General features: G+C 44.9%; 1 protein-coding gene across 1 annotated transcript; it reads right to left on the reverse strand.

Annotated features, from left to right (window-relative positions):
* Window positions 1-37,110: 37,110 nt before the first annotated feature.
* PELI2 (pellino E3 ubiquitin protein ligase family member 2) lies at window positions 37,111-112,647 on the reverse strand. The gene is made up of 6 exons (XM_075712433.1): window positions 112,571-112,647; window positions 86,413-86,542; window positions 49,345-49,446; window positions 41,699-41,896; window positions 40,817-41,005; window positions 37,111-37,762 (listed from the first exon to the last, which is right to left on the reverse strand). The coding sequence occupies exons 1-6, from the start codon at window positions 112,645-112,647 to the stop codon at window positions 37,196-37,198; spliced, it is 1,263 nt and encodes a 420-aa protein (XP_075568548.1). The 3' UTR covers window positions 37,111-37,195.
* Between the last annotated feature and the right edge of the window lie 31,532 nt (window positions 112,648-144,179).

The raw sequence follows: 144,179 nt of genomic DNA on the forward strand, positions 1-144,179 counted from the left end.
AGTAAGAAATGTGCTGCTGAGTACTTTGGAGACTACTAAATAAATAAAAAAGTCATTACAGGCAACAACACCTCTTAAATACAGAGATTAATGAACCCATAAGATTTGACTTGAAGATACTCCCCTTTCCTTCTGCAGCGCTCCCGGCCAGCCCGTCATCCCGGCTACCCGAGAAACCAACTCCTTTACCTCCGCGGCAGAAAAAGGCTGAGGGGGTTTCCGCAGGACGAGTGGCCTGGCCGTAATGAGCAGGAGGGTGGTTTTCCTGCAAGTTTTGCCTGTGCTCAGCCAAAAGGACCAACTTGTGACTAAAAAGCAATCCCGGGCTACCCCGCAGCCCCGCTCGGCTGCTCCCACTACTCACAGTTCTCCGTGAGGTTTTTCAGGCTGGCGCTTGGGAAAAGGAGCATGGTTTACCCACATAAACAATAGCCCTTAAAGGAAGAGGGTTATTCTTTTTCTCTCTTAGCATCCAAAAGGTGTCTTGTGGGTTTTTCCCGGGTGATGCGGCAGGGTCTGCGCCGTGCGGGCTCGGGCATTAGATGGCAGCAGCGCCCGGGGATGGAGGGGCCCGGGCAGCCGCAGCGCAGCCCCCCCGCCCCTTCCCCTGCACCCCCAAGGACCTCGGCCCCGGCTTTCGGTCCGGTCTGCGGACCAGAGGGCTTTTGATCGTATCGTGCATTGCAGGGCGGCAGCGAATATTGGGCATGGGCAGTTGAATGTCAAGGTATTTTGGAAAGAAGCTTGAGGTTGTCAGTGTTATCATAGAATCAGAGAATCATAGAATCACAGAGTGGTTTGGGTGGGAAGGGACCTTTAGAGGCCACCCAGCCCAACCCCTGCAGTGAGCAGGGACATCTCCAACCAGCCCAGGGTGCTCAGAGCCCCGTCCAACCTGACCGGGAATGTTTCCAGGGATGGGGCATCGACCGCCTCTCTGGGCAACCTGTGCCAGTGCCTCACCACCCTCAGCGTAAAAAATTTCTTCCTTATAGCCAGTCTAAATCTATTCTTCTTTAGTTTAAAACCATTACCCCTTGTCCTGTCACAACAGGCCTTGCTAAAAAGCTTGCCCCCACCCTTCCTATGGCCCCCTTTCAGCACTGCCAGGCCGCACTCAGGTCTCCCCGCAGCCCCCTCCTCTCCAGGCTGAGCACCCCCAGCTCCCCCAGCCTGGCCTCGGAGCAGAGGGGCTCCAGCCCTCGGGGCATTTTTGTGGCCCTCCCCGCATGTGTTACTGACAGCGGCCTCCACAGCATCTTTGGGGTTGATCCCAAAGTAGCTTTACCCCTGTCCCAGGCTGAGGCTGGAAGAGAAGGGGTTACCCAGGAGCACCAGATGGTGCTGAGCGTGCGGGTGGTCGGGGCAGAGAGCTGGGCACGGCTCCCGCAGGTGGTGGCTCCACCGATCCATAGAGACGGAAGGTCACCTCCTTGCCCCACCCAGAGAAGTCATCTGCTGGGAAAAAACACAGGAAAAACATCACTTTTTATAGTACAGGTTAGGGCCAACATTCAGTTTGGGGTGGTGGGGTGCAATGTGGGGGCACTGGGATAGCCCGCTGTAAGCCTGACTTTTGGAAGCAATTTGCAGGAGGAAAAGTGATGCTGCACCTCCAGACATGATTTCGAGCTGACCAGTGTGTATCCCACAGTGTGCCGGTGGCACCAGCACCCACAGACTGCGAGTGCCCTCATCCCCAGAGACCCGATGGCAGCAAAATGGGTAATTCCCTTAAACCAACCGGCCAGAGAGAGGTGCTCTGCGAAGTCTCAGGCATGAGTTAAGAAATCCCGATGGCTTTTCGGCTTCATGGATGGTGTTCAGGAGATGCTGGGGGTCCTTTTCCCCAGGGCCGGGTGCACAGGCTGTGGCAGAGGGGATGTGGCCGCCAGCCCCAGGTGGCACTGGGATGATGTGCAACCGCTGCTCCGTCTGAGGCACTGGAGCGTGGCCCAGCTGCTGGGAGCTGGCTGTAAACTTGTCCTGGTTTCGGCTGGGATAGAGTTAATCTTCTTCCTAGTAGCTGGCATAGTGCTGTGTTTTGGATTTAAGATGAGGATAATGTTGATAACACACTGATGGTTCAGTTGTTGCTGAGCAGTGCTGACACTAGTCAAGGACTTTTCAGCTTCCTATGCTCTGCCGGGTGCACAAGAAGCTGGGAGGGGGCACAGCCAGGCCAGCTGACCCAAATTGGCCCAAGGGCTATTCCATACCATATGGCATCATGCTCAGTATAGAAACTGGGGGGGCTGGCCGGGGAGCAGCGATCGCTGCTCAGGAACTGTCTGGGTATCGGTCGGCGGGTGGTGAGCAATTGCATTGTGCATCACTTGCTTTGATTATTATTATTATTATTATTATTATTATTATTATTATTTAGTTATTATTATCATTACTCTTTTAGTTTATTTGAATTATTAAACTGTTCTTATCTCAACCCAGGAGTGTTTCTCACTCTTACTCCTCCAATTCTCTCCCCCATCCCATCGGGGCAGGGGGAGTGAGCGAGCAGCTGCCTGGTGCTTGGCTGCTGGCTGGGGCTAAACCACGACAAAAACGCAGGGCAGTCCTCTGCCAACAAGCGCCTTCAGCCCTGGGCCCGACCCCACTGGGCAGGAGTCAGGGAGCCGCCCTTTAATGGGTATTTTCATAAACAACAAAGTTTTCAGCCCCAGCTTTCTGGTTTTGTTCCCATCAGGAACCGACTGTTACTTTGTAAAAAAATTGGAGAAGGGAAAAAGGCTTCTTTGCTGTTGCTGCAGCAAATTCGTGGACGCACAAGGGGCTTTGTAAGGCACAGTATTTATTTTTTTATCTGACATATCCACTCGCTCAGTCTCACATTGTCTTATCTACCATCCCGATAAGAGCCCCAGAGAAAAACCCCACAGAGAAATTAGCAATCAAGAACTGTTTTATCAGGTCTGTGTGACAAACACGGGGACAGGGAGCAGCGTGTCCTTTGGCCCCTCGGAGATAGGGGTGCCTGGAAACCAAAGGGCTGTTTTACAAAACAAGGTCAGAAAGATGATGTGGCTTTGGGTTTGGTTTTTTTTTTCCTGGCCCCACTTCTGCAAACGGCCGGCACACCCATACCCACACCCCGTGGGGAGCGGCAGGTTCAAGCCCTGGTAACCAAAGGGTGCTTGACCACAGAGTGAGTCTAAAAAGTCTTTGCTTCATCAAAAAAAGGCTTTTTTTTGGCTGAGCCCTCAGCTTGTTTTGCTCGAGCCCAAGGAAAGATGCTGATCCCCAACTGCCTACCATATTACCAGCATGGCAGCACATGGAGCCACCCAGATGCCCCCTGCAAGCAGCAGCCCCCCAGATCTCTTCTCTGCAAATGCAAAGCCCTTGTAGCAAAAAACATGTAACAGACTGGAGATACTACAGAGAAAACCACAGAACGAGCTGACCACGGTCTCCAAACCTGGGCAACAGCCCTTTCCTGGGCCAGGTCGGGGTCTGGCACCATGTGCCCCCGCCCAAATATTCCTGCTGGAGTCACGCTGCACCTTGCAAAGTGAAAAACCAGCAAGCTACAGATAAGCGAGTTAACCAGATCAATATTATCCAAATTTATTAAAAAAAAAAAAAAAAAGGAAAAAAATTGCCTATAACCTTCGGCTGTGACCTTTCTCTGTCTCGCTGATGAGATTCAGCAGCCTGCCTGCCAAGAAAGAGTCGCAGGACTTGCCAAGCGCTATCAAGCAGCGTGCCCTCATGACTCAGGGGGATTTCGTGCCTTATCACATGTGCACTGCAGTGATTTCCACCGTCGGGGGGGGAAGCAGGAGGTCACATTCACAAATGTTGTGAAAAAATCCTTAATTACTCCCCCAAGGGCTGTTTCGGAGCTACTGTATGGCCAAAAGCGAGATTGAAAAGGTTCATTAAGGAAGCTGGCAGACAGATGTGCCCGAATCATGGAGTCGCAATATGGTCCCTGACCTTAAAACAGGGAGCTGGGAACCTGACCACCATGTAATGAAAGCAGAGGATGGAAGAGCTTTATACCAGCCCTTCTCATCAAGCACTGCGAGGGAGGCGGATGCGGTGGGGAAGATGCGATGGAGAGATTTTTCTGGCTGGTGATTTTGCTCTGTGCAACATACAGCAATGCCAAGAGAGGGCAGCCCAAGCCACCACATCACTGCCTGGCTTTTCCCAAATCTGTACACCAAGATATTAGGATGCTGTGAGCAAGCAGGGAAAGAAAAAAAAAAAAGAAAAAAGAAAAGGAAAAAACCAAAAAGGAGGGGCAAGGGGAAAAGGCATTTCTAGCCCAAATACCAGATGTGAAAATGCTGGGAGAGAAAATACAGGGGGAAGCCAGAAGGAGACCCCCAACTTTGGAGGGATGGAGAGGCTGAAGCCATAAGGTTGCAAACTGCTTGCAGTTTGCTTGCAAAAAGAAAATTTTAAAAGATGTGAGGTTAATCCGTACCCTGCTAATAAGGGACCATGAAGGGGGGGATGCGCTGAAGCGAGGTGCCCCGATGCACCTGCTGCATTTCCCCCTATGTGAGGGAAGATGAACTGAGGGTCATGGGGTTGAGGTGCTTGGGTGCTTTGTTTTCAAAATGTTTTAGGAAAAAAAGAAGCTGGGAAAGTTTCCTACCAAGAGCATAAGTCAGGTTCATGTGCCCACGGGAGCAGGTCTCAGCTACCTTACCCCTTGGAGTGGGGAGCAGTGATTTTTCATGCGAGTTGCTGGGGTTTTGGTCTCCCCCGAGCCCATAAAAGGCCTTTTCCTTGCAGAAAGAGGCAGCTTTACACATTTCCAGAGTCTTTAATAAATAGTGACAATAAAACCGGCCAAGATAGGGGTAATGGAGTGTGTCAATGTGCAAACATATCTTCAGGGCATTTCCAAGCAAGTGGCTTTAGCTCAGCGGCCCTAATTGTGAGGGAGAAGCAGGTGGGGTGCATCGCACTCCCCAGGCGATTCAAAACGGGTATTATTCCCAGCCCCAACCAAAACACTGAGCCCCTTTCTTCCATTTCAATGCAGATTTGGGCAGTCTTAGAAAGCGGGCATGTGTGGCTCAGGGGAAGAGAATAGCACCTCCCAAGCTATTGCTCCCGGAGGGTTTGGGGAAGTGTTTTATCCCTGTTTGTGGCACTGGGTATTTTCCTTTCTGAAAGAGAACAAAACCACAAGATCACTTTTTTTCCTCTCACAGTGCCCAGCTGAAGCTGGGCTACATCCAAGCCAGCATTCGGAGATGACATTGGTGAAAATCCAGGCCAGCGAGATGAGGATCTACCCCAGAAGTCTCTGAATTTTACACAGACCAAGTAAATTAATCAGGAAGAAAAAGAATTACCCAGCAAACTCCCTCGACATGTTGTACCAATTTAAAGCAATGTTAATGTTGATTTATTGATTTGGAAAGGTACTTACATTTATAAAAGCAGCAAGGGCTTGTCTATAGTGCCAATAATGTAACACAGACCTGCTGTTTCTAATCCTGCAAGTCCCTTATCAGTGTGTAAAATTCATCATGTGAGAAGGATGCAAAGGGGAAAAAAAAAAAAAAAACAGGAAACTTTATTTTTCCAGAAAAAAAAAAAAAAAAGAGGTGAAGCCACGTTTCCAGTAAAGGCCAAGATACTGTATAACGAGCCAACTATCCTGCAAAGAGCCAAGGAGTTAACTAGGCTGGAAATCAAAGCAGCAATCAGATGGAGCAGCGAGATCGCTGGCACATCTGAGGCTCAGGGCTCAGTTACTTGAACACCACCGTAAATCCCTCAAATAGCCCCTGAAGCAAAAGACAGTTCCCCCAGGGACTCAGCCGAGCAGCTGGAAGCACAGTATTTCCCAAGCATTCCCAGCCGGAAGGTGGGAGCGAGGAGCAATTTGTAGGGGCATCTTGGTATCATCCGGGGGATGATGCTTTAGGGCTGGCTGAATTCACAGAGAATCTGTGAATAAACTTGGAACGATCTTCCCCGAATCAAGGAGTTTTATGTGTGTATTTAATGGCAGAGGCTGGTTTCTGAAAAGCCCCGGAGGCGTTAGGTCAGAGTTGCTCAGCAAAAAGACACTTTTCGGTAAGAAAGGCTTTTTGGACACAGGTTTACTCTGGGCGGCTCGGCAAAGCGTGATGCCGAGTGAAAAAAGATTTCAGGAGCAAAAAGTCTGAGAGATGCTGGATGCCAAGAGCCTGGCAGTGGCCATGGGCAGACATCCCTGGGGACACCACGGGACAGGGCTGGCCGTAGCTTTTTTCCCAGGTCACCGCAGCTCCCTCTGCTTGGTGGCTTGTCCAGAAGAGATTCATCAATGGGACACAGGCAGGAGGAAAATCCCCTTACACGGTAAAGGCAAACCAATAACCTTCTCCAAGCTTGCTGTGAGGAGAGATGTGGGAATAAAGACATTTTTCAGAATAGAATGCAAGAAATAAATAATTTCTCATGGATCCAGCACAGCCCAGGTCAAATAGGCAGTGTAGGAAGGACTTGCTTCTCCAAGAGAATCCGTATAAGCTCCTCACAGTTTGGTCAAACTCCTTACCAGCTTTTCAAAGTAAGGGGGAAATTATGCTTCTTGCACAAATTCTGCCCCTGGGATTATTCCAGGCTGGAAAAACCTGGATAGGACAGAAAAGCAAGAAAACCAGGCAATTTTCTCAGCCTGGACATTCCCCCTCTGCATCCTGTGGAGCTCCTGGATGGAGCTCCTGTGTCGCTCCCCATGCCCAAATACATTCCTGGAGGATGGGGTAACCCATCTGCAGTGGAAAAGAGGGAGGTGGCTCTCTCAACAGACAAATTATCCACAAATTGCACAAGCCGCAGAGGTTGTCTCAGTTACTAAATGATAAAAGCATCTAATCTCTGGAGCGATGAGGATGAATATGGTTTGAAAAACGGGATATTTGGGGAGGGGAGAGGGCTCCTCCAGCATTGCTCTGGGGGCTGGGCCATAGGAGCCCTCTAAAAGAGCCCCAGATAAGTAAGACATCATTAATAAATCAATGACAGGGAAATGAAAATGGAAGTAGATGAATCAGCGAGCTGATCAGGTCACAGATGAAAAATAGCACATCTGCTGCCGCTTTCAGTGCATTAACAAATAAGGCCACTGGCTCAGACACACTAATGCTTGGAATAATGAAGCTTCAAGAACGATTAGAGCGTAAATCACTTTTTTAAAACGTAGCTGGTCCCTCCCAGACCATTGGGAGTCGTATTTGCTGTATCCCATGCGTTCCCAGCAGCTGCCGGCTGGTGCAGCGGGCAACGCCGCTGCCCCTTTCTGCTCCTGGTTTCTATGGGGTTGACTCCCACCAGCTGAACGCGCTGAGCCACGGCTAATCCAGACGTTAAATCTACGCCAGCGAATGCCTGCGACCTCCACACCGACCCACTCGCCGGCTGGACGGGACCCAAGTGCCTTCTCCTCTTCCTTTCCCACTTGCACCAATTCGGGGTTTTATTTGGATTGAAGAGGGCAGCGACTGCAGGCTGCAAAATAATCACAAACTCGTGGAACGGTTTGGGTGGGAAGGGACCTTTAGAGGCCACCCAGCCCAACCCCCTGCCATGAGCAGGGACATCTCCAACCAGACCAGGGTGCTCAGAGCCCCGTCCAACCCGACCTTGAACGTTAATCTGCTCCGTGTTATCGGCTTGGATTTTGGGAAGGGAGGTGAAGCGACTTTGCCCTGGTTACATAAAAAAGCAGAGAGCTGGGAGCAGCCCCAGCATTAACCCACAGGGTTTCCCTGGGGACCTTGGGTTTGAGTGCAGGGACATGAGGGCAAAAGCGTTGCAGGTGGACCCACGCCACGTATCGCAACGCACATTGCGAGCTGACACTGAACAGCCACAGCTCACAAACTCCTGCCTTTTTCATTCTTCTCCCTATCCATATTTCCCCATCTCCCTGCTATCGATCATGGTGACACAGCCCAGCACGGCACCCCAAGGGCTCCTGCTCATCCATCAGCTCCGTGCCAGCTGCCTTGCCAAAAACCAGCCTCTAAGGGCATTTTGGGGACACAAACTCGGAGATGCCAGCACCATCCAGACACCCACACCACAACTCATGGATGCGGCCAGGGGATCTCCCCTCCTGGCTGCTCCCTAATTTTTCCCTGAGCAGCCCTGCCTCTTCCATCCCCTTCCCCAGACGCTGCGGTCACTCGCACGTAAATGAGATCTATAAGCTAATCAAGCTACTTCCCCTTCGGGCTTGATAGAGACACAGATCGTTATTGGTGTTTCTATTTTTAAATACAGGAGAAGTGCCTGGATATTATAGCAATAGGGTCATCTGTGTCCCCAGCTTCACTGAGTCGTGACCCCCATTACCAACAACCGGGCTGTGTACAGAGAAGCACCGCCTGTACACGGAAATTTGGCACCCAAAATATCGATGGCAAGAGGCAGTTCTTCAGCCCCTGAGGACAACTGGCCTGGACAACCGCTCAGGCTGTACAAAAAACAGGGTGGGGGGAAAGAGAAAAAGAGAAGCCCCAGGATCCTGGCATGGGGACTACGGCATGGACCACCGAGCTGCATCGCCCTCCATCCCGTCTGGGGACACGCCGGGGCTGACCCTGGGGCTCATCCTGACACCGAGCTCCTCCGCTCAGCCCTGGAGCAACGTTCCCCAAAATGATTATTATTCCACAGCAGTGGCAGCAGCGCCTGCCTGTAAAACCAAGAGCAATCAGAGCTTGCTCTTCCAGCCTCATTAAATCACATTTAAACGAGGGCAGCGCTCTACTCGGGGCTCGGGGGGAGCCGCGCTCCGCAGCCGCGCGCGGGATTATTGTACGACAAGATTACAGAGCCATTACGATTTTATACGCCGCCGCTATCCAATTACTTAAGTACAAATGCCTCTCCTGCATGCCGAGCGAGCCGGCCCGCTCACTCCTGCACTCAGTTGCTACCCCTGCTCCTACCAGCGGATACGATTGTCCGGGCTGATTGCTGCGTGTTTGAAAGCAAACCGGAATTATCAATTTGCAGGGAAGGCTGGAAGGGCCAATAGCGCTGCCGCGTGTCGGCGGCGATGGGGCGATGCTGGGCCGGGGGTTTGCGAGGGGATGGTTTAAGATCAGGTGGCGGCGAAGAGCTGCTGGGGAATATCAGGGAGTTTCTGATCCTGAATGAAGAGGTCTGCTCTCGCTGCGAGATGCTCTATTTATTCCGGTGGCAGCTGCCTCCGTTTGTATTCATACTAAAAGGCAAAGGACCAGCCAGCTACATTCATTCATTAGGAAAAGCGTTGCGAAGGAACCTGCTCGGGCTGCGATTACCTGTTTGCAAGCGATATTAATCACTGAAGCAAAAACTAATTATGTGGTTCACTAGTTTTCCCTTTCCCTTCGATGGCTCTGCCGTGAAACCCCAGACCTGATGAGAAGGGAGATGTGCTCTGCCATTGCGATGGCACACAATGCCTCCTCCTTCCAAAAAAGAAAAGGTCCGAGTGATTTAAGAGGAGCCTGGAAGTGCTGCGGGAGCATCACGGGGTTTGTACATCAAACCCAAACCTCAGCTGTGATCGACCGGGAGATTTGCAGCTGGAGCCGGACGGGGTTTGCACATCAGGAGCCTCCAAGGTGAAGCCCCGCGTTGGCGTGAGCCATCGGGGGTGTGCAAACAGGTTTGGGCGGGGGAAGGCCCCAGCTGAGCCCTGTGCCCCTTCCCTACTCCTGGGTCCCCTGAGGGGGAACCCCTGAAACATCCTCCGTGCATCCTCTGCCCGAATGGAAGGGGGTACAGCTGACATGTACCCCACGGCAACAGCCCTGGCAGCCCCGTGGCAGCCGGGTGCACACTTACATTTTTGGAGAAGAAAAAGTAAAATTCCTATTTTTTTAGAGGTAATTACAGACAGCCATCCCAGGGTGACGTGACTGCACTTCCGAATTTTTTAAAGGCGTGCTTTCATGTTGGGAAGTGTTTAAAAATGCAAATTTTGACCTAAAAAGAGCACCTTGGGTGTGCTTTCAAAAAATGTCCGTCCTTCAAGTCCAAAAGGCCCCTCTGCTTGCCTGGCAGGGCAGGGCAGGGTGCTTACAGCGGAGCTGGGGGCTGCTGAAGTGGAGCCCCAGCAAAGCAAGGGAAAGGGAAAGGGGGAAAAAAGGAATAGGAGAAAAGAAAAAGGGGAAAAGGTAAAGGGATAAAAGAAAAAGGAAAAAGGAAAAGGAGAAAAGGAAAAGGAAAAGGGGAGACGGGAAAGGAAAAAAGGAAAGGCAAAAAAGGAAAAGGAGAAAAGAAAAAGGGGAAAAGGTAAAGGGATAAAAGAAAATGGAAAATGGAAAATGGAAAAGGAAAAGGAAAAGGAAAAGGAAAAGGAAAAGGAAAAGGAAAAGGAAAAGGAAAAGGAAAAGGAAAAGGAAAAGGAAAAGGAAAAGGAAGAAAAGGGAAAGGGAAAGGGAAAGGGAAAGGGAAAGGGAAAGGGAAAGGAAAAGGAAAAGGAAAAGGAAAAGGAAAAGGAAAAGGAAAAGGAAAAGGGGAGAAGGGAAATGGAAAAAAGAAAAAGGAAAAGGGGAAAAGAAAAGGTAAAGGGATAAAGGAAAAAGGAAAAGGAGAAAAGGAAAAGGAAAAGGGGAGAAGGGAAAGGGAAAAAAGGAAAGGGAAAAATTAAAAAGGAAAAGGAGAAAAGGAAAAGGTCCAAACATTTTGCAGTCCTGGAAACAAGGCAAGGACGGGAGCAGCATCGGGGACCACCGGGGTGGGGCAGGAGCAGCACACCTCAAGCCACCTCCGAGCGCTCTCCGAGGAGCAAACCAAGAGCGCCGCTGGTGAAGTGGGTTAATTCCCACCCCTAAATGATTATTTCATCGCAGCAGCGCTGCTCGGCGAGGCACGGGCCCTGCCTCCACCCACTGCTCCCCAACCTGCCTGTGCCAGCGACAGCCTTCCCCCGAAGAGCTCGCAATCTAGGTCAGAGCCGCGTTTTAAACGTCTTTCAATATTAAACAAAACGAAGGCGCTGCGAACAACACATCTTGGGTGAGGGAGGGGGGCTTCTGCTCCCGTCCATTAGCTTTGTGGGAAAGGCAGCCTTGAAAAAACACGGATAACGGGCTCCAGTGCTACCGGGGTCTCAAATCTGGCAGAGCCCGAAGCAGTAACAATCTGCCCTGCTAATACTTGAAGGCGCTCACAAGCGATACTGCTCAACCTCGTGCCGTAGGATGGTGGGTTTGTGTCAATGCTGGAAAAACCCAAGAGTTTGCTTTCTGCTTGAGCTCCATGGGTTGAACGAGGGGTCTGTGTTTTCCCCGGAGAGGGAGGATGCGGAGTCATCTCCCCGTGCGAAGCTTTACGCCGCTGCTTTCCCATCAACAAAAGTGCGACGGGTCCAGCGCCGCCAAACCTCCAGGCATCGCAGGCAGGGTGAAGCCCCACGTCTCCAGGGAGCACGTGGGATTTTGGGAGCATTGACCATGGGGAAAGGCAGCGGTGCCCTGTATCCACGAGCAATCGCTCTGAAATTGCCGATGAGGGGCTGCTGGCGAGCGCGGTCGGGGTCTCTGAGGTTGGGGTTTGCGAAGGAGACGGTGCTCAGTTTGGCTGCCGCCCGGCTTCGCCGCCCCGTGCCCACTCTCTTGCATTCCAGCTGCGAAAGCGCCTGTCGAAAGGGGTTTCAGACCTGATAAATCCAACCTCAATTTAGTGCCTGTTACACTCCACAGGGAGAAGGACGCCCCTGTCCAGAAAAATGCACTTGCTGATTTTCATCGTTTTGATTTATAGAGCTTCTAGTTTAAGAGATGTTCCTCTCCTCTCCAAACGAAGCAGACGCTGACAGCTCCATCCATCACCCGGCTGTCAGAGGCCCAGTGCTTTAAATAAGCTATTAAAGTGAGATCTAGCTGGTTAACAGTCATAACAGACCAGAAATCAGAGACTTTACTTATTTCAGTGCCCGGTGAAATTAATTTCCTTTTAATGACCGGGGACCGGAGGGAGAGATCGCTCCGATCTCAGAGATGCAAGGATATTTCTGACCCCGGAGGTGGCTGGAGCATCGGCTATAAGTGTCTGTCCGTGCTTGCTCTGGAGGGGGAATCTGTCTTCGTTACTGATGGCAAAGCCTAATTAATGGTCTCGAACACCCACGGAGCTTGGCCGGGTGACGGAGGTGGCAGCCCTTTCCCTGACAGCCCTTGGGGACCCCTCCGTGACCCGCCGGGGATGCGCTAGGGTGAGAAACAGGTATAAATTGAAATGAGACACGTACAACTTAACAACTTTAAATAACTTTTGTTATGTATTAACGTCACCTATTCTTCTTTTTGTTTCCTTGAAGCAGATGTTCATTACTTATGAGTGTTGCCACAGATGTTAAAGATGAAAATGTTCTTGTATAATTAACCCTTGAACTTGTTTTGGTAAGCCTTAAAAGTACAGCTTTAAAATAATTAGTGCTGTTATCCAAAGTTTATTGCGTACGTGTGACTAAAGAAAGAAACACGATCTAAGTGTGATTATCTAAGGAAAAGTCCTACAGAAGATTGAAATTGAATGTAGTTACTGTAATTGTCTACAAGGAAGTCTATTACTGCATGATAAAACTGTCAAAATAATGATGGGGGCTCCTACAAGTCATGCAGAAGATCAATAAAACTAATCCTATGTCATAGCTTGAGAATTTAGAAATTGTATTTTGACCTTAATTCACGATGGAGCCATTCAAAACATATTTCATAAATGGGTTATAGTGCTTCTTCTTAATTAAAAATTAAAACCATTCCTGCTGGGCTGGGACCGCGGTGGGGACAGGTCCCACAGTGCTCTGCCCAGCAAAGCCCATCACAACCCAAAAGGAACCAACATCAGCAGCAACATAACACATTCCTCAGCATTTTGTTTTCCTCCCGGCTCCCCGCAGGAAAATCCCAGCACTTTGTCTTTTTTAGTGAGCCTGGCGTCCTTGTCATCTTTTCCCTTTCGATTTCCACCAGCCCATTTCATCCCTTCCCACCCCACCATCTGTCTTGTCCACCTTCGCTCCTTAATCCAATCTCGCCGCTCATATCACCTTGTCTCCGAGCCGCGGCTGATTTATTTCGGAGCAGCCGGTTTCTGTGCTGGGTGGGTCGGGACACCTGGAAATTGCTCGGATTTAATTTCCAGACCTGGCAGGGGAGCCAGGGGGAGGTTGGTGGGGATGTCCAGCAGGAATAACTCCATGGGCCCCACCGAGACAGACCACAAGGGGGAAATTGGGACCCCCAGCCATGTCCCCATGCTTTTGCCTCAGGATAATTAATGGCCACCAATGCCTTGGGAGAAAAACCTGCTCTGAACCCCTGGGTTGACTTTAAGCTGCCCATCAAAACAACCTGCTTTGCCTTTATGGCATTTTTTACCTCAGGCTGACTGGTAAGTGTTGCTTCCCAGCCATTAAAACACTGCTTTTCAGCAGCAGCGACAGCTCACTCGCTGCTCAGTGAATATTTAATTCCTCCAAAGCAGCAAAGCCCCATCTGAGCTGGTCCGTTGGCCACAGGTACGTCGGTGTGTTGGGGCAGGGATGCCATCACCCCACAGCTAAATGCATGAGTGGTGCCGAGTCCCCAGCCCAAACCCCTGCCGAGGCTGGCTTCATAGGCACAGACCCAGAAAAGCTCTTGTCTTTATATCCACAGGTGACTATTAGGCTCTGCAGCCTCCGTTCCCAGCCCAGCAGAAGGTGGCGGGCATGGCGCTGTGGGATGCTGCCTCCTCCTTGGACTACACATAGGAGAAAGCCCTCGCGTCCCCTCCTCGGGGACCTGCCATGCTGCCTCAGGGATGGGGGAGCACGCTGGGCTGCGGAGGTGATGCTAATACAAATATATTAAGCTCAGAAGAGACTGGTTTTGGCAACCAGCAAGGGCTGCGTTATGCCCCAGTTGCTCACTTGCATTGCCATCAGGGCACGGCCACCCTCCTGCCACTCCCCATGCTCGCAGGGACAAGGTCACCATGACCACGGTTGGGGCTGGTGGCTGAGCCCCACTTTGGGGGGGGGTTCTGCCTTCAGATGAATTTATGAGGCATCACTGCAGCAAGCAAAGACCCTGGGAGAAAGACGTGGCCCAGGGACCCCTTCTGCACACTGACCCCATGGGACAAGGTACAGCCGCACCACAGCCAGGGTCCATCCCACCCCCAGACCAGCCTCCATCTCCATCAAACCAACTGCAATAAAGGCACCCCGGGCTTATACCATCGACCAAGCATTGGAACAAGCTGCCCAGAGGGGTGGTGGGGTCCCCATCCCTGGAGGGGTTCAAAAAACGTGCAGACATGGCACTTTGGGACATGGTTTAGTGGGCATGGTGGTGCTGGGTTGATGGTTGGACTGATGATCCTAGAGGTCCTTTCCAACCTTAATGATTCCTAGTTTTACTTTCATTAAAAAATAATCCAGCCAGCAAGCCAGGAAACATGAAATGATTACCCTTAATCGGTTTAGTGGTGGACTTGGTAGTGTTAGGCTAATGGTTGGACTGGATGATCTTAAAGGTCTTTTCCAACCTAAATGATTCTATGATTCTATGACTGCATCAAAAGCAGAACCTGCCTGGAGCTGCTCGCCTCCAAGAGCCATCCCTCCATGGGCAACAGGCTGGAGCAGCAGCCACTTCATGATCAATTGGTGTTAAATGCATAAATCATTCCTTGGCATTCTCCCTCTCATGCAGGCAGGAGCGGTCCGGGCTCCTGCAATCCCCACCTGCTTGGGCAAAGCCAAACACTGTGATCCCTGCAAAAAGGAGAGGTGAAACCGAGCACCAGGAAGAATTTGGGAAGAAGGAAATTAGCAGGTCTGCAGCGGTAAATTCACCCTCCCTTTGCCCCGCGTTGGGAAACAACATTTGTTGATATGTGAATCGGCTCCCCCTCAGCATTAATTACATCGTTATCCGTTGTGCACTTCCTTGGCGGCTGGTTCTGCAGCGAGCGAGGGAAGTTGCATCCTTGCTGGAATGAAACGAGACTTGGGGCCCTCGCCTGCCTTGAAATAAGTTTGTAAACAGGGATTTTGCTGGCATTTGCTCTCATCCAGGTAATGCTTCTGGGCAAAGAGTCAAGCCCAGATCCACTGTCTCATGCCAGCATCCCAGTCCCTTTAATACCCAAAAAAGCAGTTTTCCTCCCGCTGCTCCCACCACCACCTATTCCCTTTCCATACACGACTGATGCTATCCTGCAGATGCACGTGGCCGGATCAGGGAGCTCGTCGGGATGAAAACCAGCCTGCAAAAGAGAAAAGGTTTGGTTTAATTCCGATCAATTCCCAGATCAGGTCTATAGTGCGGCCCCGGGAAGGTTTGGACCGGCACAAGGAGGCCGGTGCTGGGCAGCAGCACAGGGCAGGGACAGCTCTGCTGGGCTTAGTTCAAAGCAATTGCAAAAACACAGCTTGATTTACCCTGGCGCTAAAGCTCGCCCAAGATTAGGGAGAAATAAGACGTGAGGATAATCCGTGTCCGCCAATATCTCTCGTTATAATTATGGAAATTTAATTACAGGCGAGCAGGAGTATCGCGGGCGCCTGGACCGCATCCTGGCCTTCCCCGTCTCCGTGGGACCTTCTGCTAGGGCAGACGTGGAGCGAGCTGTTCTCAGGGGCTCCTTCTTGCTCTGCTGTTTGCTCTATCAAAAAGAAAAAAGAAAACAATAATAAAAAAACCTCTAATCAAGGTCACAGCACGAGGGCAAGAGGCTCCTTTCGAGCAAGGAGACGGGGCGAAGAGAGGGGTCACGTGTGGCGATGGGGAGCACGGCCGGCACCGAGGGAAGCTCAGCCAGACAGTGATGAATAGGCAGGACAATGAAAAGATACAGCCATATTTATTACCACTGGTCATTTCTGACAGCAGAATGTTAATAAGAATACTAATAGTCAGTATTTCTTTGGGAGAGGCTTCATCCATTTTTAGCAGCTTGCTGGAGCACAGTAGATGAGTTTCTTATGGGCTGTTTCTTGCGGCTGCCGACGTGATGAAATCTGAGCTCCTCAAGCTACGGTACAGCGCAGTAGCACAACTTTATTGGGCTTTCAGAAATCCAATTTTACTGTGTCCAATATTATGAGTTGATTAAACCTGATTTGAATCGACAAACGTCCGGGAAGGTGGGTGGTAGCTTACTGTGAAAGAAGGGAGAGAGTTTAATAAACAGGCTTGGGAGATAAAAATCTACTTTTATTCCAATAAAACTCCCATGTCAGAAAGCTGATGGTGGCGTGAAGAGTAAGAGAGAGAGAGAGGGGGGAAAAAGAAAGATGTCTCCAAGCCAGTGAAGACCCAAAGATACTGAGAGTACAAGAGATTAAAATGAAAAAGCAGACACGAAAGCAGTATCTGGGTGCAGGACTTCTGGGTAGAATTTGGGGATGAGGTGCAAAGCAGGGGGTGCTGCAGGAAAGCCCCCACCAGCACTAAGCAAAGCAGCGTGCCAGTATTTCAGCGTGCTTGGGGAAGGGGTGATCCTGGGAGGGAACAGCCTCTGTTGAACTCAGGACAAGATCAACCTTTCCTTCCCACCTGCAAAAACCCAGCTGGGCTCAAAAATGGGCTGCTTTTTTGGTTTAGGGTGACGGACCACAGCACCCAGGGCATGGCCAAGGTTGTGGAAGAGCCTAGGGTGGCAAAAGGGAAATGCAGGTGCCCTCCGCTCCAGCCCTGCACCTTCATCCAGCCTTGGTCAGGGTTGGGATGCAGTTCTTGGGGTGCTGGGCATCAAATCCCACCCCCAAAACCCAGCTCATCTCCCACCTCCTTCCCAGTGCAACTGTCTGGCATCAGAAAATTGTGCATCCCCCCTGGCCATGCCCTCGCCGCTCCCCAGGAGAGGACGGGGTGCCTGGCCATCCCTCACAGCAATCCCCATATCCCTGCATAAGCCCTAAAAGCCTTTGGTGCTGCAGGTTAAACCGCCTGAGCTGGGAAGATCCCCAGCCAGCTCCTGCCTCACATTTGTACTCCCCTTCTGCTAAAGCCAGAAATCCTTCACTGCTCGCAGCCTCGCCTGCATATTAACCGGCAGCAGTCCGTGCGCTGTAAATTCCCCGCATCCCTCTCCAGTAGAGCTGTTCGGCACTGTCAGAGCTGTATATAAAACCTTCCTCCATGATTTAGACAGGGGGAGGGAGATTAAACACAAACTGAGCACGCTGTGATAGAGTCTCTTCCAACAGCTGCACGAAAACTGCGGGGTCCAGGCGAGCCCCTGCCCTGCATCACTCGCGCCTCAAAAACCTCTGCAAGGATGAGATATCGGGAATGTGCTGTGCCGAGCCACGGTGCGGGGCTGAAACCATGAAATGCCGTACCTGGAGGCAAGGAGGGAGCAGATTGGAGCCCCAGCTCCTGCCAGAGCCTAGCATGGAGTGAATTTTACCACCCTGCAAAAATATATTGTCCTGTCCTCTGCAACCGCGGGAGTCCTTATTATTCAGTCTGCATCCATGCCGATGGCTCTCTCCCAGGCAGCTAAAGATCACAGCCAGGGCTGCTAGAGACGGTCGCTGTGACTTTTTTCATAAGGAGTATGTCACCAAAACCTACAGGCCTTTTGCAAAAGGTTTAAAAGAATTTTACAGCCAGGGAGTGAAGACAGAAGCTGTTATTCTCGGTCATCCTAGAGAGACGATGGGCAGAGACCGAATCAGTGTCCGAGATGATGCTCACGGCTGTTTGAACAAAAGCAGAGTGCAAACTTCAACCAGTATCTCCCATCAGGCCGGGAAACAGTTGGCTTTCCCCAAATTTCTCTGCCTTAACATCTGGTTGGAACAAAGAGGAGGCATTTGGCTGTCCCCCCCAGATCTCCAGGGTTCGGGCATCCCACACGAGTCCCCCCAGTGCGTTTGCTGGGGAAGCATTTCGTGGGTACGTGGGCATCCCATCCCACCGACGCCTGGCAAACAGGCACATCTGCCCCCACCCAGTAAGCCCAGCACATCCCAGCCCGGCTGCTTGCAATTGCACCCCTGCCCAAATTTTAATTAAACGGGAACATTAAGTACCTTGCATCAACCACAAAACTCCTGGTTATGTTGGATTTCGGTCTCTTTTGGAAAAGATTGCAGCTTTAGCACAAGCAGATAAGGCAAAGCTCAGTATTTGCTGTGAAACTTGCTTTTTGAGCAGCAGCCAGCCCTCGCCGTGCAGCTCCCCGCTGTCGCTGGCTCCTCTGCAGCCCTCTGCATCTGGGCAGCTACTGAGGAACCCAGGGTAGGATCGTGCTGCATCTTCTCATTTGATAAATGTTATGTTATCTCACGCCCTCTCCATAAGACACCGAAACACCCATCTGCACAGCGGGTGACACCCACCACCTTTCCTTCACCACCTCCAGCCGATGAACTCACATGTTTGGTGAGGACAGGGATGCAGAGGCACAGGGACAGCTTTGCTCAGCATCTCTGGTCCCTCTGTGGTCTGAGCTTTTTTTTTTTTTTTTTTCCCCCTTGACAGCCAAAGCAAAATAGCAACGTTATTCTGAGGCTGGGGGGTCATTCATGAAGCCATGAGTCTGAGTTTGGAGAGATGCGATCGGTGCAAGCACTTTTTATCGTCCACTCCTCACCTTTCCCCTTGGCTGGACGGGAGCTGGGCCACACAAACGGGTGGACCAACTCCTGGGGAAAGAGATTACGGATGTGGGCTCCATCCCAACCTCACGCTTGTTTTATTGCCCTCCTGGCTATCGTAAGCTAAGCACGCAAAAGGATCAGCCTGTCCCTCCTTCTCCATCCTGCCCCACCCATTTCCCTCCACATCATAGTTTCCCTCCATCACTTGCAGCTCTCTCCCCTTCTCCCACAAAACCAGGAGCGTTTCCAAAGCCGTCAGCCCAGGAGGTTGTCTCCAAGGGGCTTTGATGTGCACGGTATCGATGCGTATCTCATCGCAACGCATGCATCCCCTGCAAGTGCAAATCCACCCCTGTCCAGGGTTCAGGGTGCTCACGCCAACGTGAAACAGGAGCAGTTATTGCCAGGACCTAAAACCCGCAGCCCTGGCAGGGTTAAAAGTACATGTGCAAACCCTCCCCATCCCACTGGCGCTGTGGATCTCTGAGTTACGGGAATAGGGATAACACGGATACACCACACAAAAATCCCACTTGGGCTTATGCTTCGCTAAAGCATCTCTGAATACGCGCAGGCAGCAGCAGGCAGCAGCAGGCAGGGCCCGCAGGCAGCGCTGGGCTGTCCCAAGCTGCTGGCCGAGGGAATTGCTCCCCAAAAACCAGCGCAGGTGTTTAACAGCCCCAGATCTGTGTGTGGTTTTTAAGCATTTTCAAAATAAAACTATTTTATGCCAGGATGACTCGGAGCAATGACCCGTCTCCAGGGCAAAGAGTCGGCAAAAGTAATTTTTCAACCCGACTTTTCAAAGTAACAAGGCTTTCCTCACTGGCTCGTAGCTGAGTGATGGAAATCTCAAAACTGCCTCCCCCGCCTCCCATTTTCTATAAGATGAGGGTTGAGCAAAACTTTTAATTTCTCAGGGATAAAGTTACATGTTGGTATCATTTTGCTGCTTTAAGTGTTGCATTTTGGAGGGTCCATACTCAAATCTCTGGCAGGGAAGGGAAAGTTAAATGAATCCCCCAAAATTTTGACCACAAATGCCCCAGGGCTTGGGTTTCTCACCTCATCTGAGAACCAGCCCCTGTCCAAACACATCAGTTTTTCCTGGGAAAACTGCATCTTTCCCCGCACCGGCAAGCCAGCGGCCCCCGGTCCTTTGCAGCGACTCCAGATCCCTGCAGCAAACAGATTTTACTCTATCAGGGAGAATAAAGAGGGAAATGACACAATTAACAACTCTTCCATGCTTATTTAAGGAACTAAAAAGCATCCCTGGCTCCAGCATGGGTGCCGGATCGTGCCATATCAGCCACTGCTCATCTGTGGCCAAAATCCCTGCCTTGATAAGCAGCATCCCCTTTCCCCCCAGCATGCCCCTCTTTGCCAGGTCCCGCCCACACAGGAGGTCACTCAGTTCATTTTTTTGTTTATTCCCTTATTCCATTTTCCTGTCCCCAAATCCCTCAGCATTTTAAAGCCAAATCAAAGCCCTGTTTTGGGGTTGGGTTTTTTTAATTACTCATAATTAAGTGATTCTTGGCGGGGAAGACCATGGAAACAGGGTTATCCCACAGAAAGGAATTCAGATAGGAATTTCCTCTTAGCCTCCTAGCCCTAACTAAAGTGATTATACATTTTTCCAGATGTATTTATTACAGCAAGTATTTCCTTGCAAATACAGCCCTCTCACAGCACCCCGGGACCTTTATCACAAGAGCCTCCAGCAAGACCTTGAGCTGCGCCTTCGTTTCGTTATTTGTTGAGCTCCACTTTTCCTCCTCCCGAAGTCACTGGGAAAAACCCTCTGGATTATCTTGGGTTTTTTTTGGGGGGGCGGGGGCTGGTATTTTTCAGTGTGTTCGCTGGTGCTAGACAGCAAGAGCATCACCTGCGCCCGCACAGGGCTACGTATTGCAGGAGCTGAACATCTGCTGAAAGCTCAGTGCCTTTGGTCGCCGTCTCCATCATGCTGATGCTCTCCTGTGAGTTACAGCGCGGCTGGGACAAAGCCCGAGCAGCCCTCGCTGCAAAAGCAAAGCGGCTTTGGCGAGGGGAGGAAAGAAAGAAATCTCTGACGAGAATCTCTACGTGCATCTCTTCTTCTGCCCAGGCTGACGGGGACCTGCAGAGCTGGAGATGCTCAAATAGAGTCATAGCATTGTTTAGGTTGGAAAAGACCTTTAAGATCATCCAGTCCAACCAGTAACCTAACACTGCCAACTCCACCACTAAACCAGTTAAGGGGGGAGTAAGAATTTCATCTTTCCTGGCTTGGTGGCTGGGTTATTTTTTAATGAAAGTAAAAACTAGGAATCATTAAGATTGGAAAGGATCTCTAAGATCATCAGTCCAACCATCAACCCAACACCCCCATGCCCACTAAACCGTGTGCCCAAGTGCCACATCTGCATGTCTTTTGAACCCCTCCAGGGATGGGGACTCCACCACCTCTCTGGGCAGCCTGGTCCAATGCTGCATCTCAGCTTTGCTTTTGAGCGACACCGCAGCTCTGGCCAAGCAATGCCACTCTGATGGCCTTGCAGCATCTCACGTGGCATGGTGCAGGGTCTGGGGCTGCCTCAGAGCCCGGTTTCTCTCTAGGTGGGTGCAATGACATTTGGTAATGGCATTACGGCAGGGTGCATTGGAGGGCACCCACTAGCGTGGGCTCGAGGGTGCACAGCCAGCGCAGCAGCCCCACAGTGTAAGGGCTGGTTGCCCACAGTGACTCGACCGTGCTGTGTGTCCCTGTAGCTCACCGAGCCCCTCAAAGATGCCCCAGTAAGAGCTTTGCAAACCAGCACAGCACAGCCAGTGATTTTGTGCTTTTACCCTCTCGGTATCCCATACACAAGCCAATGAGTCCCCATGGACTCAAACAGCCACAAGCCCTCCTGCACCCTTACACCCAGCCGTGGGCCCCAACATCTGGCCTCTGCACACACTGCATGTTCATACACCCACCTTCGAAGTTCAGCCTGAAAAAGAAAAAATAATTTTAGCTTTAGCTGTATTCCTACCAGCAGCTTAATCCTGGTGGAGTTCACATGACAAACATCATACACACGGATGATACCCACAACTGCATCCCACACCAGCCCCAGGACATGTGCTGGACCCAAAAACTGGAGATATGCAGGGAAACAGGGAAATCCAGGCTGTTCATTAGCAATCTCCTCCAGTCCTTCCTTTTTATTAAGACCTGCCTACAGTCTTGGGTCTCCAAAGAACCAAACCCTTTGAAAGCAGCACCATCCTTCCCCCATGCTCCAAGGGGAAATAAATCCCAAGGTTGCTCTTTTCTCACATCTCACAGCATTTTAGGAAGACCATGTGGGTCTCCTGGGGCAGGTAAGGATGCAGCCAAGGCTAAAACAGCCCCAACGTCGCCTTTCCAAGCTCAGGACTATTACCCAGAAATGCTCAAAGGACCAATGGAGCAGGTTTCGTAGGGTGGGCTGCTTCCCAAAACCCCAGCACATCTCAGAGAAACATCACCCTCCTGCTTAAACCCACAAAACTAAAGAAACCGTGTTCACATAACACCAACATGCCCCGCTGGGCCAGGTTGGTTTGAGCTCATCACACTCTCAGCTTTGTGCTTGAGTTTAGCTCCACTTTTCTAAATAAGCTCAAGGAAAAGCCTGTATCCAGGACTGTCAGCTCTAAATATTCATAAGTCATGAGACTGGCTTCAAAGTCGGCAGATTTTTTAGAAACTCACTCATACATTGCTATTATTCAAAATTGTCTTAATTTTTTTTTTTAAATGTTCTATATTTGGCTTTCTTTTGATGTATCTTCTCTTCGGGTTTGTGTTTCTCCCGGCAACCATATGGGCTTTAAAAAAGAAAAAGAAGAAGAAAAGATAGCTACAATTCTGATACATTCATACAGCTCCAGATGTTAATCCCTAAAACAAAGCAGATGGGGGTGGGGGGAAATCAGGATGAAGCCACAATAGCTGGTGGAAAGCTCCAGAAATCTGCCTCTGCACCCAAAATCCCATCTGGTACCCGGGGCACCTCGGAGGTCCACGTCCTATGCTCAAGAGCGGCGGTAGGGACCAAGATGGGGTGTATTCTAGGTACCTTATTGCTCTGCTGGATTTGTATTTGGATTTGCTAGAAAAGCAGGAGATGGCCATAAACCTGCAGGTAAAATCCTAGAAAAAAGCATTTTTTAGGGATGTCTGTTGAAGGAGCTGGATGGGGAGATGGGGTGCATCCCCATTTCCCATGGCCACATCCTACATCCAGGACTGGGCAGAAGGAAAATAAACTCTCTGGTTTCCTCTGTTGAGGAAATTAGAGGAAAACCCCAGCAGCAATGCAGCGAGTATCCCCGGAGAGCGTACCAGTGCCCCCCTGGCAGCACCCAGCTCTGCCCATGGGCTTCTCCATCCCCAACCAGCACTTTGCAGCGCTCCCCAAATCTGAGCAATGATGGAGATAATCCCAGCCACCCTGCCAGGTGTCTGCCTCATCCTGCCATTGCACAGCAAAACGCTTTGCATAATCTGATTAAATAAAATTGATGCGTTGCTCGGCACAGCGCTGGGCCAGTGGGAGCACCCGGCTAATCACCGGGGAATAAAAGCTACTGGGATTTTGATCGCTGCTGTAGTATTCTCCAAGGAGCAGCTTTGCCGTGTAAATCCTGGAGTACATAGTTTGATGTTATTGCTGGGGGACGGGGCGGGTGGGGCAGAAGAAAAGAGAAAAATAGGGAAGTAAAAAGCAAACGCCTAGGTGCAGGATGCTTGTGCATTAACAGACTAGGTGAAGAAGGGCATTTCTTACCGGTAGAAATGGAAGCAGCAGTCACCTCTGCACATCACGGCTCTGCTCCTGTAAAAACCAGAAGCGAGAAACCTCCCGGAGCCAAGTGGCAGCTGACAGTGCAGCTAATAATATCTAATTCATTGTGGGTAGCAAGGAAATTCTAAAAAAATAGAAAGATGGTTTAGTGTGGATCCAGGATCAAATAACGGAAAGGGGATAACCACCAGATGTCTGTCCCAGGTGGAAAACTGCACGCGTTTGTGCAGGATTCAACTCAAAGAATAAAGAAATGCAAAAACAACTGGTTCCACTGGGTGGTTGGGTAGAAAATAAGCAAACACACATGTTCTCTTTCTTAATGAGATAATGCTCAGGTTTACTAACAGCCCAGCATGCTGTAGGGAATGCGGAGAGACTACCAGGAGGCTTTTGACTTCAAACACCCTGACATTTGAAAGCAGGACCGCAAAATATCAATAAACACGGGTTAAGTGGCTTACGGCGTGGTCAATACCGGGCTCTGGCCTAGGGGAGCTCCCCAGGGCACAGCGGGGATCAGTGCTGAGCCGCTGCCTCAGGACCTCGCTATTAATGAGCTGGAAATCCATCTGAACGTCTCTGCTGATTGCGTGCAGAGTGTCGAGTAAGGAGGAAGGCAGGGCCATTACTGGAGCAAACGGGCTTGTTTGGCAGGCTGAGCGCAGTCCCGGGAATGGGGCTGATGGCGGGGGGGGCTTTGGGGTGGGGGGAGGCTGCCAGCCCCATGGGGTGGGGGTCTGCAGCCAGGGGAGCCCCAGTTGCACCCGATTCAGCTCAGTAAAACCAGCAACTCCCAGTGTTTACCAGCTGCCCAGAGCCTTGTAGGTATGAACAAGGCGATTGCAAGGATGGGATATGATCTTACATCTCTGTATCCCACTGAGGAGCACAGCGGGAAAGTGCATGCACAGATCTAGTAGAGAAACTTGAAAAAGCACAGAAAAGCACAAAAATGGTTTCAAAGCCAGAGAAAATACCATGTAGAAAGGCTCATAAGGATCTCATCGAGCTTAAGCTTATGGGAAAGAAGATTGACAGTGGCATGACTACGTCCGTGCACCTGAACAAGAAGAAAAACCTGAGAGCTAAAGGGCTTGTAGCCTGTTTTGAAAGAGGATGGTTGAAAAGCAGGGCCAGACTCAATGAAATAAGGATGTATACCTCATTCAGGGGGAGGGTGAGTAATGGCAGGACGGCCTCCAAGGGTTGTTCAGGGCCACTCCTCTCCAAATGGCTCAAAACCGAAGATGAGACGCAATCCTGGGAGAGATGCATTGGTTGGATGCAAACTCAAACCAGGCTGGCATCCAGAAGCCTGGGCTGGGTTTTTGATCCCTCATAACTTGAACCTGTGGATCGAAGGTGGCCCCTAAGTCCCGAGCCCTCCCGGGCTGAGCTCCCAAGCGGTACCCTGAGGAGGGAGGTTTGGGGAGCACCACTGCAGCAGGAGTTGGCACCATCATAGGTGGCACAGGCTCTCAGCAGCCATCTCCTCATCCATCTGCTTTCGGACACACCAGCAAGGCGTTGTCTAAATGCGCTCTGCCACACAAGCCTCTAAAGCCACCAAAACCCCAGCAAAATCCCAATGACGGTGGCTCATCGTGCCTGGGTTCTCATCTCCATGCCCATCTCCACTTGTTCCCTCTGCTCGCAGCATCCCACTGTGCCTGGCCACCAGCACTGGGACAGTCACTGCCCTTTCCTTTCCATATGGGCCTTCAACACAGCCTGCAGGTTGGTTTTTTCGGAAGCCAATAGATCACAGAATCATAGAATGGTTTAGGTTGGAAAAGACCTTTAAGATCATCCAGTCCAACCATTAACCTAGCACTGCCAAGTCCACCACTAAACCAGTTAAGGGGAGAGTCATAATTAATTTCATCTTTCCTGACTTGGTGGCTGGATTATTTTTTAAAGAAAGTAAAAACTAGGAATCATTAAGGTTGGAAAGGATCTCTAAGATCATCAGTCCTACCATCAACCCAACACCACCATGCCCAGTAAATCATGTCCCAAAGTGCCAGATCTACCCATTTTTTGAACACTTCCAGGGATGGGGACTCCACTACCTCCCTGGGCAGCCTGCTCCAATGCTTGACCACTCTTTCCGTGATCACCAGAAACATACAGAGCCAATGCTTGAGGGTGATGGTGGTTTGGGTTTTTACCCTGCATGGGCTCAGGACACACAAGGAAAGCAGGAAGCAACTCAACATCAGTGCATAATCCTACAGTGAGAGTATCACTGTCAACAGGAACAAAAACCCAGCAGAGACTGCCGATTCTAGTAAAAAAACCCACTAAAACTTCAACCTTTGGGACACATGAGCCACCCCTGCTACACCATAGCACAGCTTCACCGGCAGGTGAAGACGTGAGAGTTCAACCCTCATCACATCCCTCTTGAAAGAAGGGTTTGTACAAGCCCCAGGGCTGGAAGCTGTCAGTGCTGCTTGATGCTCTGCAGATCAGGGTCCCGAAGGAACCCCGTGCATCGGGCAGGGCTGCCGGAGCGAGCCCTGGGCCACAGCATCCATCAGCTACTCTGGTTTCCCATGACAAATTCATTCTTCACTTCAAAACCACGGTATTTGTTTTTTCAGAGGCATCCATCAGCGTGAGCGTGTCTTCAGTTCAGAAGGGCAGGACCACGCTGCTTTTCATCCTTGCTTGTAGAGCACAGGAGATCCAGAGACACAGACAGGGCTGCCGTACACGGAGCGACATTAATAGTGCTTTATCCTCCCAGGCTAAACACAGCCGTGCTTCGGAGAACTCCTGCCAAACCCCGCCCCGATCTGTTTCCAAAAACTTCCCTTAAAAAAGAGCCAGATCCAGAGAAGCATAGTGCAGTAGTTTCACCAGCCTCTGCAGGGCATTGACCTACATATGCTGAGATGAGGGGCCAGGGCCATGTTTCCTAGCAGGCTCTCTGTTTATTAATTGCAGACCTTGAATACAAAATATGCCAAGTCCTTCAAATCTGCAAACAGTGTCTGGGTTCTCTTCCCAGCCAGTCTGGCATCATGAATCACTTGAAAAGACTTCAGGCTTTCGAGGAAATTTCTGGTGTATTTGCTGGCACACGTGATGTTTCCAGTGACCAAAACCACTGTGGAGTCATTGGCTCGAACATCCAAATCTTTCTGGAAATGTCACCTTAAAGATGTTCTCAGTATTTTAATTGATTTCATTGTTCAAGGTAAAGTTTAAAATGCTGAGAGTTGCTGCAGAACAAACCGCTCCCAACACTTCTGTTTGGAAGTTGATGGAGGAGTGACGATGCTCATTGCAGAATTTACTCAGACCAAACTGGCTGAAGTTTTCTGAGTGGGGGAATATCCAGATGAGATGTTTCTCTATTTAAAGCAATCTACAGCAGCAGAGCATTGCATTTGTGAGCAAAGACCAACTAAAAATGACCATCCCTGGAAACTGGATGAGACCATGCTTAAGATTAAGACAACCAAGTTGTTCCTTTGCCTTAAATACAATGCTCTTCCACTAAGTCTATAGATCCTGCCTCTTGACTGTAGGGCTATGAATTATTTAAATTTTAATATCAATCTCCTCTTCCTCTGCCTGCAAATTCTATACAAGTGGGGAAAAAAAAAAAAAAAAAGAGAGGTTTGGGTATTTGTGTGCTTCCATATGCTGGAAGTGCGGTGAAGACAGCTGCTTGGCAGGCACTTTCTGACCTGATGGCTTGCAGCGAGTCCACCCTACCCAGGACACCCCAGACCTCCTGCTGCCAAGCTGAACCCTGCACGGCCAGACCAAACCTGAAGTTTCTCAGATTCCCTGCATGTTCCTTGCCTGTCTGCCCAGGCGGCAGGTCCCGGCTGCTCCACATGCGTCCGAGTCCTTTCTGCATTTGCTGCATGCGTGTCCCTGCCTGGGAAACCTCACCTTGGGTAGGAGACCAGGAGCCCACCTTCGCTGCTTGCTGTCCATGCAGCTCGGGAGCCTGCAGATCACCGCAGCGATGGCGAGGCAGAACATCTGGCCCACACGTGTGTTGGGGAGGCAAGATTTCTCCTTGTACGTCAGGGATCGCCTGTAAAATGCGCTGTTCTCTCCGCTGGAGGCTCCTGGCTGTCTAGACATGTTCAGCTACATGCACTCAAATCCCCAGCCGCTCCTGATCTGGCTCGAAGCGACCCTCCTGGCTCTCCTCCCGAGGAGGGGCCGACTCTCCCCGCCAGCACGACTCTCCCCAGCCAAGGGAAGCAGGAGGATCTTGATACGAAGGGCTCGGCCAGCAGATGCTGGGACCGGGGTGGTGTATCCCAATGGGAAGGGAGGGGAGGGAGAAAAGAGATCTTACCGAAGGGACAGCACTCCTGGGAGCCCACGGAGGGTGAATGAAGAAGAGAAACATGAAGGAAGACACTGGTTTCTGCAGGGAACATTCCCATTAAAAAAAAAGGGAAACATTTATTTTCTGCTTGCAGGAAGCAGGGATAAAACCCTTTAGTCAAAAGCCAGATTTCTTTCAGCAAACCCTCAAATTGTCTTCGTTTCAACCCTCCAAGCAGGGCTGGGTAGCCCTGTAGTTCCTATTCCTTAGATAGGAAAGGGGAAATGAAAAACATCCAACCCAAGGGTACAGCAGGGGAAAGCCAGAAGTCAGACCTGCCCTCCCTGTTGACTCACTGCCTTCCCCTGGGCTCCGTTAATTTTTTGGCTACCATTTAGGTGCCTGTACAGCCCCCATAGCATAGCATGGCTACGGCAGCACTCTACATGCCTTTCTGTGTGAACCTGAAGATTTCAGTGGAGGTCAAGGTTTCCAAACAGGACAAGAAAATAACATGCGTACATGGGAGAGAAAAAACAAAGCCGTTTTCTTAGGACTACGAAGCAGGACAGAGGCGAGCCCAGGGCTGGGGAATACACCAGCCTCCTGGTGCAGACGCAGGCAGGGTTTGCCGGATCACATCTAACGTGAGAAGAGACTCCCCTCCATACGGACACCCCTTGGACAAAGCTCAGCCCAGTCCTCGTCTGGACCCTCTCACCAGGAGAGTTACCCTGGCCCCATTCTCCCTTCCTCCACCCCTTCCCTGGCTCCTCACTTCTGTTTGATCAGAGGGAAAGAAGGAGGGGCGGGGATGCGCCCCAGACCTGAGGTTAGCCAGCTGTTACTCATTGCTCTCCCCAGCCTGCTGAGCTGGATTTGTGGTCTTCTCCTGACAGGCAATTTGGCCCAAATCCCACTTGGCCCTCAAGGCTGAGCCCCAGCTCCTCTCCGCGCTAACACACCTGGCTGCGCGGCCGCTCCGCAGAGCCACGGCTGGATTACAGCAGCCTGGGAGCTGCCTGCCCACCTCCCTCGCCTTCGCAAGGTGATGCACAGAAGGACCACAGAGAAACCACCCGTGATCATAGAATCATAGAATCACAGAATGGTTTGGGTGGGAAGGGACCTTTAGAGGCCACCCAGCCCAACCCCTGCAGCGAGCAGGGACATCTCCAACCAGCCCAGGGTGCTCAGAGCCCCGTCCAACCTGGCCGGGAATGTTTCCAGGGATGGGGCATCGACCGCCTCTCTGGGCAACCTGTGCCAGTGCCTCACCACCCTCAGTGTAAAAAATTTCTTCCTTATATCCAGTCTAAATCTATTCTTCTTTAGTTTAAATCCATTACTCCTTGTCCTGTCACAACAGGCCTTGCTAAAAAGCTTGTCCCCGTCCTTCCTATCAGCCCCCTTTCAGCACTGATAGGATGGCTCCCACCAGTGTAGGCAGCAGCATCCCTTTTCTGGTGCGTGGGCATGGCCAGCACAGCTCCGTCCACACTCTGCGATTTAACCCCAGACTGAGGAGACGAGTCAGAGATGCTTCTCCAGAAAGGGCAGCAACAGCCCCCAACACCCCACCATATTTTGAGGGAGTCCAAGTTTAGTTTTAGACTTGAGTACAGCCTTCTGCCCTGCCATCCTCTGCTGCTCTTGCAGAGGACAACTGCTACCAGAAGTGGCAAATTCCCCGCTCAGTTCAAAGGCCAGGGCCCCTGCCCCCTAGCTAGAGTTTTAAAAATATGGCATTTAAGGCAAGTACTCCACAAGATGTTTTTCTTTACATATATAATTATATACATGCATCTATATAATTTTAAGCACTGATGTAATTGAGGTTCTACTGAATTCCTTTCTGCTGTTAAGTATTTCCTCATCTTGAGCCCGCCTTCAGACATGAGTTTTCAGTGAGTTGAAAAGAAAAGAAATACAAGGCTCAGACACCTATGTCAAACTTCTGTCTGCCTTAGTTTCACATGAAAGAGATTTCTTAAGTTCCTCCGAAAAATATGCATTCACACAGCAATACCTTGAAAGGGAAAGAAAAGCAGTAATCACAAATGCTCTGGAAACCTCTCACAAAGACCATTTCCCAGCAGCACAAACTGCAGTAACTGAGGAGTGAAGTTTTACAGCCAGGTAACACAGAGGCAGGAATCCACGTGCTCTTCAGCAGGGAGTGAAAAACCACCACAGCATCTTTAATCAGATAGTTGGAAGAACGAGGAGAAAAGTAGCACGGGAATGGGATCATTAGGATGATGTTTGGTGCTGTTGTCTCGCATAAAATGAACCGAAACCAGGTTGAAAGCTGTAGGTTTAAATTAAAAAAAACAAACTTGTGGTGTTGCCTGATAGCGCTGATACAAAATCCACAATTTGTGTAAAAAGCCCACAAAAGGGCGTCACTGGGGGTTGCTGCTTTAGGATCTGAGTGGTGACGCTTCTCTTCCCAGGGGACACTGCCAACCACCTCGGCTCCGAACACTCCGGGTTCCTCCCTCGCAGTCCGTGTTCCTGCCTTTGGTGCCCATCTCCCCCTCTGAGGAGGAGCAGAAACCTCTCCCCCACCAACGTCCCCAGCAGAACTCCTTCTCTTAGGTTGCCTTCAACTGGTTTAAACAAAATCGGAGCATCCCCATCTTTGGTCGGGTACAAACGGCTGTTCTTCATCTGGGTGCTGCTTTTCTTCAAGCACAGAATCCCTGTTCAGAAACCCAGTGCCAGAGACCAGTCTGACCACATCTGCGCAGCGCCTGTCCAGCCCCACTTCACAGAATCACAGAGTGGTTTGGGTGGGAAGGGACCTTCAGAGGCCACCCAGCCCAACCCCTGCAGTGAGCAGGGACATCTCCAACCAGCCCAGGGTGCTCAGAGCCCCGTCCAACCTGACCGGGAATGTTTCCAGGGATGGGGCATCGACCGCCTCTCTGGACAACCTGTGCCAGTGCCTCACCACCCTCAGCGTAAAAAATTTCTTCCTTATAGCCAGTCTAAATCTATTCTTCTTTAGTTTAAAACCATTACTCCTTGTCCTGTCACAAGAGGCCTTGCTAAAAAGCTTGCCCCCCCCCCCCCTTCCTGCAGCCCCTCTCAGCACTGCCAGGCCGCACTCAGGCCTCCCCGCAGCCCCCTCCTCTCCAGGCTGAGCACCCCCAGCTCCCCCAGCCTGGCCCCGCAGCAGAGGGGCTCCAGCCCTCGGATCATTTTTGGGGCCTCCTCTGGCCCCGCTCCAACTTCAAGCACATTTAAGATGTCCTGAAATGAAGCTGGTCCCCATACGGCCAGCGACAGTCCCAGAGGAAGGAGGTTTTACTCTTCCATTGGTAGGTGAACCCAGTTACACACAAATAATCCAAAGCTTCTCCCGTTTGCTGGGGAGCATCTTCCCCGGAAAGTATTTAGCACTCTTCAACTACAAGGACGACCGATAGCCAGCTGGCAGACAACCACATCTAGAGAAAGTTGCAGATATCCTTATTTCCCTTTCCTACGCTCACGCCAACATTTTTCTTTTTTCTGTTTACCAAAAAAAGGCAGACAATTTGTTTTAGCTCATTTTAAAAAAAAAAAAAAAAAAAAAAAGCTTATGCACTCGCAGGGACTGCATACAAAAAGGGATGAATACACAGATGCAAACAAAACACTGAATTACCATTAAGGAAATTAATTTTAAGAGTCACAAAGCATATTATTCCTGGAAACTGCTTTTATTTAGCAATTATGTTAACAACGCAAGAAGGCAGCCGGCATTGAAAACAAACAGTTCAATTTAAAAATCAGGGAAGTGAATGAACTGAAATTTCAGGGCACTCACACCTGAATACACTCCACTACCTTCAATACTTAAGAATCCTCAATCAAAGGCTTAGGTTTTTGTTTGTTGAGGAGTAGAAGAAAGGGGATAAAAGAGTAAGAGAAACTGTTTATTTTTGAAGTTATTTATATGTTTTTGCAAATCAAAGCTAAATCCTGACAACCAACCAGCAGGGGAAAAAAAACTGAAGGAGTCAGTGACAATACTGAGATAATATTTTAATTTTTTTTAAGGTTTTTTTTCCCCCCCCTGTAAAATGGCTTGTACTTCCACAGGTACAACAGCAAAGAAATTATTTCAGTCCATTTCACACGGTGTACAAAAGACCAATTTTACAAATATACCCAGAAGTTTTAACAGCGGCTAACACTATTTAAAGGTAAACATCACTTCTCCATTGACCAGGGCTCGCTGTGTGAACGAGACTTTTCCTACGGTTGTGCCGCAAGAAGAAGCCTTCCAGGGGCTCTCCATCCCGGATTTGATCCGAGAGGAAAGCGATACCCATCCCATACACTGTGACACACACAGAAGGGACTGCCAGGTGGCTCGAGGACTGGCTTGCCCACCAGGAAAGTATAAATATGCCCCGTTAGAAGGAAATCTTGACAGCCACCAGTTGCGTCTGTAGTTTGGTTGTCCAAGCAACTAATTTTTGTTCTGCTGCCAATAAACGAAAACTCTGATCGACACAGAAAGTAAAGCTTTATCTTTACTACCTGTCGAGCCTGACTCCGCTGTTCTTTTGAGACCGAAGTGTCTGCTGCAGTCCGTGGGACATGGTTTGCACAGGGCCTGCAGAACTACTGCGACTTCATCCTAGAAACTACCCCCTCTCCACCCCCCTACCCCCCCAAAAACCAGCCTTACCTTCTAAGTTTTTCCTTTTAATTCACAACACCGAAGTGCGAAGACTTGCGAAGAGTGCTTATAAAAATCAGAATAATGAGAAAAATTCGTAAAAGACATTTGCAACTCCAATTTATATTTTCCTTAAAGAGATAAGCAAGCCTGAAGGTATCATTTTAATTCTCTCGTTTGTTTTCTTTCCAAGCTATATTTACTTGCTTACCTGCAACTACATGGATAAACAGAAAGTGAGAGGAGCCAAGAACTCACAAGAGGCTGAAAGCTGAGCAAATGAGGAGGAGGAGGAGGAATCCTTGGCCAGAACACTGCAGAATAGCTGGGCTGTCCACACCTATTCAGCTCAAGCGCCTAACAGGCTTCTGGCCCTGCCGGTTCCGATCAACAGCTCTCCCTGCCGATTCCGCTTCGCATCCAGTGCGGCATGTTAACAGTCTTGGGGAAAGCAAGACTTAGCCGCCCACGACAGAGCATTCCTTTACGGAGAAGGGACAAGCACAGCTCGTTTCAAAAGTAAATCTGCAGCTCAACTTTAAGCAAGAGCAGGAGTCAAGCCAGGTCACTTTTCCCACCACGCTGAAAATGCATTTCAATGCCTCTGTCGGGTCTCATGATGGCCAGGTCACGACCAACAGTTCTCTGACCCCAGGAAAGTGTCAACACTATGAGCTGGATGAACAGAAACACGACTGTCTTGGAGGAGCTTCCTTCCACTTCCAGAAAAATGAAAAAAACAGTGAGCAAAGCAATCAGCTACTGCAACAGCACTTAAGGGAGAGTTACCACAGTTGAAAGCAACAGTTTCTTGTGGGTGGTGTGTGGAGTTAAATAAGTAAGTTCTCTTCAGAGACTATTGCAGTTTCTCACTGTCATACACTCAGCACCTCTGCTCCCAGTCAGGCTCTGAAGCACAACCCTCAAATTCTAGGAACTGCCATTAAAACCCCGAAGTGTTTTGTTGGGAAGTTCACAGCCTTTCCATTTCACCCCAGAGCTTCCTAACAAACCGAGAACCTTTTTAGAGCATGAACCAGGTCTGAAAATGAGAACAGCTACAATCACTTTTCTGATCCGCTCCTGGCATGCCTTTGCTTCCAGGTGGGTCTGTCCCTACTGGAACCTGCCTGACAATAATGGCTTTCGTATCTTCTGAGCCCCATTTCCACCCTCAAAGAAAAAAAAAAAATCCTTAATTACTCTGCCAGTGCAGCACTTACTGTATCCTGAAGCACAAAGTGACTGCACTAGAAAAAAATTAGTGATTAAAATGCAGTATCATGCTAACTTTTTTGTACAACTTGGACCACGATTCAAAATAAGAGCAACACTTACTGCTCATTCATCTACTTCGACTTCAGCGCTCTAGCAAGAAGCTGCCAGGAAAAAGGAAAGTGTAACAGCTCCAGTGTGCATGGATATGACAGTTTTATTTTTTTTAAGATCAGACTAGAAAAATACTTTTAGCTGTAAGTTCTGCAGTCAAAGCTGGTTTTGAAGCATTCAAATAGAATCAACAGTAACAGGTGAAAAAAAATCCTTACAGAATACATTGCCAGCATTTGAAATGGTATGCGAGAAATATTGTTAACACTGAAATCATGAAATAAACTTTCAAAACAAAGTTTGAGGGTGGTTCTGAAGTTTACTCACTCCAAACAGAACTGGTCTTATTTATCCAGAAACAGTTTTCTCCTATTGAGTTACCAGACCAGTGAAGGTGTGTGTTTACTGAGAGGAGGGAAGGAGAAAAGGGCCAAGCAGCCAAGCATCATTTGATCCGAGCAGCGTATGTGGCAGTAGCATTTGAGAAAAAAAATACTACAAACTCTTCTGCCTTCCCAGTAAATCCAGCTCTGCGGGACTCGCCCTCAATTTGAATACTGGTTAATGGCAAAGTACCTGGATTCATGCAAAGGAACCGTGGAGGTTTGCTTCCCAGATAAGAGGAGAGTTTTCCTTCCTGCAGTATTTCTTGTGTTACACAGAATTGCTGACAGCAAAAGAAACAAAACCCTTGCTCAAAACACAGTCTTTTCAAAGTGACACTTCCCTCGGAGACAAAGCATTAGCCAGTCTTCCACTTCATGCAAGCCAAACACACCGCAACCAGACGGTGTGCCAGTCCCCAGTGAGGATTCCTCTAATGCCATACATTCACTTTGCACAGGGTGCAGCTATACGAAGCCCTGAAGCAGCAAGTGAACTGCAACAGCGAAGGAAGAAAGGAAAGGAGGTCAATAACAGAGATGCCTGGGAACCTGCGCGTTTGCAATCCATTTACGGTCAGAGGGAGACTACGCATGCAAGTCCTGATCAGCTCGGCAAAACAGCGGCCACCCCAGAGCGGTGAAGCTGTCGTACACAGCACTCAAGACCTCTGGCCATCAGCATTAACACGCGGCTCGTGGCCTTCACTCAACGAGGAACATTGCCCGAAAGTGTGTTTTCATAGCATCTCTTGTGAGAAACAGAGTTAAGTATTTCACAGAGTCCAGTAAGAACGAGGTGGAGGTGAGACTGCCTCTCACTGATGAGGTATATGCTAAATAGAAATAATGCTGCAGTATGCATATGGGACCTGAGGAACTTGTACTGAATATAAACGAGGAAGAGGCACCTTCACGTTTATGACAGAAACCGTGACAAGGAATTGAAGGCCAAAGGCGTTTCTCCCCAGTCTGCTTGGGCTGCCGCTCTTGATGAAGATTAGCCACAAGGTTGTCTTGTGGGAGTAAGGACTCGGAATACGGAATCACAAGAAGATCTCATTGAAAAGGCACTAGGAAGAAGCGTATAGTTTTAGGTTAACAAGATTAATCCTATTTCCAACCACTGAGTGGGACAAAACCTGTACAGTTTGGGATTTCTAGAGAAAATGCTGCAGAATTTTTTTTTTTTTAAACAGCAAAAGCGTAAAAAGAAAAGTAAAGCTATTCTCAAATTATTAAAAATGCTGAACATTTATACAGCAAAATTATATTAAAAACAGCAGCAGACAAAGTATGTCCCATCACCATTGGCAAGGGACATGTAAAATGTTTATAAGGTTAACTATAAAACAATTTTACAACCAAAATATGAACAGGCCAATTCAAGTATATATATACAGAATATATTAAAATCATATAAATTATATATTTATACAAAGGGCACAAATATACCAAAAAGCTATAGTTGATTAAATAGAACTGAGCTCAAATGATCAATTTCATCTAGAGATGTTATAGTTTTCTCCCAAATTCTTTTTTTTATTTAAACCTGGATAGATTGATACCTCAGATACCAAGAGTACAGAAAGCAGAAGGAAAAAAAGCTCCACAAATCAGAGTTATCATTCTGTATGAAATGAAACTAGCAGTGGGCGGGGTACATCTCATGAAATTCTGATTTAATTATTTCCATAGTAAACATTTATCAGCTCTCTTAAAGTCAGGAATTTCAAGTGATCCACTTCAGATGTACCACCCTGGTGCATATATTTGATTACATTTGAATGTTGTTTGATTTGCAAACATTTGAAAAAAAAAAATGGATACAAACACATCTCAATCTGCAAAAAAGGTGACAGATGGCAGCAAGTTGAAAACGGAACAAAAATACTCAGCTGAACTAGAAATGATGCTCTCCTTACAGCATTTTGGCTAGTAAGTGAGCTTAAAGTAACTTATTTTTAATTGCTTTTTTTTAATTTCAAAACATAACACCATATAACCACAATCCATTGAAGCACTTGAGAATCTAAACAGTCCCATCCGTGGGCTTATATTTAAACACGAACTAAGTGCTTTCCTGAATTCAGGTCTGTGTAAATAAGTTCTGTATAAGTTGTACCTAAACCTTCTGCCTTGCTGCGGCACTACCCCTTCATTAATGCAGTTTTTAAAGGCTCGCTACGTCTCAATTAACCCAATGGTCATGGGCATGCAAGGAGCAGTTAGGGCAAGCTAATTTAAGCAGAAATAAAAAGGCCAGACTACACATATACAGAACATTGGCTTAAAAAACAGAACTAAGTATGTAAAAAAGTAAAGCAGTTTCACCAGATGCAGGTTAAACAGGGAGGGGGGAGAAAGGGAAAAAAAAAAAAAATCAAAAAAAATCAGCCATATACCATACATAATGAACAGTGGATATCTATTACGCTGAAAGGAAATCAATGCAAACAGGATTTCCTCAGTTTCAAGTAATCCTTGATGCCTTTTTGGCCAGCTGTGTTATACCATAATAGATATTTTAATAGCTTTTATACTCTATAATTTAGGCAGCTAATTTTTCTCTCACATATCCAATTATCTCTAGTGAACATTCACCTATGGTTGTCCACACATTCTGTATTAGCTCCTTGAGAAACTATTCAAGTTAAATTATATTGCAAATTAAAGACAGTTACATTCTGTATGTTCCTTCTAGATTTGAAAAATAGGTTTTAAAGGCTTGTCAAAGTTTAGAAGAAAAAACCTTTCCATTAAAAAATCTTAGCTTAAAAAAATCATTAAGACACCTTTCTCTGATCCAGGGTAGGTACTAATAAAAAGATTACAAATATACTACAATTTGACCAAGAAGACTTCATGAATATGCTGCTTTTGAGCATGCAACACCACTGATATCTGTCAAATTCCAGGTATCAATGTATCCCAAATCCACCACAGCCCCTCACAATTTCCTTGTCAGTTCCCCATCCCCACCCTACCACCCTATTAATAACATTATAAAAAAAGGTAAAACCTCTAGTTAGTGGCAAAATCTTCACAGTAAATTGTTAAAGAAAATGTTATTGTGGTCATTGCAAAGTGATATCAGTCAATTGGACCCTGAAAAATTAGCTTGATGCAGTTGTGTTCCCCAGACAGTTGTGTTGCACAAAAAGGGCAGGCAGCATGAAATGCATGAGTACCATGAGGCAGTGGGATTTGAGACCAGTATTTTGCAGATTTCTCAGAGCACACATGTCCACAAGGGGTGAAAGCATGAGTTGGAGGACCAGCATCCACATAAAAGCCTGCTTCACAGCCAAGCCAGAGAGGCACATAGGGGCCAATGGTTCTGCACATAGGACATTCCCGCTCATTGGCTTCGGTGTCACTGCGATGTCCCCAGTTGTGATAGCCATGAACGTGACCACAGCTGAGGTACGCCCAAGGCTGCTTCTCTTCTACCACATCTTTGCGGTTGATGCTGGGAAATGCTAAAGTGTTTAACCCAACAGGACACTGCGGTCTGGCAGCGTTGATCTCCTGTCGCAGAGCTTCAATGTGTTTCTGAGTTGGAGTGTGAAACAGTCCATCTGCCGTTCTCCACAGAAGGGTGGCTCCACACAGGTCAATGAGCGAGCCATCCTGCAGGACGTTGGTCTCATTTTCTACCTAGTGGTAGAACACAAGGACAAGTAGTTAAGCCTGAGAGCTTTTACAGACAACCGCATTAGTTCTGTAAACGTGTCCTCTCGCTCTCTCACCAAATCGTTACCCTCCCTAGCATGCTACCTAATTTTGTCTTGTTTCCTTGTGGCCCCCCGTTTGTCTGAATCCATCTCGTGTCTCTTATCCTATATTTAAGATTATAATTAGCATTGGTCTCTTATTCTGTGCTTGTACAGGAGGTCCTATATTTGCAACTGTTACATGCTGTGGCAACACTAATTATTAGACACAGCCTTCCCGCCTGTAATTCTTTGTGAAAGGTATTACATTAGTAATCACTAACAACTTCACAAATACCCCCTGCCCCTGAGCATGCTACTTTTTCTTTCTAATATTGATTCCCGGTATGTCTTTGTCATGTTTAAGGTAAGTCATGATACACCGAAGAGAAAACTTGCCATTCCCTAAGGGCTGTATTAGGAGACTGCTCCCCTGGAATTCTTTGCCCACATAGACTGGGCAGAGGCTGCTCACGCAGCAAAAGATCCTTTTTGGACTAAAAAACTGCTACCCAGGACAGAACAGCTGTCCTGCCACTCAGATACCATTTTTTTTGGCTTGTGGCAAGTGTAAAGCATTTTGCAGAAACATGAACTCCCACAGCGTACCTCATCAACAGCGAAACTCTTCCACAGGTACATCAGGGATAAATGACAAATGCAATCCTGGCTGCATGCACAGGTACTTGCACGGATTATCATGACAGCAGAGTGAATTACCACTTGAATTTCTCAAGTGACAAGTTCTGCAACTGAAGCCACACAGGCTCAACTTCTGAACAATTAACCACCCCAACTAGTTAGGCTCTTTATTTAATGAGGTATTGCATGCAAATACAGTGCCAGTGTGCATTGCCTAGAAGCTTCTCTCATCTGACTAAAAGCAGGTACTTACAACATTGTCAAAGGATTATGCCAAACACACGTTGTACTTTGGTGAAATATTCTTTCATTTATTTTAATGTCACAAACATATAAGCAACTTGTGCTATTGCTACCAGTTCAGTGGCAATGAATATATATCAAAAAGGTTCTTTATGAAATTAAAGAGGAAAAACAGACCTACTGCCTGGCTTTACACGTCGGAAGCATGTAGAAAATACCACTAGGGCAAAACAAATACCCTGGATGTTAAGTAGGTCACATGAAACCATTATGTCTGCTTAAGAATACTATGAATGACAACCAATTTGGCATTTACATTTTAATCCAGGTTAAATTCACAGATTAACTGTGGATCATCCTTGCACAGAACACCTAGATGGTACAATACAGACTACAGATAAAAGGCCACCAGCATGAAGTACTTCCAGCAGAAAAATTCAACTGTTCAAGTAGAGATGAGAGAAGCCTTGATTTGATGCAAGTTTCAGATAATTCCTTCATAAACGGCAAAGCAAAAGCTTTCTCGTATGCAATGTGTTCAATTCATTATACAGTGTGCATTTGGTTTTATGAACCCAATCAACGAATACTGATCACATCAATACCAGTGTGCCATCTAATTTTATTTAAATGAGAATTCAAGCAATTTTGGATGCAGAGAAGGGAATTTATTTGTTTTAGTATTGCCTTTCTTTAGCAGCGCTCAAAAGGTGTTTTGCTAACCACATACAAAGGGCACAATTGCAACATCATCTGTCCCAGTCCCCGAGGCGATGTTTGCCTGCCACCATTAAAGTGACAAAGCAATTTATGTACTGCAGGCTGTCTACTGAAAGCAGAACAAAATACAAACTTCGAACTCCATTTTCCTTTCTGCAGTCAGTATTCTGCAAAGCCGACGGCAAAGCTGGAAAGTCAGTTCAGTGTGAGTACGCGGGACGCCTCTGTAACACCATCAAGCTAATGGGAATGCAAGGTAGCAGCAGAAAAGCAACTTTGGCTTGAAGAAGGGAAGGATATTCCCCCCGCCATGCACCCTTTCTCAGTCTTTAAAAGTCTAGCAGCTGGGTGATAAAGTTACAGAAGAGACAGGGCATCTTCAGTTGCAGTGAAGATGCCCCTTGAACATCCTCTCGCTTCCTGAATCCTAACAAAGAGCAGGAGGAGTGAACCAGGATGGCTTTTCCAGGTCTGCAGGCAGCACAGCATCCTAACCTACAAAGAGGACTTCTGGGAAAGCTCATCTGCCTGAGCCAGAATAGGGCTGCCTGTGTACTTTGCTGGGCTACTTCTATGTGATGGTGGTTGACTTTTTTTTTTCCTCTTTTTTTCTTTGAGGGCAGGGGGAAGAAGGAAGAGTGATGATAGCATTCTCCCTCCTAGGCTCCACAAACCTTGGCAAGAGAAAGAATGAGCGCACTATGGGGATTCCCCTCCATCTTCTATGGAGATACCCTTAACTGGTTTAGTGGTGGACTTGGTAGTGTTAGGTTAATGGTTGGACTGGATGATCTTAAAGGTCTTTTCCAACCTAAACAATTCTATGATTCTTTCACGGGAACGTCTCTCCTGGTTATGTATGTCACAGGTCTCTGTGGCAGTGAAATCTCTCACTTCTGGTAAAGGCAAAGTCCATCCTGCTTCACAGGATAAAACAGGAATATACTTAGCAGGGCTTCTCTTATCTTCCTAGTGGCAGGTAAATCAAACAGAAGCTGCATTATCCAAACTTGTTTTGCATACAAGTGGACTCTTCCTTTGAAAATAGTACCGCAAAAAACAACTCCCCATGCAGTAACTTCCAGATGTCCCCATGTCCCAGAAGAACATTTCAGAGAGGGAGATTCAAGAGCAATGTTTATTTAGCTTTTACACTCTATGCTATTTCAGCTGGAAAAGTGACATTAGCAGAAAACTTAGTGTTCTCCTGTATAAGCAGAAACAGAATAGCAGTACAGAATCTACTGTAACACACATCTACTTAGATGATTTCAGTGTCCACTACCCAGCGACAACGCTATTACTCTGCAGTCAGTCTACGACTGCCTCCATTCAATACCAGGAAAACAAGTGTCCCTTGTTTAGTTTTAATTACCAGTTACTTTCAACTTACCAGTTTCCCCCTTTGTTGAGCAGATCTGGTTTCCCGGAGAGTGTACACATCACCACAGACTGAGATTTCCCGCCAAACTCCAGGTTTAGACTCCTCAGTGAACCCTCCTTTTGGATGCATGACCAGCACCCCGTTAGTTGTCAATCCATCCATGTGGCCATCAGGATTTTTCCACTTTGCCGCTTTTTCCTGTGTGTGACAACCACCCCAGGAAAGAAAGAGTTTGTCTAAAAGTTTACGGACTACAAGTTTTACACACTGAAGTTTTACTAGCACTGTCTAAAACACAACATTTCCTCACCAGCCGGCAGCGCTTAGACATAGATTTACAAAAAAAAGCATTTTTAAGAATACCTTGTGCCAGAGCAGTAACATCTTTTGCTTATGCATCTTCAATTACTATTCTACTTAAATATTAGTATTTTTAACTCAGTTGAGTGCCTCTGACTGCAGGTCAGGTAAGAGTTAAAGCCTCAAAGGTCAGTAGCGTACTCCGAACTGTCGTAATGGAATACCATTGCACTGGGCACATCCTTTTCCATTATGCGGCCAAAGCGCTCTTCAGCGCTCAGAACTGCAACAGTGGCTTATTCACAACAAGTATCAAGAATATATCAAACCAACCTAAAGAAAATCCACTAACAGTTACTAAAGTAGAGCTTCGTTGTTAAAGACAGTTATGACCATGAGACCATACTGGTAATAAATCTGGCACATAAAACTGCAGTTTCTACTTAACGCTGCAGCTGGTACACTGCAGTAATAAAAGTCTAACGACAGTATAAGTTATCAACTAGTACAAGGGAATTTGGGGGCTTGAAAATAACAGAGAATAAAAAACAGAGTTGGCTCGTACATAACATAATTATTAGTAGTACTTACACCAAGAAATATATTTTTAGAAGAGTCAAATCCAGCTGCAAAAATCCTTGCTGTATATGGTGGGCTCCTGTCACATACAATCCTGCATGCAAAACGGGATATGGTGCTTTGTGTAATTTGGGTCTCATCATTATTTTGACTTCCAGAAATAGTATCTGTTACTACAAAGTCTATGGGGCTTTCTGTTGACCTCCCAACCTGCAAAAAAATATTAAGATAATGGTATAATTAGAAAGAGCCATAGAAATATCAACCATTAAGGACACAATTTTGCCAAGTTAATGTTGATGAAATCAGTAAACTACTGGCTACTGAATTTTTGGATGGCAAGATCCAACCAGAGACTAATCTGTATTTTCACATTTGTCCTAGGCACAAATGCATCTGTTCTGGTTTTGGCTGGGGTAGAGTTAATTTTCTTCACAGTAGCTAGCATGGGGCTATGTTTTGGGTTTGTGCTGGAAACAGTGTTGGTAACACAGGGATGTTTTGGTCACTGCTGAGCAGTGCTCACACAGGGTCAAGGCCTTTTCTGCTCCTCACCCCACCCCAGCAGCGAGCAGGCTGGGGGGCACAAGAAGCTGGGAGGGACCCAGCCGGGACAGCTGACCCCCACTGACCCAAGGGGTGTCCCACACCGTATGGCGTCATGCTCAGCACATAGAGCTGGGGGAAGAAGAAGGAATGGGGGATGTTCAGAGTGATGGCGTTTGTCTTCCCAAGTCACCGTTACGTGTGATGGAGCCCTGCTTTCCTGGAGATGGCTGAGCACCTGCCTGCCCATGGGAAGTAGGGAATGAATTCCTTGTTTTGCTTTGCTTGGGTGCGCGGCTTTTGCTTTACCTATTAAACTGTCTTTATCTCAACCCATGAGTTTTCTCACTTTTACTCTTCCAATTCCCCACCTCACCCCACTGGGGGGGAGTAAGCGAGTGCCTGTGTGGGGCTTAGTTGCCAGCTGGGCTTAAACCATGACAACATCACTGACATGGCAAAACAAATCTGTGCTTACTACAACTGATGTACATGCTTGTCCAACATAGCTGCAACAAATTGTCAGAGTATTGTCAACATGAAAGTATCAGCACCTTGGTATTTCATAATCCAACCACAGCAAATTACTTACCACTATATTCTGTCAATTAAGAAAACGCTAGCTTGAAATGGCAAGTTTTACTCACATTTCTAGTTCCAAGTTAATTTGCCATGAAAATAAAGGACTTTTTTCAGACCCAGAACTGGTTATTTTGATACATTATAACAGAAAGCTACCCGCCTGCATGTTTTCAGAATTTGTAGTTCCAGAATAGAGGAGTTTTAAGGTAAAACCCACAATATTTATAATTTATATATAATAATTTATTCCTAATCATGCATGTACATGACTAAAACGAAAAAACTTTCTTCAGCAGACATAAAACACAACTGATCAGGAGACAAGAGTATTTTTCTATCCTGACATCTATAAAATTTAGTTCTAGAACTGGAAACATCTAGGCATCTGGAACAGAAAACTTGTTTACAAAATGGAAAGAGGGATCTGACTTTATCAGCCAACCAAACACACAGGGAGGCTTTATCAGTACTTCTACAGGCAAATTAGTATTACACCAACTTCGAGCATAACTGGAAAGTGGAGCTGAGGAACAAGGAATGGAACAGAATATTAATTTTATAGACACGGGTGATCAAACAGAAGAAAATTAAGAATATTTTTCACATGAAACTACATTCAATATCAGGAATCTGTATTTATATAAAAGAACTTCCTCGCTAAACATGATCTCATTGTTTCCAAGAAGTAACATCATTCTGCTTAGCTTCTTGCTCTTCAAAGCCAGCTATGGGAAGACATGTATGGTTCTAGCATTAACATCTCTGCAAACTAAACTAGCTGTAAAGAAACATTGTTCAAGAGTCAAGAAAAGTGATATTAATACTTAACTCTTGTCACAACTGAACTGATAGCAACAGTACAGGGATCTCTCCCGTACTTCTCTTCTGCTTTCAGTTCTACTGTGCAGTGTTAAACTCGAACACATGTTGAAATTCATGTCTTAAGTGACACATCCAGTTACTTTCTCCATATCACGGGTCTCAACCTGAGTATAAAATGTGATGAGCTTACCGCAGAAGCGCCAAGGAAATACTAAAAAAGGCCTCAAAAGCATGCACTTCAATTTTTCATAGAAAGTAAAGTGACTGCTGGAATACCCAAGACAGTTTAGAAACTGTTTAATACGGGACATTTCTGTTTATATAACTTGACACGTTGAAGCTAAAACTTAAAACTATATTCTTCTTCCTCTTACAGTATTAGTTCTAACAGGCTTCTATTTCCCATCCGATGCAATTCCTGCTAAGACTCAGCACCAAACAGCAGCAGGAAGCTTATTCATATTTTCTGACTATTCTCTATCTGTATGTGAAGTCTCTTAAAGGTTAATCAATAATGAACGTGAAACAAATTTGCTCACAACAAGTTTTTGCCTGTTGCAGTCTCAAATAGATCACTCCCTCAAAGCTTTTAGATGCAATTAGAGAAAAACATGCCTTATTTTCTTTAAAAGGATGACAAAACATGCAAGTGTTTGCTGCAGTCTTCCTTACATCATACCGGTCAACATGAAATCTGAATACGTTTGGATATAAGCATCAAAATCTATACACAAAGCTTTTATGTGGTTTTTAAAATATCTGAAATTACATGTAATATTTCAAGCAAAGTAATTACTTTATATATCTCATTTGTGTCACAAGTATGTCTATACAATGTCAAATATTTTAAGTATTTTTCTCTTGTTTTTTCTCTTGAAAAAGCCTTCTAGAGGATCAGTCACATGTATTGTGCTACATTTCAACACTAGAAATTATTTTAAGAAGTGCACTTCAAAAGACAGCAATTTCTCCTTATTTTAACTCTTAACTAATTTTAACTTAACTTATGTTGCAGTCAGACTACAGTCACTAAAGATGTAGTTCCATTATTCAGAGCTACTCTTTACAGACTTTATTACTCATTTTTCTTCCCTTTTCCTCTACAGCATGGAAGACTTTATTGGTTTTAGTAATTTTAGGCTATATATTGGGACTTTTCTTGTTAACTATGTCAGATTCTATATTATTTCGCTAAGTTACTTCCAGTAACAAACAGTAAATCTTCCAACTGATGCATAAGACAGCTTCTGTTTTCTACACTACAGGTTATTGCTAAAAGCTCTGTGAAAGCCAGGCAGTCAATCAATTTGCTAGTGTCTACTGTCAATCAAAGAAGTGGTATTAAAAATGCTCACTCCCGAGACAACGCAAAACCAGACAACCTGCCAGCAGATAATTTAACAGCTGCAGATTCTTGGACTTCAAAACAATTTCACTGTGATAGGGAGAATTGGACCATGCATCTTCTGAAGGCCTGTTCTTTAGGGCGGGGAAATCAATTCTTCGTATTGAATGTACCGGTTCTTGTATAAACTTGCAGTTATTTAGGGTACTGGCTAGACAGTTGGTTCCTTGTAGTGGTATGAACAGGTATAATCAACCCATTCATGTCCAATCAAACCACGAAGGAACAGGTTCTCCTCCAACTGATGCATCATCCACAGAATGGTTACTAAATCCTGAAGAAAATCTTCATTTTTAGCAGCATATAGATGCTGCAGCATATAGACTTGGGGAGATGCCAGATGGAACATGTTAGTACATTCTTTTTGTTATCATATGAAGAAATCCGATCTCTGTGTCACCAAGACAGCTATATAGTAGCATTTGTACACAAATTTCACTACAGAATTACATTAAGAAAAAAAGAAACCACACACAACGCAGCAGAACAACAAGTACAGCGCAGGGAGCGGGGATGGAAGCCTATTCCCAAAACCAAGTACAGGACATAAGAACAGACAGATGTCCAGGTCAACCTTCCAAAGGGCCTGAACACCTGCAAGTTTCAAATCCCTGCAGGTGGAGGCTGTGAAGCCATTTTGTTAAAGTGATCCAGCGGGAGATGTTTGTCAGGTGACTGAGCAGGATACAAGTAAGCAGGGAAGACAAGAGCACCCATTTCTGCATTGTTTCCAGCTTTCAAGAAACATGAACATTCCTGGTTAGCGCTTTAAGTAATATTTTCAAACACCCTTAAAAAAGTCCGCTTACTCGTAAAAAACTCTGCACGTTATCTGCAGAGAAGAGCTAGTAGAAGAACAGGGGGTAGGACTACTACTGTATGAAACTTCATCACGCATCCACTGAATTTGCATATAACCCGCACGGTTAACAACTGATGTGTGTCTGCATGGAGGGGGCAGGTAGAGTACATGCATGGTGATTTAAACCACTTAGTAACTGCTAAGTTATATGCATGAAAATATGGTCATTTTCATTTTATTATGAAAAATGTCAAGAAAATTGGTATTTAGACAGCCTGAACACTGTTCTTCAATGCCTTCTGAATTTCTTTACTGCCCCTTGCCTAGTTTCCCCATATTTTCCGTATGTGCCTCATTTCTGATAAATATCTACTCATGCTTCTGCTTGGTTATAAGCTTGGAAAGCATAAAACAAGCTATTCTGGGTTTGCAATCTTCAAAATTTTCCAGCTTGTTTCTGGAAAAACTGCAGAATACAAGTCAGCAACACAACGTTTCTCATGTTTTCCTTCAAAGAGAAGGACTGACAACAGACAACTTCTCTCTGGAAGAAGGAAAAACATGGCAGCTTTTTCTGCGAACTGTGAATCTCCCTCGTTTTCACACGAAATCAGCTCTAACCCAATGGATTCAGTCCTCACAGGTTATAAATGGTATCCTGGCCAAGAAAACAAAGACCTCGCATCCCTTTTCCCTATTTCAGGTCCGACTAAGGTGTTACTAACAACCACCATTCTAAGCTTCTCACATTCCTTACTACGGTTACCTTAGTGAAGTCATGCAGTGCTACTATCTATTTTCTAACTACCTATTCATGCATTTTACAGAGGGGAAGATTGAGAGTAAAAAAACCCAAGCGATTTGCCCAAGATAATACATTATCAGCAGTCAAGGAGGGGCCTCAAGAGAATCCTGTGGTCCAGGCATTATCCTTCCCTTTTCAGTTTCCACATCTTTGGCAGTGTTCTACAAAAGCCAGGAAAACACATTTGAAAAGAAAACAGCAAATGCCAAGGACTGTCTGTTCAAGCAATGCTTGAGGAACAGTAAGGTTGTACTCCGTAGATCAATAAAGACAACGTGGAGTTTGCCCACCGTGTACCACAGGGCAACACAAAGCAGCCCTCAAGTAACTCTTCTCTGACTGCCTACAATCAGATTACTGAGAATAATTAAAACCTAATGGCTTCTCTAAATAACGGAAACCTCTTCAGCTGCTGTCTGGCATCACTTGAGCAGCAAAGTATTGCCACGGTCTACCAGACTATTCCTTTTCCCATTCTCACGGCTATCAGACCCTCTAGGCCAATGCTCGCAGTGCAATTCTCAGAAGACGGTTACAGAGTGGAAACATGAACCAGGACACAGTGCTTGAGGTGAAGCTGAGATCAAGTCACAGCACGACAGTCTACACATCTCAAGACAGAAGAAACAGACTGCACTGAAAAGAAGAATTTTAACAACAGAGAAACCTTAACCCTGACACATTAGCTATTTGAGGGGGCACCAGAAGGACTGAGACACTCTACCAACACAAGATTCAGCTCAAAAAGTTTTACTGTTATTAAGATAGGATAGTTTGACCTGTTACAAGCCAAACCAGTCACCTAACTACAAATGTACGGCAGATAATTGCCTGAACCATAGGCAGCCTCTCACAGGTCAATTAGTACCTGGGCCAGAATTAGGGCTTTTGTGACATTTCACCAGGCATCTGAGAGGTGCTGGAAGGAGAAAACATGATCTGTGCTTTTAAAGTGGCAGTAAGATATGTGCACTCCAGTGCCAGCTGTGGAAGTGCAGTGGGTCTCTGGGTCAGGCAGCGCAGTCCAAGCTGTCTCAGTGTACAACCCCGTGCAAATTTCTCCTCTACTGCTCCTCTCCGAGCATCCATGCTCCTGAAGGGGAGCAGGTCAAGACACGTTGTTAGCTGGGCTATGCTATGTGTAACCAGCTCATTCCTCACCAAGCCAAAACCCTGCTTTACATCCAAAACATCCTTAATTAGCTCCATTAACATACTGCCTTAGACAAGGGTCACTTGAACAGTGATCTGTGGAGCGCTGCTTTGCCTATGCCGTATCTCCTCACCCCAGCCTGCTAGGTTTCATTAGAGTGACAGCTAAGCACCTCAACCTACTTAGTTCTTTATCAATATTCCCTGCCCCCCCCAAGCAAAAGCTGTAACTGCCACTAGGACATTATGCAATCAAGAAAAGCACTGTCTATACAATGCAGCCAGAAAAGCAGCTGTTCTGCAACTCTTTATTCATTTTTTTTTTAGTGTACACAAGTGGCAAAAAGCTTTCAAAAATGGTTTTTCAAAATTTACATACAGGAAGAGTTTCACTGGAGCTACTCAAGGCACAAAAGCATCTTGCAGAGATAACAAGTGTCACACAGTAACCAAAAGGATGGGTTATATTTTCCTTTTACTAGTTAACTGAAACAGGTTTTTCTGTGTTCACTCTGGCTGTGTGATCCTTCTCTAACTACCTATTCATGCAGCACCACACGAACAAGACGTTTTTAATCAATCCCTGTGTGGACCTAATCGTTCCAAAGTCACACTAGGAAAAATTTCATAGAGAGCAAAAAAACAGAAGCCATATGAAGCAAAAACATTTTCATCTTGACAGGGGCATTTCCTCTTCTGTCAACAACACTCAACTACTGACCCTTCTAAATATGAAAGACTGAATGAAGAGGGATAACAATTCATGATAAGATGCTCTAATTACAGAGGTTACTGACAAGACAGACCCAATTAGTCTAGATCCGAAAAGGTTGCGCGTGTTTCTTTTCCTCTGAGCTTGAGGTTTAAGTTTGTACAGAATTTCTGCTCTTTATTATATATAAAAATAAGCATCACACAAGAAAAATCACTTAGGTTACCAGAATGGCAGATGATGCAGAAGAACGCAAATGTGTACATTGGAGAGTGAAAACGTGTTGGATAGAAGGTAGCTTAGAGAAACCCAGCACAGTCCCCTACACCATTCGATATATTTGCACACCCTTCAGGAACAGTTTTCTTCATCATTCTATCACCAGTTTGTCTCCTTTAATGCGCAGCTCCCATATTCCCCTCCCTGCCTTTGCTTTTACTTTCCTCCTTCCCCAGCCCATGTCCTGCTCCTATCCACTTCCTTTTTCCTCCAGCTACTTGATTAACTGGAGGGTGTGGGTTGTATTCTTATGCATATTCATGAATCCAAACACAGCACATTTCTTTCTAGTACTATTTGTACAGTTGCTACACTGTCCTTGCAGAAAAAGCAGAGTATGGTGAAAGCAGTAAGGCAGTGAGGATATTAACAGATGCTGGCCCATGTCTGAGAAGAGAGGACAATGCAAAATTTCAAATGCTCCCATATTAATGCAACTGGGTTCAACCATGAAAATTCCACAGATCACAGAGAATACCCAGAAGAATATAATGCGGAACTGTGGTTCCACATGTTGCTTTTAAAAAACAATGCATATATTGCAGAGTCTTACCTGAAACATGTCTGTATCTTTATCATGAGTATACTCCACTACAACAGTCTGGTTTCTGGATAATGTGTAAGAGATACTGTGCTGACCTTTACAGCTGATCGCCTGTTGAATAAAAAAATATGTCTATTATGCACAGCTTCCACAGAAATATTATAATCAAATTCATTTCACTATACAAACACCTTTACTATGATCAGGAAAAGCAGTGTATCATAACATTTTATTACAAGGCTGGGTAAACACATACAATAGGATTCTTTGGTTTGTTTTTAATGGAAAATCCCAAGCTGCACTTGTTTGTTGCTAGTTTGAAAGTACACAATACCTACCATTTTCATAGTTTAAGACTCCAAACACATGGTTTTCTCTCTGAAATTATACTAAGTTCCTGACCCTCATAGGAACTTCTACCCCAGCAAAGACCTGGAGTTTAGGGTTCTCTGGTTTATTTGGTTTTTAAAGCAAATAAGTAATACAATTGATTTCCAGTTAAAAGTGCCAGGATTTCAGAGGTAGGGAGATCATTACAGTTGAGCAGACTTCTAGTTATATCAAATAGAGCCTAGCAGGTTTACATCAATTGTGACAAAGAGCAAGCGCTTTCAACCTGGTTTTCCTCATTAAAGGGTATTTCTCACTACCTGCCAAAGGAAGATGATTCTCTATAGATATGGATATAGCATCGAAAACTAAATAGCATTTCAGTATTTAAAACAAGACTAGAAGAGGACAACTCCTGTTACTCTGCCGTATCTGACTAACACTGAATTCTTTACTTAGAATTCTGTACTTGTTAAGACTTTCCAGGTTTACATCTCTAGGTTGTCTTTTTTAAGAAGGTTTTACTAGTCCAGCAACTACTTCACCCCAACACAGGAACAGTCCCAACTCAGAACAAAACAGAAACAGTTTTCCTTGATAAACACACAGCATAGCTGCTGCAGCAGGGAGCCATAAGAAGGGGCAGGGCCCAGCGATCCTTTCAAAACCTCTGAGACTCAACATACAGATTTTTTTTTTATGGCACTGATGATCATTTCTCAAGCTTGAAGACTAACACTCACTTCAAATAATTAAGCGGTGTCAAAGTGTAGTTGCACTAGCTGCACAATGTAAGCATGCTGGTAAAAGCTTCAGGACAGAGGGAAACAAGCTGAGAAACTAAATCTATTGGCTAACAGGGAAATACATGTAAAACATAAGGTCTATATAGCTGCACACAATTATGAGAGGTAATGACTGTTACTGCTCATTACTGCTCAGAAAACACTTTGCAGACACTTAAGTATTGAATTAATAGGTTAATTAAAGCTTTCTCCAATTTTCTGCTAAGGGGGGGTAATTTTCTAGAAGATGTTCCCTCACTAGCTCCACTCCTTCATGCTGCTCTTCACCTACAAAATTCACACATAGGGATGATCAAACTAAGCAACTAAATCTATTCTACTCATCTGTCTACCATTTCTAACAAAAGTCTAAATGATCCCAAAGCTACAGATCAATTATTAAACAAATCATTAAAAGTCTTACCAAATGCTGGAGGTACTAAAAAACATCTACATGCATACTAAAACCCTACTAAGGGATAGCAAAACTATTTGATACCGAATTATTCCAACACCTGCTAAAGATTTAGGCTTAGGTGATAATCCTGGAAGTAAAGGATTGGGCAAGATGACCTTTCCCAGTCCCTTCCAGGACTTTTTTCTGCAATGAAGCTTTTAACAAAACTTCAAGCCATAACATCTAGTTTCCCTGATTTTGTTCCAACAGTTGTAGCAACAACTGAAAAGCGAGGTAAACATATTTGGTAATCAGCAGTACGCAGATTCTAAATTTCCCAGTTTAAGTTTATAGTGTTTTGTAATAACCATTATGCTGTCACACAGTATGTTGCAAGAACAAAACAGCATCTCGAGATGCAATTCAAATGAAGTCACTAACACTTCGTGACCTGCTAGGACACTGAACTGTAGGTCTGAAGTGTGTACCAAGAGCTTTTCCTCCAGGCATGTTTGACAACTAACAAGGGGATCTCGAGCCCTGAGCAGGTCTCAGGTGTTCCTAGAATATAAATGAAATAAAGTGATCAACAGGAGACCCTCACACCTTGCACTTTAAGCATAATATGGCAATAATCAATTTATATTCAGATTATCAGATATCATCATCTCAAACATCAGAAAGTAATAGCTTTCACACACAGTATTTTCATTCATTTCCACAAAACCGTGTTGCAGCTGTGGATACAGAGGAGGACAGGCCCATCAGCAGCTGTTAACGTGATGGTCCTGGCTTCAGCTCCAGCCCGTCTGCACAGCACTGACCACCAGCAACCAGGTAAAATTCCTGGGCATGGATGCATGCCCTAAGCTTATGCTCTTGTCAGACAAGATACTGGATCAAATGGAAACTTCGGCGAGACCCCAAAGTGAAAGTTTTAAGGTCCAATGGGAAAAACAAGGGGGGAAATGTAAGAACTTCCAGAATTACTTAGTAAGGTCGTGTCCTACACCTACAGGACTTAGGGCTTAGATATGTTAACAATTCCCATTAGGCTGACCAGGGTCAGTATCTCCTCTGAAATATTACAGTAGGACATAATCTTTTTCTTTTCTGTGCGTGTTCCTTTCCCTTCCTCATCTTATTCCCCCTCCTCTTTGCTTTCCACTATTTAAACCCAGTTATTTTCAGTGTGAAATGCCACATTTCATTTCCTGGAATTGTGTAATCATTTTTCAGAAAAGCTAAGAACAATATGAGAAATGTTTCAACTTGTGTGCTTTCAGTCTGCTCAGCACCAACAGTTGCTCCAATTCAAAGACATTTTACAGGCATTTTAATTGCTGGTCTCAAAGGAATTGGTGACTTCCAAGTAAAAGAAAAAAAAAGTAACAGTATTTCAAGAACTGCACAAAACAGAAGAACTATGAACTATTTGCAATGACTATGACAAAGTGAAAGGTAAGTATCTTAATAAAACAGTATTGTAAGTGGAATGCAGCCACAGGCAATCGTGAAGGATTTTGACAGCTTGAGGAGTTACAGAACCACACTACTACAAGTTCCAAAAAAGTATGGAGATTGATTGCCCCAACCCCCTTAAAATTGGTTTGTAGCAACTAAAATAGTGAGGTTGCCTTCCTACTGCTTTTAGCATTCAAATTTCCAGACTTTTTTTCTGCCAGTAGGATTTCCCCCAAAAACCCCTTGATGCTGTCACATAATTGCTCTGCTGCGGTAACTGAAGTTGTGAGAAAAGCCCTGACTCTCACAAGATGTACGGCAGCATCACAAGTTCTAGCAGATGACTTCAGAGTTGCAGGCTGGACATGACCACATCCACCTTCCAGGCAGGAACTAAACACAAAAGAACAAAAACCAGGCACTAAACCTGACCTCTATCTCTTCACCTCCCACCCCAAGGCTGCCAAGATCCAGAGCAATAGTGCGTATTTTCAAAGCTTGTACTCAGAGTCCACCAAAATTCCAAGTGTGGGGGCCAACATCAGCTTAATTTGAAAGCAGTTTTCTCCTATCTTTTAGGTTCTTAGAAGTTTAATGAAAATCAGCAACTGAGTACGGGGGGCAGAAAAAAAAAACCCACACCACTGCTAGTGACTCCATGTCCATATTGGGGCTGAGGGATTTTAAAAAGTCCAAATACCAAATGAAAGCAACAAGGGAAACCTGAGGTGCCATATTCCACTTGGCATGAAGGGACAGATCTCCCCAGCATCTTTCCAAGACAGAGCTCGTGTTTGCACAGTAATCCATCCACCTCCATAGGGCTTTCAAGTTGGAGGACAGTGTGCAACAGCTCCAAGCCTCTCTATATGTTGAGCCAGTTTACCTTAAGAGGAAGGCTCCTCTCCTCCCCATCACTCAAAGTAAACGCCGCAGCTACCCCCCCTGCGGCACTCCCACTGCCTTGAGATTTGCATTCTAGTGACTTAGGGTCATCAAAACCACCATATGTTATCAGAGACTGGAAAGAGCTGCATCTGAGAAGCCCCACTATCTCACCCCCACACTAACATGGCCTAAACAATTTAAAAAAAACCAAACCAAAACAAAACAACTTTGCTGGTAGCTCCTCAAGTTTTCAGTTATATCCTTCCCCCTGGCTGGAATTACACTTGGCCTTGGTTTTTCCGCTGCCTCCTTACACACACTTTTCATTCTTCCTCCTTTCTCTCTGTTTTGAGACCAAAACCTCACTCCAGCACTCAGCACTCACAATCAAAGCAGCAGCTAAAGGCTACGGCTTACAAACCTGTCAGGTCTCAGAGGAACTAAGATCAGATAGAGACTGCTTTCCCAGCAGCAATGCTGCAACTCAGGCAGCCCCTGGAACACCCCAGCCTACCTCAATTATTTGCTCTCTACTTCTTCCCCTGGAAAGGTAGCTGCTATCAGTTTTACCACCACTTTCAAGAAGTGAGAAAGTAGAATTTCCTCACCCAACATATAAAAACACTTTTGCAAGTAAGGGGAATAAGAATAAACAAAGGTTTAATTTAAAAAACAGTGTTTCTTAGTACTCTGCTTTTTTAGCAAAGATACAGAAAAAGGAGGGAACACAAAACTAAAAAAAAAAAAAAAAATCTTCAGCAGATTGGACGTAGGCACAACCGACTGGCAGCGATGCACACCATCGTATTTGCAAACACGCAGCGCTGCCCCGGAGCGTGCACTGCACTGAGTGACCCCACCGAGAGTGCCACCTCCCTCCTAACCACTGACAGCAAAGGTGGCTGCTGTCCTGGAAATGAGCAGAAAGGTCAGTACATCTGAAAAACTTTAACTGTTTCCTGTTGCACAATGACAGATTAGTGTCGAACGCATCTCCAGATATGCCCTTATCGACCGGCAAGCTACAAGAAGGCAAATTGGTAGCAGACCACCCCTTCTGCAAGAGCATACAAAAAGCCTGTAACATAATTTGACCTAAGATAGAATTCTTTTTCAAGAGGTTAACTGTACCAGTGTTGGATTTCTCCAAGTGCAACGAGAAAACCCACATTTTCCTTGCACTCCTTTTTTATTGGCTATCGAGAGCTCTGAAACCCCTGTTTTGCACATAATTATGAACTAGTATATATTAGTAAAATTTGTCTTCTGTAATAAGCATGCCACTGTTTTGACCAACAGACATAAGGGTATAATAAACGTTCTGGCTTAAGGATCAAACCTGAAGAGAGGCTTGCAATGTACACATGGGGTTCCCTCCCGCCCCCAAATTATACTTATTTAGTAAGAGATTCTACATTTATCTACTACACAGAATTTACATCTATGCTCAGCCAGATGTTCCCTATCTAGGAGCATCTTCTGGTGTGCCGCAGCTCTCTCCCCACGCATTGACACCGATAAAGTTCCTCATTTCCCTTCGTCATCTTCAGCCCAAGAGTTCAAGAACGGGTCAGGAGCTCACGGCATGACTGCATTAACTTCACACTATTAGGTCAAACCTTCTAAGGAGCATGTCAATGAACTAGAGAAGCAGATCCCAAAATTCACAGAGCCCTTAGGCTGCTGCTTACGAGCTTGCAGGGAGCAGGTCTAATCCAACTCTAGAAATGGAGATTTTGCCACTTTCTTCTGTTTCACTGACAGTGTTTCCAAGGAAGGGAAAAAAAAAAAAAAAAACACCACAAAAAAACCTACCCAAAAAACCACAGCCCAAACCCTCTACATTTGGAAATTTAAACTTCACAGTTCACTTGTGCCTAGCTAGCTCCCCAAAGATCACGGGAGGGACTTAACATTATTATAGTTACCAACACTTCTGCACTATAGCAGAAGTGAAGGCTAAAATCCATTAAGAGGCAGATGTCTCACAGGAAGGGCTGCTCCATTAAAATAGGAGTTTTAGTTTAGTTAATTAGGTTGGATTAGGACAATAAAATGATTTATGGGAACACTTTAGTTTTCTTTGTTGGTAGTCAAGCTGACCAACACCACGCTGACGTGTTTAAAATTAATGACAGCAGTGCCTTCATGAGTTAAATGCTTTCTTACTTGGCTGCTGGCCTTCAATTTCTTTTATAAAAAGAGAACACAAGCAACACTCAGGGATGTCAGACAAAAGACCTTGCAACTTAAGAGAAAAAGGAAGCTTTAGCTAGCAAGGAAGGAATCCTTTTAAAGTGAAGAACACATCACATTTCCACTGGCTTTTGGACAGACTGACTGCCAGAGCCAGCAGACATTAGGTTACCTTAAGAAAACACAACAAAAGCTCATGATCATGATACACTGACATTTTGCCCGTATCAGAAAAGCATGTCCACTTCGGAAGCTTCCCGGGAGATTATAACAAATGTCAATTCATATAACATTAACTAAAAACTGTTTGGAATTTTACTCTATCTCAACTTAAGCCCAACAGTAATTGACCAGAATTACTGCTTCTGTAACACTAGATTTCAGTAACACTGAAAATTTACACTGACCTTTGGCTACTGATACAGCTATTATGTACAATTTCCCTCTAGCCTTTTGCAAAGAAAATAAGAGCCATTATCATGGAAACCTTACAGGCTTCATGTGCCTACAGGAGGGGCCGACATGACCGTACCAACCAGAATCACAGGCCCAGCTGTTGAACAAGTCTGCATCTGCTTCCTGCACAGCTCTGTATGAGCCCATCCTTCAATGTTCTTCCCCGCTATCAACACAGGCTGGGGGTGAAGGGTTGGAGAGCAGCCCTGCGGAGAAGGACTTGGGGGCCCTGGGGGGTGAAAAGCTGGACATGAGCCGGCAATGTGCGCTGGCAGCCCAGAAAGCCAACCCCATCCTGGGCTGCATCCCCACAGCGTGGGCAGCGGGGCGAGGGAGGGGATTCTGCAGCCCTGCATCCAGCTCTGGGGTCCTCAGCACAAGGAGGACATGGAGCTGTTGGAGCGGGGCCAGAGGAGGCCCCAAAAATGATCCGAGGGCTGGAGCCCCTCTGCTGCGGGGCCAGGCTGGGGGGCTGGGGGTGCTCAGCCTGGAGAGGAGGGGGCTGCGGGGAGGCCTGAGTGCGGCCTGGCAGTGCTGAGAGGGGCCCATAGGGAGGGTGGGGACAAGCTTTTTAGCAAGGCCTCTTGTGACAGGACAAGGAGTAATGGATTTAAACTAAAGGAGGGGAGATTTAGACTGGATATAAGGAAGACATTTTACACTGAGGGTGGTGAAGCACTGGCACAGGTTGCCCAGAGAGGTAGTGGAGTCCCCATCCCTGGAAGCATTCCCGGTCAGGTTGGACGGGGCTCTGAGCACCCTGGTCTGGTTGGAGATGTCCCTGTTACTGCAGGGGTTGGGCTGGGTGGCCTCTGAAGGTCCCTTCCCACCCAAAGCATTCTGTGACTTTATATGATGCACAATGCAATTGCTCACCACCCGCTGACCGATACCCAGCCAGTCCCTGAGCAGCGATCACAGCCCCCCAGCCAACCCCCCCCAGTTTCTGTACTGCCCATGACACCATATGGTATGGAATAGCCCTTTGGCCAGTTTGGATCAACTGTCTTGGCTGTGCCCCCTCCAAGTTTCTTGTGCACCTGGCAGAGCATGGGAAGCTGAAAAGTCCTTGACTAGCACAAGCAGTACTGAGCAACTTGGTCAACAGCCAGCTGAACATCAGCCAGCAGCGTGCCCAGGTGGCCAAGGCCAACAGCATCCTGGCTTGTATCAGGAACAGTGTGGCCAGCAGGAGCAGGGAGGTGATTGTCCCCCTGTACTCAGCACTGGCGAGGCCGCACCTCAAATACTGTGTCCAGTTTTGGACCCCTCAGTACAAGGAGAACATTGGGGTGCTGGAGCGTGTCAAGAGAAGGGTAGCGGAGCTGGGGCAGGGTCTGGAGCACAGGGCTGGTGGGGAGCGGCTGAGGGAGCTGGGGGTGTTCAGCCTGGAGAAGAGGAGGCTGAGGGGAGACCTCATCGCTCTCTACAACTACCTGAAAGGAGGGGGCAGGGAGGGGGGGTCGGGCTCTTCTCCCAAGTGACAAGCGATAGGATGAGAGGAAATGGGCTCAAGTTGCACCAGGGGAGGTTTAGGTTGGATATTAGGAAAAATTTCTTCATGGAAAGGGTAGTCAAGCATTGGAACAGGCTGCCCAGAGAGGTGGTGGAGTCCCCATCCCTGGAAGTGTTCAAAAACCAGGCAGATGTGGCACTTTGGGACATGGTTTAGTCTAGTCTACCCTTGATTGGTTTAGTGTGGGCTTGGTAGTGTAGGTTAATGGTTGGACTGGATGATCTTAAAGGTCTTTTCCAACCTAAACGATTCTATGATTCTATGATTCTAACAACTAAAACATCAGTGTGTTATCAGCATTCTTCTCATCCTAAATCCAAAACACAGCACTATGCCTGCTACTAGGAAGAAAATTAACTCTATCCCAGCCGAAACCAGGACATGCAACTACCTACAGGCAAATTATTTCTTTCTCTTCAGTACATGGTAAACTGAATAGAGCAGTGCTTGCCTTCTGAAAAACACCGTTTAACTGTAAAAACATTACAAATTCCTTATTGGTTTCAGACAGTTTAATTTATTAAATGATCCAAGCACTAACAAACAGACTGGGGGAAAGTTAAAAATGCACATGTAACAAGTAATTGGATGACAGATACTTGGCATTTAAAGAAACAGTGTAAAGCTGTGTACCTGCAGCACTGTCTGCAATCGCGGTCATAATAAACTAGTTGATGGATGTAACTTGCAGGCCACCTCTCTTCAGTCTGCTGACTGCAAATCACCCCCCCCAAAACTCATGGTGCATGGGCTCAGTGCCTATGCAGAAATAATTTCAGCAGTCTCATTTATTTACACAAACAGTCTCATTTATTTACACATCAAGCTTTTATGGCTTTCAAAGCATTCACAAGTTTGTTCTTACGTACCCCTTCATGCCCAGCTTGGAGATTTGAGGGAGAGGGGGCAGAAGGGACAACACATTCGTCTTTTGCATACATCAAAGCCATCTGCCACAAGTGCTCATGTGAGGCTGTGTGCTGCTACTCGAGCAATTTACCATTTATCAACTCAATAGGCAGATGTTAAACAATTTTCTCCGTTTGCTGAATTTGTATTGGCATGCAGTTTTAGACAACCAGCCAATACAGTGCACACCGCCCTTTCTCCAGAAGGGGCAGCGAAATAAGTCATTCCCATAATTCTCTATTTTGGGTACTGCAACAAGTAAGGAGGCAACAATCTAAAAGTATTTCTAGGTAAGCTACTGTAAAGCTAGGTAGAGGTTGGCAGACTGCATGCTGTTATTCCAGGGAATAACATAGGGTAGGCTACTCAGACAGAAGCAAGTATTCAAAACACATCTAAAAAATCCATAGTGAGTGTTGATTAAATGGCACAGATTAAAGTCCGGTGGCCAAAACCATCATTGTTGCAGCTGCTTACTAGACCTAAGTCCTTCCTCACACCTAGGACTCCTGACGAGCTCTGGTAAAGCAACCCAAGTTGTTCCACTTAATAATTCAATGTATTAAAAGCAGCTCAAAATAGGTGCTGGTTTATACTAACAGGCACAGCTATATGATACAGCAGCTCAGGAATTCTTTTGTAAATCACAAACTTTTGGTGGTTGTGAATCAACACTTTACCTACCTAACCTGTGAATCATTTTCCTGCCAATCTCACTTTTTAGCTTTTCTAACCCTTAAAACCTTTATTTTCCCCTTCCATTTTCTTCCATCTGTGTTCACTAACATCATATTGCAAGTGATCTTTCATCCATCTTTGAAATCAAGTCTGTAGTTTTCCTCCTTTAGTCAGCTCGCTAAAATTTCCTCCCCCAGACAGATTAGAGCTAGAGACAGCTCAGAGGCATAACACAAAGCTGCAGCAGCATCAGATACATCAACTACCCACAGCATAGATCATTTACCCCAAACTCCAGGATGCTCCTTTGGGCAAATTACTGCCTGCACATTGCCGCTACACCTTCTATTGCAACTGCTCCGGAGTTGCCTGCTGTAGTCCCGTGCTGAGGACACATTTCACCTGCTTTGGAAACCCAGGAGACATACATGTTTATCAGTGTCCTGTACTGAGTTTCATCTATTTGATATGTGATCTTAACTGATACTTGAACAATTGTTTCAGATTGTCAGTACGTGCATATTCCTCTACATTTTGCGGTTCATGTACTGGTAGCCAACAATAATTTATTCATACTTTATTAAAAAAAAGAAAGAAGTCGTACTACAACTTCATTTACTCCACCAGGTATTCCCTTTTCATTATCTCAGCTAATCCCTATGGATTATATAGGGATCCACCCACTGTGTTACAGGTTAGGTTTCCATGTACCTGTCAATACAGATTACAACCAAATGATTAAGATACTTTTTGGAAGACACATCTGTTCCTGTTTCAGCTTCAACCCACCACGCAGTCGTATTACTATCTAAAAGAAAAATGCACATGGGCATGAATTTGCAAAGTGTTTTTGTAGAGTATTTTATAGTCATTTGTGAAAAGGAAGCAAAAGAGCCCAGAAAAGTAGGACCAAAAAGTTGAACATGTTCCTGCCAAGATACTGCTTTGGAACAAGACCTCTTAAATAAACATACTGAGCATTTGAGGTCCTCTATCTGCAACAAACAGGAAAGAAAGGAAGCGATACTATAATAACTTGCATTATAATGTTACTGAGCTCTGCTAAGAGCTACTGGTCCTGGTTGTGCTGCTAGGACTTTGCTAGTACCATGGCTTACTACCTTCATATAATGGAGCTGGTTTTTGTCATCTCCACAGTAAAGGAGCCTAAGAAACCTTCTGGTTTAAAAGCAAGAGAAGCTGAAGAGACTAGCAGTCTACTAAAAGAGACTTTGCACAAGAGACAGTTCAGGTCCAGCCACTTTAGGGAGAAAGGGACTAAATGGTTGACTGGAAAAAAGCCTACTATGCCAAGAGCTGGGTTGAATACAATGTTCACTGTCCTAAGATCACATACTGGAGACCAGTAAGACCTTCCCTGATGCGTGACCTTCTGAAAGCAAAACTTCTGACCCCAAAACTCCTGGCATTAGTTCACTAAGGGTAGGATTTCTTCTGGAAGACTACAAGCCCGTAAATTTAAACATGAAGGCATAAACATGATTTTGACACCGCAGCTGGAGCACATCCCCCAAAACTCTTGATACTCCCACAAAAATATCAGTAAATAGAGAAGGATGCAACAGTGTTTGTAGCTGAACATTCTGGTGCCAACAGTCTACAATTCATTTATATACATCAGGAACAAAAGCAGCAGATGCCTGGCTACACTTATGTATTTGGATATGCCAAGCACACAGAATAGCCACAAATTAGAATCCTTAACTAAAAACCAGACAAAAAAATACAGTGATAAAGTCCCCTCAAGGGCTGCTATCAATACACACACTGAAAGATTTGTACACTCGGCGCATCAGCAGTGAATGCTTCTGTGAATCAAAGCACCCACGAGCACCAATCTAAGCCTGCCTGCCAAAGGAGAGCACATAATAACAAGATGAGAAGCTGCATATCATTCTGTAGCTTCCAGAAACCATAAATTCAATCTGACACACATCAGTTTTACATTAAGACAGCCGAAGACTCTCCAGACAGTTACCTTAACAGACCTGTTAAGCAGCTGCACAAAAAAATCTCTCAAAAGGGGGGATGGGAGGGGTGTGGGGGGGGTGGTGAACTTCCTCTTGCCAAAAAGCCATGTAGAAAGCAGTTACATTTTATAAAGCCCAACAAGGGACAGAAGCTGCTTTCTAGACTTCATGCTATAGCTAGAGTATTGTCCTGATAGAAAATAGAAAAGAATCTGATTGCTTTGGGGTTTGTTCTGTTGAAAAGTGCTTTCTGAGATTCCTACAGAAATTGTAACAAGTCATCACAACAAACTGGACATTGTCTTATTTTCTTTCATGGAGGCTACCAACAAAAAAATTCCTGCAGAACAGTTCAACTGGTACTTAAACCAAGTTGGACAAACATTACTGACAGTAGCTCTCAGGAAAAGCAAGTTAAACCCACCTTTCAAACAAAGCATCCTTACTGCAAGACATTTTGGGGGCAGAAGGCACAAAAGGGTACATTTGTAGGACCTGCCTCCTGTGTGGATGAAGGTGATCGGTCTGACTGGCAGGCTCTTGGTACACCAATACTCAGGTAGAAGAAATAGCATGCAAGTTAATAGCACACATCTCACACGTGGGAAATGATCACTTTTGGTTTTTTAAAGTCCTATGAGTCTACAGTAAACAGAAGTATTTTAATCTTTCCAGTTATCATTTATACATATCACCAAGCATCTTCCTGCGTAAAGTTCAGAACTTACATTCCTTATATACAACTTCATGTTTTTTTTAAATATACTCACACTTTTTGTTTCAACTCTGTTTAACTGAACTACTAAGTGATTTAAGTCAGCAAGATAACACACTAAACAGCAGTCAAAATACAATCCTGATTTATGCACTGCACAGGAGTTGAAGAATCAACTTGCTAACAAGTGGGAAGCAAGGAGCCTTCTTGACTACATGTGCAGTTGCCAAACTCATTTCAAACCATAACTGACTGTAAGTCCCTCCAGTGAATCTGTACAGAACTGAAAACAAGTCTGGCCCTGATTCCCAGACTTTTTCCCCACCCCACCCCCCTGGATAATTTAAAAAAAAAAAAAAAAAACCAAACCAAAAAACCCCAGACAGACCATCTCTTCATGCAGGAGATGGCATGGCTCAGAGTATGCAGTAACTACTACTGCCTCTCCATCTTGCAAATTGAGAAGGACAGTGAGAAAGCAACAAGTATGTACCCTGGTCTCAGTCACCCACCTGAACTATACCAACATGTTAACAACCAAATTCAGGATTCATTTATCTGAATGTTTTGTCCCCGGCTGTCACTCCAAAAAGTTTACAGTCCAAAGTACCAGCTAGGTTCACAAAATATATTCATTACTAGTACAGGGAGGTGCAACTGAAAGTCAGGTATTTAACTTCAACATCTTCGTCTATTTACTAACCTCAGTGTAGAACACCAGATTAGGGAAAATTTCAATATCAACAGTATGCTACAGAGTAAAGCAAGTACAAAAGAACTGTATGAGAGCACTTAAGCCAAAATATGGGTCAGGCCTGCCACTAATAACTTCGATATCAGAGTGGAGCCAAAACAGAACTTTTACAGGTCAGTCCAACACAAACAGTCCCTGCTCCAAATATGCCACATCCTCAGCCCCCCCCACCGTGAGAAGAATGCTCTACCTGATCATTCAGAGAATCATAGAATGGTTTAGGTTGGAAAAAAACCTTTAATATCATCCAGTCCAACCATTAACCTAGCACTACCAAGTTTAGTTAAATTTCAAAACACAGGGTGTGAAAGGGTGAGCACAGGGCAATTAACACCCAGGAAAATTCAAGCCTGTAGACAGATATTTGACAGAATAGCCACATCTGTCTCACTTCTATCAGATAAAGACCACCACAGCCCATTACTATTCTGAACTGGCAGCAAAATCCCTCCCTCTGTAGCTTTGGAATGGAATAAATTTAGCTTACTTTAGATTGTACTGAAGGATATTCTGCAGCACAATTCCCAGTGCTCAGAGAAAGTAATTAGAAGATCAGTCGCCTCTATTGGTCTCAATTCCTGTTATTTTCATTGTGTTCTCAAATTCAAATCTTCTGTCATTTTTCAGTAAGAGTGATTCAGACTGAGGGGAGGAAGGAAAATTTATGTCCCTAAAATTTAAATCTATCATGCCAGCTTAAAAATTCAAGCCACAAACATTTGGTTTAAAATTTATAATACTGGAATTTGGTTTTAGCAGGCTGTGTTAGATGCACTCATATCCAGAAGTTACCACTTATCTCTTCTACAGTTTATTAAAATTTAGAGCAAGCTTTACAGGCAACTTGCTTTATATTCATATGTTATGGTAGATAAGAGAACAGCTCATCAAAAGCTAGGCACTTCATACAACGCGATTTTACTATTGATATGACCTGTTTCCCTCCTTCCCCCAAGCACACATACAGGCTCCCTCAGAAATAAGGCAGGCAGAACTCCATCCTGTATTAACACATTTTTTTTTTTCCTGTACATACCTTTAGTAATAAGGCCCAAGCTATCTGAACATATGGTCAAAAAGACTTTTTTTTTTTAAAGGTACAGCACAAGACTAGAGTTGCAGTAGCAAGATTATGGGATATGTCACTATCTCTATGAAAAATAGGCCCAGTACCCAGTGATGTATGGGATTTGGGGTTTTATATTGAATGAAACAAATGCTGAGAAACAATATTAAACACTGACACAATGTGCTCAGCAGGCCCACAGTGTAAATAAGGCACCGTTTTAATTAGGGCCATAGAATATCAATTGTTTCTGAGGGTAAAGCAGCCTACATTTATGTGGAGAATACAGAAGGCTTATGAAATTACATACAGCAAAAAGCACTTCAAGTATCTTCCCCACCCACCCCACCCCCCCCAGCATGCCTGGGTACCAGTTCTTTATATAAAAATTAATCATGTTTCCCAGTATTAACTGATTTAAATAGTTTTTTTTTAATTTGGTGTCTTAAACTACTTGATTTCTTAAATCAGTTGTTAAAACCTGGTTTAAACAAGTCGGAAAAAATCTTCACTGCACCGAACTCTTCTCCTGGTAGAGCTTCAAATCTCAGCCTTGCGACAGTTAAGAGTATTTAGTGCTCAGTATTAGGCTGCCCATAATAAAGATGATAAATGAGTTCAAGATTATTGCTTACATTTAAGAATTCATAAATTTACATATATGTTTCTGAGAGTTTTAACAGCAATACTGGACACGTTTCAGAGGCAGAACACCTCACCACCCACAATTTTACAAGTTTACTGAGAAGGCAAAAAAAAAAAAAACCAAAAAACACCAAATCACCCCCTCCCCGCCAAATTTTCATTTCTTAACCTCTTCTACGCTGCAGCACAACACACACGCAGTGTGAGGAGCCTGCAAAACTCCCCTGTATGACACCACACTGCATTCAAGTTACAGCTCTGTGAACTTCCAAAAGACTTTGCCCCAAGTTTAATGTTTTTGACTGCTGGCGAGACATTTACTGTTTTCCCTTGCGGGCAGCATGTGAGCTGGAGACTGCCAGTTAAAGAGCATTGGTACAGACACCTACACATTTTGCATACAGCTGAAGAGATTACTGCTTACTCACTCACTCTTTGCAGCCCATGACCACAACTGCTGCCAACGAAACAGCTTGGGTAGAAGTCCCTGAACCTGTTTGGATCCATGAGCTGAGCCAGCTGATAGCCACCATTTAATGCATTTTTGATAAACTAAGGAGTTTGAAGGACAACCTCTTTCATACACACAACTGGGTCTGAAGCTTAGTCTGTGGGCTATTCACATTACACAGGTTTTTAAGCTTCTTTGGCACATGAAATGAATATGTACTAACTGCTGTGTATTGCAGACCAACATTCATAAAAGTTTCTGAGCTTTGATGGCTCCGGCATCATTTTTATGCTGTGGATAAGAACAAAGGATTCCTTTCTGCAAGCCCTCTTCCAAAAAGCCCTATTACCACTTTCCAGAGAGCCGCCGCATAAAAGCGGTCCCAGAGTCATCAAATCATTTGCACTGCCCCTTTCCTCTGCACCCACCTTCACCTCCAGACTTATCTGCCCTTTATGTTCTTTTGACCAAATATCTAATGACAGTTATAGATATGTTTTTCCAAAACATGCAACATCACATATATACACACACTATATCTATATATATACTATATAATTAAAAATATTGCAATCACATGGCTTTGGGTCAAACGTTAGTCAAATTCCAGTACACCGGGTGTACAAATGGCAAGTGAAGTCAACTGCTACGAGCGCATTAGGAAGCAGCTATCTACAAATGACCCGATTATCTAATGCAGCAGTAGAACAATCATGAGCAGGCAGTGACCGTGAAGATCAAATTGCAAAAGCTTATCAGCCACCACTCTGCTGAGCTAAAAAAGTAATTTAAGAATAGCTAGTGTGGGAATCTGCGCTGAAACCAATTGATTCTTTCACAAGGTATGAACTGTAAAGCTCCAAAAAACAGCAGGAAGCCTAATTAATGACAACAGATGAAAATGACAATCCAGATCAAATGCCAGACAAAAAAATAATTAAGAATTTACATGTTTTTAGAGCAAATATTATAAATAGAAATACAAAGGAAAAGATAATCTCTTCAAAGTCAATATAACTGAAGAATGTATTCAAATTCACGTTTAATATAATTATAACTGAAAAAAGCTTATCAGTTTTTGTAACAACCACCCAACAAGCTAGTACAGATTCAGTGATCCTTAAACAAGAGCTAAATAACATAGTATTGCTGGAGAAATGCAGACCACACAGAGTGCAATGCCAACACAAAAATTCTTTTTATGTACAGATTGTATGCAAATAGTTAGCTGTACTTAAAAAATTACTTTCAGAAAGCTGGAGCGGAACCCCTATTCAGTTCTATAAACATGTAAGAAAGGGTTTGAGTGTCTCAATAACTGAATGCACTCCCCACCTGCAACACGACTTTGGACAATTTACTGTCTCAGCATGTCTTGTCCTATCAAAACATTAATTTTTGCATTGAGTCTCCCATGCTTTATTAAATCTCTGGGATAATGGCATTCATTCTTTAACAGAAAGCCTAGTGAGGCAATACACAGTAAACAGTTCACAACTAAAAGGTTTTTTTCAACTACATTAATCTATCCTGCTGTATCAACCTCTATTATGCTTATAGCTATTACATATAACAAGCAATTTAGAACACCTGTTATCAAAGTAACTCATTTGGGCCTTTTAGTTTCTGTACATGGCAACTGATGTAAAATTATTTTCACTCAAGAGATTTGCCCTCTGACTGTTAAGTCAGCAAGTATGGATAACACAGGGATTTAAAATAATGGCAGAAACTATAATCCATAATTTACAGTCGATTATAAACCACTTCTTTACACTACATACACTATCGTTCCAAATTTACAATTCCACAGATTAAATACAAACTTCAGTTTGAGGATTTTCTGGTATTGGATTTTGGTGTTGAGCCTCTGTAAGAGTAGCAAATAATCTCTTAAATCTCTACTCTGTTAAAGGTGGACAGCATCTGCTTTGTCTAATGAAGCACCACAAACAAAAAGCCCTGACAGCTGAGAAAGTTTCTCCACATCCACGAAGGCATTGGCTTTTACCTCCTTCCCTGCAACATGATGCCTCTGCAGAGAGCTGAAGCTACAAATCACATATGGGCCATAAAGCCGGTATCTTCCTTTAATCTTCCAAGACTAATGCTTCCCAGGTTTTCTATCCACATTGTATACACAGATACTACTCTCTCTCTAAGCATTATCATTTTCTACACCTATAAAAAGGTGTCTCAATTTTGGCATTTACTCACAAACAGCCCAAATTCGTTTTTACAACATCCATTACCCTCCACATCCAGTTTCATGCATTGCAAACAGTGGCTACTGTAACACACAAGAACATTTTCCATCATTCTCAAACCACTGTAGTTACTGCGACACAACTTATTACCTCACCCCCCACCCCAACTTTAAAGAAAACAGTGAACACTTGCTTCAGAATAACCAAATACCTTTGTGCACTTAATATTAATTTCTCCAAAAGAGCACTTTAAGTAATTCAGAGTTCAAAAATCTTAATTATCATTTCTTCATCAGCTCCAATATTCCCCATACCAGATAGCTTCCAGTTTCACCCAGTTGTCCCTGTATTGGTTCTTAAGTATACCGTGTTTGGCTAAGATATTTCAAACTGCTCCATGCTAATTTGATTTCATCAAGACAGTAAAAGTCATCTTTGTTACTAGCTCGCTCCAGTGGTTAACTATTCTCCTAAAAAGCTTCCCATTTGAGTTGGTTTGGCTTCAGCTTCTAGCTCTCATTATTGATTCTCCTGCTAGAACAGAATGCCTTTTAGTATCGCATATTTTTGTGGCTGCAGGATGCACACCAACAGAGCTCAATAGTCTTTGAGAAGCAAAACAGACTGTTCTTCAAGGAGCTTCAGCTTTCACGCAGCAGCAAGTTAAAATTGCTAGGCAGTTGCTGCAGTTCAGAAGCAAATTTGTGAGCCATATTCTGCCATGGAAATGGCAGTTTCTTGAGTAGCTGTGGTGAGTAACTTGTAGAGTAGCTAGTTTAAGCTGTCAGTTTTCATCTGATGCTATACAACTCAGAGTTGCTCTATTCCCTCCTTCAAATCAGTTTTGCAACTCCTGTTTGCGCCCTCTCCGGTTTTTCAAAATCCTTCTGAAAACTTGACAGCAGAACTGCACACAGTATTTCATTAAGCGGCCTCATCAACACAGATTATATAATGCTACCATTCCCTTACTCCTGCTACCTCCCTTTTCATCCAAGCCAAGAACTCTATTACTCCTTTTTACTGATTGTAGAAAACTCTGCTTTCCAAGATACAGTCCCTGTTGCAGTAGCTATAGGCTCTACTGAAACACTCCAAATATTTAGCTTTGTTAGTATTTTGGTTATAGTTGGATTACAAACAACATGCCTTTTTTAAAAACCCGTATCACCAAGCCATCTGGACAACTCTATGCAGCCACCTTTATTTTATTTACCCTTCTGACAGTTGAACTGCTACGAATTTTGTCAAATGAAATTTGTGGGTTTGGTTATTTTGGGGAGTGGGGGGGTGCTTTTTTTTTTTTAATTTTCTTTCATATGATGCATTTAATGCAGCAAATTACTTACCTCTATGGAATCCCATTAGTAATCAGCTCAGGAATTTAAATTTCCCAAATAATTTCTTGGGATTTAAATTAATTAATAGCCAGCTGATAATGGTTAAGATAATACCACATAGTGCTCTTTCCCATTTCTCTCTTCTTGACTTTTCATACCAGAACATCATTAATCATCCTTAATCACAATACTGTGGGACACTGGCAGTTATTTTATCCCTCGGTTAAAAACCAAGTAAGCTTCCTCACATTCACCATAGTAACAGCACAGTTAGGCTGTTATCACCAGGCAGCTGAATCACAATAACGTGTTTAAGATTAGATGCAACAGGGTATTGATAGAGTTAATCAGACAAGCTTGCACGCCAAGGTCCTGTATAAATCAGTAGATTATTGACAAAAGCACGTTACCCACATAATTTTGTTCACTAGCACTGTATTCCCGGCCTGTACGTGGAGTTATAAGAAATTCAACTCTGGTCCCTAATCATCCAGTTTACCTTTTCACGTTCTTAGTGGATCATTAAAACTCTTCAAGAATTCCCCCACTGCTCTAATACCAGCAATCAATTACCAAGCCAGTGTGCGCTCTCACTCTCTCTCTTTGGCTACTTAGGATTCTTGGAAACACACCCGCTTAAAAGTGTTTTTCCTAGTACTTAATTCAATAGACCAGGACTCGCTTTATAACCCTCCAGTGAGTAGACACACACTGTTGTGCTTTTCTCCCCAAATACAGGCAACAAATACGCATGAACAGGGATGAAAAGTCACTGAAGAGGTGTTGTGCAAGCTTTATCATGCCCGCCTACCTTTGGGAAGGAAACACAGCCAGGCTCTCTCATTTTGCTAACAAACTTCAAGAATGCCTCATTACTTTAACTATAGGAAAGATACTGCAAGGGGCCCAGTCTGACCAAAATGGATGAGGAACTAGATCATGGCATCGACGCTGTGCTCCTGCCCCCTTCTTCAACGAACAGGAGGGTAAATAGAATACCACATTCCCCCCTTCCACTTCTCCATGCACTTTCTGAAAGCGTCCTTTATTATATCAGCATTTCATTTACGCAAATCATCAGCAAGTTACAGAAATGCCAAAGAAAAGCTTCAAGTGATGACTTACAGAGATTCCTTGCATTATTATGTAGGCAAGCAAGGAATTTCTTTGGAATAGAACCTGCCAAATTAATTTCTCGCATACGCTGCTTAACACACTTACCATAGCCAGTTCTCCTAGGTGCTCTAAATTGTCTTCAACCCAGGTGACAATCCCACTTACACAAAAAATTAGGGTCATCCTTCATATAGTCCTGTCTTCCACTGAAATGGAACAAAATGATGCACGACAAGAACATTTAATTCTCACCGGTCATGGTACATTCTTCCCTGACCTCCTTGCTGAGAGAGTCTGAGAAAGCCAGGATGTGCATGGTGCCAAATCTATGTATTGACATATTCTCTTTTAAGAAAAATATTTTGGATAGACCACCCCTATCACATCTATTTCTAAAAATAAATATTGAACAATAGTTAACATTCATTTTGCAGGCATAGACAGAGTACTGTGAATTGCACATAGCAACTTAAGCACATTCTTTTCAGAAGATTACAGATACTCCCTTAACAAGGAGCTACAAATGCACGCATAAACTATTCGTTTCCCCTGACTTGCACTCAACACTTAAATGCTGGCAAGGATATCACCATATACACTACAGAAAGAACTATGCCCCACTAAAATACATAAGCAAAAAAAGACCATTTAATTGTAAATAAAAAATCCTAATATGAATTATATGGGGTTTAATCATTTAAAGGGTCTTGAAATACCAGGTGCCCAACTGACATATTCTTACACAGTGGAAAGTATAAGCATCAGACAGTCTGTGTGCCCATAACCCAAAGCATCTTTATTACAGTCTTGCACTGAGGGTCAAACTTTGATCTGATAGATAAAATTGTCAGATCAAAGAAGGTTTAAGCGTTATGAAAAGACAAAGCGTTACCTGAAGAGGACAATGGTTCTATGATGCATAACTAACAGCTGGGAAGGTCTGAACTATTAAATACTTGCCCTCAGGGTTGATTATCAAATCTAAAACTTCAGGAAAGCCTGCTTAAATACACACCATCCCATTATGAAATTGTCATTATAGCGTAAGGTTTAAAACTTTATTCAGTGCCTGTCAAATTGCATTAAGCAATATTAGAAATACACCAGTTTAAAGCCATTTCAGAGGTGCAACTGTCCCTGTCTTTAGCTGATAGCAGCGAATGAGCTGATGCAGCAAAGTGGTCGATACTTTTGCTACATTGCTTTCAAACGAGTAGGTTTAAATACTGGAATGTCTGTTAGAACTCACACAGATTCTCCTGCTGCTACAAGAACAGCAAAAACGGGTGGTTAAATGTTCCATCTGCAGGCATGAAATACTACACACAAAAAAAATATTTGTTATGTCTGCTGAATCCTGAACTTCACCATGCTGGGAAACAGAAGCAGCTAAAGAGGAGCCACTTTAATGAAGCCCCACGGGAGTACAAAGATAGAGATAATTGCAGCTTTGTATCACTGCACATCAACCTGACTAACTCCTGTTAGGAAGTTCAAATGCAATTTCACAAATTAATGCTTTTTTTTTTTTTTTTTTTTGGTTAAGAACGAACAAAAAACCAACACAGCACTTATGGAAAAGGCATTCATAAAAGAACAATGCGCTTAAGTTGTAAGAACAAAAGACAGCCATTCTTCCTGGAGGAAAAAAGCTGAGTTGTTACTATGAAGCTTCTCCAGTGCAAACGCTACAGGAAAAACGAGCTCAAATTCCGTCCAGACCTGGAAAGACTCATTTTATTTGTGACACTAGGAGATCACAAATCAGTGTTCTGCCGCTAGACACGCACATAGATGACAGACACTTTCTGCTCAGACTAGCTTCCAAGCAAAATAATAGTTTTGAGGAAACGATAGCTATGAAAGAACAGCATGTATCCAACATTTTTCCCCTCAGTAGCAAAAGGCCTCAGTACCAAGGAAAATATAAAAACAGCAAAAGAGTTTGAAGTCAACTGTAGCATGTAATTTTTAACGCTCACCTCTGTGCATCTCACGTAGCAAAGCATATAAAGTACTGATTTTCGGTATGAAATAGTAAAACGAAGAGATAGTTTAGTGTAACTAATATTCTAATTATAGAAGCATGTTTATTACTCCAAGATTCCCCTTCACAGAAACATGAACAAACAGCAATGCAATAATATCCTACAATTTCCTGCTTTACAAAGTTAGGACCTATTTATTCATGAAGATTCAAAACTAGGATTCAATGAAGACTTCAGGATTTAAGCCAGAACCAGCAGCGTTCTGAACTACTTTCATGAACGCAGGCACCAAAACCAAATGATTTAAGAGAACAATTTGCAGTTCTACATTTTAGATTATTAAAATATCTTTTCCAGATCTAATGTTATATGTGAATGTTCTGTCAACACATCCCCTCCCTTTCTGTTGCTACATGGCCATAATTTGAGTTCAGAGACAAGGAAAGAAACTCGCAATGGCAAAAACAAGTTTCTCGTTTTGCCAGCTCAAGAGGAAAAAAATAAAAATCAAATGCTACCAACATGGAGCGATGGATCAACACGGTGCAAGCGTTAGTGGTATGCATGAAAACTGGGACACATAAAGTCTCACAATTCCTGATCATACTGGACTATTTTTACTTTATGTATTCCAGTAGGAACAAGCTCTACAACAGTAGTGAGTGCTAAGCACAGTGCATATATGTTTCATATATTAAATGCAAAATGAGAAGGAAAATTCTCTTTAAAAAACCCCATGAGTACAGTTTTAACATTTTTCTTTCCAAAAAGAAAATGTTCGGCAATGTTTTTCTAAAAAGCTCAAAGGCATCTCAGTGATACCTATCATAGGCCAACTAGGAAAAAAAAACAACCCACAACCTCAAGACTCCTGGTATCCCTTACTTCCCAGTGACAAAAGAGCACTGAGTAGAAGAGCAGCACAAGATGGGCAATTGGCAGGGGATGGGAGAGGGGAGGTGTGTTGGGAAGGAGGATAACTGCAGAACGGCTTTAACCCATCCTTTCAAATCAGTTCATTAAATCAAAGGCCCACTTCTCTAGGCTATTACATCTATTTTCATAGGAAATGCAGGTGATTATGCATAAGGGAAAAAAGACAAACCGCAAGCTTCTTTATCAGCTTATTTCCACATTATGTCATCTTCCCACAAAAAGTTATTAGAATGCAGTCTTCCAGAACTAAGTCACAGCCCAATCCTGTATGTCAATTCTTTAAGAGTTTAATGCAACCCCCTCAGCCCCAATTTTTAATGCTTTAAAATTTTGGCAAAGTTAGGAACTGACTCCCAACCTAACAACTCTGCAGGAATTCACCCGAAACACCACAGCGAGCAAGCCTTCACTCTGTTTACACACACAACCAACCTGCATACTTGACGAGAAGACAGCCTGCCCCAGAAAGGTACCAATCTTAGTTTCTGCCAAAAGCATTTTGATATAACCACAAACCCTATTTTAAAGGCAAGGTGTTTTCCCCCCGCAATGTGAAGCGAAACATACGCTCAGCATAACAAACTGTTAATATAAAACTACTACAGCGAGGCACAATCATAAATTAGATTAATACGGCACTGACAACGCCAAGACATTTAGTACATTTTTGGCCTTTCCACTCCGCATGCAATTGTTTGCTGTTGACAAAGTTATGTTAGCGAATTCCATCAGAGGTGAATCTTACTCTACTCCACTAGTCTGCATGAAAGAGCATTCAAACATCATACCAGCTATAGTTAGCAGGCACTAAACAAACAGATTTAATTGTATCTGGCATGCATCATGAAAAAGGGTTGCAACTGTAAATCGCACACCCCCTGGTTGCAAGTTTCCTTTAACACCAGTCATCTATTTTAGTCACAAGAGGAGTGCAGTATCTAGACCAATGCATAAAGAAAAAACCAAACCCAAAAATAAAGTGCATATGCAGCAAACCATCATGTCAAATTAATGTGAAGACGTTGGCCAGTCATTGAAATGAGACTGTGAGTGCTTAACATTTGAATGAGGAGGTTTTCCATTTTAAAAAAAAAACTACTTTTTATCTTCATTGTCCTTCAAATACATATTGGTACGCAACACAAAAAGTTATACAAATGATACAGAAGAGACATTATGCACCAGTAACAACTGTTCTAAGTGCTCTCTCCTTCCTGTTAATCAAGCCTGAGAAACATGAGACTGAGACAATCGGGGAACACTAAACAGGCTGATTAGACAGAATCGAGGTATCTGCGAGTTATGAACTTTTACTAGTACCAACAACTCAATTCACAAGTTGGCAAATGAAAGCCAAGAAAGTACTGCCTTTAAGACACGGTCAGGGCTAATAAAGCCAGCCCTAAATACGAGCAGAGCTACGCACAATTAACAAACGATTCTGGGTATGACATTTCCTTGAAGAAAACTTGCTTGAGTTCAAAACAAAGAGTATCTGAACCTTCGCAGGTGTGCAGAAAAAAAAATTGACTCTGCAGACACTCCTGGAGTGTTTGGCAGAAAAATTACTGAAGGACAACAGATTACATGAGGCTCCCAAGATGTCAAACGTCCACTGTACCCAAACTTGCTAGCATTCCTTCTGGAGTCATCTTCAGCTGAGGTTAAATCAGCAATTAAGATACCTAAATTGGTAGGACCTACTGTGCACATCAAAAGTCTAAGCTGCTACTGAGTCAACAGAACCCTGACCAAGTCAGTTTGCTCTAAAACAGGCACGTGCTGCTCAGCTGAGCCACCCTCCAGACTCCGCCGACATACAGACTAAACCTGCACAGACAAGGCTGCGGCATCCTCGCACACACAGCGAGTGCATCACGCAGGTGTCAGTCCGGGACTCAAGCCCAGCTGTAATGGCCCCAACACTCCTTTCAGTGACCTCCACAAGTAAGAGCTACTGAAACAGCTAGGCTGCCAAAGAGATGGACTACCCCCACTGTACCTACCTTTGAGCACTGTTGTGGTGTTTTGTTTTTCTAGTGCAAAGTGGCTTATTCAGAGCAATTCTAGGCAGGACTGTTACGCTTACAGCTGGGAGCAAGACTATTTGGGTATCAGAGATCATCTAATTCACATTAATGCTCTGCCATCAACACTACAGCTAAGCATTATGTGGCAAACACTACAACAGAAAGGATTACTGCTTCGTGAAAGCTGTAACGTTTGCTTGTTGAGGCAGAACTATCATATCTCAGCATTTGCATAGCCCACAATCCTACCTGAGGCAGAGGTACTGTTTGTTACATTCCAAAATCTTCCCCTTTTCAGAGATTTGTTTGAAGCCATCCAACCCTCTGACCCAGGAAGGTACCTCTACACTCCTGTTTCAGAGCAGTTTAATGCTTTTAAGACTAAATGTGGTTATCTTCACTCCCACCAAGTAAAATAAATTACTACTTCAGTCTGAAAAAAACCTCAGCACATTCATACTGCCATGCTATATGATGGTGTTTCCTCTTGTCATCTGTATTTGGTATGCATATATGTATTTTTATTTATCATTATAGCTAAAAATTCTGCCAAAGAGCTTTAATAATGGATTGTAAAAAGTAGTTGTTGCCCAACATCCAATACTGGAACAAAGTACAAGACATAGAACTCCTGTTTAGACTTACTGAATGAACTCTGTACCCAGCTTTTACTGTAACAGGTTTTATATCCACTGATCTAAAGCTACAAATTCTTTCCCTCAAAATTCTACTATTCTTTAAATAACAATTGGAATGCTTTCTTTTCTCCCAATCCCTTAAATACTTCCATGGCAAAAGCCATAAAACCACTTTAGAAAAATATCTGCAAAACATACATTGCATCATCTAAATATGTGCATTACATAGGTATTTGACAAAGACACTTCTGGAAAAGTTTTGAATAAGAGTAATAAATGGGACTACTTTAGCTCAACAGCCTGATCTTTTCACAATCTATGTGAGACCTTGGGCAAATTCACACATCCAAAGGAACTTAACAGATATGCAACTTCTTTCCTTTATGAAATCCTTTTCTATTATTTCCAGGGGAAAAAAAAAGTTCCTCAGGAAGAGTCCTGTTCTTTACATGCATCACATAATGACACGGTAATACTCTCAACTCCAGCAGTATCTGCTACTATAGTACAAAGATACAAAGATACAACATTAACCAACCAAGATACTTTTCACCAGGCAAATGAGTTAGACCTTCCCAGTAACAGTCAAGATCATAACAGAGTGATATTTTAAGATTTTTAACAGGGGCTGTCTCTTGCACAAAATTGCAAACATTTTGTTTTGACTTACAGTTTATTTATTACACTCAAGCAGCAATAGAGTCAATTTTTGCGACAAAACACCAAACACGAAGATTTGAGAAAGCTTTGAGAGGGAGGGATGATTTAGGGAGAACACTTTGAGCTATTAGAAGTTTCGCAATCCAGCTTTCCAAGGCCAGCTTTTCATTTGGAACAAAATAAGAGCAGCTGCCCATACTGAAGCGAGGTCAGCTTTGTTCCTGCCTGCCTCCCACCTGGACCACCAAGGCACTGCCTTATTGCTGACCTTCAGCAGTAGAAGATTCTTTGGTGGGCTGAAGCAGAGAGAAAGTGGTATGGAAAACCAAACACTAGCATAAGAAAACAGGGAGAAGGAAAAACTTCTGCGTGTCTTACACAGTAGTCTATTGTCTGAAGTTTATAACAGTAAATGTCATTACGTGAAGGCTAGCAGTCAAAAGCAATCCACAAAGCCCCCCCAAAGTTCCTTTCAGTCCTCCTTCAGTTTTTGTGGGGTTTGCAGTCGCCGTCCTATTCAGTATTTCCTCCAAACCTGCTCTGTAGAAAATTCAAAACTACTAAGGTTTGGATACATAAAGTGCCATCAAATGTGCAAACTAGAGAAATCAGCCCATAATTGTTGAAGATTTTTTGACCATTCATGCACTTTTTTTGCATTCATGCAGTACAGACAAAAAGTTTTGCTTTAGTAACACTCAGGAAGCGCTCTTAAAACCTCAAGCACAAAAACCGCACCTCTCCCTCACCTTCTCCCAACCACATGATCTCCTTAATTACCTCTTCTGGAATTCCGGACTCAGGAGGAGATTGCATGTTAAACAGATGCATACTCAAAATACTGTGAAGGAAAGAGCTTCAAAGAAAGAGGCTGGTTGGTTGTCTGTGTGATCAGCTTATGTCCACTCATACAGTGAGTCTCCCATAGTCCACACTTAAGCCAAGGACTGAGGGACAGCTTTTTCCAAGTACACCATCTAGATTATTTCAGCAGCAGTGTTGTGTTATGCTGGTGACATGTAACTAAGGCCCATCTCAGGAGCTGAACGATTCATTAGGAATGGTTCAGTCATCTCAACGCAAGAGAGACCACAACGGGTCTTAACGCAGCTAGAAGATCACCAAACCTTTGGCCATTTGTGCTAGAGATGATGAGTTGCTGATCCTATGAATTTATACGAATATGAGAAGACAGTACAACCCATTCAAGAATGCACACACCTTATAAATACAGGGAGGGAAAAGGTGGAATAATCTCATTTGGCTGAAATTAAGCTTCAGCAGCAGCAGCAGCTGCTTAGGAAGAGCACTGCCTGGGGAAGGGAACAGAAGCTCTAATCTTCAGAGGCTGTAACCCCTACCCAGAGAACAGCTTCTACAGAGAATTCCCCAAAGAGCTGGAGAACAAGCAAGCTGCTACAGGTTCAGAAATAACCTGATCGTCAGGGTTGTAAATGTGTACGCTCTGGTCCCACAAAGTCCTGATTCCCAGAAGTAGTCTGATCCTACAGAAGAAAGCATCTCTTCAGTTAAACCTGAGATTTGAGATTAACTTGCAATAAACCCCAGAAGTTTGCTTTGCTGAAGAGCAAGCATCAAATGTGGCTTAGATCACTGGGGAAGTTCCAGGTTCTTCTCGGATTCCCCTGCTTGAGAACATCCCTCACTGAAGCTGAACAGTACTGTTCTAGACACAAGAGCTATCCAAGCTGCAAACTGGGAGTGCTTTGTCATCTAAGCCTCCAATCAGTTGAGAAGCCTGGGAGGAGGAAGGGAATTGTGCAGCTACAGGTAACTACACAACATGCCCTGGAACCAAAGTTTCCTTGGTCACATGGGAGCCATGAAAGAAAAACTAAATAAATAAAAATCCAACATTTTTTTGCTTCCCTTTTCCTTACCCTGGGTTAGGGCAAAAAAGGAAGAAAAGTATGTCTCAGTATCGTAAACTTAGAAAACAGGAATGGTTCCCAGGGAAATCTCTGGAACCACAAAAGTAATAGTAGTCAACATCCAAGGCTGAGCATGCAACACTTCTCAATGACCCCAGTCCAAGACAGATCACTGTGAAGACACTGGTCTTGTTCTCATGAGCACCCACTCAAATGCCAGGCCAGCAGTCACTGGAGTGAGTATTCTGGGAGGCCCATGCAAATCTGACTTCAGTGCACCAAATCCACAGGTTTTCAGCTTGACAAGGACCGATACCCCTCCTTGACTTTCGATATCAAACAGCAGAGGAGAAAGCATCCATCATTCCCTGACTGTGGTGAACTCTGTGTAGGAGAGATCTCTTTGAGCTCACACTGATAGCAAGCTGGAGGAAAACAGAATACTGTACAACCAAGCAAGTCGGCAGTGCTGGGCCTTTAATGAGCTTCCTCAAGTCAAAGCGATAGGCATCTGCTGTTACTGAAATTAGAAGGCCAAAGTATACATTACCACACGCATTATCTCACACCAGGCATCTGCAGAGTCCAGAACTTCCTGAAGTACTGGCAGAATCACTATGGACAAGAGACATACACAGAATTTAAAGGCAAGTCTGTACACAACACACACAGTCTCGCATGGAGGTACAAGCTCTGATGTAGACCCAATGGCTAGACAAGCTTGTTTTCATGGAAGGACAGCTCATGAGATGATCAAAAAAAAGATAATGATCTTGTAGAAGCAAACCCATAGTGCTGAAGAATTCTGAATTGCTCTTATGACTGCCAAACACAGATAACAGAATTTCTTCATGCAGCGCTAAAGACCTTGGAGCATTCAGCAAATGAAGTATCACCACAAGCACTTTGCTGGGGATACATCCCTTCAAAAGAGATTATCCTGATAAAGTACTCCCTGTTTTCTCCTAAAATCTTTGTGAAGTCTTTAGTGTTGAGTAAGAGCAAAACAGCAGGATCCCAAAACAAAGTAGTCCTGCTTCTCAAAGAAAGCATAAACACATCTCAGACAAGAGACCTACAAACAGTGGAAAGAGGAATCTTGTGTTCTCACAAGTCAGTCACCCCTCTAGTACTTCACTCAGTGAACAGATAAAATTACTCATTTTACGGATGTATTCATAAATGACTCCCCAAAAGAGAAATATTTAGATTTTGTTCTTTCCATCAACAAAATCTCAAAGCACTCTGGAAAATAAGTATTTTCTAATTTGCCAAACAGGAATAGCAGCTGTTTGTTTCTTTGAAAAGTTACTGTTGGCCCATGAAGCTTGAATTGCTTTCTGTGTTTTCAAAATAATTGCCCCTCTCGACAAAGCCTTAGAGCATAGGAGTCTCATCTACTCTTTGATGCAGTTCCAACTCCTCTGTTCCAGGAAAGCTGTTCCATACTGCTGTGACTGAGTATATGCTACCTGATTTTTCCAAAACACAACATTCCATCCATTTAAGACAATTTTGTTTGAGATAACAGGAAAAGCACACACATTATTTGCATGTTCCTCTTGTCACCGCACTTTCTTTTAAGCATGAAACAACCTATACGCATATCATTAGCAACAAACACCCCAAGAACCTTCAAGTTCATTGAAAGAGGGTAACACAAGAATAAGATGCACACTACCTTATGCCTCTTCATAGTGCCAGAACATCTGTCTTCAGTTCTGTGGTACGAGTCTTAATCAAGGACAGGCTCTGCGTCATATGGGCTACAAAACTACATTCCATACAGCCTAGAATCCAACTGTCTCTCTCAAGGGGGGCTTTGCAGTTCAAAGCTAACGTGAAAGTCACACTTCAGACTTGTGTAAGGTCCCCCCATGACAGAGGTGATGAAGCATGTTTCCAAATCAGTAGCTAGGAATTCCTGTAGTATAGATGCTAACAGTCCCAGGCTCTTCTAACAGTTGTATACAAGCCCCTGTAGTCATCAGGCTGTTCGTAACTGTGCTGCAGCACAGCCCACCCAAACACCTGGAACACAACAGCAGATTGTCATCACTTTTTAATATCCTATATTCTCACTTAGTAATGCCAACTTGCAACAATGACTTATCCCCAACAGCAAGTTCAAAAGGCAGTACCCACCATGGAGGCAGAAACGTTATGCTCAGCCCATGTAGCTTCATATGATCCAAAACCAGTTTCGGGTTTTCTCCTAACTTTTAGGAAGCTCAGCCCAGCCCAGCTCTCAGGAGACATGCACATCTAAGACCAGATCCATTCCAACCAATTAAGAGTCCAAATAGAATAAATGTGTAACAGGACAGAGTTTCACCACTGCAGTAGGTGGTCTAAAATTTCCACTCTAAATCTTGAGGAATGGCGGGGAAGCATGCAGAAACAAGGCAAATTGGAACAAGTTAAACACGTCAAGCTACATGAAGCTAAAATAGTGAAATCTTTCAGTGCAACGAGTGGATCTGCGGCCTGCAGTACAAATCCTACTCATAGCTCTTCTAGTGGCACAAACAACTGAGGACGTTTCCTGATGGGCAGCAAAGGTTTGCAGTGTCTGACCTTACACTACAGCATTTGAAACTCAGCTGAGATACAGTGTCTAATTTATCTAGCTCTCCATTTCCACAAGTCTAAACTCCCCCAGGTTATTTCTGACAGGGTAAGGGAAGTTGCAAACTGACAGATATTGCGCAGTGGTGGGTTACACAGCCTGGCTCCCCACAGCAAGTGAAGTGGAAGCGTGGGGGGAAATGCAATGCTCCTGTTTCTTAACACTAGCCCTGGTGATCACTGTACATTCCTCTGCTTTCAAAGGGCACCCAAATTCAAGTAGAATCTGCTCTAAATATTCATTTATAGCAGATGTAGTTTAAACAGAGTTTACAAGGAAAGCATTTTTTGATCTTTTGTCTACCCTCTGAAGGGAGAGCATGAAAACAAAAAACAAAGTCAAGTCGTAAAAAAAAAATTGTTGTAGTCCTCAGCAATTTTTAATTCCCCTTCCTTCACTAAACATCTGGTTTTTGTTAGAAAACACTGTAAAGTGATTTTCCAAAACCTTTGACATTCATTCTGCTCAATAGGTCCCAAAACCTCAGGAAGGAGAGCTTCAAAGTAACAGTTGTCATTTATTAAGCCCTACTAATGAAATTGGTCTAACAATTTTCTTCTGCCTAATCATTCCCTACTATTTACAAGGGCAAGAGGATAGGGACTTAGCATGTTAAGATGATGCTCATTTAACAGAAGAAAAGGACACTCCACACCAAGGAAACTATTATTCAAGTAGACTCGGTCTGATGAGCCAAGACAAAGCTGCCTCTGCACAGCTCGGGACTCTCAAGATACCTATGCGATTAAGTTACTTCAGAACAAGTTAGTGCTCCATGAACTGATTACACCATAAATAAGCCCAACAGGAAAGAGAGAAGCCACTGACAGACACTGTACCCTCCTGACAGCAGCTGAGCTCTACAGCTCTGATCCAGAAGGAACACCAAAAAGCTGTCAGTGCCAAAAGGATTTCTGGTCTTTTTACTCAAAATTCACAAAGTATGTCAAAGCAGATGCAATATCTACAGTAGACAACTAATCACAAGAATCCTACACTTTCATTTTCTCTCGTCACTCAAAGCACAAATTGCAGCTCTCTCCCCGACCTAATAATTACTCGTATGGCTGCATTTTGTTCTTCTCCAGTAGCAGCATGAAACTTGATTTGAGCTGCAGGAACCCAGCCAGTGACTATACAAGCTGCTGTTGTGATAGCACAAAGCAGAAGCCAACTTGGCAGGTAACTGGACTTGAAGTCGGAAAGATCTTCCCCAGTCAGCTTGAAATAGTAATTTCATAGGGGAGAAAATAGGTTGTCTTTACCTACCACAGGTTACCAAAGGAAAACTTTGATCCTGAGAAAGACAGGCATAATAAATACCAAGACATACCACCATAAAAAGGTATTAAAGGTCAGGTTTTTTGTACTCCGCAGCAATTCAAAAGATATTTGCAATCTTCTATCAAGTCAGTATTAAGAATGCAAGAGCTTATGTATCAAAGCACAACATTCAGTTGTTAGAAAGGAGTACTTTACTGCTTGCTAGTTATATTCTCTTGCCCACTGACTCAATATTTTGGAAAGGTCTCAAATACCACACATACTGTTACAACAGAATTCTTTCTCGCTTCCAGAGTAATCCTAGGGAATCCTGGAGGACTAATGTCAGCAGTTCATGCTTCCTAATGCCATACTTCAAGTAACTCAACTGTACATGAAGCTCCTTCTTCATTTTTCTAACCTTCACACCCACGGAAGTAATTCCAAAGCATTAGAAACCAATAAAGAAATCTAAACGCATACGTACGTAGAGTCATGGGGGATTACATGACTTGAGTGTTCGGTATCACCAGTAACCTGATTGTTAATGCCAGCTGCCAGCATTCCCCTCATATGGAACTGCAGGAGTTCTCTCCCACAGTTTCACAAAAAGAACTCATCCAACTAACAACCTCCAAGAAGGAGTGAGTGATGGCTATGAAGAGGAGGAAACAGGAATGAAGATCCACCTGTGTTTGCACAGAGGGAAAGCGTTAACCTAACAGCCCACTGAACCAACAGATTGGATGCATACAGGAAGACAAACATCTTTGCTTGGCAGAAGTTGGGATCACACAGTTTTATTCAGACAGGGCATATTATTCACCTACTTAAGATTTGTAAGAAAGATATACTGCCCTCAAATATTATTCTACAGAGGTACTACGCTGGTTTTGTTTTCAGTTAGACACCTCTTTTGCTGCTAGACATGTGTACCCCAGACCAAAAGAAACCCCACAAACCCTCAGAACTTAAAAAAAAAAAAAAAAACACCTTAAAAAACCTCCCATATCTCCCCCCAAAACCTAGTAAACTCCAGTTTAGCATCCCATCATTCTCACGTGATTATTCTGAAAATTTACATTCCCCCTCTCACCTGACATTCAGCACTTACTGGAAAATTTCTGCACCAGTAAACCTTGTAATTATCTCAGACACCAGCAGACCTAGACTTGAGTTCCACAGCATTAACTGTTATGCATGAAAGCAAGAGTTAAGACAACTCAACCAACCAAAGTAAACGTTACAGCTAACTTCTGATTTTGTTAAATAGCTCTAATGGCTTGAAAATAAAAATCAGCAATCCTAGCTACGTCATGACGACCTAGTAGCAAACTTCACCTAAGAGTTTGGTAGTCAGAGGAAGGTTTTCACAGATCGTATGATCATGACTGACAAAAATCTTCCTCTTCATGAGACCCAAGTCAATGCAAGGAATGGCCTCTCCCGAGACATGACGATCTTGAGACAAACTCTCTAGTCTAGCAAAGGGGATTATTAAAATCTTAAGTAAGGTTTATACAGTTAATGAACAGTCTCACTCTTCCCCCCACCCCAGACACATACACACAAACAAGAGACAGCGTAAGAGTTTTAAACTTCCTTTCTTACAGTAATACCAATTTTAACAATGTTGGGAAAAGTCTGTCTCAAACAAACAGTCTGAGATTTCTAAAATAGGGGACATTAGAAAATTCCCTGAATGGTGCCTAAGCATAGAGTTAATAAAATAGTTTTTAAAGTCAAGTGCATAATGTTGAAGAGATGCATGCATATTTTATCAATACCCAGAAAAAAAACTTGAGACTTATTACCCATGTAGTGCGTTCCTCCCAAATATACCCATATACCCTCTGAAGGCCAAACAATTCTAAATTTTCTCTGGCACCTCCAGAAGGCAGAGTGGCAAAAAACAAGCATTCCAGTGGAAAAAACAAAAGGCACTGATTCATATGCAATTAGCTCATCTAAATTTACTACTGAAACCATTGCTACTCCAGCTGTCCTTGACACCTGCATAGCAGGGACAATGGGACATGACAAGCATCCTCTTACGATCTACTGCCGTTTTCAGGCTGACAGACTAAGTTAAAATTGGTGACAGTTACAGTTCTTGAGCTGCTGCATTAATGGCATTAGCACAAAACCAGCTATGTACCTTATTCAAGCATCCATGCCACAGCAGCAACAAACGAAATGGAGCCAGTCAGTGCTTTACCCACCTCTGCTAAATCCACCATCCTAAAAGCATCAGTACTCGAAAAAATAACGTTTCTTTCTATTCAAAGATTCAGTTTACACAGTGACAGACAAGCAAAGCAAAACAGAACTGGTATCTGAAAAGCTAGAAGGAAGGATGTAAAGGGAGGAAACTTGTTAATATCCTGTGCAGCACAAGTTCCCACTGTTTTATCTTCCTTAAGAGTTAGACTGAAAGACTGGGAGCAGAACAAAACTTCTGAGGTCAAGTTGCACATTATTTTCTGAGAACAAAGCAGCTTGTTCTTTTCTCAATAGTCTACGTTTCTGGAATCATTTACAAAAGTTGTATGCAGAAGCCATTCCTTGTAAAACACATTTAGGCTCTGGTGTTTAAGACGTTAGAAAAGCCTACAAAAGCATCTTAAAATGTAAACGTCCTTTCTGTGCATTCGAAAGAGCACTAACTGAAATCCGCTGCATCACTGTTCTGGCACACATCCACCAGCCTTGCCCCAGACAACAGTATAAATACACAAAAGCTCTTTTATAAGGGTTCAGAGAAAGTGCAAAAAAATACATTCAACCTGACATATTTACCTGAATCCAAATCCTCCAGGGAGGGGCTTTAATGTCTCAGACCCTATGCTATCTTTATAAGGGCACTAATTTGTACAGCACACATTTTCTCTGCACTACAATAACAACGCAGATGAACATTAACCAGACACCTTGTGGTGCCTGCCAGGTGTTTAAATATTTTGCAACTCAAATGCTGAAATACTATCTGCAGTCCAAATGCTTAAGATTATCCAGTGAGAACATGTGCATATTTCCATCAGCTACATAAACCAAATTTTTTTCATTTGTTACATTTTAAGCAACCAGAGTTACCAACATACAAACATATACTACAGGCATTCTATTTTGAAGGTTGATTTCATCAGGAAGATTTAACTCACAAATGCTTTCATTTTGAGAATAGAAACAATGAAAAATATTTACAGAAACGTTGAATCAAAAAGACTACATATTTACCTGCACTAGGCAGGCCCTACACAATCTTTAAAAAAAAAGAAGCTGTGATATTGTATATTTTGGTGAGTTTAGGGGTATACCATGTATGGTATGTATTATAAAAGAAAATATAATCCTATACTATGTATTAAACAATATTCCTCTCTTGGTCTAACACACTTACAGAATCACAGAGCAGTCTGGGTGGGAAGGGACCTTTAGAGGCCACCCAGCCCAACCCCTGCAGTGAGCAGGGACATCTCCAACCAGACCAGGGTGCTCAGAGCCCCGTCCAACCTGGCCGGGAATGTTTCCAGGGATGGGGCATCGACCACCTCTCTGGACAACCTGTGCCAGTGGTTCACCACCCTCAGCATAAAAAACTTCTTCCCTATATCTAATCTGAATCTTCCCTCTTAGCTTAAAACCATGACCCCTTGTCCTGTCATAACAGGCCCTACTAAAAGTACTGTCCCCCTCTTTCTTATAAGCCCCCTTTCAGCACTGCAAGGCCACACTAAGGTCTCCCTGCAACCTTCTCTTCTCCAGCCTGAACAACCCCAGCTCCCTCAGCCTGGCCTCGTAGGAGAGGGGCTCCAGCCCTCGGATCATTTTCGTTTCCCTCCTCTGGACCTGCTCCAACAGGTCCATGTCCTTCTTGTGCTGAGGGCTCCAGAGCTGGATGCAGTTTTGAGAATGGTGTATGAGGAGTGGCTGAGGGAACTGGGATTGTTTAGCCTGGAGAAGAGGAGGCTGAGGGGAGACCTTATCACTCTCTACAGCTGCCTGACAGGAGGGGGTAGTGAGGGGGGGGGGTGGTCTCTTCTCCCAAGTAACAAGTGATAGGATGAGAGGAAATGGCCTCAAGCTGCATCAGGGGAGGTTTAGATCAGATATTAGGAAAAATTTCTTCAGGGAAAGAGTGGTCAAGCATTGGAACAGGCTGCCCAGAGAGGTGGTGGAGTCCCCATCCTTGGAGGTGTTCAAAAAACATGTAGATGTGGCACTTTGGGACATGGTTTAGTGGGCATGGGGGTGTTGGGTTGATGGTTGGACTGATGATCTTAGAGGTCCTTTCCAACCTTAATGATTCCTGGTTTTTACTGTCATTAAAAAATAATCCAGCCACCAAGCCAGGAAACATGAAATGATTATTCTCCCCTTAATTGGTTTAGTGGTGGACTTGGTAATGTTAGGTTAATGGTTGGACTGGATGATCTTAAAGGTCTTTTCCTACCTAAACGATTCTATGTTCTCTCCCTCCCCCAATATACATTTTGGTAAGAGTCACGTACACCTCTTACAAACCATCCACTTTTGTGAGCGCCACCACAGAACTCCCCCTGCAGTTTGGCCAGAACTGTAGTCACTTTTTGCTTCTAGGAAAACGGGGTTGAGAGAATAGATAGGATGACTTTTTTCAGCTTGAAATATGTTCCACCACCACAGCTTTAACCTGGACAGTTCTATATGTTAATATATTACTACGTTAATATATTTACTTAACTGCTTTTTGTCCTTTACCTACACTAGACTTTAAATGAAAACATATACAATATCATTAGCAACAAAAAATGAAAGGCCCAGAGGGATCGCTAAGATTTTTATACCAAGCCAGCTATCTTCCTGAAGAGGAAAGACATACCAATCTTACCTTCCAGTAAGAAAGAAATTAAAATACTTCTTGTATTTGCATCACATGATCACTCTATTGCTCAGATAAAACCATCAGTATTGACAAAGTCAGCTGCCTGAACAGGGGCAGAAAGGTAGATTACCTCACACAGAGGTTAAAGACTATTTTAAATAGGTAAACAGATTAAAGATATATACCCCTAGAAAGAAAACCCACTGCAGACTTCTACCACAGAGTGAAGTGGCAGCAAGGGAAGTCAGCAGGATTTGCCCCACTGTCACATACCTTCGATGCCTGGGGAGTAGAAATCACGTGAACAGTGCTGGGCTTAACTCCATTTGCCTTAGGTCGCTTATAAAGGGCAAATCTGCTTTTCCTGCGTCCTCTGTCACCATTAGGGAGGGATCCATTATACCTAGAAATAAACAAAAACAGTTTCGCATAAAGGACCACCAATTTGGAATACAAAGGAGAGCAGCAATTTGGTCACAGTATCCTGATGTCATCAAATGCATCGTCAAAACCAAAAAAAGTAACACAACCACGATAAATTTTGTTTCCTGAGTTATGAGCATTCAAACGTTCCTTCCCTACCAATGGTTAAGATTTCATTCATTATTAATACAGTTATCAGCTACAAATGAAATACTGAGTAGTTCAGCCACTAACATACTACTTCACCTCTAGAATTAAAGGAATTTGGGAGAACAAATCCTAAGTCTCCTCTGTAATTTCAGCACATGGAGTTTTAAAAATGTCTTTACCCTATCAACCCCTTCCCCACATCTCATGCAGGAACGGAGAAGACAAGAGGAAGAACAGGGGCAATTTGGAAAAACAAAGTAATTTAGGGACAAGTCAAACTAAGTGAAAGGGAATTTTACTCCACTCACATCAGGGTGTTTGTTTTTTTTTAATTGGGGTTTTTTCAAAACTCTAATCCCAAAGGCTTCATCTATTATTAAGGAAAGAAGATGCAAGTCTTTTTAATTTATGTGAATGTATCTGAAGACTTGCTAATGACTTCCTTTATCAGGTGTAACACTGTAGGCTTTGACAGTTCTTTAATCTCTCTCTGAGGACAGAGGAGACCAACAGATTAATTATTCCAAGAAGTCTTAAGCCTCAAGGGGGACATAGCTCCTTCCCCAGGGAAGGAATCAACTGGGAATTTCTTTGCAATGTATAAGCATTGAATTCGCCACCGCCCCACCCCGAAGATTTAGGACAAGTAGGTGCTTCTCATCACAGCACTGTCACCTGCAACATTCTTGGTAACTCTCAGCTGGTCTGTGAAGATCTCTCAGGGCTCTACATTGTGCATAGAAGCATCTTCCATTCCTGATCCTCAGAGATTTCAGATTTTTGCCTGAACTACAGATGTTATTCCACTTATGAGATCTCATTTGTCTTACTGGTGAGGTCTATTCTATACTGATCACATATATCCCTCTCCTACAGTCTTTATGATTAAAAGCTAACATGGCAATCAGGAAAAGAATCTGGAAAGGCGAAAAAAGAAGAAGATTTAAATGTGACTTAACTACCTGCAAAGCACAAGAGGTTAAAAAAAGTTAGGAGAACTCATTATCGGTTTAGAGATACACTTAGAAGTAGTTCAGCTCTACATCCACCACACTGTCTGCAGATTAAAATAATTTGTTTGTAGCCCTGCAGAAGGCTAATAGCCACTTAGTGCTCAGGCTGTAAGAGCAGTTCTATGACAATCACTGACTAGGAAAAGCAATGCAGTAACCCAGAATCTTCTTTTTCTTATCACTACATTCTATATATATAACTAACTAGTTTGTGTAACAAGAGAATGCACTTGGAGAGCCTTGTATCCTTTTGCAAACAAGTGAGAAATGGGCAGTGGATGAAAGCAAGCAGTCTCATTGCTAAGGCTCTGGAGCGCTGCCCTGCAGAAGGCTTACTGCTTACTTCAGGCAAGGATCACCTGGTATCACGCAGGAAAATAGTTTAAAACTTTGCACACACAGGGTCTAAATACCACTGATCTGAATTGCGGGACTGCTGAATGTTTGTGAGCACAAACAAGAACAGATTTAAGATTGAAATAATCTCAAATTTAGGTACTCTAGAACATAAAACCAGACTTTTTTTAATATACATTTAATACATGATGCTTTAGACACATAACAAGTTAAGAGCTTTTCGGCTAGGCTACAGTGGAACTTGTTCTCTCACTCCCATTTTCATAGGGAAGACTACCCTATCTTTCTGGAGTATTAGAAGAGATTCCCCAACACAACAGAAAAACAGGAGTAAACCACTATTATTTCATGCCAGGCCTACTCATATCTTGGAAGCTTATTATTAACTCTACACAGGAAGAGTAGCACGCAGTTAACACAGCAGATCCTCCTCACAAGAGACCAGTTCCTGGAGAGATACAATCAATACAATCCACAGGCAGCTTAAATACCAGCCCTTAAAATAGGGATGATTTGACTCTCCAGCTTGAATCTTCCTAGACATATACACATGCTTTCTTTCAAACACACTATATTACCATGAATATGCCAGCAAGTTTTAACTTGTCTGAAGACAACATTCTTTCTACAGGTATTTTTATCTGAAAAGCTGAAGAAAGCAGTAACTCCTTCAGAAATAATACACAACTAGTATCATCACTAGCTTTATATTCTGTAATTAAATTTTTTTGTATTTGTGTAACTGTTAAGCAGTACTGAATTTAAGTAGTTCCACTGAAAGTTAAAACCACGCTAGTGGGGTTATTTTAGGTGGGTTTTTTTTTTTTTCTCACGTTCACAAAAATATTGTAACTGGGAACGGCTACTTGATTTCATTGCAGGTCTCTGTGGGATTTAATTATCTTTCTTCCTCTTTTTTAAAAGAAGCCACCCAAGGTTAAAAAGCCTTTTGGAAACTTTAAATAGGAGCGAAATAAAAGCAAAGTTAAAGTTGAATTCATTCGTCCTGATCAGCACTGACAAGTTTTCATGAAGGTTTTCTTCGTGCCAATCTCTAAGTTTCATTTGCACAAAAGGGCAGGAGGAACTGAGTGGTAGTTTTATTTGTTGTGCTTTAATTACAGACCCACAAGTTTTATTTTGATCTGACACTGATAAAAAGAGCTAGGACATTTACAAGGCATATGTATGTGCTTTACAGGAGAAAAAAAATTAGTGTCAGAGAGCTTGCCTCCCTCCTCTCCACAGCCAGCTAACACCTTCATTTTTTTCTGGACCAGGACTCTCAACTTGTTCACCGCAAACAAACCCTCCCCATGGCACTTGGGCCACACCTTTCCTTGCCACCACCTAAACAGTCAACGTACCAAAGGAACCGACATTAACGCCATGGGATCTTGTGAGCCCCAACAGGACCTGCACCCACCCGCCCACCCAGTATCCCTGTCCTGGTAAGCGTGCAGCTAAGATTGCTCTTGAGGCAGCAGACCCACATTCACTTCTTGGCGAGTCCCTGCCTTTCTGAACTGAGCTGTCCCGCAGGATGCAGTGGGTTTCAGCATTCAGGAGGAAGAATACAGGCATGTCCACCCACACCTGGCCACGTCAGCTTTTCTAAGCACAGGCACAAGGAGCTATAGCAAGAGAAGCAGCCCTCTCCCATTTTTCATTTTTCTCAACTGTTCAACTGCGCAGTGCCTGGGTGAGCAACAACCGAGTCCTCCCGGGCAGCAGCAGGATGGGAGTGCAAAGGAAGAGGAGGGACAAGGACTAAAGCCACAAATTCCCCATCACTGAACACTGGGAGACTCTGAGCTTCCCCACAACCAACAGGAGCTTCATAAACAAAACAGAAGCTCCTTATTGAATCCTCTTACAACCCCTCTCCACAAGCACTGGCCCATTTCCCTTCTCCGTGCACCCTTCCAATAGCTCCAGAAGCCCAATGCAGCTTAGGGACCAGCACGTCAGCATGCCAACTTTTTGCTTCGCAAGATGGCCAGCACTACCAAAAGGCAACCTGCAGCTGGAATTCTCCTCCGCCCCACCAAAAAGCCTAGAACAAACGTTGTTTCCAACTAAAAAAACAAACTAGGAAAAAAAGGGAGGGGAAAAAAATTTAAAAAAAAAAAAATCTAACTTCACAGAGACAGAACAACCATTTCTGAGACCATCCTGCTCACATGCAGATCTGCGGGGTGCTTCTGAAGTTCTCCAGATGTTTCAAAGCACCAGACCAACACATGTGGTAAGAGCAGCCCTATACTTTTTTCCAAATGCTTCTCAGTGACAGCAATACTGGGACACCTAGCATTATGAAACCTCATGGGATAATTATCTCTGTTGATAGCACTATTCCTTGCAAATAAGGGAGTGGTGCTGGCATAGGCTATGGGCACCATAATCATCAAAGCCAGTTTCCTACACATTTACATCAAACAGTTGAGGACTTCGGCATATAGTGAACTGCAAACTCCAATTAAGTTTTTCCCATGGTTGGGATATGTAATGAAAGCCTCTCCTCTGCATGGATTCATGGCTGTCTAGAGAGCAAGACCACACATGCTCTCTCCCACAGTCCAAGCACTGCACCAAGTTCCTATTTTTGCAAGTCCTGTAGGAACCTACTTGACTACTCCAGAGATCATCAACAAGTTTTGATTCATTTGTGGGATGGCTTGTTACACAAGCTTTTTTGGTTTGTTTGTTTGTTTTAAAGGAATCAGGCTTAGCCAGTGGCAAAGAGCAAACAAGACCTCTGTTACTTCAAACAAGAGCTCTAAAAATCTTGCCCTGCACCTCAAAAGGTTAAGACTTCAACTCAGGGAAGTTATCCCTAAAATAAAGGGGAGTATCTACTAGCTACCAGACACAGAAGCTGCTGCACATAGCTGCTTTTGGTTTTTTCCTATGCTAATGAAATACAAACTATCATAAAACTTAAATACTTCTCCACACCTATGCAACCTACCTCCTGAAAGACTACAAACTGAACAAGCCATAATTTTCACAGGTAATACTTCCTCTGGACAAAAAGGAGTAACTTCACTTTGCTTTCCTCACCTACTGCTAACAGTTCTATTACACACCTTGTCATTTTTAGATGCAAACCATCCCATTTCACAGCCTTAGCTTTGAACAGATGACATGCTGCAGATCAGCTGTTACCATAGCTTTAATGGGTGAGAGAAAGCACATCTTTGCGCTAAACAATAAAGCTATATCAGCAACAGCTTTCATTGTGAAGTCAGACTTGAGTGAATTTTTCCTTTTACGTACATTCTGATTCCATGTTTGGTATCACACAGTAGTATGTACTCAGCACATATCACAAATGCAGTTTGTGCTTACACTGTATTTTACCACCACTGAACTAGCGTGGGCCAATACTACTGCCAAAAGCAGCAGTCCTACCTTTTGTTTGCTATTTTGTTCCTGCTACTTCTCTCCCTGGTTCACATGAAGGGGAAACAAAACTAGATTTATGCTTTAAATTTAGCTTTAAGCCACATCAGTTCCTTGCTCTCCAGTTCACTGCAAAACCACAGAAGCACTTATATCAGCAACCAGGGAAAAACGGCACAGAGGGCAGGAGAGATTCCTTTGGAGGTACTGCAAGTCTACAGTTATCTTGACATCTACAACATTCTAAGTCTAAAGATACATTATTTGCCTTCACAATATCTAGCCCCAGAGCTTTTCACAGCTGTATGCTGAAGTCCTGACTAACTGGAAAGCCCTCTTCTGCTGAAGCATCCAACATTTACTCCCTTGAACACAGATTAAAAGGAAAAAAAGCCACATGCTAGTTTATATCAAAACACAAACAGAAAGCTTCAACATATGCAACACTGACAATGAAATAAGTGAACTTGTGTCTCCTTTTATGGAGTATCACTGCCAGTATTTCACAGTTTTTATGCCACCCCCCTTGTATCATACCAAACAATTCATTTTGTATTTAGAACTGACATACTATTTCAGCAAAATTACTTGAATGGCTTGGGATTTTCTTCTTTTTTTTTTTTAAGACAATATTTATTCCAGATATATTTTTCTGTATCAGACCTTCATAAAACAAGCAGTTGCTGTCTGTCAGTTATCCGAGAGTTTCAGTGAAATAGGACAGTGAAGTTATTCTCAAACTTAATCTCGTGGGAAGTGTTGCCAAATAGGAAAAGCAAAGATAAGGAGTACTTCTGTACCAACAGGACAGAACTGGTTTATTTTCTCTTTCGAACTCTATTCTCTGGTACTGTGTTTCAGTATTAAAGATATTAGCTCAGTATGAATTTAAGTCTAAGCTTGTCTCCAGCTGATTACTACATGCAGCAGTGTCTGTCTCAGAAGCAGCCTCCACCACCAGAGGTACGGCTGATCGTAGGCCTGTTCCTGTGGTGAAGTTTTGGCAGTGAACGCAAGACTGCTTCTTGAACAGCATAGCGCTTCACAGATGACTACAACAGATTATAACAAAAAAATTTAATGTTGAAGTTTCTTGGAGGTTGGAAGGAAGATACTGTTGTCCTCGTCATCATCATCCCCCAGCACTCAAAAATTCATTCTTCAGAGGTAGCTCAACGAGCCTAGACTGATCAGAAGGTTCCCTTCTGTCTTCCAAAGATTCCCTTTCCCCATTGCATTGCATGTACCTTTGGCAGAGCATACGGTTGCTTCCTGATCACAGAATGACAGAAAACAGAGCTAGATGGAACTTTAAGGAGTCACCAAGTCCATCCACAACATTTCCGTTTCAATTAGTCTGGAAAAAACTAGCCTCCCCACCTTGTTTCAACATCTTCAGAGTTAAAACTCTCCCCATGCGCGCAGCAAGGGAGATTCAGGTCAAAGCAAGCCTCCTGCGCTTCCTGCCAAATCCACCAAGGAACCTAAACAAGCTGTTTTCTTTTCCTTTTCGCAGCAGGCTCACATGCTAGAAGATTTGATTCCCATCTGATTTTTCTTTCTTTCTGAAGGAAAACATTTTAAGAAGTTAAGGCAACTTTAGTTTGCTGCTGTAAGTAGAGGTTGTGTTACTATAATAACTATAGCAATGAGTAACTCATGGGTAAGCAAAGGGCTTCCATCCTTTGAGTAACAAAAGCCACTGATTCAAGACCTTTGGTTTATGCAACCTTGGAGGAAGTCCTGAATGAAAGATACCATCCCATCTCAGACTCTGCTGGCTAAGGCATCTCTATAGGCATAAATGCTTCCTAATCACTACCAGTAATACAGCTTAATAAAGCAGTCTTCCTGCAGAGCAAGAAAATCCAAACCAGCAAGTTCCAAAGTCCCAAATAATCTCATCTCTTTCCCCAATTAAAAGCAATGTTTTTGCATCTGTGAACTTCATTATCCCTGAGAAAGGTATGTTGGAGGAGTAGTTAATTGCGGCTATAATAAGCTTGCCTCTTTTTTTTTTTTTTTTTTTTTTTGAGACCAGTGTTTGTTCTTACAACTGGCATCTGTGAAGTCATTTTACTCTCACAGAACAGTTTAGGAAGTATTCCTTTCCCCAGTACTTTTGGAAAATTCATTGACATAGCAATCAATCCTGTGTGTTCACCACAAGCCTCCTCTTCCCCAGCACCAAATTTTAGCACTGCTTGCCTACTTTACTGCTACCTGTACAGTCCTAGAGCCTTCAAAGAGGTTGCAGTGGTTCAGTGAAATGCAGTCTGACCTGATAACCCCTATAGTGATTAGGCAGATTTTTCAGAGAAGGCTGATTTGTATCGCTGGCTAGTGATTAGGGTTGGGGGGTTTTGGGTTTTTTTTTTGTCTGGGTTTTTTTTAGCTACCCTTCAAAAGTTGCTCCTAATTGCTCCTGCTACCATTAGGAACCTAGACGTCAGCTTGACTGAAAGCTGTATACTATGCTTATGGTGCTTTTATGTTCAAACACAACCAGCCTTTCTGATCAGAACCAGAAGCACGCATTAGCTGAACACATGGCTAAAAGGTTATGCACACCATGAAAAAAAATAGAAATCCCCCCACCTTTCAGAGGCACCTACAACAGATCAGATAAGCTGGAACCTACTTCCCTCCTTCACGAGGTATACAAATTAAGTAGAACCTTATCTACTGAAAACAGGACAAGAAATCACATGTGAAGTAGCTGGGGTTCTCCAAGGTGACCTTACTTCTCCCTTCGTGTTCTGGAACAGAAGCGGTCACTCTTCTGGTTCATGGGGGAAAAGCCTATTTCTGAGGGGAAAAAGCCTATTTCTGGCTGCTACGGCCTCTTCTTGTCCTGCCTGACCCTGCCAAGTGACGAAAGGCTCTGGTACACTACAGTTCAGATTAATTCATAGGCTGCTTTTCAAACTATTCCACTCCACACATTCCCTCCACTGTCAGCAGGACTACCCCACTATTATAACAACTGGAACATAATAGTTAAAAAACCAAAAAATCATGTTTGTTTTAGGGAGAGTATTTACAGGAAATACAGAGAGTATTTATAGAAAATACAGCTGACTAATCCTCATGCACGTTTAGCTTACACAATATAGGCAATTCAAGAAAATATACACCTGATCTATACTAACTTCATCCTATACAAAAAGTTAAAGGATGCTACTGGCTTGCAAATAACAAATCAACTGTGTAAGAACTGCTTTTAGTCAGCTTTATTTACACTACACATCCAGTTTCCTTCAAAATTCCCAAACCTCTCTGCCGTTTTGATACTCTCCCCCTCACTGATGTGGGGAAAAAAAGTTATAGAGCAAGCAAATACAGAAGCAAAGTAGCAAAAGCAACTGGTCTCAAAGTGAGGGGCAGAGGAGTCAGGGCTTTAATACTCTAACCACTTATAAGGTGACTGAGATCCAGTTCTGAACATAGCTTTGACACTAGTGTAAACTAGCTGATATTTCTTCTGGGCTGGGAGGAACTTACTATAGAAAATTCTTACAATTCTCTTTGACCATATTTTTCTTTGCAAGTTGTTTGTTACTGGCCCCAGATTATTCTTCTGGAAAATAATTCATTACTTCCACTTTTGTGAAATCAAAGACAGCAGACCCTTGCCACCACTTTTGAAAGATGCAAGTTTCTGTAGATGTTTCAAATGGCATTGTATCCTTAGTTTAATTAAAGAAATTCAAGCTCTTCAATTGCATATGTTAATGACAGTGTGGAAACAGGTATTTCAAGAGGCAGTAATGGAGGATATTTGCTGCATAAAAAAAACCCACCAAAACACCACATTTAAGATACTATTACACCAATTCCAATATAAGTAATATACCAGAAGAGCATTAGAATGCAAGGGGTTTTCCTTTCAGAAAGCAAAGGGAAAGGGAATCTGTTCTTTCACATAATGACTTCCTTAACAATCCTTATTTCCAACATTTTACTGCTCCCCCCAGCATTCATTTAACAAGGAGGCAATTTTATTCAGTGCGTTAAGCCCATCTCCAAAGCTGTCAACTAAAACCATTCACCACTGCATAAAAGCAACACTGCTAGTGCACAGCAAAATACAGGGTATAAACTAATCAAGTTCATTTCAAAGCATGCTTTTTATTCTAGCTAAAAGAGCATAAGAGGTGGGCAAAGCACCATCTTTAGAGAATCTTCTTTCCAACCCTAAACCTCTCATAATATAGAGCAAATGCTATTCATCTGAGAACTATCTATAATCTAGCCAAATGCCACTGGAATTGTTTGATACGGCATTTTGTTAAACTAAATACAGATAGATATGATAGAAAGTGAGATCTAGCTTTTACTGCATTCAAAACAAGTCAGATAAACACAAAATCTTTCAAAGGAAAGTGCTATGCACAGCTGGGTTTTGATGCAAAGAGAGAAAGAAGTGAAGCAGGAAGACTGTTTATCCAAAACACCAGAGGCTTAGGATCCACATACTTTTGTTTGGAAACCATTTACAGTCTTCTCTTAAATACCAGATTAAAAAAAAAGGCTGAAAGTTCCAAAATTAAGACGAGTTACACTTCATTTAACGCAAGGGGACAAGAGACCTCAAAACACACCTGCCCTGACATACCAAACATGCTCCCAGCCTAGCTATTTGTGCTTCATACATGCTCGAAGGTGCAAAAGCAAGCTGTTCAAATTTTAGTCTGAGGAATGAATAGTAATAACACCACGTTACATCTGAAACTTCACTACATTAAACATGATGGAGAACCTACATTTGATTCAAAGGACCATTTGGGCCATTAAAAAAAAATGCACAATTCAGACAATTCATTTCCTAAGCAATCAAATGCTTTCCCTAAAACACTATGAAGGACTATGTGACAGTTCACATCTTCGTAAGAAGTGATAGCTTTCCTCTAACTTCAGTTATCGTCCAAACACAAGCAGTTGTAATATCATTTTTATGATTCCGCAGACAAGAAGTTCCAGGATGTCTGTTACTTACAGCTTTCTCAAACACTCAAGCATGACAAGAATTCGTTCCAGTATCATTTAGCACAGAGGAAGAGACAGAATTTGCATCCATTTTGTGACTACAGGTGATCTCACAGGCAGCGTACTGAATAGAGAGTGAAGCACTCAACTACTGTATCCTGGCCTGCAACATCTGTGTCAAGTCCTATCAAGTTTAACATCCCTTTTAGTTTCCCAGGGAAAGACAGCCTTACAAACGCACAGCTCCCTGTTCAATCTGCTTAACGGAATCCCAAACGTTTGCCTTGGAAACAGAAAATGAAGAATTGGGTTTCCTTCTTTGTAGCGCTTGCGAACATTACTGCCTCTCTGAATACAGTAGCTTCCTTAATATCACCGGTGCTAGATTATCATCAACTGCTACAGTGACACAAACAGTCAAAGGCAAGATAATCTACCACACAGTCTGCTCCAAGCAGATTTAGAGCAGATAAGAGAAAAAACAGAGTTCCCTTTCTGCCTTCTAGCACCCAGCAAGACCTAGAGGTTGAAAGTTTCCAGATGGAGGTTATTTTAGAGGGCTGCTGCACTACCACCTACTTGGAGCAGAGGTACCAACCTATCTGAGGATCATTCTGTGATTACGTTTGGCATGTAGTACTCAGCGTGAGTTGTTGTCAGAGGCTCCTGCTTTTAATTCTTATTCTCCAAACAATATCAAAAAGAAAAGAATGGGCATTCTATGAGGTAGACGTAGAAATAAAACCAGCAAGACATGAACACACAGAAGGCTGGAAGAACCACCGCACAGTACTAGAAGTCTGGAGAGCACCATGAAGCAATGCAGCATCACACCTAGAATAGCTAGCAAGGAAGCTAAGCAGTACCTATTCTTCGGTAACAAGTGCGTTATGTGCCCTAAAAACCATACAGGATAAATTATTCTTCAGATCCAGTTTTAAAGAACTACCTGAAACCTACCAGATCAGTGTGTGTACCATAAGCACACAAGCATCCCTGCACAGCTATAGTGGTGGGTATTTTTTTTTTAAAGTCTTAATAAACCAGAAATTAACAGTGCAGCAATGCAGAGGACTAGACTTCAATATATCTTCTTCAGACTTAAAACACCCTGACAGCTTACTAACTCACAGCAACCTTGGGTGTTTGCTTTTATCATAATCTATAACAAAGTTAATCAGTCACATCTAGCCAGGAAAAGATTTTGCAAGGCTGTTAAGTTTACTGCTGATCAGCAAAACTAATTCTGATCTATATAGCTTTATGACAGCGAAGTGTTTCAGTTTCACACTTTTTCCTTCCCTTAAGAGGGCTTCCCAGAATGTTACTCCAAACATTGAACTTTTACAGGTCTCAGAACACCATCACAAATATTTAAGAATTATGAGGTATCTCCATGCACTTATCGAGAATGAATAAAAATCGCAGAAGCGATGTATTCATAAAGTTTTTCATTTCGAGATGCTCAGAGATTCTGATCTCCAGAAGAATCTCACCATACAGCTTCTTGCAGCCACTGCTTGAACAAGAGATTGTGCACTGCTGTTGTCTTCAGATGGGAAGGTATGCAGCTCTCAGGGACGCAGCAAGACATGTTTTACGCAAGTTAACTATGCAAGACTGTGTTTATATACAGATGCAACCATTGAAACCCTAAAGTCACACTGAAGGCTCTATAGAGGTCAAGTTTCTTGGAGGACCAAAATTTTCACTTAGTTTATTTGCAGTGCTAATCCAGCCTGCCTACTTCTGGTTGCATGCTCTATGACCTGAAGTTTTGTAAAACTTGCATTCATACATTCCAACAGATATTAAGTAATGCGCACAAGTGGCACAATGGTTTGTAGAACAGAAAACAAGTTTAAAACCACATATAGTTCTCCTTCAAATTTTTTCCTTTGGAAATCCAGCTCTTTTTCTTAGCCAAAACCCACAAAGACAGTCAGCATGCTATTACTATTTTTGTTCACCAGCTTTCAAAAACAAGCCACCCCATATGCTTCTCTCTATTTATCTAGATTTCTTTCACTTTAAAGACAAGGAAGCCCTATGGGGCAAACCAGACCAAGAAAACAGAGGATCTGTTTAAAGCAAGGTTTCCCAAAGTACAGGCTATAATTCCAAACATCATTACAGGACTTAAAAGTAGCATCTAAAAGCCAAATGGAAATTCAGCTGTAGAAATAAAGCTCATGAGCCCCAGACTGAAATTGGAAGTGGATTCCCCAGCAAAGCATGTCTGAAAAGAGCTAGTTCAGAGACACAGAAATCAAGTAATCGTTTACAGCTGGCTGACTCAAGAGATTCCCTCCTGCCCTCAAGTTTTTATACCTGATGCCACCCTCCGTAAGGGCCATGATACACTGTTTTCAACTGAATAGGGGAGTAATACCATGCTAAGAAATTTTGCATCCCACTCCCCTGCCAGTGCACGAGGATGCACAAGCACATACATAATCTACCTCCTTTTTATGCAGGTTTTGCAGATACGCAAATTCCTACCTCTTCTCCCTCGCCCAGCTAAAGATACTGCATGTGCATTTTAGAAAATAAAGAGCACATTCCCTTGCTACTCTGTCAACACTTTGGCATGATACCGATGAGAATATCTGTAAAGGTCTCCCACAACTGTTTTACTTTCCTCCTACAGCCTTATCAAAAGCAGATGAAAGAGCTATAACATTTGCTTCTATTATGTAGAAATCTCTCAGTCGAGAGATGCCACTGCTCTACCACCTCGGAGGGTAGCAGAAGATAAGAATGATGTACAGAAACACTCACGCCCCATCAGTCTGTTTCAGTATCTTTGTAAAACTCAGAAGTAAATCTTCTGGAACTGCCCATTATAATGCAACACGCCTGAAGTCCACTAGAAAGGCATTCACATCTGGACAAATCCCAAACAAACTTCTCCTTTCAGAGTTTTGGCCCAGGACAAAAATCCTCAACTAGGCTATTTTACAACCACTTGGAAAGGGAGACTTTTCACATCCAGAAAATTTAATGTTTATGTTAGGTACAGAAAACTGGTCTTAGTTTTGAACTGAGCTCATACATGAGGGGCAAAAGTATGAGGCTGCTAAACTACACGGGACATTATTTGCAATTCCCAAAACAAAGTTTCAGGTTGTGGTCAAAACGCATCCAAAAAGCTGGTGTTCCAAGAAAAGCAGGCACTCGGAGTTATTCTTCAGGGACCTCTTTTTCCACTGAAAAAGCAGAGATGAGCTGATCCAAAGCAAGAGTACATACCACCACAAGACCTATGTTCTATACTAAGTGCTTCATGAAGCACACTTACTTAAGGCTTTTCTAGTAACCCAAAAACAACCAGAAAACTTTTCATCCCGAGGCACTGCGCTGACTTGTACATACAACACAATGAACATTTACTGTCCTGAAGCTTTCTTCACAAACACCTGTGCCAGACCTGATGGTGTGGCCCAGGCTGCCACCAGGGATTACACCACTCTTCTACATCCAAACCTCTTCCCCACAGTTAGCTGCAAGTACCAGAACGTTTGTGTCCGTTCCCATTCACTCAAAGTTGGCATCCCACCATTACAGAGGCAAAGCAATCATAGTGACAAAGAGAACAATCAAAAAAACAAGGAGTCTCATAAGCCAGAGAACCAGTAAAGCGTGATTTCCTCTGGGTACATGTTTTGCAGTTGGATTCCTTCTTTGTCTACTAAGGTGACAGCTCCAATTGAAGCTTTTCCTCAGAGGTGAGAATCATAGTCACATGGATTCCCCGATGTCTAACGTGGCAGGGGTGTGGGGAGCTCATTTATCTCACAGACTCTCCTCAATAGAGCTCAAACAGCATTGGGAGGCTTTGGAACAAAATCAGTTCAATGACATGCTTCATTTCCAGTTACAGACTACAACCTCACCTGTCACTACATCTTCCTGTAAATCACAGAGTATTCATCAGAGGCAGATGGAAAATGACTGGAATACGGAGCTAATAGTGCCAGCAGAGTTGAGGATGCAGTGTCCTCCCACAAGAAGCCTGCCTAGACAGCCAGAAGCAGTAACTACCTCAGACATCTGACTTCACTCCAGCTGTTTGGGTCATCACCCCAAAACTGACTACCTTGTTCTGCCCCTACCCAACGTCTGCCCTTTACAGTCCCAAAGAGGCATCAGATCCTTAAACAGTTTATCCCACACCACTTAAATACAAGCAGTTCCAGAGGCTACGAGCAGTTGCCATGACCAGTTTGAAACAGGCACTTGTTCAGAACTTCTACAGATTCTAACTAGGCTTAATTTATGTCAAGACAAACTGCACATCTGAACAGTCATTATCTGGACATTTTTTCTTCTAAAGCAAAGAAAGATAAAACAGACAACAGGAAGCTAAAATATCCTATCAAACACTGCATGCTATACAATTTATTTTTTTTAATTTTGACAACAGCTGTCACATTCTGCATAGGTCTGTAAATCAAATAAAACTCCTCTTTCTCCAAAACCAGGCAACAGCATATGTAAAACCTAGGGGTGGAAGAAGGAAGAAAATGAAAAGTTTAGATTATCCCTAACCAGACCACTCTTTAGACTTAGTCATGAATATAGGTGGGAAGTTACCTTCATTTAAGTAAACAAAAGACTGCTTACAATCACTTACATAGGCTTCACTTAGTGCATACACAACAATAGTGGTGGTGGGGAGGTCACTGCACATCTGGTTTTAACAAATGAGTTGTTTTTACAAATGAATACACTTATTTTCTGGATATTAAAGAGCATCATACATGCTCACCTACCAATATTTCTTTTAGTTTAACTCGACTAAGTGTTTTGCTCCCTTGACCTATGCATGACAAACTGACCTTGAATGCGATTCTCTAACTCTACTTAGCACAAAGCACCACACTTTTACCACCTGACATATTCATAACAAATTTCATCAGTTCATAAAACCGAGACAGCTGTTTTTTCTCAGCTGCCATCTCTGCCCAAAACTTACAAATCAGCCCCGTACTCTTTCTGGCCTGGGTCTGAATAGAGTCTGCAATTGGAATCTAGCCAACTCCAAATCCAGTTCCTTCCTGCCTGCCTGCACTGGCTACAAAATGCCCAGAGGAGAAAGAGCAAATCACTTTTGCCACAGAAAGACCTGCTTACCCTTTAACAAGGTATTATTTTACAACTGTTCTCCCTATGCTGAGAGATTTCCGCTAGGTAAAGCCTTAATATAAACCAGTTTCCTCCAAGGAGTTTAAGGTGCAAACTAGCAATATACAATCAGAGGCCAATTCCTGAACTGAATCTAAAGTTGCACTGCACGTGAACTGGGAGGGTGCGCTGAGCTTGACTTAGACCCTGCTAGTCACTTAAACCCTAGCTTTGCTTACAGGAGGTAACTGTACTTTATATTTTGTAGTCTTCCTGCATCCTTACATGGAAAGGTATTTGCTATATTACACCAGCCTCTGCATGCTGGAAACTCAAAACTTGCAATAAAACTAGATACACAGCACTCAAGTATTGCAGCTGGAAGCGTGATTGCGCAACCAAAGAGATAAGGCAGGGCTGAGCCAGCAACGTAACAGCAGTATTTCGTGCTCAAACATTGAAAGTAAGGCCCAAAACAAAAGTCAAAAGTTAAGGCTCTTGCTCTGACAGCAAGCAAACTGTGAAAATACTGCAAAAAATGGCTTATTATCTCTCAAAGGCAAAAGGAGGAACATATTTAGAGCTTTCGGGAACATTCTGCCAAAGTCTTTAAACAGGTGCAGGGGCTCACTACCAAAAAGGGTTATTTAAGAAATGCTTTTGGAATTGTGGAAAAAGTTTGCAGTGCACATCCCTAAAAACAAAAGGGTAGCCTGCAATCTCTACCCTGGCAGCTTCAGCAAGACATCTAAGGGGAGTGGGGTGGGAAACCTCACCACAGTCAGTAAGACTAAAGCATTGTCGCTTCCATAGACACTGCCCACAGAGGCATGTTCCTGTAACCTCTGGGAATGCCAGTGCCATCCCAAGAGCAGCAGGCTCCGCAGAGGCATTTAAAGGCATCTCTCATGTTTTAGACTTTTCATCAGTCCAGTGAACACCAGCTAAAGACAGAATAGGAGTAAAAAACCATGCAAGACTCATCCGTCTGGCTATTGCCAAACTTCCTTCTCCAGATTTAGCTCTGATTGAAGAGGTTACTCAGCTGCTCGTGTCAACCAAAGCTGGCCTCCTCATAGATCTGCCCCAAGACCAATTTGTTCCATTTGCCTAATTTGCTGGTAGGTTTTTTTGGCAAAAAAACCCACCAAGGTACTCACAGCCATGTAATGAGATCTTCTGGCAGAATCAGATTAGGGAACACTCTTACGAAGAAATCTTCTGTCTCCACAGCTGTTCTACCAACCAGAGAGGGTACAGACCTGCAGCAAGGCACTGTCGCCTCCCCCATCACACACATGGTTCTGGAATAGGACTTCTGCCCACAGCCTATGACAAAAGGCCACACACTAAACTCATGAATTCAAAACTCACTCCCTGATGTACCAGAAACTATTCCAGCAAATTTTAAGATCCAGAAAGTAATTCCAAGTAGGTCTTACACATCTGTTAGCAGAAAGGTTAGGACAAGATGATGAATCCTACCTAGTCTGAAAGATTCCTCTCCAGTGCCAAAATGATTTTTTGAACCCAAGTACTGACTTCCACAGCTGCTTGCTCTCCAAGGTCACTCATGGACAGGAGGAAAGCAAGTTGGAAGTCCAACATTTTGGTTTATTAGTCAACGTTCCATAAAAAACACAGTCATCTGTGAGATGCAGAACCCTGTCACAGGATGAGCAGTGAAGCAGGAACCATACAGCTCTTGGTAACTTTCAACAGCTCAGTCTTTCCTGTGAAAAAAGGACATACACATGCTACTCCTGTTTCAAAGGCTACCGACTCCACCATTACTAAATCAGACATCAACAATCAAAATAAAGTCATGCTGTTGCACATGAAGAAATACAGCTGTGCTTATATCAAAGTTTCAGCCCATTAACTTCTGTGTCTAGACTAAACAGTTCTTTCACTCTTCCTAAGGGCACATGCTAGAGAGTTTGCACATTTGGTCTCCAGTTTATTTGTAATACACAAGCGGAGATTTAAGCATTTATATGTTTCGATTTGTTTAGTTTACTTTCATACAGTGACTAATTGTCTTCCCTGCCAGTACCACTTTGTCTTCATCCATGACATTCACATGCCTTAAGAGGATACACCTCATAATTTTGAGGCCTACCTGTTTGTTTAGGCATTACTAAAGCCATCCGGTTTGAAGAACAAAATTGTTTCATGACAGTTTATGAACTTACTGGATTCTAAAATAAAGATATCATACGTACTTGAGGGTGAAGAGTAATTTGAAAGTCTACTAAACATATCACTACAGTTGAATATGAAGATTGCCTTCCAAAAGTGTTCATCAGTTAGAGAGAAAGACTATGCCAACACTTCTCCTTTGTCCTCAATTCCTTGAATGTGAAGAGGAAAAAGGAGAATTTTGCAACAACAGGGATCAGTTAACATCACAATACTCAAAGAGAAGACCATAATGCTTCTTGGCCTTCTCCTTTAACTTACTATATGCCAGCTATCCCTAACTTTTCTTGCCTGTCCCCATTCTTTTGGGGAGGCAGCATAGTAAACTGGCATTTTAAGTTTATATTTGTCCCACTGTGCAACTGGCTGTTTTCATCTCTGTGTAATACAATTAGTTGCTACACAGTAGTGTGGCGATATCACAGTTAATATAAGCAATAAATATGACAGATTAACATCAGGTCTTTATTGCCAAACACTTTGTAAGGGCACGTGTGGCCTTCATACCATTCCCTAGCATAGGAAGCCTTCTGCTACATTAGATCAGGAACAGTCCCACATCTCGTTCATCCTCCTCAAAGCATGCTAGTTTTATCTACAGTGAGGTCAGCGTGCCCAAGTCCAATATTGAAGATGATATTCTTAAATGGGAAAAAAAAAAAACCTTGCCTAAAGTAAATCACTTCCAGAAGCACAGAACAGGGCTTGCTTACTTTCCCTCCCTACAGGAGAAACAAATTGCTACTGATAGAAGCATGCCTAATAGGTCCTTCAGCAATCGGCACCTTCATATCACGCCTAATCAAATTGATCTCATCTCAAAACCACTTTGCTTTTAATACAACAAACTCTTCAGCATTGTAGATGTTGTCTGTATCCATTTTCACAACTGCTGCTTATATCATCTTTCATCTATGACATTGCTGGTGAAACAGAGGAAAGCTTTTAGCTGAATGATTCTTTCTTCACCATGAGCTAGTAACCACTGTTACTGCGAAGCTGCATGCACACTTCTGATTGAACTCACAGGACTTCTTATTCTAGCCTTGGAAGAACTGAACAGAATTTCAGTGCAAAACAGCTGATACTTGCTATTTTTAGGAACAGAAGTTACACTAATCATAACAAGTAAAAGCTACATGTAGACAACCCAAGTCTGGTGTCACCTTTTTCACAGATCATTCATAACCCAACCATATTAAAACGCCGTGTCCTCTGGCCAGACAGACCCTCAGTAACAAGTTTTCAAAGACTGGATGTTTATATTACAACTGTTGAAGCTTCGCTGTGCAAAGATTTCCTACAAGGACTGTTGTCTTGTTTGTTAATCTGTATTAACTCTAGCCAACAAGTGTCGTTTGTGGGAAGGGCAGTAGAAAGATGTTATTTCATAGCGTCAGTCAAACCCAAAGACAGGTTACTCTTACTGATGAACTCCCAGCACCACGATGCCTACTCAGACATTAAGAAAGTCCTCCAAACAGCTTACTGCCTGCCATCCTTCCCCTCCCTCAAGTCTTTGTTTGGTTTTAAATTGCATAGTGCACCCTTTATATAGTCATCAACAGCACACAGAGACCCAGCGAGATAGTATTTGCACAGGAGGTCGTATCAGAAGGTTAAATGTAGGAGCCATCACAGAAAGCACAGCTGGTCATCCAGAGAGGATGCACAATGCTGTACCACAGCTGAAGAGCTGGGACAGCACTGCTCCAGCCATTCGCCTGCCCTCAAAACACGCTAATCTGCTTTGGAAGCCCCTACTCCTCTTGACTGTACCATTTGCTTAATATGATGACCAAGACCTATTCTAGGCCACCGAGTAATAGGATTACAACAGTCCAATCCCAGATGTTACTTACAGTTTGCCAGAGAAGTTACGAATTGTTCCCCAAAGTACGCGAACGATGCTATGATCTCAGGACCCACTGCTAACCTGCATAAAGCTACACCAGCGGTCGTCTAAAAAACATGAGGCAAAGGTAAGGGAGGCATAAAATTCTGCACTGCATCTTGTATTTATAAAACAAAGAAGATGAGAAGCTTTGCCTGACGAGTCCTTCTGGAAGCGGGCATGCTCGCTATGCCAGCATCCCCATCCCTGCCCCTCAAGGTTTAAGCTTGTGACAAGTCACATGTGAGGTTTTCAGTGGTGACCTTGGGCCAGAGTGAGAATAAACATAAGGATGTTTGTTGATAAAAGGAAAAGCATCCTCAACACAAATGAGATTTAGGCTCTCCAACAGTACAGATAGAACAGGATTTGACAGCGCAAAGTACACCTGGAAACAAAGAATAGTTTCTGCTTCAGGCTGGGAGCTCAGACTGAATCCTCCTCTACTTCACTTGCCTTGCTGACCACAGGACAAATAAACCACAAGTACGGCAGTGCAGAATAACCAAACACAACCCTGGATGACATCATGAAAAGCACTTCTACTAAGCATGAGGTAAGACTGCAACTGTACAACATGCTAGAGGAGTCTCCTTTGGAAGCATTCATACCCATACTCGTCACGGATACTCAAGACGAATTCAGAACCAGAGCGTGTGCAGACAACACCAACAAGAAAAATGAAACAAGACAACGGCTGGTTCCGCCTACCTAAACAGCTGTCCCCTACAGGCACGTCTATAGTATTTTGCAAACAGCTGTAAAACTTCTCTGCTGGCACTCTGAACTAATAAATCCTACCTTCAGCAAGGCATGCTGGCTCAGGCTCGGTGCCGTACTACGCTCATGCAGCTTCTCGTTGGCTTAGAGTACAGGAAAAGAAGGTTTCATCTTCTCAAAGTATCAAGTTGATACGTACTATCACTACTGAGGAATCAGGACTAAGCAAGTTAGAGAGCAGCATTAACTCTGTAATAAATGGGTATAAACCAGCCATAATTTAGTTTGACCTGGATAATAAAAAGTTCCTGACTTCTTAGGAAATGTCTGTTCTCAAGCAACCTTGTAATCATAGTTGAAAACCAGCCTGCTGTTAAGATGGAGCATGAAATAGCTTAAGCAAGATGCTGCTTTCAGCAACAAAAAAAAAAATCTTGATAGCCTAGAAAGCAATTTCTAGGTTTATATGCATATTTTTAAGTAGAGTCAAGTGGACTTTCACAGTACCTACTCATTTATAATTTCAACTAAAAATGGAAAACTGTGCATCCCTGGTTCTGCCAAGATAGGAAAGGAGCAGCTATTTGGTTCTACAAGGGAAGTACATCAGTCAAAGGCAAGTCTCTTACATTTCTCAGACTTGTTTACTCAAACTGTCTGTTTCCCATATTTTAAGAAAAAAAAAATTGTCTTCCACTTCTACACGTGTGACCCACTGCCTGTACATGCCAAAGGGCTTACAGTTTAACTTCCAGAATGCCCTCAGTTTCCTTTTACAACAAGCATTAAACGTGCAGATGTTTGATGCTCTGATTTCTTCAATAAATACAGATTTTAGCTTCTAGAGTTGGAAGTTTCTGCTCTCTGATTTTACACCAGTATCAAGATGCTGTGAATAAAGCCTACAGCTGGATGTGAATCTGCACTCTGAGAAAGTCAGAAGTACTCCAAGGAATAGGACAGTCGCAGAGAACCAACTCGGGTATGTTTTCTTTCTTGGCTTAAATGAAGCAAAACCTTTGCTCTATCCAGCCATACACAAGCTTTCACTGAAAAATCCACAAATCTTTCCTCAAATATAACCCTTTCTACTATCTTTTTCTACATGGCAGTTAATCTTCTATTCAGACACAATACTTCTGGCGCTTGATTTATCTACTTGCAAGCTCTGAACTGGCACTGATCACATACTCTCAATATGCAGCATATAAGATCCATCATAAACTAAGCACAAGACATAAAGGTCTCCAAGAAGCCACTATCAATATCAAATAAAAAAATAAATCAGTTTTTCTAGAACAGCAGCCTTCCAGCGATGACTGTTGAAGCAAATGATTCTCAGAATCATGACCTTGAATGTATTTAACAGGTTGCTACCGTTATTTGCTACAGACACTCCTTTAAATGAAGCCTAAAGTAGATTTTTAAATAAGGCTCAAAAGCAGAACCCAAGTCAGATGAGCAGTTTCACCAATATATCTACACCATATAGTGCAGAACATTACAGAAGCATTAAATAAAGCTTCAGCTTGATACCAAACAGCAAATCCATCTAAGTGCAACATAAGGCCCCAGTTTAATGCCATAGCCAGGAGGACCCTCCCTCAGCCTTCGGTCCATGAACAGAAGCAAACAGCTATCGAGGAGAAGAAGAGATACCATATTGCCTCTGCATTTGTCAACACTGCTGGAAAACTGCATCAGCTTCTTCCTGAACTGCACAGCAAGAGATCAACAAAAGAGTTCCATGAAGAGCCAAACCAGTAAGTTAAAAACTGGAAGTGTGCTTAAAGGTAGGAAACACTTCAGCAACTGTATTTAGCTCATCAAGGAGGTAGTGGTTAAGGAGCAACTTTGATCCATCGGAGAAAGCCTGTATGAGAAACAGGAGTCTAAAAATGGAGGTCCCTTCAGATTAACAAAAAGAGCCACATTTCAAATCTAAATTTGCTCCAAGCATAAAGTCGTCCATCAATCAGAACAACTTCCCAAAAGTTACTGTAGAATTTATCACTGTAAACATAGATAAGAATTTTATTCTGTTTTTTCAAAAGGTTAAATTTAAGCAGAACCACAGCCTGTTTATTCAAGGATGTCCAACGGTACACATTAAACAAAGCTCACATAGCAATTCACAGTGGCTCCTATGGGCACTGCAGCCTTTAAGTTAACAGATTCATTTATTTTAATGGTTGACTCTGGAAAATTTATACTGTCAGTGATTTCAAAGCGACCACTGTAACAACACTGAGTGACAGCCCTTAGTTTTATATAGTTAGATAAAAAAAAATACTAGATTTGCAAAAGCCATTAAGTCTATAAGACAAAGTCTTCCTCAGCTGAGGACACACCAGGCTGCACCTCTTTGCTACTTCAGAGTAGCTAACAGCAAGTCTTTGGTTAGTAAGAAATATTACACTTACATGCACGCACCTATTAGAAACCCCATCCAAAACTCCTTAAAACTGGTTGCAGTACATCACATTGAAAGTATCTAAGGTCAGGTACAAAATCCTTTCATGGCCAGAGAACTTGGCCATTGACTAAACTTAACACTTCTTTGGTATTCCTCCTTCAATTTACGTCATTTTAATCAAGTGACTCTTCCGAGAAGTTAAAGCTGCCCATCGACACCATGCAGTCCCAAAGGAAAAGAGATTTAATGGCACCAGGCCACTGCCACCTGCCTGCAGCGAAGGCTACCCCACACAGCCAGGGACCAGCACCCAGCACACCAAACAAAGCCGTGCCGGCCTGAGTAACTTCTTCAGAGTGCAATTCAAACTTGGGGGACAAAGGGGTACTGGGAGGAAGGGGGCAGGACATGCACCTCAAGATGCTAACCAGATACCAGACAAGTCAAATGAAGGCTACTGACAAACAGCGTACAAACACCGTGACACTCTCTCTATTCAGGTGCTTGTTACTGTATTCAAGATGTTGTTCAAAACTCCCTCCAGCCCCACATTCCAAGAAATATATAATGGGCCGTTACTTTGACAGGACTTCAAATAAAGCTTCCCCCCCCCGAAAAAATTAGAATATGAATGTTTCTGCTTCACCAAGAAACCCATGGCCTTTTGTGAACAGATGATGCTATGAGCAGATGTACCCAAGCAGACTCCACAAGCAGGTTCACAGTCAAGCAGATGATCTCTTCTTTACCAGCCATCTTGACCTGTCTGGCTTGATTTACATAAACTGTTATTCACTACAACATTGATTACGTAAACCTCGACAAAATGTTAACCAAACACGCACTGCCACATAACACCTGAAATAACAGGAAATTCGTACCGGACTACCAGGAGAAGGTTATTGGAAATGTATTTGCTGCAATGACTGACTTCAAACGCCTTAGGCTTTACCCTCTGATCACACTAACGCGCAGACAAGCACTCACAACTATTGCAAGACAACACAGGAACGTGTTCTGGTGGGAGAACAGCCTACCGCCAAAAGAACGCCTTCCCCTTGATTTGAAGGTCAAGTGTACAGCAACCCTACTTTAATACTGCTAAGACAGAGTAGGAGCAAAAGATAGAGGGAAAGTTTTGTCATCTTAAAAGCCGGACTCTCAGCAGTTTGCCAGGTATGCCAATTCCTTTGTTCATCACCCTTTTCACAATTTAAGAGTCTCGCAGCTCAAGATAGAAGTTATTCATCACCATCACAATCAGTGCTTTTTTTTTTTTTTAAAGACTACACAGTGTCTCAAAACAACTTATTTTTTTTAAATCCAGCTGTGAGGTCACTCTATCAATTTTAATCAAGGAGGTGTAACAAGAGCTGTGATGCTATGCTTCTGCCGGTCCACAGGCCTCAGTTTCACTATGGGGAGGAGAGCAGATCTACATTGTCTTACTGAAATGGAACTTCAGACTGCAAGATTTTAATACAAAACAGGTATTAAGAATTTTTTTTTTTTTTAAGAATACTGAACAGATGCTTAAGCTGTTCCGAGAGTTCCTAGTCACAAATGTTGAGTCACCAAAGAAAAAGAGAGGTTAGTATTATTTATGGCACCACACACACAATATTTACGACATCTCTGATAGGAAATGAAGTAATCAACTCCTGAAGCATCAAATGCATCTTAAAACCTGAAGCATCAAATGGATCTTCAGTCCAAAAATGGAAAACGTAGTTCCTGCAGCCCTGGCGTTTCCTGGACTGCTTCCATCACGTCTACCTATGCCTACGTCACATCCACCAAGCACATTGTGTCAGCAAGCTGTGACAGCCCCATGCCCTATTGTTTCACCGGAGCCTACAGACACATACTGCCCGGAGAGATGCAGCTGCCCGTTTGCAGACTTCTTGTTCACAATTGTACTACAAGGACAAAAGGATTTGTTTGCTTTTTTAGTACATGTAACACCCAGAAGATATAACCTCAGTAGTTTTAGAGAACAGCTGATACCCAAATAAAAACTAAACTCAGTCATACAAAGTTTATTTAAATTTTATTGGCATGTTTCAACACACGGCAGCAAAGATCAAGACCTCTGGCAGAACTGATAAGCCGAGATCAATGCATTTCCATATTAAAGGAAAAGCACACCAGGCTTTGCTAGGTTAAGATCAGAGCCAAAACATTTCATACTTCTGTACTTTCAACCGCTGCTAAAAATAGTAAAGCAACAGAAAGGAAAATGTTTCCAGCTGTGCACAAAAAGCCACTGCAGCACAACATCAATTTATGCACTCTAATTTAATTAAAGATTCAACATTATACTATGCCTTTATTGTTAGAGACACTGGTGCACAGCTGAGGTTACCCTCCATTTCCACAACTGAAACGCTAAGAATGTTTCTTTATTAAATTTAGTTTGATATGGATATTTCTCCCAAATCAAGTTACTCAATTTCAAGCCTTTCAAGTGCCAGCTATGCCACGTTCGTGGTAATAACTGTATTTTATTCCACGGTAACTGTATCTTGACCTAGTCTCGTGATAAGAAACATTTACCACCCCTTAAGGAAAAAAAGGTGCACCATTGGACACACGAGTACCCAGTCTTGACTGCTCTTTTTATCTGCTCCCAGAGATCGAGTTATTCTGCAGAGGTGAAGGCAGTTCTTCATGAAACAGCTTGACCAAAACAAAACAAGAAATTCCCTAACAAACCAGAAATAAGGTTTTCTACGACCTTGCAGCAAATATGTAACAGATTCTGGGGGAGGCTGAATAACGCAGCGAGGCTGTAACTGTTCTGCTTCACGGCTGGCTTGAAACCTTTCTGTTGTATTTATTACTGAAAATTATTCCATTAACCATATGTTACTCCATATTAAACTATGAAGATTAAGCATCTCTTATAAGGTTCACAAGCGCTCTCAGCGAGCACGGCTTAGACGCTTCTCCCTCATCTGCTTCCACGGTGTTCAGCAGAAAGGCTTCAAGCTTTAACAGCAGGGCAAGAACATAATACCAAGCGGATTACTTTAAGATCCGTATCAAGCTGAGAAAATAAACATTCCCGCTACGAACCTGGATGTAAGTGCTGCACCCTCCTCCTCCCCCCGCCCCCCCCCCCCCCCCCCTAATTCCAAAGTCATCTTCCCTGCAATCTGCACGGAGGACGCCGTCTCTCGGAGCGAGGGGAGAAACCTCCGGGAGAGCTCAGCGAGCGGCGGCGGAGCGCGGCTCGTCAGCACCTGCGAGCGGCCCCGGAGGACGGAGGGGACCGGGGGCGGGGGGGGGGGGGGGGGGGCGGCCGGTAACTCCGCGCCCCCCACCCCGCACAAAGTTTCTCTCCATCCCGCCCCGCCGCGGGTCACGGCGCCCGGCAGCTCTCCCTTCCCTCTGCGCCGAGCCGCGGCGGGAGGAGGGCCGAGCCGCGTTCTCCCCACGGGGAAGCTTCGGGGTGGCGGGGGGTGGCGGGGAGCGGCGGCCGCCCCCACGCCGCGGGGCGACTGGGACCCAACGGCCCCAGAGGGCGAAAAGGCGGGAACGGCGCGCGGCGCCCCCCCCCCCCCGCAACCGCCGCCGGGGGTCTCGCGCCTCCGAGCGTTCCCTGAGCGCCGGCCGCGGCTCCGCGCTGAGGGGAAGGGGCGGCCCCGCCGCTGCCCCCCGCACCAGGACGGGGCCTCCCGCAGCCGCCGCCGCCGCGTTCCCCCCCGCCGGCAACCCCTCCACAGCGCTCACCCCAGCACCACCAGCTCCCCGTACTTGACGGGCTCCTTGTTAGGCGCGCAGTGCTCCTCCTGGCTGGGGGAAAACATGGGGCCGCCGGCGAAAAGTCACCCCGGGGGCCGCCGCGAAACTCCCATCCGCCGCCGCGGCCGGTCCCCAGCGGGCTCGGCGCTGCGCCCCGCACTGAGCCGGCGGCCGCCCGACAGCGGCCACTACACCCGGGGCGGGGAGGAGCGCCCGGGGGGACGTACCAACGCGCCGCGGCGGGGGGGGGGGGGGCGGGAGGAGCAAAGTGGCCCCTTCCCCCCCCCCCCGCCCTGCCCGGCCACGCGTGGCCCCGCCCCCCTCGCGCCCATTCACCGCCTGCGGAGGGGGCGCGCCCCCGGGGGGCGGGGCTCCGCGCCGCTGCGCTCCGCCCCCTTCTCCGCACACCACGCCCCCTTCCCCCCCCGCCGCCCGCAAGTGGTACGGCCTGGCTGTGTTATGTAAACATAGAGTAAAGGGGACGGCGCCGCTCTTAAAGGGGCCGCGGCCGCTCTTAAAGGGGCCGCGCTCCGGTGTGCGCAGTGCGGGGCGGGGCGGGAGGGGGGGAGGCGGGGCCCGCGGGGGGTGGGGGGCTCTGGATCACCGAGGGGTCCATTGGGGGGGGCGTTCTAGGTCACCTGCCCGGGGTGCGGGGGGGTGGTGGCGGGGGGTGTGCTGGGTTCCAGATCACCTGGGAGACTGGATCACTGTGTGGGGTTCTGGATCACCTCCTGCCCCGGCGGGGTGTCTGGGTGCCAGGGAGGGGGGGGGACTTTAGACCCACACCTGCCTGGAGGCCTGGTTCGAGGTCACCTGGGGGGCCGGGTCACCTCCTGTGCGGGCTGGGGGTTCTCGAGCACCCATCGCCTCGGTGTTCTGGATCATCTCCAGGTGCTTCAGGTGCTTCCCACCTCCGACCCGGGAGGGAGGTTCTGGGGGAGGCCTCTAGATCACCTCCCTGTGGCTCTAGATCCCTGGGGTGCGCCGGATTCCCTCCAGGGAGCGCCTAGCTCACCCCCTGCCCCGGCGGGAGGGGGGTCCGGACCAGCACCCACCTCCTGCACCTCCCCTGCGGTCTCCAGCATGGCGGCCTCCAGTGACAAGGCCGCCATCAGCTTCCGCGCTTGTGGCTGAGGACCGGCCGCTCTCCCACCTCTCATCCCTAGGTGAGGAAGGAGCTGTAGAGCCCACCGTCCGGCCTCTTCTCGCCCTTGTCGTCTTCTGAGGCTGCAAAAATGTGCGTGTGTGCCCCCTCCGCCTTTGTTCTTCGGGAAGAGCGTTACAAAGCCGGCGCTTTCCAATGCTCCGACTCATCTCTCCGGGCGCGACCGCCATCCCCAGCGTTGCAGGTCTCCTCCGAAGCTGGGCCGGGGCTGCTTTATTCCTTCAAAAAACATACTTTCCAAAAAAAAAAAAAAAAGAGGAAAAAGTCTGGAAGGAAAGCAGGTGACTGTGGTATTCCTGAGCCCACGGCCCCCTCCCTGAAAGCCCACCCCCGGCAGCGCTCAAGCACAAACACATTTTCACTCCATTTCTGACACATTTGGGCCAGGTAAGTCAAAAAATTGGCGGGCAGGCAGATGTCCAGGGGCACGTGCCCAGACACCAAGGCCTTGTGCAATGCAAAACCAGGCTAAAACGGCGTCAGGGTGCAAAAAAAACCCCCAAACTTTCTACAGCGACTTCCAAGGGCTTTCCCCCCGAGCCAGCCTCGGTGTCTCCCCCACTGTCCCCTCGGCTCAGACCTTAATTTCCTTTCTCCTCGGTACCCGACGCAGGCACAAAACCGACAAAGATTAGCTCGACATCGATCCATGTCGAGGATGGAAATTCCCATTAGCCGCTATTTGAGGTCGCCAACCCAGGAGCCCGTTAGCGAAGACAATAATTACAGCGGCCGCCACGCTGCTCCTGGCCTGCGCTGAAAAGCATCCCCCGGGCCGGCACCGTCAGGCTCAGGATCGAGTCCTGCTCCTCCTGCTGAAAGTTTTCCCTCCGCCTGAAATTGTATTTAGCTATTAATTTTCCCGGTAATGTTATTTTTCTGCCGTTTCTGGTGAAGAGGTGAAATGGAAAAACCCAGCCAATCTCGCAGGACTGCAAAATGGAGATCTTCCCAGGGGCTGTGTGAAGAAGACAAGATTTTATTAAAGACAGAGAGCTGAATTATTACACATTTATCTTCTTTATTGCCCTAACAAAATAGAAAAGAAAGCTGGGCTGTAAGTCACTGTCAAAGAAAACAAATACAGCCCCGAAAACAGTGTGAAAAACAAACCTCCTGGCTGTATCCTCTTCAGCTTCTCCCATTTCTCCCCCCGAAAGCAAGACCTTCGCGGCAGCTTGGTTGTTGCATGGCATAAACAAACTTCAATACTCTTCCAAAAAACACTCCCAAACAGCTCGGCTCAGCTGGGCTTCCCCTAAGTCAAACCTCCCGTTAATGTGGCTGGATTTACAGCATCTTCTGCTGCTCCCCGAGTCCTGTGCGAGGACGGAGGGAGGAGGAAGGACCTTCAAGATTTGATTTTGCCCCTTTTTCCCGCTTTCTCATTTTCTAACACTACACTTTTTGGAGAACGGGCAGAAATTGCACAGAGCCTTGCATGGCGGGGCTCCTAAGTGCAAGGCTCTGCACCCTTTTGCCAAGCCCGCACAATTTTTTTTCAGTGTGCAAACCAGTGCATTTGCTGTATATGAGTACAGAAATGCAGAAATTCTTAACTGTTCTTAACTACAGAAAATGCACTGGCTTGCATTACCAAAAAAAAAATATTAAATACAGCAAATGCACTGGTTTGCATTGCTGAAAAATAAATGCGCGGGCCTGGAAAAGCAAGAGCCCAGCGGGATTGATGGGGTGATATTTGCACCTGATGCATTTGTAGGAGGCGGATGAGCGGCACCGGGGGGGTTGAGGCGGCACCCCCCCACTGTGTACCTTTGGTGGGAGACGGTGAGATAAACCCTGCCACTTGGGTTCATGCATTTTTTTTTTTTCCCTGGAGGCTTGCTTCACCTGTGCAGCCTCTGCATTCTGCATCTCCCCGCAGGGTTTTTGAGGCGGGCACGTGAAGAGGGAGGCTCAGCCCCAGCCCCACAAGGTGTTTTAAGGGCTGCTGGGGCTTTCTTCCCAAATTGTAGGTTTTCTCATTGCAATTTCCAAGGACCTATTGCTCCCAGCACAGGAAACTTGCTTTTTTAAATTTTGTATTTTAAAGAAGCAGGGAGCAGCTTTGCTGTACATTGCATGGCTCCCTGTCCCGCACAGATCGCAGCCCCAAATCCCAGCACCGCTACTTCCTCCAGCTCCAAAAATTCCTTTTGCAACTGGTGCAAGTAACGCTTGGCTGGCATATTTCCCCAAATCCGTTGAAATAATTGAGAAATGTACCCACAGCTACATTCCGTTATCTTTCAACTCAAAATAGCTTGCAGTCTCAGATTTGGGATGGCTCAGCATGGCTTTTCAGGGTGGTGAAGGGAGGTTTGGTTGTTTTCCCCCTGGAAGTGGGAACCACAGAGAACTTGTTGAAGCTCCTGCCCGGCAGCATCAGCGCTGCGAGAGGGAGTTTGCTCCCAGGTTTAGCGTGAGCAGCTGCTTGGCTGGATGGAGGGCTGTCCAGCCAAGCCAGAAGAGCCTTAAAAATCAATGTTTGAAAAAATCCCAAACATGATCCCATGAACATGCCCGTTTTTTTTTAAAATGTAATAAAAAGTTATTTTAAATGCAGGAAGATTAATAAGGGTCTAATTCAGCAAAGTACTTACAGATGTGCTGGACTCTAAGCAAGCGCTTCAGCACTTTTATGAATCGGGGCTTAGGGAACGGGCTTGAACTAGGGAGAGAGTATTGAAAGATCTAAATAGCCCTTGCATCATACCTGCGGCTTACACTGCACGTGAAGCTCACGGTACATGGGATTGGCGCGGATAAAGGTTTCCATTCCCAGCCCTATTTTATTGCTGTTAATAGAAAGGTTTCCAGGAGCAGGGTCAGGTTTATATTCGGTCATCGGTGCGGATGGTTGGGGCTGAGAAAGTTGATCCCGGGGGTTGCAGCAGCCTGGCTTTGGTGCTCCAGGCAGGGAATAAACCCCAGGAAAGGAGGAAAACTGTCTCAGCTCCAAGGTTAGAATCAATGTGTATTGCCTGGGTGGGTGCAAACCTCTCAGGCTGGGAAGTCGCCAGCTCGCAGGGGACTGAGGCTCTTGAGCAGCCGCCAAGTGGAAGCAGCAGAAGGAAGAGCTGTAGATGTTTTAAAATCAGGTTTGATAAAAATACTACAGGAAAAATATGATGTGATTGCTCATAATGATGCAGTACTGAGCTTAGCATGTTTTGGGGACCCTTTCAGTCCTGTGTTTTGGGGGTTCGGTGCCTGACATAGATTGGGCTAAAAGAGATTTGCTTTTTTTTTACAACATTTGGGAAGCTGTCTCTCTGCTTTGGACCTGCTGTTGTCTTAATTGTCCACCATGCCATGTAATGGTCTTGAGTCACAGTAACACCTAAAATTTAGAAAGGGGAATTACATTAAAAAAAAAAATGGAAGACCTAAAAGGATAAAATACTTTCAAGTATCATGGCAGCAGCTTAAAGGTGTGTTAAGGGCTCCAGCTTAACGTGTAATACTCCTTAATAAAGACCCTCAATGATTTTTTAAAAGCAGAGAAGTTAAGTAGCAGAGTGAAGAAAGCTATTAGGAACAAAAAGGATAGCCATCAAAAAGCTACGTCTAAATGAGGAAAATAAAATATAGCATAAACACTGGCAAATATAAAACCACAATAAGGCAAGTGGAAAAGATTTTGCAGAATATTTTGCCAGAGGCATAAAAATGCACGTAAAAACATAGCAGAGACAGAAAGTCTACCAGGGACTCACTGGGGTCAGCAAGCAGGGGAAGTGTGAAAGAAGTCTTGGGTGAAATAAAACCCTGGTTTTATTTATTTTATTTACCATGGTTGGGTAAATGAGCCCCCCACGTGTCTGCACCGGGTGGGGGGGCTGGAGACTCCCACAGCAAACCCCTGTTTATCTGGAATGGGTCTGATGAGCTTCTTAACTACACGTGTCACCGACAGAGATTTTGGAATAAACAGGTAAAAGGAGAAAGGAGCAAATTGCCAGGGTGAGCTGTCACTGGCCCCAGACTTGTGAAGAGATTCAAATATAATTATATGAATAATTAACAGTATTTGTCCACAGCGGATGAGAAATAGCCAACTTGACACTGATTTCTGAAGAGGCAAGTTTAAGAGCTGTGGTCCAGTCGGTCTGACCTGCACTAGGCAAATGAGTAGAAAATACAATCAAGTGTAGGTAAACATGGATACATAGGGTTGCATTTGGCAAATCTGATACACTGGGGAAAAGGCAACAGGGGGCTTTTGCAGAAAGAAGGCAAAGTTTATAACGCATTCACATCCTTCGAAGCACTCAATGAATACAATGAAGGTGATTGAATGTGTACCTGGGTTTCATGAAAGCTTTGCCACCATAAGAGCTGTCAAAGCAATAAAAGTAGCGTGAGATAAAGAAAAGGCTTCATGGATTAACAGCTGACTACAAGAGAAACCAAAGGCTAGGAACAGGTTCTCATTTTCGCAGTGGCGAGAGGCTATTGCCGGGATTTTGGGGTATTGTGGGGCCCTGGCCAGACAGCTGACTTCTAATGGGAAAGTTTGCTGAGAAGCTAAAAATTTTAAGCTGACTGCAAAGAGTTATAGAAGGACCCAGCAAGAAAATGTCCAAGTACAGTACATAAGAGAAGATGACCTTAGCCGTCTCTGTCTAATGACTGGCTCTAATGGAGCTATTATCATTCAAGAAAGACGTCCTGATGTTTTACATCACTATAGGTCCTTCTCTTGAAAGAACAGCTCAGAGATCAACCTAAGTCTAAAAGACAAATGAAATGTCCAAGAAGCTTCTGTACATCTTTTCCAGTGACATGGGTTATTCTGGGTGGATGGACCATATCCCTTTTCCTACGGGGCAGAGCCAGCGCTCTGCCCTGTGCCCCACAGCTCACCCATCTTCCCCGGAGCACCGGCACTGGGCACTCCCTTCACAGCTTCTTTACTGGTGGTAGCTAAGGGGGAATAAACACCTTTTGTATGTGGCTGCCAAAATCAGAAGCACTGGCAACCCAAATCTCAGCATGGCCTTTCCTGCCCTCCCCCTGGGAGGATCCAGGTCCGTCTGCAGCTCCAACCCCTGCTGAGGACCTGCAGCCCAGAGCTGGGTCCCCTCTAAAATCACTGCCTCCCTCTTTGCAGGATGCTCTCCACCGCCCCAGTTGCTCATCTGGGAATGGACTTTCTCCAAGATGGTGCCCCTTTTTTGCCTTTAAATTTTGTCTCCATTTAAAAGTTAACACTAACACCAGTGGCGGGAGGTAGAGGATGGGGACAATTTCCCTATAATTTACTTATACCCAATTTAGGGGGAATTCTGCTACTCAGACCTCCATCCCAGCAGAAAGAACTGGTGAGACTGGTTGCCTGGGCTTGGACCACATTATCCTACTACAGGAACCGTCCTTGGCAATGATGCTCCCCACCCCGCAGGAGAGCAGCTTCGAGAGCAGATGGCTGGGTCCCCATCCACAAAGAGATATTCAGCCATCCCATAAATCAACCAGACTTCCCCCATCGAACAGAATGAAAACACCCAAATCATTGCAGGATATAAGGTAGGAGAGGAGCTGTGCTTTTCAAGTGCTGATGCTCTGGCAAAGCTCAGGTGCGCGGTCTCAGCCTGGCTCTGGTTTACCCTACCCCAGCCCGTGTACGAAAGGCTCCTGTTGCGAGGGCTTGTCAGCTAATTGCGCTGATCCCTGCGTGTCCTGAAAGCCTCATCTAGCTGCTGGTATCAGACAAACATTTTTTATTAATGAAGGAATCTGCTTTTCAGGGGATGCTCGAGGAGTGCTGGGATGACGGAAGCTCCACTATGTCAGCACCGTGAACCTCAGACCTAAAGCTTTCCCAATTTGCAGGCGTCAAAGTATTTCACCCATCAGCAAAGCGTGAACACACACAAAGCCACTTCAAATTAAATCATTTTCATGTATTTCCACTACAGAGAATGAAATGCATTTTAGAAATTATTGCATATTAGAAACAAGAGACGGTCCCCCGGCTCCCATTCAGCCAGCAGATAATCAGTGGGTTACAGCAGCATCCTCCACATCTCCAGCGCGATCCAGCCCGTGCTGTTCCCAAGCCAGGATTCAGCTCCGCAGCCAAAAGCACTGAGCCAGTGGAGGCCCGTCACCTCGTTTCCCCAAACTCCTCAGCACTGCCTTTTGCAATCTTTGCAGCACTGATACATGCATATCATTTTAGAAGAGAAGAAAAACACCGTTTTGCTAAGGACTACAGGATCTGGGGTTAATAACTACTTGGGAGTTCAGACTTCACCGCCAGTAAGACCTAACAATTAATCAGTTTGCTCCTCTGTATCTTGTTAAAGAGGGCTGGGTCATATCTGAATATGTTAAAAGCAGCATTTGGCCTTCAAAATATATACATCAGTAAAGCCTTATAACTACCTCCTAGCATTTGGCATTTTTTTCATTACTATAATTTACTAAGTGCATTGCCAGGTGCTCCCGGCAGGCTTCCAGGCTGCTTTCAGCCAGGCGATGGATAAACTCAGAAAAAAGGCTGTCGCTGCCCCCGAAACCTTGAAAACTGAGCATGAGGAAAAAAAAAAGAAAAAATAAAAAACGACAACCGATCACCAGCTGGGCTCAGGTGTCAGGAAGATGCAGCAAAAGGAACAATGTCCTGTAACATCCTGTTAAGACAACGTAGGACTGCAGCTCCCAAAACCCCAAGCGCTGCTTTCCTCCTGGTCATGGGAACTTTCACTATGTAGATGGGTATAGATGGTCGCTTCTCCTACCCCTGCTCAGTATGGGTAATTAGTAAGTCGTTAGCTTTGTAAACTGAAAAGCTCGCTATTGTCAGGATCCACAGAGATGCTGGTCAAGTTGTCATTGTTATGGGCTCTTTAGCAGATGGATGGCCAAAAGTGTATTTTGCAGCAATAAGGTAATGGCTGAGAAATGCAATTCTGGTACCCCCTGATTGCTACTGGCTTTCTCTGGAATCGTTAGGAGATGAAGATGCCTCATACCTCATCAGATAATGCCTTCCCTTAACAAAGGAGCCAAGTTATTTTGGAAGAGGTTGAGAGCTCCTCGCCTTTCGGAAAGGGAAAATGCACCATTATCTGTTGCTGAGATTTACTAGTTATGTTAAATTAGGGAAGATTTTGTATGGAAAGACTAGAAGAAGGTATGAAAAGATTGCGAGACTTTTTTTTTTTTAGAAAAAGAGCACACATATACCTGCTGTTGTCATTAAGAGACAGAAGATGAATGAAAAAAGCCTTCGAGCTGAAAGAAAATCAACATGAATTCATTGCTAAGTGTTAGCGATCATATATATAGCATACATGCAACTACAGCAACAGAAAATGTATTACTGAAGTAATAGAAAGAACAGGAAACCACTTGCTAATAAAAGTCGCCATCTGCCTTCTGGAATGAAGGACTCCCCATTTCAGATGTTTCAGTCAAATCGAAGCATGCAGGAAAACAAAAACAACCTTATAAATCCACATCTGGATAGTAAGGAACCGTAGAGCTGGTGGCGAAATCTCGTTGACTTAATAGGTGAAGGATAGGGTCTTACTACTCTGGTTCTCCAAAGGGTGAAAACAATGTGAGGTGGCCCTGTGGCCACATCTGCAGCCCCCTGCCAAGCTTGCCAAGCTGATTATACGACGAACATCGCAAACCCACTCTGAGAAAAAGAGACATGTACCGTCGTCTTCTCCGTGGGCTGTTAAAACCACTGGTTTCCAGGCCCGTGATGAAGCCGACGGTAGGAACACGCTGACATCTTTATGAGGAAGAACAGGCTGTGACAGCCCTGTGCATGAGCAGGGAGTTATTTTGTGTTTTGTTAGCCTGATTTTTGGGAACAGATGGGAACAGAGCCATAGGAAGCCTCCTCCTTCAAGAACTGGCCCAACTTGCAACTCATTAGCGAGGCCCTACTCATCTAAACCCTCTGCTTGTCCCATCTGCAGCAGCCAAAACCTCGGTGACCTTCAAGTCCACCACCTGGGACCCCCAGCCCTGCCATCACAGCTTGTAAATCTTTACATTTGAGACACGCAGCCGATCGATAATTTCAAGATGCAAATGGAGCATATGGAGACCATAGCAAGCAAAACAAAGGCAGAAGCCACAGGCCATTTCCATGATCAGAAACAGAAAGAGTTGCTAATTATGCAAAGGTCATTGACTGAGCGTGGTCCTACATTTAAATATTTTAGTGTGTGTTTGCCTGGATCCTCTCAGAAATGTTTGTGTGCGTGTGGGTAAATGCCCCTCTGTGGGTTTGGTAAGCTAAGGGAACACAGAAAAAGTGCAGATGTCTCTGTTTCATGCCACGTGAGATCTTCAAAGAAGACTCAAGCATCTTGGAGGCTTTGGGCTTCTTTTTTTTAACCCTGTAGTTATTTATTCATGCTTTGACTCCTGGTTACTCCATGCAGTTTCCTGCGTGAAGTCAAGAGAAACACTTCTGCCTCCCAAAATTCGCATTTGTTCAGCGCAGCACTGGTGGATGCCCTGACAGGAGCTCGGTGCTGCAGGGTGTCACCTCCACCCCAGCCACCCCATCACCTCCTCTGTGCCCACAGGGCACGGCTGGCACAGTCTGGGTGAAGGAGACAAAGTTTGGCTTTTTTTTTTCCCCTCCTCCTCTTTGCAAATGTGTAACAGTGAGAAGGGACATTGTCCGCGGGTCCGTGGGAAGCACAAAGCAATGGCTGTGCCGACCTCCTTATAAAAATTCAAGGCAGTCCTAATTTTTCCTGGAGGTTTTGGTGGTTTGCACACAAACCTTTGTTGTCCCCCGCTGCCCACCCAGCCCCAGCACTGGCCGGTCCAAAAGCCTCCAGTGCCAGCCCAGCCCCGCTGCCCACACAGAAACCAGCAAACTCTGACATACCCAGGCAAAACTTTGACAATTAGGGACAAATTCTGAAAATTCCTTCTTGGAGAAAAACCCTGCTTTTCTCTCCAGCAATGCTGCCAGTTCACAACTTCAGTGAAGCTCGGTTGCCAGCGCTGGCAACTCAGCTTTTCCCAAAATCAAGCCCTTGAATCCTCTCTGGTCAGATCCTCATCGCTGCAAGTGCAGGGAAGGGTGGGATGGTGGGCTTCCCAGGCAACTACTTTACATGCGTAATTTGGAGATTTTCATTTAAATATATTCTCCATGACCACTGAGGTCCCTGGCTGGAGTTTGTGATTTTTAAAAAGGATTAATGCTGTGGCAGCCTTCATCCAGATGCCCCCCAAAGAGGTTTTGACTTAGTTGTGTGCTGAGTACTTTGCCCTCCTAAAACCTACTGCTTCAAATCCCTTTTGCTTTTCTATTTCCAGCGTTATTCTTGGGGGGTTTTTTTCCCCCTTTCAGGCATTTAAATGCTGAGCTCACTACAGGTATAAACAATTTTTTAAAGAGCTCTCAATTTAACAACATGACAGCTTATATTATATTTTTGGGGGGAGGATGGGTGCCCACAGTCATGCAGGGGAATCTCTGTTCATGGGGAAGCCTGAGCTCGGTGGCTGGGACATGTGTGAATGGTCCTCACCTCTCCCCATCACCCGGCAGCATTTTTGGATTGATGCAGGGTCGCTCTACTCTGCTCATCTCTGAAAATTTGGAATTTAACTGTTTTTGGGAGTGGAGAGCTATGCCATTGGTAAATACAGGGGATGTACTGGGTTTCTTCCTTTAGCCACAAGCAGGATTAAGGCCAAAGAGCTCCTTCCTGCCAAAAACAGGGAGAATAATCCTGTCATAAGCTATTAATACAGAGCTCTATTGGCACTTGGCAGCAAACCACCAAACCCACAAAGTTGTGTTTAATTTGCTGTTAGAGGACAGACTGAGTCTTCTTCACTCAATTATACCAAGATGATATTTCAGCACCGAGCCCTGGAAAAATGCCACCGCTCAGCTCGCCACGGCCCCACACCTCCATCCCGGGGTTGCCGGTGTTGCCCATCCCCTGCTACCCGAAAGGAAATTTCAAGAGCTGCTGTTTGCTGAGAATGCCTATGTGATTTATTAATCAAGGGGTTTGCCATGCACGCCGGTGCTGCCGTGGGAAGCAGAAGGTGCTTCACCCTCCACCTCCACCCCACCAGCCCCAAGCCCTGGGCCCCATCTCATTTTGACCCCATATGCATGGCAGAGCAGCAAGAACAAGCCGAAATAACCCCATGTCCCCCCAGAAAAAGGGCCAGGGGGGATTTTTGACTTTCCACAGGGTTTCTTTGCCCTCCTCCCATCCCAGCCTGGAGGTCTCCATGTGATCTGGGCTCCCTGCCGGTGCTGGGATTTGCCTGGTGCCTTCCTGCCTTTCTCAGCTCCCCGCCAGACGCGAAACCTTTCCTCGTCATCCAGGATGTCGTTTTCTATTTTTGCTCAAATCCCTTTAACTTCTTGACATTTTTAAGGCAGCAGCCTGGAGGAAATAGATTATCCCACCAGTGGTACTGTGCGGCTCCAGTCCTTAGTTAAGAAGATAAAACTTCTTCCTTTCAGAGTTCATCATATTCCTGAACTGGCTGCAACTCCTAACTCACAAAATAGGGAATACAATGCCTGTAAGCCTTTGTTCTGTAAAGCTTTATGATTAGGAACGTCTCTCATTTTAATATATACAGCCTGGGAGAAAGCTATAGCCTTTTATCTCAGTTCGTTGAATATCTCTTGGCTTGCTCACATCCCATTAGAGTTAGGTTAGCTGCCCCGATAGACAGCCTCCATTGCGTGGTGACGTTAAAAACAGGACACAAGGATGCACTGAGGTCTTTTACAAACTGCAATGACTGAAGCAGGGATCACTGCTGGAATTAATTCTGTCCTACACTCACTGTGTAGAATATGAGCTCGATATTTCCTTCTTTTTGTTCTGCAACTGCAGGGCCTAATCCTGCTTTTTTTCTTTTTTTTTTTTTGCCTATTTTGAACAAAATCACTGTTAGGTCCCACTTTTCCTTTGTTTCCAGTACATGAGGATGCGCAGAACAACCACCGCCTTAGGAGTACTTCAAGGCAACAGGAGGAGAAACTCCAGAGCAGCTCCAGGGAGAACGCTCCCACGTTCCTGAGATTCCTCTTCCAACGCACCACAGACAGACTCACAGTTTTATTCGCAAAACCTGGGAAAGCTTCCAAATCCCAGCCTGTAAAGCCTTCCACTAAAAAAAAAAAAAAAACCCCACAGAAAAATCACATTTTCCCCTGCCATGGAGCAAGAGACCCTTGCAAGCCGCAAAGCCCCTGCAGATGTGCCCCTGTGAAGCACAGCATGCTGCAAGCGTTCACCGCCGATGCGCTGCTTCCCAGCAAGCTTGCAGGGCCTAAGATTTCAATTTGCAAGCACAGCTCTGGGTTGTGTCTCCAAGGATAACGTGCTCTCCATCTGCAGGAAAATTCAAGACAGAAATAAACAGCATTTGCTGGGAGCAGGGTCCCTTGGCTGAGCTCTTGCACCAATTTTTCTTGTGTCTTGGTGCCTCCAGCACAAAGCAGCGGCTGAATCCCGTGCACCCGGATGACAGACTCTTGCACTTGCCCCCGTTTTCCCAGCAAGTGGAAAGAAAAGAGAAGAAAGGAGCGTTTCTGCTTGGTGAGGGTAGAACACATGTAACCCTCACATCTGCAGCCAAGCCAACGTGGACAAGTGCGTCCCTGCAAGGTTTGACGCCTTGATGTGAACAGTTGGACCGATGTAGGCAGCGTCCAAGGAACGCCTGCTAGTGGCACAAAGCTCAGAGCTTTGTAACAGAGATTTGACTTTTGCTCCTTCATGTTTTATTATCCTGCTGGAGCTCAGAAAAAACATTGACCTTGAAAGCACAGTTACCCTTCTCTCCAAGTGCTCCACTTTGTCTTGGTCAGTGACTGTTAGTGATGCCAACAGAAGAGAAAGAAAAACCTGAACCAATGGGTATTACATTGTTTTAACCTAATTTGGCACATCTTGAGCACTCATTCTGCTGACCTGGCAGACGGGTGAACTCCACCTTTCCAGATCTGATCTACTCCACCTTGCTGTAGCCTTTCCTGAAGCCACACACTCTCAGACCCAGGGGTGACGACTCCCTGACCAAAGTAAGGCAGATGGGTGGCACCGATGGACAACCTGTCTTTCAAAGACAGGATGGTCACAGAAGAGCTGAGCTGGGACCAGAATCATCTGGGTCTGTCTGTTGGGCTGCACAGCCTCACCACGTATGAGCAATTAGCGTTCGTGCAGAGAGGTCTGACAGACCCTGTTTTGCAAATGCTCAAGTGTTGACGCTTCACACCAAGGTGTGTCTTGTGTTACTGGCAAAGAAGAAAATACTCTGTTAAATTTGCAGGGTTCCCCCGTCAGATCTGTCTTTTGCTCTAACTCAGAAGCAGCCCAGTGCTGATGTCCATGCTTGGATCTGCCATGGAGCGCATTCATTTAATTGTCAATAAGGCTAGAGTCTGCTTTTGCAGATAATCGAAGTCAGCAATGGAGAGGGTGGACACTGAGCTCACCTGGCTGAGGTGAGTTGGGCTTGGTGGGTCCTGGGAAAGGCCAGTGTCCAGACCTGGCTCTGGCAGCACCAACACCTGACACGTCCCTGGTCCAAATGCTGATATTGTTAGAGGACCCTATGAGCAGCCCAGATCCACTACACAGCCAGGAAGCAAGATGAAGAAAAAATATTTTCCTGCCCTGTGTCTCTTCCCCAGTTCTCTCCACACCAAAACCTTGGTTGTGTCTGGAGCTGGTACCCTGGCACCATCCTGCTGAGAACCTAAACGCTCCCATCACCTCTTGGTTGTCATCTTTGCTGTTTGAATGCAGACTATGTAGAAAGGGTGAAGGCAGTGTTTAAAGGTCCCCCAGCCACCGATATGCCCATCTCCCACAGGAAAACCTCGGTGCCTTTGAGAGCCTCCCCTCCGGGGTGCATATATTGCATTTGCTTTGAATTTGAGCTGCCTGACAAATAGCACGCTGCCCCCTGCCCCCGCCCTTCAGAGCAAAATCTTTGCCATTGCGCTTGTGCGTTGCAGCCAAGGCCTGCTGAAGATGTTATCAGGAAAGGGAATTATTTGCTACTGGAGAATGTACTTGTGCCTCGCAGCTATTCGGCTGCACAAATATATGGAGTGTTGCTGATAACTCACCAAGGGAAGTCTGGAAAACGGATTCTGCAACAAGATAATTCTGCTTGTAGACTCTTATTTTATGTATTTCTGTTTCCTTCCTCCTTCTCCACCCTCCCCCCCCTTTTCCATTTACATCTAAATGGGAGCTTTGTTTTTTTCTGAGTCAATATTTAGTTACTTGTTCCTCGTTCAAGCCTCCTAGCTCAGTTTCTCAGAGCAGAGGCGTTCCCAGGGGAGAACCAGGCCTGAGCGAGATGCTGGGTCTGGTGCCACGCAGCTCCTCCAGGTATTTATGGTCCACACTTGGAATTACTTTTACATATGGATTTGTAATCAAGTGAGCAAAACCTACTTATTACAAGCACCCAGAAATAAAAGCCACATCCTATATACCAATATCCATGATATCTGATATAACAAAAATCCAGGATTGAGTCCACCTTTAGCAGTGATTTGCATCAATGTCACAGGCAGACTGGAAGTTCACATAACTTTAGATAAAGAGACACTTCCCAAAGACCCTTCTCAAACAAGGATGTATTTCTAGCTAATCATTTTAGATCCCCTCTCTTGCAGACACTTGCATTAACTGTAGGAACAGACAAGGAAACCTGTCCATTAACGGATTGATTTCCACTGAGGTATCAGCCGCTCTTTGTCCAGCTATTGTCAGACCAGCTGATGGTGCTCAGTTGATTTACAAGGCTCCAGCACTCATGGTCATTGCTTTTTTTTTTTCTTTTTGCATTAAAGCTACAAGTATATGTATATTTGCTTCTGGGCTTGTCTATATGCGAAAGTACTATGGACTTATCTGCAAGCTGAACTACACCAGCTCAACACAAAGCTTGCCATTATTTTAATACAAGACCCTGTTAGATCATATGCTCTAAACTAGATGTAATTTATGTTTGTAAATAAGCAGATACATTAACCAGAAAAAAAAAAAAAAAACAAACCCGATCTTTTTAGGCTTACATAAAGCATCTGCACAGACCCACACTGAAATAAATGCAGGTTGGGTTACAACCTCTAAACACAGTAGTTTTTCTAATCAGAGACCCAATTGTAGTTTTTCAGTTCCACCACGTGGAGAAGCCTGTAAGGTGAGACCTCAAACTGATTTCACCAGACCTAATTCACACAGCTGCAAGGACTTTTTGGGTTTGTTTTGTTTGCTCCAAGCCTGTTCTGCCTTTTCTCAAGTCAGCTGGGAATGGGAATTGGCTGTATGGCAGGAACCCACCTCCCAGGGAGCAGCAATGGCTGAAAACCCAGGGATGAAGAGTTGGGTGTAGTTCCTGGGTGCAAACAAGAAGGTGTCAGTCACCATGTCAGTGCCCTGCCTGCAATGCTCATCAGAAGTGTCCTCACCTTATGGATTGACAGGAAAATAGAAATACTGGAGGGGTTATGCAGAAAAATAGATTAATCTTTGGTGTGAGAACACCAAGAGTTGTCCAGGCCACAGATGGTCCCAAATTATCAGGCCACATGACCACCAGGAGGTGGAGGTGGGCTTCACTGTAACCAGAAAAAAACAGGGGAGAGCTTGTGGGGAGAAAGGGAGAGGAAGTGCTGCCAGACACACACAAGGAGCCATTGGGTGCAGGCTATGTGCGATGGTGGCCAAAGAGCTCAGGAGGATTTGTGACATTTTAGAATCATAGAATAGTTTGGGTTGGGAGGGACCTTTAAAGATCATCTAGTTCCAATCCCCTGTCTTGGGCAGGGACATCTTTTACTTGCTTTGAGTAACCTGACCTTCAACACTTCCAATGATGGGGCATCCAAAGCTTCTCTAGTCAACCTGTTCCACTGTCTTACCACCCTTGCTGTAAAAAATTTCCTCCTTATATCTAATCTAAATCTAACCTCTTTTAGTTTAAAACAATTACCCCTAGTCCTATCACCACAGGCCTTGGTAAAAAGTTTCTCTCCATCTTTCTTATGAGCCCCCTTTATGTATAGAAAGTCCTCAAAAAGGTCTCCCCGGAGCCTTCTCTTCTCCAGGCTAAACAACCCCAACTGTCTCAGCCTGAGGTGTTCCATCCCTCTGACCATTCTCGTGGTGCTCCTCTGGACCTGCTCTAACAGGTCCATGTATTTCTTGTACTGAGGACCCCAGAGGCAGATGCAGTGCTCCAGGTGGGGTATCACAAGGGCAGAGTAGAGAGGGACAATCACCTCCCTCGACCTGCTGGCTACGCTTCTTTTGATGCAGCCCAGGATACAGTTGTCTTTCTGGGCTGTGAGTGCACACTGTCGGCTCACATCCAATTTTTTGTCCACCTGTACCCTCAAGTCCTTCTCTGCAGGACTGCTCTCAATCCATTCATCCCCCAGTCTACACTGATACTGGGGATTGCCTCAATCCAGGTGCAGGACCTTGCACTTTGCCTTGTTGAGCTTCATGAGATTGGCATGGGCCAACTCCTCAAGCATTTCAAGGTCCCTCTGAGTGGCATCCCTTCCCTCAAGTGTATGAACTGCACCACAAACTTGCTGAGGGTGCACTCAATCCCACTGTCATTACTAAATGACATTACTCAATGTCATTACTAAAGATATTGAACAGCACTGTTCCCAATACAGTTCGTTGAGGGACACCACCAAATGATCTCCATTTGGACATCAAGCCATTGACTACAACACTTTGGACACGGTCATCCAGCCAATTCCTTCTCCTAGGTAACAGCCAAGTTTGTGTTGGTAGATGACTGTTGGAGACAAGGTGTGAGCAAAGAGGAGGGACCCATGTCCTGAGGCCTCTTGCTTAACTAGCTGGTGGAAAGAGGATTTTCCAGAAGCGCTCTGCACTGGCATGTCAGCCCCTTCCCCAGCCACCGCTGGGAGGAGAAGGGGCACAGAGGCACAGACACCCACCCCCTGCCCTGCTTCCCTCTGTGGGCCCCCTCTCTGATGGCCAATGCCAGCAAAGCAATGCCGCCTTCTCCCTCTTCTCAGCATGGCCACTTTTCCTTGGGACATCAGCATTTTTTCAAAGTGAAATACAAGAAAAAAAACATCCCTACACCCTCTTCCCATGGGGACATTTAGAGCAGACCAGAGTGAGATGCACCCACTTCCTTCAGCTGAGCTCTCCCAAGCATACACACACAGCTTTATAGACACACATATTTAATTCTGACCAAAAGTAACTTGAATCCAAGCGATGCAATTTAAAAACATTAGGTTGGCACTTGGCTCCAAACCCCTTCTGCCTCCTCAGCCATTGACCACAGCGGGATGATTTTGCAGCCGGGCTCAGTGTAATTCTTCTGCCTGCTGTCTTGAAACCATGCAGAGATTGAATTATATAACAATACTGCTTAAGCACTAGCAAAATGCACAATTTGATTAATCTCAGCAATGCGCCGACTCCGAGATCTAAAAAGACAGCCATGTGCATTTTAACAAAGTTAAAGCCCAAAGCTTTTCATTTCATCCTAATGGATAGCAAAGGTCACTCTCCATTTGATAAATGACGACAGCAGTGCTGCATTTGTTTTCTGGCTGGCAGTGCTGGATTCTTCTGAAGTTCGTGTTAATGAGATTCCTCCCACCACAGAAACAAAATCCTCCAGTGAGGCACTGGCACTGGATTTATCGTGAAGATACCTGTTCTGCCTGCACACAACAGGATAAATGCAACTTCCTATCTCATTGGGAAGGCGCCTTCAGCAGCTACATCCTGATGGAATGACGTTGTCCGTGACATAAATTCCAAGCGGTGGGAACAGACTCTGCAACTAGATGTATTTCTTCTCCCCATGACTCAGTTGAGCAACATTTTTCAGAAGGAACAGGTATCAGCAAAGAATTAAAGGGTAGATTCTATATTTCCCCCTTGGGAAAAATGCCTAAAATAAAGCTATCAGCCCAAATCCTGGAGGGGTGATACTTATTTTCCTTGCAAAACCACTCAGCAACACCCAGAAGCCATGGAGTTCCCAGGCTGGACCTTAAATTAGCAGAGATATGTGCATGTGCTTAATATTACTCTTGTATCTTGCACGGTGAGAGGTGGATGAATCAAAGCTGTAGGAGATGTAGGACCTCTCTTCCAAGAGTGAGGTAGGAGCCATGGAGGAAGAATGAGACCAGACAGCAGCACACAGAGTGAGATGCTTCTGCAGAGGACGTGGCAGGAAGCTCAGGGAGCAGGCACGGGTGCTGTAAAATCCCCAGAAGAGCAAGTACAGTGTGACAACCCTCCTTCCCCTCCTTCTCCTTCTCCTTCTCCTTCTCCTTCTCCTTCTCCTTCTCCTTCTCCTTCTCCTTCTCCTTCTTCTCCTTCTCCTTCTTCTCCTTCTCCTTCTCCTCCTTCTCCTTCTTCTCCTTCTCCTTCTCCTTCTCCTCCTTCTCCTTCTCCTCCTCCTGCTACTCAAGGAGCCCAGCAGATCATCAGGGAGGCAGTGGGAGGAAAAGCCCAGGAAACAACATCTCCGGAGAAGAAATCCTAGCTGGAGCATCAGCTGCCAAACTGGGCATTACTAACTTGATCCCTTGTCCCAACTCTTTACCCCAACACCATGGGTTTTGAGGGCTGTTCCAGCAAGGAGACAGACTTTCCCAAAGACATGCTGCATCTTCACAAGCATGCACAGACCCCTGATTTCTTGGGCACACAAACATACACATGCATAACCCCTTCTTTGGGATGGAGACATCCACCTATAGTTCGGCTCTGGAGACCCCTATTTTTTCCAGCTGCCTCCTTCTGCAAAGGCAGGACAGTCCTTAGTGCTGATGAGTGACTTGAAGTGATTGGGAATGCTTCAAACACAGGGGTTTGTCCTTAAATTACACAGCCCATTAACAAGCCCAAATTAAAACAATACTATTAGGAGGAGATTAGAGGGAGAAGGTGGCTTCAATTTTCATACAAATGATGCATAACTGAATACCAGAGATTTAATATACTGATAATAGTCCATCAAGTCCAGTCTTACCAACTGCAATTGTTCAAGTATAGACCAAGCCCCCCAAAATCTTGAGACTGACACTGAAAAAATCAGCACTCCCTTTTTTTTTTAATTTGACATCAGGGTTTAGAGATTTCATATTTTGAAATGGCTCAGTACCCACAAAAAATGAACTTTACATTTAAATTACCCATCCAGGGCTGTTTTGCAGCTAATGGAGGAACTGAGTTAGGTAAGAAGCTCTGGGTAACCTGTTGCCCAGGTACCCAAAAGGCTTTTTATATTTTAATGCATCAGATAGCACCTGCATTATTCTCCCTAACGAGGACAGCTCATGGGCAGCGAGAGTGCCAAGGAGTCACCCAGCCACGGGCCAAGCAACACGGCTCATGTGCGCCCATCATCTCTGAGGACAGTCCCTTGCGGCACAGGACCTGTAACATATGAGACAGGCACAACACGACCAGCACATGCAAGTCACCTAGGAGCAGGCACAGTTTTAAAATGGCTCACCTGTGGCTATGGTCTTACCCTGCTCTCTTTGCATCTACTTTTTCACCATTTGCATTACCACCAGCATCTTTCTAGGCCCTTTGTGCAGAGAGAGGACCACAACAAAGGCCTTCCACCGCCTTGAATGATCACACGCTTCTGCAAAAACCCATGACTTCAAAGCCCGTAACATCCCTGGTCTACATGTTGGCCAACGCAGGGCTGAGCATTACCCCAGAGGATCAAACAAACCCCTTGGTCCCAAAATCAAAGGGTAGCAACTGTGCTTGGAGCTGACACATGATGAGCCCTGCTGATCACCAAGCCCTTCCCATGCCGGGCAGCAGACATGCACGCACAACAGCTCCTTTCATCCTGACCTCCAAAAGCCGTCTCCTTTCCGGCGGCCACACAGCCCTCTCTGTCCACATGACTTCGCTGCCTGCCTTTGCCTCTGGACAGGCAAAGAAATCACCACAGTAAAGTTTAAAGAGCTGCCAGCACCCAAAATTCCTACTTATTAGACATAATCATAATCCTATAATGACAATATAGTACATTATAATTTGCGGGGGGGGGGGCATATCTTGACATAAATTGCTTGCCTCTCTGATTCACCAACCTGAGCGCAATTATGGCACATCACTTATGTGGTGTAGATACTTCATGTGTGAGTCGAAAAGGCAGAGGGCTTGGTATGAGTTTCGCTACCCTTGCCGGTGGTGCAGGACACACTTGGGGAAATCTCAGCACCCACCAGACTCAGCTCATTGTGCTTGGGGTCATTATTTGCACCCCAGAAACACAAGATGTCCCACTCACTGGCAAGGACTCACGTCTCTAAATAAAAGGAGCCAGAAAGCAACCTGTGCTGCAAAGACTCCGCAGCTTAAGCAAACCGAGGGATCAGTTTTTAGTCAGAAATGTGCATTTTGGTGCATACTCTCTGACCAAATTTCTGCCGACGCTGGGTTACCCTGGGGACAGGCTGCAGCCAGACCTCCCCTTCCAGGCACAGCCCCAGCACTGCAAGGATCAGCTCGGCAAAGGCTTGTTCCAGGTGCTGCAACGCTGCGGCAAGGGCTCTCGGAGCTGCTGGAGCTTTTAGGTACTAAAACACAAATAAGATTTACTGGAACTTGCTGCAATTTCGGCAAGGCTGAGTTACGGGGCTCCCTCCCCACCGAATGCAGATGCTGCTATAGGAACTGAATGCATTTCTTGCAGGGGGGGTTCTCCAAACCCTCAGCAGACACCTCCACATTTCCTGCACCAGCACTTTGTCTCCATCCTGGGCTCTGCTAATAGAACACAGGGCTGCATTTAAATATGAAGCTGTGACAGTCCTCGGGACTCGTTAAAGGTTATCACGGCTGAATTACTCATCCTGGAGGGGAAGGAGGAGGGAAGCAGCTGATTCACATCACGGCAACACCGGAGCCCTGATTTTCCCCTGGCACGGGGCTGCTATATGAGCATGGACCGTGATTTTCCTCCATAACTGCTCTTTTTCCTGACTGCTCTCTACAAATGAAGCTCTGACAAGTACGAGAGAGGTTTAATTTCCCATATGCGTGTGTGTGCGTGTACTTGCATGGGGATACGCCTGCTTTTCCACCTGAATATATAACATCTCTGGCAGCCTCCGCATGCCTTGCGTAGCCTAGGGGTCTAAGCCTCTTTCCAATACTTCCCCCACGCACTGCACATCCCATCCTTACCCCAGCTCATTTCCTGCTCTTCACTAAGGGAAAAGCCAGCTGACAGGCATGTACATAAATTGCCCCAAAGCCATGAAGTCTCTTATCACAGCTAGAAAACCCCGGTCACCCTAAAGGACATGCCAGAGCCCTCTCCCTGCCACGGGCAGGCTCAGCCCTGCTCCCTGCGTGGTCCAGGGGAGCCTTGGCTCTGATGCCCGATGGAGAAGCAGGCTGCAGGCAGGCATGTTGCAAAAAGGTCATATCTTGGCATGGGACTGAGTTGGAGATGTATTTTATGCCTTCTGACAGCATTAGCCAAAGCATTCAGATGCCCAAGGTATCTCTGGACAAATGGACCCATCAAATTGACCACTTCTTTCATGGTTTAGGGCTTGGCCAAGGTGTAAAAGCAGGTTCCTGGGAGCTGCTTTTACCCAAGCCTGACCTTTCAACCTTGATTACTTTATAGTAGCCATTTAAAAACATCCACCACACTCATGCAAACACCATAGGTGGCACCTCCTGGGAAAGGTGTGGCTATTGGGGAGCTGGGAGAGGGCTGCAGAAAAGATGCTTCTTGCTTTCCCCATGAAAGGCAGCAAACCCCTCTCCCAGCAAAGCAGCCGTTCCTTTTTTTCCAGCCGTCTGTGTTATTTTTGTGTCGTGTTGCTAGTTAAAAATACCTCTTGCCAGCAAGCACAGAGTTATTTGGGGCACCCTTGTTTATCTTTGTTTGGAAAGAGCGCACGCCGTCGTCAGCTGCCTCCTTCCTCCTAAAAATCGTCTTCTGCAAAAAAATTGAGCCTGTGCCCAGTCCATGGCCCTGGAGAGATTCTCGTGGCCATGATGGGCTTTCAGCCAGGCCTGATGTCACCAGTGAAAGAGGATAAGGACGCAAATGCCCATCAGATCAGATCTCCCCAGTCTCTTCCCTGGACATCAAAGTTTGTGGCTTTTGAAGGGGTTCCTGCAAGCACATACCTGGCTGCAGAAAAAAGCAAGAATATAAGAGTCTGGACATCAAGGCAAGCAGGCTTGGAGGTTTTTGCTCGCTGAGCCTCTCCGCAGCACTAGATGCCCCGAAGACCCCAGGAGCTGGCTGCAGCAGGAAGCCAGTAATGACTATAAATAATTTGTGGGTGAAGCCAGAGCCGGCCATGGAGCCAGCGCAGCCCCAGAGCTCCCCTGCCCACGCAGCCACCGCTTCAGAGGGCGAAACAAGATGGGAAGGGTTCTCCTGACCCCTCGCCATGGGCGTGCAGGGCAGGGGGTGCCCAGGAAACCCAAAGTCCCTTCGGGATCCTGAACAAAAATAATTCAAAAGGGCTGCTCATTAGCAACCACAGCTGATTGCTAATTGTGGCCAGGGAGTATCACCCGAACACCGCTCACCCAAAGAGCATCCTGTAACTCATTAGGTCAGGCAAAATTATCTCCCCTGCTCCTTGGCAATCCTTGGGTGATTTTATTTACTACAGGGCATTTTAAGACCCAAAAGCATTCCTGGGGAAACTGTAGCACCCTGTGTTCAGCAGTGCTGTGCCCTCATCAATGAATCAGGCCTTTCTTTTCGTCCTCCGACATATTGCTTTTTTTTCCTAAGCTAAAGTAATCAAGGAGTTAAAAAGTCTGGAATCTAACCGCAGGGAGCGCGAAAATATTTAAACAAGCTGGTTTAAATCAGGGCTTTGACTTGCATTTGTAATGGCCTCTTTGGTCAAGGCTTGAACGTGCTGTTGCATTTTGGAGCGGAAAGCAGAGGATGGGTTTGCTCGCTCTGCTTCCAGAGCGAGCGCGGAGACAGAGGCACGGCCTGCGGTCTCCGATATGCCAGAGAGAGAAAGGAATTTCTTTAATGCTCCTTTTTTTTAATTTGTTTTTTTTTTATTAACCTGCACAGGGGTGATTTCAATCCAGCCTACGGTCAGCCGGGCTCGCACTGCTCATCCCCCTCCATCCCGTGGCTGCCACTGCACAGGGGACAGTGCGGAGGAAACCCTGGAGCACCAGAGGTGACACTGACCATCCCAATGGCTCCTATTTCTTCATTTCTTTTTTTGCTTTACCTCCAGGCACCCGGAGAAACCACGTGCCTCCTTTTCCCACCCGTCCTCCTTCTCGGTGTGACCAGGAAACATGGCAAATCCAAGCCCTGCACCCAAAGAGGGCTGAAGCAGCCCAGTTGCCCTGCTTTCCAAGGTAAATAATGACTTTAATTAGGAACAATATCTAATTTACCATGCAGAGTTGATGACTCAGCTGACTGTCAAAAGCCTTTTTGCTCTGGTTTCGAGTTTTTGCAACTTGACCCTGCGTCTGCCCCTGTATGCATTAGTGCAGACCTTGAAGCTCGGGGAAATACGAGTTACACCAGGTCCTTCAGGCTGGCCTCAAGCCGCAACATCTTTTGAGAGAGGTGGGTAAAGCCCCTCCTGCAGGGGACTGCCAGCCTCCTGGAAAGGAGATTATTGTTGTCCTCATTTGAATTTTAAAAAGCAAACAAGCTCTGTTGATTCAGACATTACATTTAGACTCGGGGTGGTAAATAATGCAAGGTTTGCTCTTTTCATCAGCTTGCTCGGCAAATCAATTGGAGGACTCGAAAACGTATTGTCATCATAAATGAATGAATTCATTAATGCCTGTTGTTTGCCTTCGTGTTTTAATCTAATGCAAAGCAAATATACATCCAAAGAGTGTTCGCTGAGACAGTCAGCCTGAGTCAGGAAGGACTGAGATCTCCTGCCGGTTTCAATTTGCCTGGAAGAAAGAGGAGACAGAGACAAAGAGGTGGCGGGACCTCAGTGAAGATGACCAGCAAGCTTGGGACTTGCATGTCCTCTCCTATGCATTTCTCGAAGGAAAGAAATTCATCTTTTGGACGTGCTATCCAAGACCCCTGCTCCTCGGGAGGCATCTCAGGAGTGGAGGGATATGTCGGGCTGAACTCCCACCCCTCACAAAGGCTGTTGTCTTACCAGTGTGAGAGATTTCATCCCTTTTAAAGCCTCTGGACAAAGCACTACATGTGAAAACCGTATTTCTTTAAATACTCTGTGCACCGTCTGACAGCCCTCACTGTATTCCCTTTCCATGAATCACCAAGACCCAGACAGAGCAGCTGTACTGGTGGTTTTATGTGTTCAGCAAATATGTTCTTTGGCATCGAGCTGAGCGGTTTCTTCACAGCACTTTTGATGTGCAAAAGGGGAAAGATGCAAAGCATCAGCTCCCTTTCTATCACATGGTTTTGGGAGCAATAACCCACAGTCCCATCCAGCCCCATGAGCCCGCAATGACAGAGGGCAGGCTTGTGGGAGTCTGGAGCATGCCGAGAGGTTTGTGTGTCCCCCTCCTCAAGCAGAGCCTTCTTCCAGGCATTGGGGAGCAGGGTCAGATCCGGACATGATGCAGGATCCAGCTCTTGTGCCCTTCTCCACACCCCATGGGTCCTTCTGGGACTTCAGCAGCGGGAACAAGGGAAATTCACGGCGTTTGCCAAACATCCAGGTACCTGCAACCACGGCTGGCTGGAAGGCATAGCAGATAGTGCTCTTAATAGACTCAATATCTTAAAAGAGTTGCTTTCGCTCTACTTGCTTGGCAGCAGAAATGTCCCTACTGCCGTCCCTGTGGTAGGTCATCGTGGCATGGCCCCTGCGCGGTTACATAGGGATTAATCTGGCCCCATATAGTGCCTGCCTCAAACTGAGCCACCGCCAAAACCAAGCTCTTTTGCACATATTTATCATCAGAAAAAAGTAGCCGCTCACTGATCCAGAACATTCATCTCTAAATATTTACAAGGCATTATTTATCCGAACGAAAGAGACATTTTTCCACTCAACAAACCAGGCATATGGTAGCGGCGTGCGATAGGAGATGAATTGCGCCGAGTAATTCTAAACAGATTTAACGCCAGCAATAATTATTTTTAATCAGACAGAAAGTTCCCTGGGTGATAAAGGAACCTCTAGCATTTTAAAGTAATTGCATCGGCCCATGTTGTTGGATACTATTTGTCCAAATATGCTCGTTGTGCCTTTTGATACTTCAGTGCAACTTCAACCTCCCTTTCCATCTCCCTTGGGGATAAAAAAAAAGGAAAAAAAAAACCCATATCCCAAGCTCTCCGTCATTTATTTCAAGCATGTCTTTTAATTACAGCGCTGCATTTAGATAGTGTACAAAATATTCCAGGCTGGATGCCTATTTAACAGACTCCCCGGTTGCTGCTTGAAGCTGCTCGGCAGAACACTGTGAATCATTATAAAATCTCCCACTTCAGTACGTACCGAGAAAAATGGAGAACAAAATGTACTGACAGAAAACGTTTAAGAAAGATGACACAGGAGGAGGGATTTTGCCAGGCTTTTGTTTTTCAGGGGAGTTTGATAGATGCTACAGATGAACCCAGCAGGTTCCCAGCCCCAAATCGCTCTCCCCTGCGCTGCAGGGCAAGGTGGTTTGTGTAACCCACCTGTCCTCATGCCGACACCCTGAAAAGCTCAGAAATACCCTTCCAAGTGTTCCGAGCTCCCAAGTTTTTTTGTAATGCTAGGAGAAGCTATAGAAACCTTGGGCGTCTCTTGCAGTCAAATCATAGAATCATAGAATGGTTTGAGTTGGAAGGGACCTTTAGAGGCCATCTATCCAACCTCCCTGCCATGAGCAGGGACATCTCCAACCAGCCCAGGGTGCTCAGAGCCCTGTCCAACCTGACCTGGAATGTTTCCAGGGATGGGGCATTGACCACCTCTCTGGGCAATGTGGTTAACTCGTTTTTAACTATAGTTTTATGCTCTCCACTTGTCACCTCCCGATTTCAGCCATGGGGGAAGAGAGGAGGTGTTTGTTCATGGAGCCTGTGTCCCTGCAGAGTCCCTCTCCACCCCATGGCACATCACCCCAGGATGCTCACGTCTGCACCTGAGGAGGGGATGGCAGAGTCATGCTCTTGCACTGGGACCAATGCCTTTGCACAGGAACCAATGCCTTTCCCCACTGCCTTGGGACCGTGACCCAGTGCCACATTCAGGACCTCTCTCAAGCCCCAGACAGGCTGGCATGGCCGTAGCCAGGTGGTCCAAGCTCCCTCGCCGCTTGTTTGCAGCTGGGGAGGTGAGGAGCGATGGCAATGTGATGCCAAGGACAGGCTGAGCTGGAAACACAATCTCTCCGCCAGACGGGGGAAGGAACAAGATCTGGGGAGGTGAGCAGGGCTAATGGCATATTAATGAAAAATAAGATCTACCTGGGAACGGCTCTGTCCATCTGGCAAATAAGCCCCTGTAACAAGCTTACGTGCTGCCCTTACCTGGGCTCTTCGTTACACACCGGGAGAGTGCAACAACCCCTGGACCTTCCCTGCCAGTCCTGGGCTCAGGGTTGGTCCCCTGCCACCGTGAGAAGAGCAAATCCCCATGCTCAGCCCCCAAAAGCAACATCTCAGAAAAGATTAAGTTATGTTTCTGGCAGGGCTCGGGGTTTCCAAGTCCCCTACAATTACAGTGACAATTACAGGGCTGCTAACTGCTGTAGTCAGTAGTCAGGAAAGCAGCGTAGGGTCTGCTGCAATTTAAGGGTTTATTCTTGTAGTTTCCAGCTTAAGGGAATTTCGATTCCTGCTGAGGGATGTAACCAACACTGGGATCTCATTGCCTAAACCTGCACAGACACACTGCGAGGGGGAATCTTGGCCCTGACAAACCCGCAGCTAAAGATCGAGAGTGCAGGAGAGATGAGGAAAAGCGACATGGAGAGTGCACGGGACAGCTTTTCATTTCTGGTCCAGAAGAATGCGAGTCCAAAAGGAAAATGCTTTGGGTCTGATGTACTCACAGATGCTCAAGGCATCAGTCTCCTTGTCCCAGAGAAAACTTATCCGGGAGAACCATGAACATCTACATCACCTGGGGACGTTCGGCTGTAGATGTGTCTCAGAGCCTAATACCTCTTCCAGGGGAGCAGAGGGGTTCAGGAAACCCTTTGCAGTCTTGCTTGGGAGATCCAGCACAGATCTCATAAAGACAGATTCACTCCTTTAACCCCCAAGGCTTTCCTGCCTGTTAGCGTATTTCTGATAAACCAAAGAAGGTGACCACTAAAGCCAGGAACATGGCTGATGAGAAGCAGGCTTTTCATCTTCAGTTTTTGGACTGGTAACAAAAGCCATCTTATTCAGCAAAATCTATCCCCTGCATGTGAGAATTGCTCTAACCTGCTTCTAAATGTAATGGACATCTCTGATTGTCCAACCATCAGTGTTCAGAAAAGATAAATGGGATTTTGCTTACATCCCCAGAGCCTTTGTGCTCGGCTGGGCTGGAGCACACAGCTGGCATGCACAAGCTGAGCTGAAACACAGTTGTTCCAGCAAGTAGGAAGCTCAAGGGGAATCATCTTGTGCCTCTGAAGTGATATTGTCAGGCTGAGAAGGTCTAGGGCTTCAGGTTTAATAGTCAAGATTATTTTAGGCAGGAAAAAACCAGCTGCTTCATGTCGAGGACTTAGCCAAGTGTGGGGAGATGACTCTTGGCTTGTTCTCCATCGCTGGTGGCAGCTCTGGGCACTGGGGTGCTCCTGGGGAGAATTTTGGGAGATGCTGGGAAGAACTTCCCATGCAGACTTTGGTTTGACCATAAATACACCCAGGAGAGATTCACTTGACCATGCCAGTCCCAGCGGGACACTAGACATGAGACCTGCCAAAAACCTCCACCAACACTGACCTTGACTTTCAAAGGAACCTCAATACCCCAGGGCCTGATGGTGGGTTTTTCCATGTTCCCAAACAGCCAGGCTAAACTTTGCCATGATGCACAGATTTACTAGTGCAGAGGCGAAATGATTGCTCTTTATTGCCGGCATCAAAGCCGCACTCTTCAAACATGCAGCATTATCAGCAGTTCATTATCCCTCCCGCCCGCCCAGCCTCCTCGTCCTGCCATAATAAGATGAGCAGCAGAAGTCAAAGGCATCATTCTGGGGAAAGCTCTCAGGAACTTTTCATCAAACTTGCCCTTTTATAATGAGAGTCATCTAATTTACATGCTCATTTAATGCCATATCCTACATCTTACAGCACCTTCTTCCTTTATCTGAAACCCAGCCCATTTAAAAAAAACATATTTCCCTTAAATCGTAATTAGGTCACTGTGACCCCACATAAGCTTTAGCAAACCCCTTTGTGTCCACACAGCACAGCCTCCCAAAAGCTTTATCCAAACTCCCTCATCACGAGGTTAAGCATATTCCAGAATTAACAGATTTGCAAGCTTTGTCCAATTAGCAAAACTGAAATGCCTAGGGGAAAAAAATAGGGAAATCATTCCTAGGTTTGTTCCTGCTGCGGAACAAACACCCTTTCCCCCTGGGGAAGCCTCTCCCGCTTCCCTCGCATGACCCTTTCCAAAATCCCAAGTGTGGCTGGCAGCCTGCAAACCTCCCTGTGAGGGCCTATCCCAAAAAAGCACCAAGAAGACTTTATGATTCATCCATCTGGAGGCTCCCAGCTTGCAGGAAATATTCAGGCTAACTGAGGAAAAGAAGTCAATTTTGCCCATTTCTGGGCTGCTGGTTTATAAAGCACTAATGCAATATCGTGGTTCCCATAATAGGAGCAGTACACAGCAGCTCAGAGCGGTTTTGCTGTGCCCACGCTCCCCCACACATCATTCTCCCAGGCAGAGCTGAGCATCCTTCATCCCGGTCCCTCCGAGCTCCCGCTGCCTCCCCTGTCCCCGGGGCACAGCGTCACACAGCCTGCAGCACTGCTTGCCCCACTTTTGCAATGTCCAGACCCCACCAAATCCTCCGGTCCATGCCGGCCTCGCCAGTCGAAGCCGTGCTGGTTTTATCACCCTCTGCATGCTCCTAAAAACAGCCCCAGCACCTCCCAGCATCTCTGGGGCACAGCTCGGCTGCCCAGGCCAGCGGAAAGGAGCTGGCTCAGGCACAGCATGCACCCGACCCGTGCACGGGCTCATTAACTCTACTGAGTGGTCAGGGACTAATAACAGCATTTCTGTTATCGCTCTGCTCATCAGCACAGGACCCATGCGAGCTCATTTATGGGTGGCTTTGCATTGCTGCCACTCTTTTGTACCTATAGCAGGGACCTTGCCGGGAAGCACCCATGCTGATCCTGCCATCCAGCCCCGTGCAAGGAGGCATTTTCAGATATTCCAAATTATTTTTTGCAAATAGCATGGGATAGGCATGGAAAAAAAAAATTAAAAATCACGTGGTGCTATTAATGGTCACTACTAATATCACCATGAGCTCAGGGTCACCAGGATGCTGTAGATGCAAAGTCAGGGAGCTCACGGCAATACACGCCGAAAGGGATTTCCCAGCTCAGCCCCCAGTTTGCTGCCGGCAGAAATGGCCCTGTCAGATCTTTCATCAATTTAACAAGCTCTGCCTCAAAATTAGTTTCCAGGTCTTTCACCCCCAACAATCCTATTAGCCCCAGTTGTCCCAGGATCCCATAACTGTGTGCTTATCTCCTTTTAGATTTATTCCTGCCCAGTTCAGAGTGATTTGTTTTTCTGCTGACATCACCCTTCGAATTAAATCAGTTTGCTTCCCTCCCTGGTGTTTACATTCCCGCTGTATTTATAGACAGGCATCACATCCTCTCCCAACCTCCTTGGCCAAACACAGAGGATATTTTTCATCTCCTTGCCTAAAATAGGCCCCTTTTCCCCTGCCCTTCCCAGTGACCCTTTGCTGCACCTGCTGCGGTTTAAACTCAGCCTTTTTGGGGCAAAGACCAGAACTCCGTGGCACATTCCCAAAGAGGTTTCCCCAGCATTTCGCAGGGTGCTTAAATGTTTCCTCATACCTATTTTGCTTATTAGACTTTAGGGTCACATTTTCCTTTTCCGCAGCAGCATCACATATAAGTTGCACACAGCAAATGCACCAAGGTCTTTCTCCTCCTTTTAATTTGTGCTTATGAGCCCTGAGTGTAGCAGAAAATCTGCTTCACCCCCAAAATGCAGGAGCTCGCACTTTGCAATATGGCATTTTGCCCTATTTTATATCACCTCTAACCCATCCTCTTTCTTTCCCAGCCTTTCCCCAGCCCACAATAACAACACTGACCCTTAAACTCCTGCTGTAACCTCTTCTTGGCACACGGATGATGCTTTAGGGAAGGCAGGCAGACCACAGCCACTGAATTTTCCTTGCCTAGAAAGTCTGCTCCCTTCCAAAGAAAGAAATCAGGTGACAGTGGGTTGGCCTGGCATCATCTAGGGTGAAACCTGTGCCATCGTGCATCCCATTTTCTAGTACCTGCTGACAGCCAGCAAGAAGAAACACAAGGGAGAGCGTCTTCACACTGGGTTCTCCGGCCAGGGATTTAATTTTCATATAGCTCATTAACTCACCCAGCAGCAAGCTTGCTGCCCATACTTCATAACTCCAATTATTCACTCCTTCCCCTTTCATCCTGTGGCCTCCCAGCCTTGCAAGCTCAAGAAAATAAAATCAGCTCAATGACTGGCTCTTTTTTCCCCTCTTTTCAAGTATTTTCTGTTCTCCGGTCAGATGATACCACCTCTGACTTCTCTGTCCACAAAGGGCTACCTTAAGTATTTGATGTAAACGCTGCAGGGAGAAATACTCACTCCATTTCGGGTTATTATCTCACCAGAATACCATATATTATCTAGCAATCTCCAGCCAAGCAGGGGGTCCACTGTATCATCGCATTATCTTGTTTGGAGCGCACAGATTGCTCACTACACGGTTCTGCCCACAAAGAAGGATACATTTTAAAAAAATACAAAAATCATCCATTTAGGCTGCTGATAATATCCTGGTGGAAAAAAAAAAAAAAAAAAAAAAAAAAAAGAAGCAATTGCTAATGGCCCGGGATTCATCACAAAGAGTCTCCCAAAGCCTGGCTTGAATCTGAAACACTTGGTGCCTGCAATACTCGACGTGACTCTGCACACATGCGTGTCAGTGAGGGATGCTGAGGGTCACGGCAAAAGGCAGAGTTTAAACATCAGAGCTGTTTGAATGCATCAGGGGACGGCACCTCTCATTCTATTTCCTCCCAGAGCTCAGCAACTTTGCACAGTTCACAATACATTTTTACAATATTAAATGCATATATTAAAAGACATTAAATCCTCTAAAATACATTATATTCGATACCTGGCACCATGGTCTTTTGCTGCGGCAAGTTTCCTAC

Source organism: Pelecanus crispus, chromosome 6 (assembly GCF_030463565.1).
Source record: "Pelecanus crispus isolate bPelCri1 chromosome 6, bPelCri1.pri, whole genome shotgun sequence".
Taxonomy (NCBI): domain Eukaryota; kingdom Metazoa; phylum Chordata; class Aves; order Pelecaniformes; family Pelecanidae; genus Pelecanus; species Pelecanus crispus.

What these genes read in the sequence shown, in the direction of transcription:
- PELI2 (XM_075712433.1), bottom strand. Translation starts at nt 112,647, where the DNA reads ATGTTTTCCCCCAGCCAGGAGGAGCACTGCGCGCCTAACAAGGAGCCC. An exon ending in AAGATACAGACATGTTTCAG is followed by an intron (nt 41,897 to 49,344) that starts GTAAGACTCTGC and finishes ATTTTTTTGCAG; the next exon opens with GTTGGGAGGTCAACAGAAAG. An exon ending in CTAAAAATATATTTCTTGGT is followed by an intron (nt 41,006 to 41,698) that starts GTAAGTACTACT and finishes TGTCACACACAG; the next exon opens with GAAAAAGCGGCAAAGTGGAA.